Source organism: Pristiophorus japonicus, chromosome 13, assembly GCF_044704955.1.
Source record: "Pristiophorus japonicus isolate sPriJap1 chromosome 13, sPriJap1.hap1, whole genome shotgun sequence".
In the NCBI taxonomy this organism is placed as follows: Eukaryota; Metazoa; Chordata; class Chondrichthyes; family Pristiophoridae; genus Pristiophorus; species Pristiophorus japonicus.
This window is the reverse complement of record NC_091989.1, coordinates 151,995,719-152,139,897: the sequence shown is the minus strand read 5'-3', so window position 1 is coordinate 152,139,897 and position 144,179 is coordinate 151,995,719. Positions and strand designations below refer to the sequence as shown.

The window sequence follows — 144,179 nt, the reverse complement described above, 5'->3', positions numbered from 1 at the left end:
CCAGGTTAGGAGTGTCTCTCACAAGTTCACCACCTAGTGGTCAATGCTCTCACCGTGTACAACTTGGGTCAGTTTATACATGGGTTTCAATGACAGTTGAATACATGACAGAAGGAGTCTCCGATCCAGTTGTGCAGCGCTCTGCCACTACCGCCCCTCTTGCCTGGTTTAGTGCTTGATTTCGCCCTCCACTTCCCTCCTGGAGTACTGAACCAGAAGTTTGCGTCTGCTAGAATTGGTTGGCGTCCGGCGATACTTTCGCGCTCCTACAAAAGTTATCTCCTCAAATGGGGCACTATGCAATTTCTAGCCCCAACTTTAAAAAAAAATGTTAGAGAGAGCAAAACAAAGCTTGGGACTCCCATGGGGAAAAGGCAAACCTGAAATAAACATGAACATTTTTTTTAAAGTTTCTTAACAATTTTTATTTTTATTAAAATGGATAAATTTCATAATGCACAAAATTAAAATTAGTTTTTCAGGCCCTTTACCTTTGTTTAGCAGTCAATACGCTGTTAAAATCCCAGTTGCACGTAATCCCTTTGGGTCTAACTTTTAGTGGGGAATTTAACAGCATCATTTCTGCGGAAGAGCCGAAGTTTTAGTCAGTTTCCCTGATTTGAGAGATTTCACTGATTGCCGGCTCTGTGTGGGGGGGGCACGGGGGCACAGCACTGCGTCGGAGCTGTGAATGACAGACGGCAACTTCAGGATGTTCAGTTTCAAAGTCGGAATGACTGTGAACGCTGCCAGTTCACTGCCATCCAAGCCACAAATACCAGGCCAAAATATATCGGGCAATGGGACTTTATTCCTAAAAATGGGAATCTTCATTATTCTTAATAGGAATTGACCGTCCAGTATTTGGGCCTGATTCATGGGGGCAAGGTTAAGTTGCATTATTACTTGAGAATTCATTAATGCTGTTCATTTATGGAACGTTATTATATTTAGCATCATGGCCATTTATGAAAGTGCTATGTGTTACATTATATGTCAGTGGGATTTATTATTTATGTGCCAGGCTTTAGATTTGCATTCTCTATGTATAACTTTAAATGACAGCTTCATTCTACCATAACTGTGAACTAAATTGTAAACTAAAGGGTCACATGACTATTTTAGTAAGGTTAAATGTACAAGAGAGCAAAGTTGCTGGTGTCAGAGATCGCCAATAAATGACCAGGATTTGGGACATTAGGATAATAACATTTGTGTGACTTTTGCTCATACTCGACCCATCATTTTCAGTATAACCTTTTATCAAATGGCAGTAATGATCTCCATGTTGTTTAGAATAAGAAGCAGCTCATGAACAGACTTGAGTGATGCACAAACTCAGAAGCATTCGTTGTGTTACATTATTTATTTTAACAGGAGGAAGAGTCACCAAATGGAGAAATGCGACGGGCTACCAGCTCCCCGGTTCCTCTAAAACGCGATCGCTCATTCTCAGAACGTGATCTCACCCAGTTACAGACCGAGTTAGCCCTGTCACAATCCGAATCGGCTTATCTCTCATCGAAGGGTTCTGACGCGGGACTGTATTCGGGGACCGAGACTGTAACTGGAGCTGTGTCTCTGCACAAAGGTGAGTTAATGTGATTTCTACTTCCTTTTTCCCCTTGAGACTGCTCACTCATTACGGCACGCTCCCTTCAGCTGAGAGAACAGAATAATCTGGGCCGCAGGCTTCTCCGTGACTGCTGCTCTGTGATTGGCTGACAAAACAATTCAGTTTGAGACCTTTCCCACCCCCATCATTACTGTTTAACATTCAATGTAGTGGCCTGGCTAATAAATAATGGAATTCTTCTAACCAGGACTCGGAAGTTCCTGACAACCAGCCTGAGGACTCAAAGTCATGACTTTCTGGTAGAGTGCTAAATGCTCAAATAGTTGAGTGAGAGGATTGAATAAATTTTAGCACCTCAGTTGGCAGTAGAATCGAACCAATGAGTTGTAAAAAGATTAAAGGACTTTACCTGTGAGCAAGTGAAGCATTGCTTTACTTTTGAAACTTTTAATTTGATATAATTGTAATACCTGTAGAACCTGTATGGCTGTTTTTAAAAAGAACTATAGAGGGGTTTATACAGGCACTCGAGCAACACAAACACTGAGCTCCTAACTAAATGTTAACAACACCACCAAACAGTTCCTTGACTTCAATTATCTAGTTTTGTCACCCGAAGGGGTAACTGTCGCACCTGATCGTGATTCATATTCGTGGGCAGTGCTGTTATAGGGAAATGAACAATGAAGTGACGGGGACTTGAGCTGGTCTTTTGTGCCGGATTTCATTTCTTCTCCATAGGCATTCTGTCTTTAAACTTTTATTAGTTTATTGTAAGTTCATGAAACCAAGCTAGAGTACGTCTGCAAGAAACAGGGTTTTGATGCAGTGAGTATCCTATTTTGGGTGGATATGTGTGCTATTTTTTTATTTGCAGAGGTTGTCCTTTTCAAATTTCTTTCTAATTAATCAGTAAATTCATATAAAGAAAGAAAGACTTGCATTTATATAGCGCCTTTCACAACCTCAGAACCTAACCTCAGGATCCCCAAGCGCAAGACCATCAGCAGACCAGGGCCAGTGGAGGGAGCAGCGTGCGGCGGCCCAGCCCGGAAATCGGCACAGTCCCGGCCTGCAACACCATCAGCAGGCCGGGGCCAGTGGAGGGAGCAGCGTGAGGCAACAGACCACTGCAGGGAGCAGCGCGTGCTGCAGCAGGAGGGCGACGGCTACGAAGCCAGGTCACTGATTGCAGTGCGGGCAGACACAGCAGGAGGGACGAAGGAGCGGCAAGAGTCCATAGAGGGAAGTGACCGGGGCCCAAGAGAGGCGTGAATCTGGGGCCCAGAAGAGGCGAAGACCATGGGGCAGCACGGGCCAGCCCACACTGATATGTGTGCGCACTCTGTCTCTGCAGCAGAGCTGGTCTCCAGTTAGCCTTGGGTAATCCTTGCCACTGGACCAAGACCTAGCTCTGTCAAGCCCGTGTGGTGGCTGGTGTGCAACAGCCACCACATGTTAAAAAAATCCAAGCACAGGCATCTTCCACCCTTCACGATGTAGTTCTGGATCTGGAATATTAGGTCCTTCATTGAAACATACACCTGCGAACTCGTCCCTTTTTGGCGTGGAAGCACGTCATTCTCGCTTCGAGGGACTGCCTATGATGATGACAGCCAACGAAGTACAGTTGAAGTGTAGTCACTGGTGTATTGTAGCTAAATCTCTTTCAATCTGAATAATGGAACAACAGCTTGTGAATGATGTGAACCTTTATTTTTTTCAAACATTTGACCACAAAATTGAGCTCACAGGCCAGAACCTAGTTTTTGTGTACTATATATTTGTACCTAGTATTATGTGACAACTGAATAGGTCATAAAATCCTCTGATGCACATATTCAGTAGGTTCTCAGCTTCCTCTGATTGCTCAGTTGGTTAAAGGGGTGAATAGCTGAGTCATACAGCTCAAGTATATTCTCAGCTTTCTCCTCCCTAATCCAAAGCTCAGCATCCCTGGGTTAGGAAGGAGCAATTCGGCCAGCATTCCCACCCTTAATTGCTATCCATGCAAGCTCTGCTGGTCGTGTGGGTGTTGGATGAGGACATGATTGGACTTGGCTGTTAGTCGTTTGAGATTGAATTGCCAGCTGACGCTGGGCTTACACATGAAGAATGACCACGTCCGAGAGGTACCAGAGGACACCCAAGGAATCATATCCCTCAAATATGTCAACAACTTCAAAGGAGGTGGGGAGAGGAGAAAATTGGCGAAAAAGAAAGGAGGGGCTTTGATCTTGCTTTCTACTGCACCAAATTCCTACAAATGTGATTTGTTTGTGTTTTCAGAAGGACAGAGTAAGGAGGTGTGGCCTGTGGATTCCCAGGCAACTCGAAGCACTCGTTCTTATTCAGTACAGGGAGACTTCCCCCATTCTGCGAAGGGTATTCCAGAAACCAGTTTAAACTCTTCCAAACGCCAGTGGTTGGTGAGTACCTGCACCTCTTCTCACTTCCAGGCAAGCTTTGTGTTTTCACATTTTAAAGGTGCAAAATGTTTGCCTGTAGTCACTCACTCTGCAGCTGTTTCATTGCAGGGAGAATTAGTACATTTAAGATCAGTTGTCTGTATTGGTTAATTATTAATGCTGGTGTTTGATTTGTAGAGATAATGGAGGTTAATTTTAACTTTTGCCAATTGTGTAAATGGGGCAATATTGAATCAATACCCTGTTATACACCTCTCCAGATTTTCATTTTCATTGAAGTCAACTATTGGCATTTTGAAGCAGTGTTTCAGGGGGCATCTTGCAATATCGATCTGCCAGGGTCTTCAAGATCACTGTCTTCTCTGTGCTCCGTAACTTTGCCATTCGAAGAGGCCTATCGAGAGAGGAGGTCCATCCACAAACAAGGCCAGTTCAGGGCACCAGTAATGGCCCTGATGATATTGCTGAAAAGCCTTTGCAGCCTGCAAGAGTAGTAAACTAGGTTGTCATAGAGAAAACATTCACAGAAGTGCCTGAATCATCCATTTGTGTATTATGCAGCAGCTTAATACACCTTGACCAACATTATCCTCGGCATTATTCTACAATGTTTACTTGTTTGAAGATTTTGGCCAGCCTAATTCCATATTGAACTTGCCAAATAATACATCACGACCTCTGTGTACTGAAAGCACACAGCCGTCTTGTATGATTTAAGGTCCTGTCTGAATAAAGCCATTTTATTTCATTTTAGCAATAACTTAAATAAACCCATAAAATGAGTGAACCAGAAGCAGCACAGGATTCAGTGATTTATTTAAAACATAAACCTTTGGGTGACGTAGCCCCAGACCTTGAGTTGTGCGCCCTATATGGCTCAGTGGTTTCTGTTTCTGTAAACCACGGTGTGTCCTCTCTTTATAAATTCTAGCAGGTTAGTGCGGGGAGACTGAGTATGGAATATTTTTCATTACAGGAGGAATTCAGTCACCCAGTGGAGAGCCTGTCCCTGACTGTGGAGGAGGTTATAAGTGTTCGGAAAGTCTTAGTGAAAGCTGAAATGGAAAAGTTTCTGCAAAACAAAGAGCTCTACAACAACCTGAGAAAGGGAAAGGTATGTGTCTCAGTGGGTAGCACACTCACCTCGGAGTCAGAAGGTCGCGGGTTCAAGTCCCACTCCAGGGACACTCCAGTGCAGTGCTGAGGGAGTGTTGCACTGTTGGAGGTGCCGTCTTTCGGATGAGATGTTAAACCGAGGCCCCATCTGCTCTCTCAGGTGGATGTAAAAGGTCTAATGGCACTATTTCGAAGAAGAGCAGGGGAGTTATCCCCGGTGTCCTGGCCAATATATGTCCCTCAATCAACATAATTGTCATGTATCTCACATTACTGTATATAACTGTACCTTACCATGCTACACATGACTGTAACTGGATATGACTTGTAACAATAAGCATACCTTACCACCAGGGGTGCACTTGCAGGAGACACTCCATACCTGTCCCAGTGTGGTATATAAAAGGAGGTCACAGGCAAGTGCAGCACTGGAGAGCTGGAATTAAAGGTGCAGGTCCTGGGTGACCTTGCCTTCAGCATGTGTCTCGTGTAAGTCAGTACATTAGAGTCAGGACTTAACACTAATAAAAACAGATTATCTGGTCATTATCACATTGCTGTTTGTGGGAGCTTGTTGTGCACAAAGTGGCTGCCACATTTCCCACATTACAACAGTGACTACACTCCAAAAGTACTTCATTGGCTGTAAGAGCTTTGAGACTTCCGGTGATATTGAATGTAAATGCAAGTTTTTATTTCTTGTGCGCTGTTCAGTTCTATTATGATGTTGTTTATTATTCATTCCCCTTGGCTCTTTTTTTTTCTCTCCCCTTTTTGCCAAACCGTTCGCTCCCCCCAAACCGCTCATTCACCACCATGGCATCTCCAGTGGTTTGTGAGCAGCGGCAGGTGGCCTCCTCTGCAGCTTCACACATCAATTTTGTGCCTTGTCTTAGCCAACCAGTGATACACATCCCAATCACAAGTGAGACAGACAGCATACCAGCATTTCCTGAGGCTGTAAGTACTAGTTTAAAAACTCAGCTAACATGTACACTGGGGCAGCATTCATTGCTGAGATTGAAACTTGAAATGATACTGAAAACTGGCTTCAGAGCCTCTGTTCTTTCCAGTTACCAGACTGTGAACAGTAATCTTGTGCTAAACAACTGCTCTGTAATTACCAGCAAATTGGGCTAATTCTGCTCAGCCAATTCAGGAAGTCTATCCATTCGAAACTGAGTATTATATTAATTCAGATGTGAATTTGAAGCTTTTATTCTCATTGTACCGCCTAGATTTCTGTGTTCTCAGCTTGTTTAACTTTCAAAACATAGCACAGATTGTCATGTCCAAACAAACAAACAAGTAAGGGTTTCTAAATACCTAGTCCCCCATTACACACAGTTCTTTGACGTCAGGATCTAAAAGAACAAAATACACACGGCACAGGGTTTTGGCTCAACCAAGGTTCGTTTGTTTATTGAACATACACACAATTACCTCCCCTGAATAACTACTTCAGTATTTATATAGGACGAACAAACCCCAGAATACAAACGCCTACGAAAGGGTCATTTGCATCGCACAATATGACATAGTTAAACCCATCCGTGATTTGACTGTTACATATAAAGTTACCCAGACCAAATCACAGAACCCTTCTATGATTTGGCTGGAACAAACATACAATCATCAATTCCTCGGCTGTCTTCTGAGGTTGACTGTAGGCCCTTTTCTTGGTTGCAGCTTGTGTCCCAAAGACTGTTTCGATTCTGTTCCTATACTGCTCCCTTGCCTTCGAAAATGGGTCTTCTCTATACCAAAAACCAACTTGCAATCTTGAAACAGATTTAACACAATGACAGCATCAAATGTGAACTCTTGATGGCTAATAGAGTATGAGGCATATGAAAGCATGGGCCTTACGCTTAACATCCGTAAGACAAAGGTCCCCCACAGCACTGCCCTCCAATCATCAAGATTCACGGCGCGGCCCTCGACAACGTGGACCATTTCCCAAATCTCAGGAGCCTATTATCAATAAAGGCAGACATTGGTGCGGAGATTCAACATCGCCTCCAATGCGCCAGTGCAGCCTTCGGCCGTCTGAGGAAAAGAGTTTTTGAAGACCAGGCCCTCAAATCTACCACCAAGCTCATGGTCCACAGGGCTGTAGTAATACCCGCCCTCCTGTATGGATCTGAGGTATGGACGATGCATAGAAGGCACCTCAAGTCGCTGGAGATATATCACCAACGATGTCTCCGCAAGATCCTGCAAATCCCCTGGGAGGACAGGCACTCCAACATCAGTGTCCTCGTCCAGGCTAACATCCCCAGCATTGAAGCACTGACCACACTCGATCAGCTTTGCTGGCAAGGCCACACAGTTCGCATGCCAGATACGAGACTCCCGAAGCAAATGCTTTATGCGGAGCTCCTTCATGGTAAATGAGCCAAAGATGCGCAGCGCAAGTGTTACAAGGACACCCTCAAAGCCTCCCTGGTAAAGTGCGACATCACCACTGACACCTGGGAGACCCTGGCCGAAGAGCGCCCGAGTCTCGATGCAAAGAGCATGAAGAGGTCAGACGCAGACAGTGGAAGGAGCGCGCGGCAAACCAGCCCCACCCACCCCTTCCCTCGACGAATGTCTGTCCCACCTGTGACCGAGTCTGTGGCTCTCGTTGGACTATTCAGCCACCAAAGAACTCACTTTGGGAGTGGAAGCAAGCCTTCTTCGATTCCGAGGGACTGTCTATGATGGTGATGTCCATAATTACTTTGGCCACCGTCTTTCTGTAGGGTCCGGTCCTTTACAATGTAACCTTCCCAAGGTGACTTAATTGTTGGTTTCTATTAGCATTCATATTCAAATGGTTCAGGGTCCGGTCCATTGTCTGGGCCTACACTGATACCAGTCTTTTAGGAGCCATGGTCCAAGGTATGCTTCTTTAACAATGTCATCATCGGCAGTCCCTCGGAATTGAGGAATACTTGCTTCCACTCTTAAAATGTAAAGCCTTAAGGTAAATGAATATGTGCATGTTCCATTTTCCAACAGTCTATTGACTCTGGATCGGTTCCTATGGACTGGAGGGTAGCTAATGTAACACCACTTTTTAAGAAAGGAGGGAGAGAGAAAACGGGTAATTATCGACCAGTTAGCCTGATATCAGTAATGGGGAAAATGTTGGAATCAATTATTAAAGATGAAATAGCAGCACATTTGGAAAGCAGGGATCGGTCCATGGATTTATGAAAGGGAAATTCTGCTTGACAAATCTAGAATTTTTTGAGGATGTAACTGGTAGAGTGGACAAGGGAGAACCAATGGATGTGGTGTATTTGGACTTTCAAAAGCTTTTGACAAGGTCCCACACAAGAGATTGGTGTGCAAAATTAAAGCACATGGTAATGGGGGTAATGTACTGACGTGGATAGAGAACTGGTTGGCAGATAGGAAGCAGAGAGTCGGAATAAACGGGTCCTTTTCAGAATGGCAGGCAGTGACTAGTGGGGTACCGCAGGGCTCAGTGCTGGGACCCCAGCTATTTACATTATACATTAATGATTTGGATGAGGGAATGGAGTGTAATATTTCCAAGTTTGCAGTTGACACTAAGCTGGGTGGCGGTGTGAGCTGTGAGGAGGACGCTAAAAGGCTGCAGGGTGACTTGGACAGGTTAGGTGAGTGGGCAAACACATGGCAGATGCAGTATAATGTGGATAAATGTGAGGTTATCCACTTTGGTGGTAAAAACACGAAGGCAGAATATTATCTGAATGGCGGCAGATTAAGAAAAGGGGAGGTACAACGAGACCTGGGTGTCATGGTACATCAGTCATTGAAAGTTGGCATGCAGGTACAGCAGGCGGTGAAGAAGGCAAATGGTATGTTGGCCTTCATAGCTAGGGGATTTGAGTATAGGAACAGGGAGGTCTTACTGCAGTTGTAAGGGCCTTGGTGAGGCCTCACCTGGAATATTGTGTTCAGTTTTGGTCTCCTAATCTGAGGAAGGACGTTCTTGCTATTGAGGGAGTGCAGCGAAGGTTCACCAGACTGATTCCCGGGATGGCAGGACTGACCTATGAGGAGAGGATGGATCAACTGGGCCTGTAGTCACTGGAGTTTAGAAGGATGAGTGGGGATCTCATAGAAACATATAAAATTCTGATGGGACTGGACAGGTTAGATGCAGGAAGAATGTTCCCGATGTTGGGGAAGTCCAAGACCAGGGGACATAGTCGAAGGATAAGGGGTAAGCCATTTAGGACTGAGATGAGGAGAAACTTCTTCACTCAGTGAGTTGTTAATCTGTGGAATTCCCTACCGCAGAGAATTGTTGATGCCAGTTCATTGGATATATTCAAGAGGGAGTTAGATATGGCCCTTACTGCTAAAGGGATCAAGGGGTATGGAGAGAAAGCAGGAAAGGGGTACTGAGGTGAATGATCAGCCATGACCTTCTTGAATGGTGGTGCAGGCTCGAAGGGCCGAATGGCCTACTCCTGCACCTATTTTCTATATTTCTATATCTTTTCAGATAGAAACCATTTAAGGTGTGAATGTGTGTCTCTTCTGGTGCTCTGTTGATGATTGTCTCTCTTTTGATGCCATTGTCTGATGATTTAGATCGATAGCAGATATTCTGTATCATTGTCTCTCATGATGTCTGATGGTTTGGCTGCAATGTTTGAATTAACCCTTTCCTGCCCACCTTTTGTGGGCTGTAATGCAGTTCTGGATTTTTATATTTAATAGTACAATTTTTACCGTTGGCGGGAGGAACGGATCCTACACAAGGTACACATCATCATCATCATCATAGGCAGTCCCTTGAAATCGAGCAAGATTTGCTTCCACTCTCAAAGTGAATTCTTAGGTGACTGAACAGTCCAATATGGAAATTACAGTCTCTGTCACAGGTGGGACAGACAGTCATTGGAGGGAAGGGTGGGTGGGACTGGTTTGCCGCACTCTCCTTCCGCTGCCTGCGCTTGTTTTCTGCATGCTCTCGGCGACGAGACTTGAGGTGCTCAGCGCCCTCCCAGATGCAATTCCTCCACTTAGGGCGGTCTTTGGCCAGGGACTTCCAGGTGTCGGTGGGGATGTTGCACTTTATCAAGGAGACTTTGAGGGTGTCCTTGTAATGTTTCCTCTGCCCACCTGGGGCTCGTTTGCCGTGTAGGAGTTCCGAGTAGAGCGCTTGCTTTGGGAGTCTTGTGTCGGGCATGCGAACAATGTGGCCTGCCCAGCGGAGCTGGTTGAGTGTGGTCAGTGCTTCGATGTTGGGGATGTTGGTACAAGGTACAAAATGCCATTGTTTACCATGCAGACAATTCCGGTCTGGATCCAGTGATGACATCACCTATACACATCTGGGGAAATATTTTGCTCCCTGTATAAAATTATTTTGCTGGTGAAATGTATAATAATTTAGTGCTGCAATAGAACAGAATGTATCTTTACATACAGTGGAAAATATGCCCCCAGCAATTAAATTTTTTCAGAGTGGTCACTTAGTACGAGTTTAGTTGTAGCTAGGATTATGAAAAAATTAAGTAATGAATACTTTACACCGAAATGCTATGTGTTCCTTTTTCTTCCCCTTGCCTCCTCCGGTCTCCCCTGCAGGCCTAGTTTATCTGCTCCGTGCTTTCGGGTCACAAATGAAAATGGTGAACAATGCTGAAAAAAAGTTCTATTTCATATATTACATTTTATAGCTACGATGTGTAAATTGGAATTTTATGTTCAGTCCTTTTGGTTTTCAGGGTTCTGACATCTTACTTTTGATCTTTGCCCTGCAGGTGTGCTGTTGCTGTAAAGTGAAGTTCCCCTTGTTCTCATGGCCTTCAACATGTCTATTTTGTAAAAGGTAACTTGACTAACAAAAACAGTTCTCCTCTAACTTTTTTACCACTGCAAATGTACTGGTTAACATTTCCAGCAAAATGTCTGTATGGGGTCCAGTTAATCCACCAGTTCATTCAGTTCAAAGGTTACCCTAGAAAAAAGGGAGCAAAGAGTAAAGCCATGAGGGAACCGGCAGACTCAAATTCCCCTCCTTCATATATGGAAAAACACTGAGCAATGTATTTTATAGGAAACCTCTGTGGCTTACACAAAACAAGAGCACAACCTTGCCCCCCGAAAGATATTTGATTAAATTGATTTCAGCAGAACATCTCAGAAAAACATTCCAGACCATAATTGCAAGACGCATGCTTTGTTTTAATATTTTACTAGTTTTAACCTTGGGATGTTTCTCTATATTAAAGGTGCTACACAAGTGCTAATTGTTCTTATGAGATTTGATTACTGTTTACCTAATAGGTGAAGATATTACATTCATGTATATTTGTGGATTGAATTATTTTTAATTAAAGATTAAAGAATGAACAAATGTTTGTCAAATAACTGCAATGTAAAGATTTCTTCTTTCAGTTTAAACTCTAGGCATTTTGAGGCGAGTATGTTGGCCTCAGACTTATAGCAAACATGACAAGATTATGAAAAGAAATACATGAAAGATAGCCCAAAGATCTGTGTAATCATTTCATAAATATTGTTAGTTTAGATTATTTACTTTGTAGTACTGTAACAAACTTTCCTATAATTTAAAAGCACATCTATTTTCTTTCTCTTCAGATCAGTCTGTGGTTCTTGCAGTTTAAAGGTAAGAGTTGGTACAAAAGTTACTTGATAAAGAATTCCATTTACACTTTATCACAGAAATCTGATCCATGAAATCTTGATCCACATATTGTCCAATGAATTCCTTTTGGTTCAACAATGTGTGGCACTTTGTTTTAGATACTGCAACATCTATATGGAATAAAAAGACCTAAAACTCGTGGGAAAAAGAATAAACAGTGGACCCCTAAACAGGAGCAGTATGTCTCCTGACCCAAGTGACACAGGCTAAGGATCACCACTTGTGCAGATCCCAGGACAGTAACTGTTTATTCATGCAGGAAGTATAGCAACTGCCATTTCCCTGAACAATAGAAGTGCTCAGGCAGTAAATGATACTGGCCTGGAATTTGCAGTTGTCATGACGACGAGACTGGCCGTGCTCACCATCATGACTGTGTAAAACTGACAGCAACTTCAGGTGCCTGCACATGCGACAATTAAACATGGAAATCTCAAAGTTGCTGTCAGTGATATCCTGCTCCTCCACAGGGTGCGCTTTTCTCGTCTTCACAGATGCAATCAACACATAATTAGTGATTTGACATGAACATCAACTTTTTGAGTAAATTGGACCTATACTGTCTGGAATTTGGAAGACTGAGAGCTGATCTCATTGAAACATATAAGATTTTAAGAACATAAGAAATAGGAACAGGAGTAGGCCATACGGCCTCTCGAGCCTGCTCTGCCATGTTGCAGATCGTGGCTGATCTGATCATGGACTCAGCTCCACTTCCCCACCCGCTCCCCATAACCCCTTATCGTTTATAAGAAACTGTCTATTTCTGTCTTAAATTTATTCAATGTCCCAGCTTCCACAGCTCTCTGAGACAGTGAATTCCAAGGATTTACAACCCTCAGAGAAGAAATTTCTCCTCATCTCTATTTTAAATGGGCGGCCCCTTAGTCTAAGATCATGCCCTCTAGTTCTAGTCTCCCCCATCAGTGGAAACATCCTCTCTGCATCCACCTTGTCAAGCCCCCTCATAACCTTATACGTTTCAATAAGATCACCTCTCATTCTTCTAAATTCCAATGAGTAGCGGCCCAACCTATTCAACCTTTCCTCATCCCCGGAATCAACCTAGTGAACCTTCTCTGAACTGCCTCCAAAGCAAGAATATCCTTTCGTAAATATGGAAACCAAAACTGCACGCAGTATTCCAGGTGTGGCCTCACCAATACCCTGTATAGCTGTAGCAAGACTTCCCTGCTTTTATACTCCATCCCCTTTGCAATAAAGGCCAAGATACCATTGGCCTTCCTGATCTCTTCCTGTACCTGCATACTATCCTTTTGTGTTTCATGCACAAGTACCCCCAGGTCCCGCTGTTCTGCGGCACTTTGCAATCTTTCTCTATTTATATAATAACATGCTCTTTGATTTTTTTTCTGCCGAAGTGCATGACCTCACACTTTCCGACATCGTACGCCATCTGCCAAATTTTTGCCCACTCACTGAGCCTGTCTATGTCCTTATGAGGGGGATTGACAGGGTAGATGTTGAGAGGTTGTTTACCCTGGCTGGAGAGTCTCGAAGTAAGGTGCACAGTCTCAGGATAAGGAGTCAGCTATATAAGTCTGAGGTGAGGAGGAATTTCTTCACTCAGAGGGTTGTGAATCTTTGGAATTCGCTACACCAGAAGGCTATGGATGCTGAATCTTTGAGTATATTCAAGGCTGAGAGACTTTTGAACTCTCGGGGAATCCAGGGATATGGAAATCGGGCGGGAAAGTGGAGTTGAGGTCAAAGATCAGCCATGATCTTATTGAATGGCAGAGCAGGCTCGAGGGATCGTATGCTGCTCCTAATTCTTATGTTCTTGTGCACTATACTCGCTGTAGAAACCATTGAAAAAGTTCAGCCTTGTTGAATGAGGTGTAACTGAATTTTTAACGGCTTACTGAATCATAATTACTGCTGAGCCACCTTTCTGGCCCTGAAAAGCTAATTTTATATTGTGAAGAATCATTTCCTCCATTCAGTGATTAAAAATTCCATAGATTTTTAATGTAATAAAAATTCATTTTCATTTTTTTAAGTTTATGATATATCAGCTTCTACCTTAATCCTATGTGTATGTCCTAATCTTTATTTCATGCTCTGTAAAATGATTATAAAGTGAATGATGATCAGTGCTTTTTACTTCTTGGTTTGTTGTCTGAGAATTCTTCAATCTGTTTGGCTGCTCAGCTTGCTTGATGTCTTCACTGTTGCTGGACACCACAGATCCCCTGTTGATGGCGGCAGAATGAAATTGACATCACTATAGGGGAAATTGACACCACAAAGCCCGCTAAATCTTTGTGGGCAGCTTCCTTCAAGGACAGCGGCGAGCGCCGTCCCTTCGCCGCTGACTGCCAAATTCAGGCCAATATTCATGTACGTGTCATGCAGTGAGGGTGCTGAGGTCGAGGTGTTGCATAGCCCCAAGTCTTCAAAATTAATCAACAATAATCAATTTCAAAGTAACTTGGGCAGGGGCATGAGTTGATTTAATACATCTAAGATGTTAGTTCCAACTATTTTACAGATACTGATGTAGCAGCAAAGAAGGTTCTTGATGCTGACTGGCTTTCTGTTGTATATGCAATCGTTTTTTTTTACTTGAATTTATAATTGCATCTATTCAGAATAATTACCCCCACCCCCACCCCCACCCCTCCCACTAAAGGGCCTCCTTCCTTTGGCAGCTGGCATTAGCAGAAGGGTGATCCTGCTGCAACACATTGACACTCATAAATGGTGCATTTGATTGGTTGGGAATGGTAGACTGATTTGTGATCAATATTTACCATTAGAAAGTACAGGTTTGATATTTTGGATAATATTTATAAAAAGTTTGTAAATGCGAATACTACGAAGAAAGAGTTATTGGTTTAATTGGGCATATTCAATAAAAGTAGAGAATAACATTTATTCAGCTGTCTTACTCATTTTTTGGTTGAGGCTTGTTTGAACTGAAATATAATTCTAGAATAAGAGAAAGCCTTTTTTAATGAGTGTACTTCTGAAAAAGAATTTGCAAATTTAAAATTAATTAAAAATGTAAATATGTGAAGAATGTAGCCCAGTCACACTGGTGCAGGAGTCTGACCATTTTGTGGCTTTTAATGGGCACATCATGCCCCCATATATACTCCTTACACTGTAAGTACTCGTGCAGCAGCTGTTGTAAGCAGAATTGGTTTAGGCAACTTTTCTGTCCTTCCTAACCTATTACACAACATAGAATTTCATTGTTTATTCTGTTTGGTTTTCATATAAAATCACTCTTGTATGAATAACCCAAGATCTCAACTGAACATCTTTCTTCCTTTCCACCCAGCATTACAAATGCTGAGTATGTGGAGGTTAATGGAAACAGTGCCTTGCCTATACTAAACCGATGAAAAATAGCTCCTTCTATTTTCTACAGATGAGGATTCCCTCCAAGAAACTTGCCCATATCCCAGTCTACACTGTGGGTTTTGAGAATATCCAGGGAGCCAGTCAGACAAAAGGATGCTTCCAATCTCAGTAAGTTTCTGCACTCTCTACTACACTGGATAGTGAAGCTTTCCTTAGCTTGAACTTCATTTTAGTGAGGTATTGAAAAGTATATAACTGCAGCAACAATAGCTTTCATTTTTTTAGCGCAGTTGCCAGCACTAAGGCAGATGATGATGTCTAGGTGGAAGTAGGCGTTCTTAATGATGGATAAGATATGGGATTTGAAACTCGGTTTGGAGGATGCAGGTTTGATATTATGTTTAATCTTTATAAAATGCTTGCAAATGCGAATACTACAAAGGAAGAGTCATTGGTTTAATTGAGCAAATTCAATAAAAGTAGAGAATAACATTTATTCAGCTGTCTTGCTCTATTTTTGGTTGAGGCTTGTTTGAACTGAAATATAATTCTAGAGAGGTTGCTCACCAGATGGTTTTACTCACTGCTGTAGCATGTAATATCGACAATATCAATATGTTTCATGCCATTAATATGGATGATGTCTGCGCTATAGGATCTCTGGTTGTGATGCAGTTGCTGCAACTTTTATCGAGTGCTTAGTTAATTAATGGAAAATAACTGCTTTATAAGAATCTGCATAATTTTTAGAAAACACAGGATGGTAAGGTAACTGCTATGTACAGAATTATAATTATTATTGGTGCTATTTTGAAAAGTGCATGTAATATATTGTTCAAGCACTTGTCAGTGGGCCTCTGGGTGGAACAGTCTGCCATGGGGAAAAGTGGAAATAGATCAAACTTCGTAAAGTTATTTTGTGAAACAACAGTAAGGATTATCCATGTGACATCAACAGTTAAAGATAGAGTGCAGCCCAAACTCACTCAAAACTTGCTCCTTGGAAGCCGAGTATCTGAGGTACTTGCTAGTGAAGTTTCTTTATCACAGAGATAGTGTTAGAACTGTGTTTGATAAAAGTTCACGGGACTGGGGGTAATATATTAGCATGGATAGAGGATTTTAAACTTGAGGCTATGGGGGTAGGGCATCAATGTAGGTCAGTGGGAATTAGTGCAGGACAGGATATTTGCAACAGGGTTTTGGACAAATATTGAATATTTCTTTGATATCAGTGGTCATGGAGATCCAAATCATCATCATCATCTGCCTCGGTGAAAGAATGCATTAATTCAGAATGATTGACTTTTAGAAGTGTAGGAAATCTTAAGTTATTTAATCAAACTTGAGAAAAGAACAAAAATTCCCTGTAGTCTGAGATGTTCTCGCCCCGACATTTGTCAATAGGATAAAGTTATGGAAACAATTTAAGTTTGCAAGCAGCGATGAAAGAAGTCATCTCTGGTCAGCCTCTAGCAGTATTTAGTTTTTTTTTTATTTGAATGGAGGGGTGCATTACTGTTTACGTTAATACTGAATATATAGGTTGATAGGTACTATTCTTACCCTCGGTTGCTGTTAGTGCTGTAATAGTGTTAGAAAAATCACAAATTTAACTGAAAAAAATTATCACTGAGATTAAATAGATAAAGGTTTGAGCTGTTACTGTAGTACAGGTATAGCTTAATTCTGATACTCTTGACAAGTCTAGCTATCGAGCTGTACGTGGCTCCAGTATTTTGACAAACATTGTACTTTTGGTGTCAGTAAAATGTCTTCCAAGTAAGAGTGCAAGTGAGGGACTTAGCCTACTGTTTGGTACTTGGTCTTTCAAATCTTGATTTTGGTCTCTGTGTTGCAGGTCTCTGAGGAGTCTCAGTAATCGGTCAGTAGAACAGGAATTTCCCCACCTTTATACACACGGCTGCAGCTTCAAAGACGTTTGTGCTGAATGCACAAAATTTGTTGCCGACGTCATCAATTCAAGTAGAAAAAGCGTGGACCTTCTGAATAATACCCCTTCGAGGAAAGCACGGCCAATGTACACTCGCTCAACAAGATCCTGAAAAAAGTAAAAGCAAGAACTGATTGTATTATAATCACTACATGATGCCAGCCAAAGCTGTTGGCAGCCTCACTGCACGTGCTGTTGTTAATTCCTAAAATAACAATATGCAATGCTTCAAAGATGTGCTAATGTCATTTTGATCTCCTGCAGGCGTGAACAGATGTGGTGAGGATTAAGGACACAAATGAGTCAGGTGTTTATGGAGGTCAAGTGATAAGGTTTAACATTTTCTTGGTAAAATGCTTTTCACATTGATGCATGACTCACAGTTACTGCAGAATCAAAGCACACATGAGGACCCTCCAAATGAGTTCATGGGCTTTGGAGGCTTGGCCTTTGATATTTGAGATGGGGGTGAAATCTGAAAGTTCCATCCATTGCTGGCAACCAGCTGATCGGGGAGTCGAGAAATGTACAGATTAAGAGTTTTGAAACTTGGCCATCTTGACAGGGGCAAGAGGCTGGGTCGGGTTGGAATGCACAACATTGGAAATTTATTTTTTCACATTTTAGTTTTAATGATTTCGTTAAAATAATTTATTTTTCCTCTTTTCTTTCTTAGCTTTTGTTTACTTGTTACAATCGTCTGCAGGCTTCATTATAAGTCGCTCTTCTATGCCTCCTTGTTACTGAAGCAGCTGTTGCTGGTCTTTAAATTCTATTACATTGGAGACTTTGTTATGACCGAGACTGAATGTAAGTTTTAAGGTTCTCAGGATGTTCTGCGTGCAAATCTAGCACTGCCTCTCATTATACGCTGTGGGTTCTACCATAGGTTCTACTTTTAAGTGGGTCCATTTGCAATCCTCGAATAACTGTCCTAGTATTAATCATCATTTTTTTGTCAACTTAGACACAGGGGATCAATGTTTATGTGTACTGTGCCATGATTGTGCATGAGGCATTTCACAATACCAAGAGCATCAGTGTTCATTCTGATTTAGTGCAGCCTAAGGTGATTTTTTTATTCCGAGCTGAGTTGCATCTCCATGAACATAGTGTAACTGAAATAGCTTTGAATCTTACTCCCATGATAGGTGGAGTGAGATCAGGCATTCAAAGTGAGATGTTCGAATTAGTCCTGTCACTACAGTTAGCAGAGTTAGCAGGCCTAGGGTACAACAAAAGACATTTAACTTCCCTTTGGCTGCAGTTATCTGACTGGCTGCTGCAATGCCCATTGTGAATAGATATATTGCTGTAGCACTTTTACTCCACTTAATGGACAGCAGCTATAATAATGCAGTAAAGAATCTTTTAAAAGCACTTTGTCTTCTAGTATTAGCAATGGCCTCATAAATCTACAAAGAAGTGTATATCAATAGTATCTGGTGTTATGAGTTATATATACACCAGTCCTTACAAGATGTAGTAACAATGGAAAATGTATCATAACATATCAGTACATTTTTAAATGGGCAATTTCTCTTTAGGAATGTGTAGAACGCTCGGGCACACTGCTTTGAATTCCTTCTCGGTATTTTGCTGGATCTTTTGATATTCCAGAACTTCACAGTAGTGTGAAAGGGACACTAACATTGATGCTAGAACTAGAACTTATTTAGCTGAAGGAGTGTTACAAAATTAAAACCTAACTGAGAGGTTCAACTAATATCATAAAGCTTAAATTCTCAAGTGCTTTTATAAAATCGTTGGACTCCAGAAATCAGAGTACCAAGCGATTGGATTTTTTTTTACTTTATATTCTCCTTAGCTCTTTCCCAGTTTGGCCATTTTTGTGCTCACTGCATTCAGTCAACATCCCATAATGGAAAGAGATGAGATAATGATGAGGCTATTAGTATTTGCAATGTTCTACCAGGATATTCACCATCTCTATACTCTAAGTAAACAATTAATGAAGAATGGAAATTCGAATTTAAGGGAGAAAATTGGACGTTAAAATTATAAGCATAGCTGGTGTTATGCAAACCTAAATTATTTAAAGCTCTCCCTTCTTGTAACTTGACCTTTTTAGTGGCAGATAAGTGAGCAAATATAGAGAATATGCTGCAGACTTCGGTGATTTGAAACTTAAATGATTAAGTGACAAAGCAGGTTTCAGTTCATGCAAAACATTGCTTGTTTAACTGTTTATAAGTTGTCTGATTGTGGCAGAGGCCAAATAATTGAATAGAGGTTGTAAGAGTGCAATTGATTGTGACTAAATCTGGTCAGGAACATTGTAGTGCAGCTCCAGAATGTACTGTTAAAAATGTATAAATATATCGGACTGGCCAACTTTGTCATTGATCCTATTCTGGCATAATGTTTGTCATTAGTCTTTCTGCATGTTTAAAATGTTTAGCCAGGGTGACCCAGTAAACAGTGCATGATGGCAGAATTTAATGGGCTTGAAGGCTTCTCCATTGAGTATATTGACAAGGTTACTCTGGTCACCCTCTGCTGGATGCAATGCATGCTGTAGGGCAGCCACCAAGAAGTGCAATGGCAACCCAACAGAACATCATACCGTAAGGATACACCTCTACAGGATAGGACCTGTGGTGGCAATGAAGTTCCTAAGCCAGTTTTGAAGATCTCTCGTATCTAGAGGTTAAAACAGTTTCTAACTAAGTCAACAGAAATGTCTGCAATTCCCCTTCCAGGTGTCCATTCAAAGCAATACTCTAGCAATCACAGAAATCATACAGACATATGCTGTAGGGCAAAGATGTTGGCTTCTGCTTAAGATACTTCATTTGACCAAAGGAACTTAAGAAATAAACCTGTGTTTCAGCACTAAAAGTCTTCAGAATGAGAAGCAATGAATAAGACTAATTGTCAATGCACCTTCCCTGGGATGTGTGTTGTATATACAATGACTGGATTTCAGTCAAACAGCATGCTAAAAATATGAAAATAAAGAAATACACATTTTATATAGGACCTGCTGTCCAACTTGGTATGTATGTTTTTTTTCTTGTAAATACAAGTTCTATTTACTGCAGGATTAAATAAAATTGTGCAAACTGTCCAGAGACACTTCTGTTGGTCAATAATTTATGGAGTTAAAGTTGTAAGCAAATATTTGGAGACTTCATTGATCACATGTTAGTAATGTACGGGCCCAAGTTTCGGGTGGAGTTGCTCCTATTTTTTTGGAGCAACTTGTTTAGTTTTGGAGTATCTTCGAAATCGCAATTCTCGGCATTTAGTTTGCTCCAGTTCTAGTGAGTTAGTTTAGTTTTTTTTTCAAAAGGGGGTGTTACCAGCCTCTTACGCCTGTTTTGCAAGTTTAGGCACCGAAAAGTTATTCCAAACTAACTTAGAACGGAGTAAGTGTTGACTTTTGTATGCTCAGAAAATCCTTGCGTGCACTTTAGAATTAGGCGCAGGTAGCCAGAGATGGGGGGGGGGGGCGGGCGGAATGAAGTTAGAGGGAAGTTACTTTTAAAAGTAAAGAGTCATCATCAATAATAAATAATCAATAAATAAAAAATAATCAATAAATCAATAAATAAAAAGTTCCTACCTCACCTACCCATTCGGGAGCCCAGCCAGGGCTCGGGGCTGCGTGCTTCGGGCCCCTCCCACACAGCCAGCAACACACGCACACAGAATCCGGGGGCCAGGAGCTACTGCGCACGCGTGCAGCTGCCGGCACTCTTTGGTCCAGGGCTGTAGCTCCACCCCTCTGCTGTTGTGCTGCGTTGCGCTGACTGCTGAACAGGCCTGCTGCACTTGGAGAATCGCGAGGTAAGTTTTTGGCACGCTTTTCATTCCACAAAATAGGTGGGCCTCTCAGAGGTGCGCCGTTCTAGCGGATATCGGAAACTTGGGCCCGTAGACTCTACAGAATAATAGAAATTACAAGTAATTAAACTATAGATTTTTTTTTAAAAGCAGTAATTTAAACAGTTTATAAAATTAGATTGTGTATTGCAGGATATGAAGGTTATTGATGGGTACTCAAACATATACTCGTACTTCCAATATGTCTTTTTCCTCAGCCTAGGATTCACCTCTACCGTGATTGACATGGCCCTCGATCGTGTCCATTCCATTTCCCGCACTTCTGCTCTCACCCCTTCCCCTCCCTTTCAGAACCAAAATAGGGTTCCCCTTGTCCTCACCTTTCACCCCACCAGCCTCCACCTTCCACGGATCATCCTCTGCCATTTCCGCCACCTCCAGCATGATCCCACCACCAAACGCATCTTCCCCATCCCCTTTTAGCATTGCAAAGGGACCGCTCCCTCTGCGAAATCCTAGTCCACTCCTCAATCGCCCCCAATCGCTCCTCCCCTTCCCACGGCACCTTTCTGTGCAAATACGGGAGATGCAACACCTGCCCTTTTACCTCCTCCCTTCCCACTGCCCAGGGCTCCAAACACTCCTTCCAGGTGAAACAACGATTTACTTGTACTACTTGCAATTTAGTATACTGTATTCGCTGCTCACAATGTGGCGGTCTCTACATTGAGGCGACCAAACACAGATTGGATGAACGATTTGTGGACCACCTCTGTTCAGTCCGTAAGCTTGACACCGAGCTTCCGGTCGCCCATCACTTTATTTCTCCACTCCCTCTCTGACCTCTCGTTTCGGCACTTTACAGCCTTCTGGACTCAACATCAAGTTCAACAATTTCCATAACCCCGCCCCTATTTTTTCACACGGCAACTGTTGATATTCTGCCATTCCCATTTACACCTCTTCTAGACTCATCTTTTGTTTGTTGTCCCATTACCATCTCCTTTTGCTTTGTACTACCATACCTTTTGTCATTTAATCTCTCCCTGTTCATCCTGTCACAGACATTCCCTTTTGTTCTTTCCTCCCCTTCCCTGCCTCTGCACTTGCTTAAAACCTGTTGCATCTCTAACTTTTTCCAGTTTTGATGAAAGGTCATTGACCTGAAACATTAACTCTTACTTCTCTCCACAGATGCTGCCTGGCCTGCTGATTATTTCCAGCATTTTCTGTTTTTATTATTTAACAGAAGGTGCTCTTTTGAAATATGGAGGGAAGGATCCTGAATGCGCTTCACTTGTATTCCATATATGCCAACGATCGGGGTTTCACATTGACAGCATTTTGAGACCCCACTTCACAAGTCACAACTAACAAAAAATCAGCACGGGTAGGTCCCTGTCCCCTTGACACCACCCCTCTTGTTACTAGAATTGATCCTGGCCACCACCCACAGGGATTCTCATAGAAACAGGAATCCCCAGCCACAGTATACAGCAGCTTGAATCACTTCAGTTAGCAGCAGGACTCTGTTAGGGGTGATGCCGAGGGGATATGGAAAGGGAGCCATGGTTGGCAGTGATGGGGGGGCGGGGGGACGGGGGGGGGAACGGACGGATAATTTGATAAGGATGGGGAGAGGAAAAGGGGAAAGGATTGGGAATGGAAAGGAAAGGGATGGGTGAAATGAAATAGGAAAGAGTAGAAGCTGTTGACAATGCTTTGAAGTGGTAAAGAATTGAGGGTTCCAGCATTAACAGAGGGAATGAACAGGAAGACTGCTAGGATTAACTGGAGGGAGGGAGAGGGATTGCCCGCATGAACCGAGGGGAGAGTATTGTGCATTGGAGCATTGCAGACAGCGATCCTTTGGTATAGTTGGCAAGCTTGTGAAACAATTGAGTGAGAACTACGGTACTTACTCAGCCCTTCCTTAGTCTACACCTATTATGTGTATAGAGGTACTCCATTGACAGTGCAATAATGTTTGATCAGAAAGATGCAGTTGTGTAGGTGTGGACATGTCCGATTATAGAATTCTTCCAATGCAATCTGCAATCCGAATATCGCAATAGAGGTGGGCAGGTGAAGACATACTAAAGGCCACCTTATTAAATCCTGCAATATTCACCCCAACACCTAGGACGTCACGGTCACCAAAAGACTATGATGGCATCAATTTGAGGCTTCCAAGTCTGGCTGCCAAGCGACTTGTAAGGCAACTCACATGCACAGCACTTCTGAATTTCAATGCAATATGTGCAGCCGCATACATGTGTCCAGGATTGGGCTCCTCTCCCTTCAGTGCAGCCCATAACAACTGAAATTCATCCATCAACTCTTCGGGAGACTCCATCTGTGTTTTGAGTGTCCAATGGTGTCACTTTGCAATAGTTCAGTTCAAATGTACAAATAGGATTCTGAATAGAGTTCGGAATGTTTTTACATCATAATGTAGAACTAACCAATGACTGAAGCAGAATGTTCTAATTAACCTTACAGAGCTTTAAGCTTTCATTGTTTATTATTGTTACGTAGGCAGAGCTGACTCGTTGAGGAATGTTACAACACTGGAAATATCTGTTTACAGCCAATAGTCCTTGTGATCAAAACATTTGATGATATGGTAATTTTTCTGAACCTATGTTTTTCCTTTATTTTCTTCCCCATTCTTTTCTCCAGCTTGCCCTCACTTCGTGCTTTCTTTATTATGTGTCTCTATCTGAAATAATCCACGTATCCCTAATCGTAGAAGAAGTATAAGCAATTTCTACTTGTGAATGTTATCCGTTAATATATAAATATGAATGCGTGGCTGGAGAGATGGTGCAGGGAGGGCTTTAGATTTCTGAGGCATTGGGACCCTTTCTGGGGGAGGTGGGACATGTACAAGCCGGACCAATATCCTCACGGGAGGGTTTGCAAGTGCTGTTGGGGAGGGTTTAGCTTGGCAGAGGGATGGGAACCGGAGAATAGATTCAGTGGGGAGAGAAGCAAAGCTGAAATTGGGCAGCAGAAAAGTAGAAAGTGAATTTGGAAGACAGGAAACGAGGGCTGGAAAATAGACAACAAGGGAATGAGTTTGGCACCACTAAATGGTATATACTTCATTGCAAGGAGTATAGGGAATAAGGCAGATGAGCTGAGAGCACAGATAGACACTTGGGAGTGCGATATTATAGCCATTACTGAGACATGGCTGAAAGATCATTATCATCCATCATCATAGGCAGTCATTCAAAATCGAGGAAGACTTGCTTCCACTCCAAAAATGAGTTCTCAGGTGACTGTACAGTCCAATACGGGAATTACAGTCTCTGTCACAGGTGGGACAAATAGTGGTTGAGGGGAGTGGGTGGGTGGGGAGTCTGGTTTGCCGTACACTCCTTCTGCTGTCTGCGTTTGTTTTCTGTATGCTCTTGACGACAAGACAAGAGGTGTTCAGCACCCTCCCAGATGCTTTTCCTCCACTTAGGGTGGTCTTGGGCTAGGGATTCCCAGGTGCCAGTGGGAATGTTGCACTTTATCAAGGAGGCTTTGAGGGTGTCCTTGAAATGTTTCCTCTGCCCACCTGGGGCTCGTCTGCCGTGTAGCAGTTCCAAATAGAGCGCTTGCTTTGGGAGTCTCGTGTTGGGCATGCGGACGATGTGGCCCGCCCAACGGAGCTGGTCGTGTGTGGTTCAGTGCTTTGACGCTGGGGATGTTGGACTGTTGGGGAACACTGACAGTGCGTCTATGCTCACTGGATTTGCAGGAAAGGCAGGTTCCTGGTTACAGGGTTTTCAGACGGAATAGAGAGAGGGGGTCACAGTATTAATTAAAGAAACAATTACAGCTGTGAGAAGGGATGATATGTTAAAGGGATCATCAAACGAGGCCATATGGATTGAATTGAAGAACAAAAAAGGGACGATCACACTATTGGGAGTGTATTATAGACCCCCAAACAGTCAGAGGGAGATAGAAGAACAAATATGTGGGCAAATTGCTGCGAAGTGCAAAAACTATAGAGCTGTAATAGTGGGGGATTTCAACTACCCTAATATTAACTGGGAAAAAAATAGTGTGAATGGTACAGAGGTGCGGAATTCCTAAAAATGCATACAGGAGAACTTCTTTAGCTAGTATGTAATAAGCCCAACAAGGGAGGGGGCGGTTCTGGACTTGGTTTTGGGGAATGAAGAGGGGCAGGTCGAAGGGGTATCAGTGGGAGAGCAATTTGGTGCTCCCATATCTCGGGAGCCTCCTATCAACAAGAGCAGGCATCAACGACGCCCAGTGTGCCAGTGCAGTCTTTGGCCGCCTGAGGAAAAGAGTGTTTGAAGACCAGGCCCTCAAAACTGCCACCAAGCTCATGGTCTACAGGGCTGTGGTAATACCCACCCTCCTGTATGGCTCAGAGGCATGGACCATGTACAGCAGACACCTCAAGTCGCTGGAGAAATATCACCAACGATATCTCCGCAAGATCCTACAAATCCCCTGGGATGACAGTCGCACCAACATCGGCGTCCTCGTCCAGGCCAACATCCTCAGCATTGAAGCACTGACCACACTCGATCAGCTCCGCTCGGCAGGGCACAAAGTTCGCATGCCAGACACGAGACTCCCAAAGCAAGTGCTCTACTCGGAGCTTCTTCACGGTAAACAAGCCAAAGGTGGGCAGCGGAAACGTTACAAGGACATCCTCAAAGACTCCCTGATAAAGTTCGACATCGCCACTGACACCTGGGAGTCCCTGGCCCAAGACCGCTCTAAGTGGATGAAGTGCATCCGAGAGGGCGCTGAGCATCTCGAGTCACAACGCCGAGAGCATGCAGAAATCAAGCGCAGGCAGCGGAAAGAGTGTGCGGCAAACCAGTCCCACCCACCCCTTCCTTCAATGACTATCTGTCCCACTTGTGACAGAGACTGTGGTTCTCGTATTGGACTGTACAGCCACCTAAGGACTCACTTCAGGAGTCACTTGATTCTGAGGGACTGCCGATGATGATTTTGGTGCTAGCGATCACAATTCAGTAAGATTTAGGGTAGTTATGGAAAAGGACAAAGGTGGACCAGGGAAAAAAGTTCTCAATTGGAGTAAAGCCAATTTTGCTGAGCTGAGAGGGGATTTGGCCAAAGTGGACTGGAAATAACTACTTGATGGTAAATCTGTGACAGAGCAGTGGGAGGCATACAAGGAGGAGATCCTGAAGGTACAGAGCAAGTATGTTCCCTTAAAAAAAAAGGTGGGGCTCACAAATCTAGAGCACCCTGGATGTCAAAGGACATACAGGGTAAGATAAAGAATAAAAGGGAAGCTTATGACAGATACCGAGAAATCAATACTGCAGAAACTTTAGAGAAAGTATAAGAAGTGCAATTAAAAAAGATATCAGGAAAGCAAAGAGAAAGCATGAAAGAATGTTGGCAAGTAAAATCAGGGGAAACCCAAAAATGTTTTATAAATACATTAAGAGCAGGAGGATAACTAGAGAATAAGTGCGGCCTATTAGAGACCATAAAGGAAATCTGAGTGTGAAGACAGAAGACGTGGATATGATTCTTAATGAATACTTTGCATCTGTTTTCACAAATGAGAGGTGCAATACAGACTTTGCAATGAGGGAGGAGGAGTGTGAAATATTAGACGAGATAAACATAGTGAGAAAGGAAGTATTAAGGGGCTTAGCAGCTTTAAAAGTGGATAAATCCCCAGGCCCGGATGAAATGTATCCCAGGCTGTTAAGAGAAGCAAAAGAAAAAGCAACAGAGGCTTTGACCATCATTTTCCAATCCTTTCTAACTACAGGTGCGGTGCCAGAGGACAGGAGCACTGCTAATGTATCTTTGTTTGAAAAGGGAGAAAGGATAGACTGAGTAATTACAGGCCAGTCAGCCTAATCTCAGTGGTGGGAAAATTATTGGAAAAAATCCTGAGGGACAGGATAAATCTTCATTTGGAAAGACATGGATTAATTAAGGACAGTCAGCATAGATTTGTCAATGGAAGGTAATGTCTGACGAACTTGATTGAATTTTTCGAGGAGGTAACCAGTCGGGTAGATGAGGACACTGCGTATGATGCAGTGTATATGGATTTTAGCAAAGCTTTTGATAAGGTTCCACATGGTAGACTTGTCACGAAAGTAATAGCTCATGGGATCCAGGGCAAAGTGGCAAGTTGGATCCAAAATTGGCTCAGAGGCAGGAAGCTAAAGGTAATGGTTGATGGGTGTTTTTGTGACTGGAAGGCTGTATCCAGTGGGGTTCTGCAGGGCTCAGTGCTGGGTTCCTTGCTTTTTGTGTTATATATCAATGACTTGGAGTTAAATGTTGGGGGTATGACTAAGAAGTTTATAGATGACACTAAAATAGGCTGTGTGTTGATAATGAAGAAGAAAGCTGCGGACTGCAGGAAGCTATCAATGTACTGGTCAGGTGGGCAGAACAGTGGCAAATGGAATTTAATCCAGAGAAGTGTGAGGTAATGCATTTGGAGAGGTCTAACAAGGCAAGGGTATACACATTAAATGGTAAGACCCTGAAAAGTGTAGAGGGACAAAGGGACCTTGGAGTACAGGTCCACAGATCCCTGAAGGCAGCAGGCCAGGTAGATAAGTGGTTAAGAAGGCATATGGAATACTTGCCTTTATTAGTCGAAGCATGGAATTTCAGAGCAAGGAGGTTATGCTTGAACTGTATAAAGCACTGAAGTTGCAGCTGGAGTACTGTGTGCAGTTCTGGTCACCACATTACAGGAAAGATGTGATTGCACTGGAAAGGTTGCAGAAGAGATTTACAAGAATGTTGCCTGGACTGGAGAATTTTGGCTATGAGGAAAGATTGGAGATGCTGGAACAGAGGAGGCTAAGGGGAGACCTGATTGAGGTGTATAAAATTATGAATGGCCTGGATAGAGTGAATAGGAAGGACCTGTTTCCCTTGGCAGAGGGATCAACAACCAGGGGGCATAGATTTAAAGTAATTGGGGGGAGGTTTCAAGGGAACTCGAGGGGAAATTCCTTCACCGAGAGGATGGTGGGGGTCTGTAACTCACTGCTTGAAAGGGTAGTAGAGGCAGAAACCCTCACCACATTTAAAAACAAATACTTGGATGTGCACTTAAATTGCTGTAACCAACAGGGCTACGGACCAAGAGCTGAAAGATGGGATTAGACCGGGTAGCTCTTAGTCGGTTGGCACAGACACGATGGGCCGAAATGGCCTCCTTCCGTGCTGTAAATTTCTAGGATTGTATGAAATACACTCCAGCACCTGGAACACAGTTCCCGATGTTTACTATGGTCCTGCTGCTGTGTTAACAACAGTTGTTCACCCATCGCTGCATTACAACAAATTTACTAAAGCAATATGACAAAGTAAAAACTATTGTACACCTGATACTAAAAAATATGAGCTCACAGATATAATATTTTAAATCTATTTTCCTACCACTTTACAAAATTTGATTAATAAGCAGGTAACTTTACTCCCCCAAACCCCCCTTTTCCACTTATTTACATTTTTTTTGATCTACGTCCATGGTAGATTTTTAGTATTTCTTTAAGATTTAATTTACTGGATTTTCTTCATTCCTTTGTCATCAAAACTTCTTTCTTCCAAGCACTATGGCTAACCTCAGTACAGCCAGCAGCAATGCACAGGCAGCAGCATAACTCAAGTCTGCCAACTGCACGTTACATTGGTCGGGCCGCACGTGATCGGGGCCCAGGAGAGGCGAGGGCCCAGGGGCATCACAGGCCAGCCCACACTGCGATATGTGTGCGCACTGGGACTGTGCAGCAGAGCTGGTCTCCAGTCGCCTTGGTTAATCCTCGCCACTGGACCAAGACCTAGCTCTGTCAAGCCCGTGTGATGGCTGGTGTGCAACGATCACCACATTAAAAAAAATTCACGCACAGGCATCTTCCATCCTTCCACATGTAGTTCGGGACCTGGAATATTAGGTTCTTCATTGAAACACCTGTGAACTCATCCCGTGGAAGCAAGTCATCCTCGATAAGAGGGACCGCCTATGATGATCATAGAAACATAGAAAAATAGGTGCAGGAGTAGGCCATTCGGCCCTTCTAGCCTGCACCGCCATTCAATGAGTTCATGGCTGAACCTGCAACTTCAGTACCACCTTCCTGCTTTCTCGCCATACCCCTTGATCCCCCTAGTAGTAAGGACTTCATCTAACTCCCTTTTGAATATATTTAGTGAATTGGCCTCAACAACTTTCTGTGGTAGAGAATTCCACAGGTTCACCACTCTCTGGGTGAAGAAGTTTCTCCTCATCTCAGTCCTAAATGGCTTACCCCTTATCCTTAGACTGTGACCCCTGGTTCTGGACTTCCCCAACATTGGGAACATTCTTCCTGCATCTAACCTGTCTAAACCCATCAGAATTTTAAACGTTTCTATGAGGTCCCCTCTCATTCTTCTGAACTCCAGTGAATACAAGCCCAGTTGATCCAGTCTTTCTTGATAGGTCAGTCCCACCATCCCGGGAATCAGTCTGGTGAACCTTCGCTGCACTCCCTCAATAGCAAGAATGTCCTTTCTCAAGTTAGGAGACCAAAACTGTACACAATACTCCAGGTGTGGCCTCACCAAGGCCCTGTACAACTGTAGCAACACCTCCCTGCCCCTGTACTCAAATCCCCTCGCTATGAAGGCCAACATGCCATTTGCTTTCTTAGCCGCCTGCTGTACCTGCATGCCAACCTTCAATGACTGATGTACCATGACACCCAGGTCTCGTTGCACCTCCCCTTTTCCTAATCTGTCACCATTCAGATAATAGTCTGTCTCTCTGTTTTTACCACCAAAGTGGATAACCTCACATTTAGCCACATTATACTTCATCTGCCATGCATTTGCCCACTCACCTAACCTATCCAAGTCACTCTGCAGCCTCATAGCATCCTCCTCGCAGCTCACACTGCCACCCAACTTAGTGTCATCCGCAAATTTGGAGATACTATATTTAATCCCCTCGTCTAAATCATTTAATGTACAGTGTAAACAGCTGGGGTCCCAGCACAGAACCTTGCGGTACCCCACTAGTCACTGCCTGCCATTCTGAAAAGTACCCATTTACTCCTACTCTTTGCTTCCTGTCTGACAACCAGTTCTCAATCCATGTAAGCACACTACCCCCAATCCCATGTGCTTTAACTTTGCACATTAATCTCTTGTGTGGGACCTTGTCGAAAGCCTTCTGAAAGTCCAAATATACCACATCAACTGGTTCTCCCTTGTCCACTCTACTGGAAACATCCTCAAAAAATTCCAGAAGATTTGTCAAGCATGATTTCCCTTTCACAAATCCATGCTGACTTGGACCTATCATGTCACCTCTTTCCAAATGCGCTGCTATGACATCCTTAATAATTGATTCCATCATTTTACCCACTACTGAGGTCAGGCTGACCGGTCTATAATTCCCTGTTTTCTCTCTCCCTCCTTTTTTAAAAAGTGGGGTTACATGATGATGATGATGTCATTCCACAGATACCCGTCTGACACCTCTTGCTGCAGTATAACTTACCCTTTCCCTTGACTGTCTCTAACATCTCTGTTAGATCTCCCAATTGTTTCTGTATTTGTTCTTCTAGTGTCTCTTGCTTTGATGTTCCCTTTTTATAGTGGGCACCATTGATTTTCATCAATCCCTTTCTCTGATAGTTTCCTCTTTAATATATGCCTTTTACTTTTACAGTCAATCTATCCTGTAAACATCCTTCTCTTCTGTTCACACACGTACTTAACTATTCTCAACTGCCATTTTAGGGGCTTCAAAGCTTTCCCCTATAAGGTGCTTCCAAATCTTTGCTTCAACTCTTGTCGACCAACTCTTGAGCATGTCCTCTTTCATTTAACATTGTTTGGGTTTCAATTTTTGCAAGCTCTCTGCTGTTCCTTTTTGACTTACCACTTGCTGGAAATCTGCTGAGCTTCATTGTCTGTTTTCTAAAAGTATGAATAATTATATTCAAGAGGCATGTATGGATCCTAGGTTAAATGAGGAAATCAAAATATGAAAAGTCATTTTCACTAATCTAATCCTTAATTGTTTTATTTTCTCCCTTCATGGATTGTGAAGTGAATAGATGTTAATGATGGTGACTGATGGAGGCATAGTGATCAAATTGATCAGCTTTTTAGCAGACTGCTGCAGTAACTATCGTCAACGCTGCACACGGCTGGAATTGCTGAAGCCAGGATGGTAGTATTGTCTTTCAGCTCATGTTTGCAGCCTGCAGGCATTCATATTATTAATGAGTTTCACAAACTTTTCTCTGATGCATTTGGCTTCATCACAAGCCACCAGAGCAGAACTGCAGATGCTGATGTTGTTCCACGAACCAGCTGGCTCTAGCCTTTCCATGAAGGCTGCTTGTTTTCAATTTTGTTTTACAGATTTTTTTTGCCCTTTTAAATACTGACGTGTTTACCAACCTGCCCAATTTTCTGAGATTTCAGGAATTTTATGTTTCATGAAATTTAGTTCTTTGCATCTTTCAGCAGCGTGTGGGGATAGTAAGGCACTTGCATTCATCTAGCGTCTTTTACATAGAACAAGATCTTGCGGCGTTTCACATTTGGAGTCAAACTGGAGTAGGAGTGAAAATTATAAGTGGTGGCCAAAGGCAGGATTGAAGGGGTAGGGTTTTCTGGAGACTTTGATAGTGGGGGAAGGATGAAGGATGGAGCAAGAAGTTTAGGGACAGAGGTCCAGAGTGTGTGGCTGAGATAGCTGAAGCTTACCATTGATGATAGAGCAGAGGGCAAGAAAATCTTACTCCCTTTGATTTTTACCTTGCTTTAATATTCAAAATATAAAAACTGAAAAATCCATGAGAAATGTTATAACTGAAAAGCCAGGAACCCATTTTCATACAAGAGCTCCATCTGCTGATAGGTTCAGGTACAGACACTCACAATGCTCAGTTATGATACCTGCTGGCATGTATGTAAAGATGATGATTTTGCCTGCTGCAATTCGTGGAATCATACCCTATCACGTTGCTGCCTTCAGAGGAGGAGAAAGATTAAGTGGAATATTTACAAAGCACACAGCTAACTGCAATAGCTGTATAAGCACTTTCGCAGATTGCTCAATAGAGACGATATAATGGGTAGAAATTCCGATGACCCCAGGCCTGTACAAAATTTCTACGGACCCAGGGAGGCATCGGAAAAGCCTGCGCATGTGCTGAAAACCGGCTTTTCTGATTTGTCAAGCTGGAGCTTGACAGATTGTAGACATGTCTGGAGCGAGGACAGTTGTATGGGCAGGATTGTGGGATTTACGCATATCTTATCCGGCAAATATCCTCAAGAACCTTACGCCTGAAAAAACAGACACACAGCCTACTTTTACAGGCATAAGAGTTTAAAAACCTATTAAAAAAATACTTCTGTTAAAACCCTGCCCGCTCAGGTAATGTTATTTTAAACCCTAACCCTAACTTTAAAAAAAAATCAGCAATTTTTTTTCTTTAAAAAACATGTATAACAACTTTAATTTCTATGAGTGTATTGTGTGAGGTGTTTTTTAAATGTTTCATGTATTTTTTGTGCGTTTTGGGATTTTCCTCCTCATTCATTGTAATAGGAGATTCATAACTTACGAAACTCCTATTACAATGACTGAGAAAATACTTACCTGTGATTGGGTATCCAGGCACATGTGACTCCTGCGACGTTCCTACGACCACGCGCTGCGATGCACTGGGAGAGGAGGCCTGTGGATCGGGATTTCGAGCGGGCGCAACAGCTTCAGGTAAGTGCGCATTTTATGTCTATTATTTAGTGCTTTGCCCGCGGGAAGTCCTCGAGAGGAATTTCTGCTCCCTATAAGTTGACCGGGTCTCAACATCTCTTGTGCCACACATTTGCGTAGACATGCACAGAACTCTGCTTGGAGAAATACAAGCAGCAGTGTAACTGAAACGGCTTAGCTGCAGTGGTCCTACTGTTGACTCGTAAAAAATAAAAGCTAACTGCCTTATTGACCATCCAGCCATAGCTGGGCTGCTGCACTAAAAGAAATACTCGGAAAGAGAATAAAATAACTCAAAATATACACTGATAATTAAAAAAAAAAAGGTTTCTACTGATCATCCTCCCGCCCTTATCCACCAAGTACCACAATGCCATGTCCTTGGCAATCCCTCTATGTGCTGATCAAAATCTCCAGATCTGGCAGGTGACAACTTTAATTTGATCCAGCTCATTTGGTGTACATGGGTGAAGTTGTAGAATTGTAAGTGTTACGTATGAAGAAAGAGTCACGCTGAATACTGTAAGCTCAAAGTAAAGTGTGACCTTAGTCTTTTATTGCAGGTCTCCAGAGTGCCTCGCCAACCTGTGAGGCCTTCTTAAATATCTGTGCTCCCAAGGGATTATGGGATCCCTTGGGACTCCAGGCAATGAGCCCTCTGGTGGTTGTACAGAGTATATACAAGTTGACATATATAACAACACCCCCCACCCCCCACCCCCACCCCGCCCCCCGGCAAGTCAACAGTGCAACTATTTACAAGGTGAGTCGATCTGGGGTCCTTCTTGCCCTGGTTGATCGTCTCGGGGCAAATGCTGATGTTGGTGAATCGTCTGTTGGGTCCTCGCTGGGCTGCTGTGCAGCTGGCCTTGCTGGGCTGCCTGTTGTGGTGAGTCCTGCTGGGCTGCTGTGGATGATGGGTTCTGCTTCGTGGTCAACCGCTGTGTCGGTTGCCACTGGTGTGTGTGTTGGGGGGGTCAAACAAGGTAGGGTCCAAAGTGGGTTGCTCAGGATAGTCCGAGAATCTGAATTTGATTTGGTCCAAGTGTTTCCGGTGAATGAGTCCATTTGAAAGTTTGGCCACGACATGGCCGGGAAGCCACTTGAGACCTTGTCCATAATTCAATACAAATACAGGATCATTGATTTTAATCTCGTGTGACACATTTGCACTATCATGATATTGACTTTGTTGAAGCTGTCTGCTCTCGACCTGTTCATGTAGATCGGGGTGAACTAACGAGAGCCTTATCTTAAGTGCTCTTTTCATGAGCAGTTCAGCAGGTGGAATCCCAGTGAGCGAATGAGGTCTCGTGCGGTAGCTAAGCAGGACTCGGGATAGGCGAGTATGCAGTGAGTCTTCCGTTAACCTCTTCAAGCTCTGCTTGATGGTTTGCACTGCTCTCTCTGCCTGACCATTGGATGCTGGTTTAAACGGGACAGATATAACATGTTTGATCCCGTTTTGGTCATGAATTCTTTGAACTCAGCACTGATAAAACATGGCTCATTGTCGCTCACCAGGACATCGGGTAGGCTGTGCGTGGCAAACATGGCCCGCAGGCTTTCAGTGGTGGCAGCGGACGTGCTTGCCGACATTATTTCACATTCAATCCATTTGGAGTACGCATCAACAACCACAAGGAACATTTTACCCAAGAACGGGCCTGCATAGTTGACATGGACCCTAGACCACGGTTTGGAGGGCCAAGACCACAAACTTAGTGGCGCCTCCCTGGATGCATTGCTTAGCTGCGAGCATGTGTTACATCTGTGCACGCAGGACTCTAAGTCCGCTTCGATACTGGGCCACCACACATGGGATCTGGCTATCGCTTTCATCATTACGATGCCTGGGTGGGTACTGTGGAGGTCACTGATGAAGGTGTCTCTGCCATTCTTTGGAACCATGACCCGATTAACCCACAGAAGGCAACCTGCCTGTATAGACATTTCATTTTTGCGCTGCTGGAACAGCTTTATCTCTTCCTGCATTTCCACTGGGACACTGGACCAGCTCCCGTGAAGCACACAGTTTTTAACTCGGGTCAATAAGGGGTCCTGGCTCGTCCAGGTTTTAATCTGTCGGGCTGTGACGGATGATTGCTCTCTCTCAAATGCTTCCATAACCATGACTAAATCTGTGGGCTGCGCCATTTCCACCCCCGTGGTGGGCAATGGCAGCCTACTGAGAGCATCGGCACAGTTTTCTGTGCCTGGCTTGTGACGATGGCGTAGTTTTATGCGGACAACGTAAGCGCCCATCTCTAGATGCGGGCCGATGCATTAGTATTTATCCCCTTACTCTCAGAAAACAGGGATATAAGTGGCTTATGGTCAGATTTTAATTCAAATTTTAGCCCATAGACACACGCTAACACTTCTTTTTCAATCATGCTGTAGGCTCTCTCAGCCTTAGACAGATTCCTGGATGCATAAGCAACCGGTTGCAATTTCCCAAAATCATTAGCTTGTTGCAATACACACCCAACGCCATATGACGACGCATCACATGCTAGTACCAAATGCTTACATGGATCATACAACACAAGCAATTTGCTTGAGCATAAAAATGTTCTAGCTTTTACAAAGGCATTTTCTTGGCTTTTGCTCCATTCCCATTCGTCCCCTTTACACAGTAAGGCATGCCGTGGTTCTAACAGTGTGCTGAGACCCGGTAAGAAGTTAGAAACATAGAAAATAGGTGCAGGAGTAGGCCATTCGGCCCTTTGAGCCTGCACCACCATTCAATAAGATCATGGCTGATCTTTCACCTCAGTACCCCTTTCCTGCTTTCTCTCCCTACCCCTTGATCTCTTTAGCCGTAAGGGCCACATCTAACTCCCTCTTGAATATATCCAACGAACTGGCATCAACAACTCTCTGTGAAAGGGAATTCCACAGGTTAACAACATTGAGTGAAGAAGTTTCTCCTCATTTCAGTCCTAAATGGCGTACTCCTTATCCTTAGACTGTGTCCCCTGGTTCTGGACTTCCCCAACATCGGGAACATTCTTCCTGCATCTAACCTGTCCAGTCCCCCGTCAGAATTTTATGTTTCTATGAGATTCCCTCTCATTCTTCTAAACTCCAGTGAATAAAGGCCCAGTCGATCCAGTCTCTCCTCATAGGTTAGTCCAGCCATCCCGGGAATCAGTTTGGTGAACCTTTGCTGCACTCCCTCAATAGCAAGAACGTCCTTCCTCAGATTAGGAGACCAAAACTGAACACAATATTCCAGGTGAGGCCTCACCAAGGCCTTGTACAATTGCAGTAAGACCTCCCTGCTCCTATACTCAAATCCCCTAGCTATGAAGGTCAACATACCATTTCCCGCCTTCACCGCCTGCTGTACCTGCATGCCAACTTTCAATGACTGATGTACCATGACACCCAGGTCTCATTGCACCTCCCCTTTTCCTAATCTGCCGCCATTCAGATAATAATCTGCCTTCGTGTATTTGCACCCAAAGTGGATAACCTCACATTTATCCACATTATACTGCAACTGCCATGCATTTGCCCACTCACCTATCTTGTCCAAGTCACCCTGCAGCCTGTTAGCATCCTCCTCACAGCTCACACCGCCACCCAGCATAGTGTCATCTGCAAACTTGGAGATATTACACTCAATTCCTTCGTCTAAATCATGAATGTATGTTGTAAAAAGCTGGGGTCCCAGCACTGAGCCCTGTGGCACCCGACTAGTCACTGCCTGCCATTCTAAAAAGGACCCGTTTATCCCGACTCTCTGCTTCCTGTCTGCCAACCAGTTCGCTATCCACGTCAGTACATTACCCCCAATAACATGTGCTTTAATTTTTCACACCAATCTCTTGTGTAAGACCTTGTCAAAAGCCTTTTGAAAGTCCAAATACACCACATCCACTGTTTCTCCCTTGTCCACTCTACTAGTTACATCCTCAAAAAATTCCAGATTTGTGAAGCATAATTTCCCTTTCCTAAATTCATGTTGACTTGGACCGATCCTGTCACTGTTTTCCAAATGCACTGATATTTCATCTTTAATAATTGATTCCAACATTTTCCCCACTACTGATGTCAGGCTTACCGGTCTATAATTACTCATTTTCTCTCTCCCTCCTTTTTTATAAAGTGGTGTTACATTGGCTACCCTCCAGTCCATAGGAACTGATGCAGAGTCGATAGACTGTTGGAAAATGATCACCAATGCATCCACTATTTCTAGAGCCACTTCCTTAAGTACTCTGGGATGAAGACTATCAGGCCCCGGGGATTTATCGGCCTTCAATCCCATCAATTTCCTGAACACAATTTCCCACCTAATAAGGATATCCTTCAGTTTCTCCTTCTCACTTGACCCTCGATCCCCTAGTACTTCCGGAAGGTTATTTGTGTCTTCCTTCGTGAAGACAGAACCAAAGTATTTGTTCAACTGGTCTGCCATTTCTTTGTTCCCCATTATAAATTCACCTGAATCGGACTGCAAGGAACCTACATTAGTCTTCACTAATTTTTTTCTCTTCACATATCTATAGAAGCTTTTGCAGTCAGTTTTTATGTTCCCGGCAAGCTTCCTCTCATACTCTATTTCCCCCCCTCCTAGTTAAACCCTTTGTCCTCCTCTGCTGAATTCCAAATTTCTCCCAGTCCTCAGGTTTGCTGCTTTTTCTGGCCAATTTATATGCCTCTTCCTTGGATTTAATACTGTCCTTAATTTCCCTTGTTAGCCACGGTTGAGCCACCTTCCCCGTTTTATTTTTACTCCAGACAGGGATATACAATTGTTGATGTTCATACATGTAATCTTTAAATGTTTGCCATTGCCTATCCACCATCAACCCTTCAAGTATCATTTGCCAGTCTATTCTAACAAATTCACGTCTCATAGCATGGAAGTTACCATTCCTTAAGTTCAGGACCCTAGTCTCTGAATTAACTGTGTCACTCTCCATCTGAATAAGGAATTCTACCAGATTATGGTCACTCTTCCCCAAGAGGCCTCGCACAACAAGATTGCAAATTAGTCCTTTCTCATTACACATCACCCAGTCTAGGATGGCCAGCCCTCTAGTTGGTTCCTCGACATATTGGTCCAGAAAACCATCCCCAATACACTCCAGGAAATCCTCCTCCATCGTATTGCTACCAGTTTGGTTAGCCCAATCTAAATGTAGATTAAAGTCGCCCATGATAACTGCTGTACCTTTACTGCACGCATCCGTAATTTCTTGTTTGCTGCTGTCCCCAACCTCACTACTACTGTTTGGTGGTCTGTACACAACTCCCACTAACGTTTTCTGCCCTTTGGTATTCCGCAGCTCCACTCATACAGATTCCACATCAACCAAGCTAATGTCCTTCCTTACTATTGCGTTAATTTCCTCTTTAACCAGCAATGCTACCCCATCTCCTTTTCCATTCTGTCTATTCTTCAAAATGTTGAATACCCCTGGATGTTGAGTTCACAGCCTTGGTCACCCTGGAGCCATGTCTCCGTGATGCCAATGATATCATATTCATTAATTGCTGCCTGTGCAGTTAATTCGTCCACCTGATTACGAATACTCCTCACATTGAGGCACAGAGCCTTCAGGCTTGTCTTTTTAACACACTTTGCCCTTTGAGAATTTTGCTGCAATGTGGCCCTTTTTGATTTTTGCCTTGGGTTTCTCTGCCCTCCACTTCCTGAGATTACTACCTTTGAGATCCTACTTTTTAAATTTAACTCCTAGCTCCCTAAATTCAGCTTGGAGGACCTCTTCCCGTTTTTTACCTATATCGTTGCTACCTATATGCACCACGACAACTGGATGTTCACCGTCCCTTTTCAAAATGTCCTGCACCCACCCCAAGATATCCTTGACCCTTGCATCAGGGAGGCAACATACCATCCTGGAGTCTTGATTGCGGCCGCAGAAACGTCTATCTATTTCCCTTACAATAGAATCCCCTACCACTACAGCTCTCCCAATCTTTTTCCTCCCCTCCTGTGCAGCAGAGTCACCCACGGTGCCATGAACTTGGCTGCTGCTGCATGAGTCAGCCCCCTCAACAGTACCCAAAGTGGTGTATCGGTTTTGCAGGGGGATGACCGCAGGGTACCCCTGCACTACCTTCCTCCCACTGCTCTTCGTGTTGGTCACCCATCCCCTATCTGGCTGTGTACCCTTTACGTGCGGTGTGGCCAACTCACTAAACGTACTATTCGCGACAAAAGTTACTAAAGTAATTCAGGAGTCCTAGAAACGACCACAGCTCCGTCATGTTCTGTGGCCTCGGTGCGTTCTCGATTGCCTCATTCTTCGAATCGGTGGGCTGATGCGATCCTCCTCCCCAGGAACTCCACTTCAGGCGCCAGGAAAACGCACTTCGAGCATTTTAACCTGAACCCCACGCAGTTGAATCGATTAAGAACCTCCTCCAGATTCTATAGATGCTCGACTGTGTTCTGACCTGTAACCAAGGTCAGAACCTGTTGTCCTGGAAGACCACCGTGCGCGGGACCAACTTCAGTAAGCTTTCCATGTTACTCTGGAATATCGCCGCCGCTGATCGAATACCAAACAGGCATCTGTTATAAATGAAGATGCCTTTGTGCATGTTGATGCAGGTGAGGCCCTTCGATGATTCCGCCAGTTCCTGCATCATGTAGGCTGAAGTCAAATCCAGTTTTGTGAACGTCTTTCCTCCTGGCGGCGTTGCAAAGAGGTCATCAGCCTTTGGTAATGGGTATTGGTCCTGCAGGGAGAAAGGATTGATAGTTACTTTGTAATCGCCACAGATTCTGAGGTTGCTGTGTCCCTTGAGAACTGGGATGATCGGGCTGGCCCACTCGTTGAATTCGTTCGGTGAAATGATGCCCTCTGTTTGCAGCCGGTCTAGCTCGATCTCTCCCCTTTCTCTCATCATGTACGGTACTGCTCTCGCCTTGTGATGAATGGGTTGTGCCCCCGGAATTAGCTGGATCTGCACTTTTGCTTCTTGGAATTTCCCGATGCCTGGTTCGAACAGCAAAGGGAACTTGTTTAAGACCTGGGCACACGAAGTGTCGTCAACGGGCGATAGCGCTCGGACGTCATCCCAGTTCCAGCGTATCTTTCCCAGCCAGCTCCTGCCGAGCAGCGAGGGACCATCACCCGGTATCACCCAGAGTGGTAGCTTGTGCACCGCTCCATCGTAGGAGACCTTTACAGTAGCACTGCCGATTACAGGAATCGGTTCCTTTGTATAAGTTCTTAGTTTCGTGCGAATTGGAGTTAAGACTGGCCTTGAGGCCTTGCTGCAGCATAATTTTTTGAGAGTCTTTTTGCTCATGATGGACTGGCTCGTGCCCGTGTCCAGCTCCATTGAAACCGGGAGTCCATTTAGTTCAACATTCAGCATTATCGGGGGACACTTTGTGGTAAATGTGTGCACCCCATGTACCTCTGCCTCTTCAGTCTGAGGCTCTGGTTCGTTGTGATCCACTGTGAATCTGTCCTCCTCTGCAACATGGTGGTTTGCAGGATTAACAGGATTTGCAGCTCGCCTGCACATACGTCGGAGGTGTCCCATTGTTCCACAGCCCTTGGAAACGTATCCTTGGAAGCCGCATGAATGGAAATGATGATCACCCCTGCAGCGCCAACAAGGTAGTAATGGTCTTGCATTCATCACCTTTGATGGTGGACTTCGCGATATCTGCGGACGTGCAGCTGCAGGCAAGTGTGACCTGTCCTGCACGTTGCGATTTGAAAACAACATCACTTTGTTAGAAACATAGAAAATGGGGCCGGATGGCCTGCTCCTGCACCTTCGAACCTGCACCACCATTCCATAAGATCATGGCTGATCATTCCTTCAGTGCCCCGTTCCTGCTTTCTCTCCATGCCCCTTGATCCCTTTAGCCGCAAAGGCCATATCTAACTCTCTCTTGAATATATTTAACGAACTGGCATCAACAACTCTCTGCGGTAGGGAATTCCATAGGTTAACAACTCTCTGAGTGAAGAAGTTCCTCCTCATCTCAGTCCTAAATGGCTTACCCCTTATCCTAAGACTATGTCCCCTGGTTCTGGACTTCCCCAACATCAGGAACATTCTCCCTGCATCTAACCTGTTCAGTACCGTCAGAATGTCATATGTTTCTATGAGATCCCCTCTCATCCTTCTAAACTACAGTGAATACAGGCCCAGTCGATCCAGTCTCTCCTCATATGACAGTCCTGCCATCCCAGGAATCAGTCTGGTGAACCTCCGCTGCACTCCCTCAATAGCAAGAACGTCTTTCCTCAGATTAGGAGACCAAAACTGAACACAATATTCCAGTTGGGGCCTCACCAAGGCCCTGTGCAACTGCAGTAAGACTTCCCTGCTCCTATACTCAAATCCCCTAGCTATGAAGGCCAACATACCATTTGCCTTCTTCACCACCTGCTGTACCTGCATGCCAACCTTCAATGGCTGATGAATCATGACACCCAGGTGTCGCTGCATCTCCTCTTTTCCTAATCTGCCGCCATTGAGATAATATTCTGCCTTTGTGTTTTTGCGACCAAAGTGGATAATCTCACATTTACCCACATTATACTGCATCTGCCATGCATTTGCCCACTCACCTAACCTGTCCAAATCACCCTGCAGCCTCTTAGCGTCCTCCTCACAGCTCACACCGCCACCCAGTTTAGTGTCATCTGCAAACTTGGAGATATTACACTCAATTCCATCATCCAAATCATTAACATATATATTGTTAAGAGCTGAGGTCCTAGCACGGAGCCCTGCGGCACTCCACTAGTCACTGCCTGCCACTCTGAAAAGGACCCATTAATCCCGACTCTCTGCTTCCTGTCTGCCAACCAGTTCTCTATCCACGTCAGTACATTACCCCCAATACCATGTGCTTTGATTTTGCACACCAATCTCTTGTGTGGAACCTTGTCAAAAGCCTTTTGAAAGTCGAAATACACCACATCCATTGGTTCTCCCCTGTCCACTCTACAGGTTACATCCTCAAAATTCCAGAAGATTTGTCAAGCATGATTTCCCCTTCATAAATCCATGCTGACTTGGACCAATCCTATCACTGCTTTCCAAATGTGCTGCTATTTCATCCTTAATGATTGATTCCAACATTTTCCCCACTACTGATGTCAGGCTAACTGGTCAATAATTACCCGTTTTCTCTCTCCCTACTTTTTTAAAAAGTGGTGTTACATTAGCAACCCTCCAGTCCATAGGAACAGATCCAGAGTCGATAGACTGTTGGAAAATTATCACTAATGCATCCACTATTTCTAGGGCCACTTCCTTAAGTACTCTGGGATGTAGACTATCAGGCCCTGGGGATTTATCGGCCTTCAATACCGTCAATTTCTCTAACACAATTTCCCGCCTAATAAGGATATCCTTCAGTTCCTCCAGCTCGCTAGACCTTCAGACCCCTAGTACATCGGGAAGGTTATTTGTGTCTTCCTTTGTGAAGACAGAACCAAAGTACTTATTCAATTGGTCTACCATTTCTTTGTTATAAATTCACCCGAATCCGACTGCAAGGGACCAACGTATGTCTTCACTAATCTTTTTCTCTTCATATATCTATAGAAGCTTTTGCAGTCATTTTTTATGTTTCCGGTAAGCTCCCTCTTGTACTCTATTTTTCCCCTCTGAATTAAACCTTTTGTCCTCCTCTGATGTATACCAAATTTCTCCCAGTCCTCCGGTTTGCTGCTTTTTCTGGCTAATTTGTATGCCTCTTCCTTGGATTTAAAATTATCCTTAATTTCCCTTGTTAGCCACGGTTGAGCCACCTTCCCCGTTTTATTTTTACTTCAGACAGGGATGTACAAATGTTGAAGTGCATCCATGTGATCTTTAAGGGTTTTCCATTGCCTATCCACCGTCAACCCTTTAAGTATCATTTGCCAGTCTAATCTCGCCAATTTGTGCCTCATACCATCAAAGTTACCTTTCCTTAAGTTCAGGACACTAGTTTCTGAATTAACTTTGTCACTCTCCATCTTAATAAAGAATTCTACCATATTATGGTCACTCTTCCCCAAGGGGCCTCGCACAACAAGATTGCTCATTAGTCCCTTCTCATTACACATCACCCAGTCTACACATGGCCAGCTCTCTGGTTGGTTCCTCGACATATTGGTCTAGAAAACCATCCCTAATGCACTCCAGGAAATCCTTCACCGCATTGCTACCAGTTAGGTTAGCCCAATCAATATGTAGATTAAAGTCGTCCATGATAACTGCTGTACCTTTATTGCACACATCCCTTATTTCTTGTTTGAAGCTGTCCCCAACCTCACTACTACTATTTAGTGGCCTGCACACAACTCCCACTAGCGTTTTCTGCCCTTTGGTATTCTGTAGCTCCACCCATACCAATTCCACATCATCCAAGCTATTGTCCTTCCTTACAATTGCATTAATTTCCTCTTTAACCAGCAACACCACCCCGCCTCCTTTTCTTTTCTGTCTATCCTTCCTAAATGCTGAATACCCCTGGATGTGGAGTTCCCAGCCTTGGTCACCCTGGAGCCATGTCTCCGTGATGCCAATCACATCAGACCCGTTAACTGCTAACTGCGCAGTTAATTCGTCCACCTTATTATGAATACTCCTCACATTGAGGCACAGAGCCTTCAGGCTTGTCTTTTTAACACACTTTGACCCTTTAGAATTCTGCTGTAAAGTGGCCCTTTTTGTTTTTTGCCTTGGGTTTCTCTGCCTTCAACTTTTACTATTCTCCTTTCTATCTTTTGCTTTTGTCTCCATTTTATTCCCTTCTGTCTCCCTGCATAGGTTCCCTTCCCCCTGCCATATTAGTTTAACTCCTTCCAAACAGCACTAACAAACACTTCCCCTTAGGACATTGGTTCCGGTCCTGCCTAGGTGCAGACCGTCCGGTTTGTACTGGTCCCACCTCCCCCAGAACCGGTTCCAATGTCCCAGGACTTTGAATCCCTCCCTTGTGCACCACTGCTCAAGCCACGTATTCATCTGAGCTATCCTGCGATTCCTACTCTGACTAGCACGTGGCACTGGTAGCAATCTTGAGACTGCTACTTTTGAGGTCCTACTTTTTAATTTAACTCCTAGCTCCCTAAATTCAGCTCGTAGGACCTCATCCCATTTTTTACCTATATCATTGGTACCTATATGCACCACGACAACTGGATGTTCACCCTCCCTTTTCAGAATGTCCTGCACCCGCTCCGAGACATCCTTGACCCTTGCACCAGGGAGGCAACATACCATCCTGGAGTCTCGGTTGCGGCCGCAGAAACGCCTATCCCATACCCTTACAATTGAATCTCCTATCACTATTGCTCTCCCACTCTTTTTTCTGCCCTCCTGTGCAGCAGAGCCAACCATGGTGCCATGAACCTCGCTGTTGCTGCTCTCCCCTGATGAGTCATCCCCCTCAACAGTACCCAGAGCGGTGTATCTGTTTTGCAAAGGGATGACCGCAGGGGACCCCTGCACTACCTTCCTTGTACTGCTCTTCCTGTTGTTCTTCCATTCCCTATCTGGCTGTGGATCCTTAACCTGCGGTTAGACCAACTCGCTACACGTGCTACTCACGTCATTCTCAGCATCGTGCATGCTCCAGAATGAATTCACCTGCAGCTCCAGTTCCACAACGCAGTTCGTCAGGAGCTGGAGGCGGATACACTTCCCACACACGTAGTCGTCAGGGACACGGATTTCCCACATGGTACAGGAGGAGCATAACACGTGTCCGAGCTCTCCTGACATAACTTAACCCCTAGATTAATTAATTTGCAACAACAATGCTAAATGTTACTTACTGAAATAGAAAATAAAAAGAAAAGCTACTTGCCAATCACTTACCCCCTTGTCACCTTTTGATTTCTTTCCACTTCTTTTTTGCCTTCTCACCCCCCTGCAGCTGCACAAGCACGCTCTTGGTCTCACTGGACTTTATAGGCCGCTCCACGTGTTAATACGGATTCTTTTTCCCTCAATCTGTTTCAGCGAATACACTGACACACGAACACCAAAGCAGCTTATAACAAAGCAGTCATTATTAATTGTTTCACCGGCCGGGACTTATCAGAACAAAGGAATGCTCTCCCTCAGAGTGCGCCCACTTCCCTCGGACAAGCCCCGTTACAATGTAGGGGCGCAATGGTTATACACTTTCAGTACGTAATACAATTGAGGGACATTCAGTTCACCCTATCCTTCGTGATCCCTCCTTCCCTTTGTCCACTCATGAGCCAACACCTGTCCTTCCTTGCTCAATTAAATAGCAACTGTTTTGCACAAAGAGCTTTTTCACCCATTGCTTGTTATTGCTACAATTTTACTGGCGTGACTAGTAACTAAGACCTTGAGCAAGTCTGTTACTTGTGCTGATGTTGTAATATTTGCAGTCTGACATTCTTTTAGTTATTTTTCCTTGATTCCTTTGTTCATTTCACTGTCTCTATTGCTTATACATTTTCACACATTCTCATTCCCCTCTTTTATCATTCCATGATAACCCTGGTGACTATTCCAGGAGTATCGCATTCAGCCGTTCGCACTCTCTTTCCTGATCCTCCTTGTCGAGTAGGTCTTTAGTTTGCTGGATCATAACCCGGGAGCCCATGGCCACAAGAGGGTTTGCTAACCTTGCTATCATGACTTTACTACAAAGGTTAAAGCAACCAATAATCAAGCAACAGGTAATTATTACTACGATGAGAATAATTGCTCCATGCATTAGATACGATCCCCAGGATCCACCTAATGGTCAATCAAACCAGCTAGATCCACCTGCTGGCGTGGATAACTTCTTTACCTCCCTTCTTATGTGATCAGCGAGATTGATTATGTTTTCTGAATTATCGGGGATGTAAGTGCAACATTCAGATCCTATCAGGGCACATGTTCTCCCTTTCTCAGCTAACAGTTAATCGAGGGCCATTCGGTTTTGTAATGCCACGGTCCATATTGCTATCATTTCGGCCGTGATGCCCTCCAGAGCTTCAGCAGTATAGTTAGCTATCTGTTCCAATACCCTCTCTAGGTTCTGTACTTTATCCATGGTGCGTCCTATCCCGAATGGGAACATCATGACCCCAAAGAACCTCTCGACGGGGGTGAGGGCTCGCCTGTGTCGGCTGGAGGCATGTGCTTCCGCCAGGGTACGTGTTTGCCGCACAAATGGCACCACATATCCCAAATAGCAGGACCCTGTCCATCTCCTAGGTAACCAGGGGTATGCCCTATGCCCGCACACAAAATACGTGCCGTTATACGCTGCCTTTATATATATTGTGTTGGGGTCCCAAGACTGGGCCCACAGACCTCCACCTGTTTTATTCGGAAGGTGAGAGAGGATAGTGACTCATGCACCTGTTGTGATGTTGAGGTTGTGTGGGCAATCGCTGTACCCTATGATATGTCCCTTTCTGCTGGTGTCATTTCGGGTTAAACATATGGCCCCGGTTGGCCTCCCAATCCCCGAGGTATTGGTCAGGACTAAGAATGGGGGTTCCTTTTTATGGTCATAGGGTGGTTGGTACCATCCCTGGAATGTTTGACTAATGGGGTACCCAGCACTCTCCCACTCGGTGACGTCCCCGTGGTTGTCCACGCGGTAACGGTATGATGCTCCTCCTGCCCTCATTGATCTCTCTCTTGACCCGCCTTTCATCTTTCGTATTTGTATTGGCCCCCCTCCTCTCATGCTAGTCTGGCTCAGAAGCCACTTGACAGTCTCAGTTAGGGTCAGTGGAACGGGGCGCAAAGGAATTCCCCCTTTGGAATGTATAGGGATATGTGAGCACACCCAGCAACTAGAAAAGTTCCCATTTCGCGCATAAACATAAGACATATACAAAAAGGTGTTTACATGGAGCTCTCGCTTCAGTCTTGCTTCCCACGCGCCGCACTTGACGTACACCAACGCTACTATACAGACTGTGGCACACAGACACAGTTTCATCTTATCGCTCTCGGTTAACAATTACTCAAGAACAAAATGTTTCTTGTAGCGTCTCTATGGACAAGGATAAATAGTCCAAATATTTTGCTGATTCAAAGAGTTCGGTTTTCTCGCCTCTCTTCTCAGGTCACCGTCGGTGTCGCTGGTTGTCTATCACTACGGGCAGGGGTTCAAACTATTCTCCTCGGGACCCACTTGGTTAGTCGGGACGTTCCTCGGAATTACCTTATTCAGCTATGGAGAAGAGGAAGTCTGGAACAGAAACAGGGGTTAGGACAACCAGTAAAATAGGTTGGTTATGGGGTGACAAGTTTACAGTGGTGCAGGTGAACCCAGGTGCTCCTCCTCTTAACCTTGGCGGCGGTGGGGGTGGTAAGCAACACTTGAAAAGGCCCCTCCCATCGTGGCTCTAATCCCTTTCGAATCCATTTCTTAATCAGGACATACTTCCCTGGTGCCACGAGAGACGATTCAGGTAAGACTGGGAGGTCGAGGTGAGCATCTCGAACCTGGTTGTGGGCTATTCGCAGAGCCTGAGTCAGGGAAAGAACATAGGTAGTCATTTCCTCAGTCATGTGGTGGAATTGGACAGTGGAGGGGACATTCTGATTCCATGGGGTCCTAAGGGGCCTACCATAAATAATCTCTGTGGGGGTCAGTCTAGCCTTGCCGGTGGGAGTAGTTCGGATCTGGAATAGGGCTATGGGAAGGAGTTTGAGCCAATTGAGTCTGGTTGATGCTACCAGTTTTGCAAGCTTGGTTTTAAGAGTTTGATTAGCACGTTCAACTAATCCTGCAGCTTGGGGTCGGTAGGCACAATGCAGCTGCTGGTTAATGCACATCTGGGAACAGAATTCTTTGTTAACTTGGCCAATAAAGTGAGGGCCATTGTCGGAACTTAGTCGAGCTGGGATACCATATCTAGGAACAATTTCCCTCATTAACACCTTAATAACAGTTTGAGCCTTATTGTCCAGTAGGGTAAGCTTCGATCCATTTGCTAAACACATTCACTATTACTGACACATATTTGTAACACTGAACTCTTTGCAACTCAATGTAGTCCAACTGCAAGGTCTCAAAGGGACCTTCTGGTAGGGGCGTCCTACCCCAATCACAGGGGACTCCCTTCCCTGGATTATGCTGCTGGCAAACAAGGCAGCGACTACTGATGTTCTGGGCCAGCGCCTGGAGTCTAGGGTGCCACCAAGTGGCCAAAAGCGTGTCACTTGTTGTCCTTGCTCCACAATGAGTAGCAAAGTGCATACATTCAATAACCCATAGGGCCAACTCGTCAGACATGCAAGTCTGTTCCGCGGGAGTGGTCCAGAGTTTAGAGACATTGTCATAAGTACATCCATAATCTTTCCACAACAGTTTATCTTTTTCAGGAGCCTCCTCCTGTGCTTTAATGACATCTTGGATGGTTGGCATTGGTTTTTCCCGAGGCTAACTTATCTTTTGCAAAGTTTTAGTCTGACTCATCTTTTATTCATGCATGTCGAGGTCACTCCGTGAAATCAGAGGTCAGGGTTAGGTTAGGTTTGTGGATTCCACAGGTGGGGTACATTGGCTCTTTTGCCACAGGTGATGGTGCTATGGCTGTGCACTGTATTATCTGTCTCTGTCTGGTCCCGTTTTTTAAAAATCTCTTTCAGCTTATTTATCTTAGCCTTTTAACTTTTGAATTTGTTTTGTTTGAGTATCTATTTCTTTATTGTATCAGGCAAGTATTATTACATAAGCTAGTTCTATTTTATTCTGACTATCCCACCATTTCCTTTATCTGTCAGGTGAGTCTTTATTCTATTAAGAAATCCAAATTAATAATGTTCAGTATAAAACAGCTGTCAATGGAAAGGGTTAACTCCTTTACAGGTTTGTAAGAAGAGCTGATGTCATTACGTGACTTCGCGTAATCATCTGAAAAAAAAGTCTTTGTGCCTTCAAAACTTGCTTAGAAATTAGGAATCCGTTAAACAGCAGAAATCATTAGTAAAGCCGTCAGAATAAAAGTCTTCTCATCAGGAAAGGCAGCATTTTAGATTAAACTCCCCCCAAAAATTTTTAACTTCTAATTCAAGTACTTGCCAAAGAATTTTTTTTTTTTAAATTGATTTAAAATGAGACCACTCATTTTTAATAGCTATTTGTTTACTAAAATTCAATTTCGTCATCAGCCTCGGTCAATGCAAGGCCAACCATTTGATTACGTAGTCTATCAATACCTTTCTCAGAGGTCCCAGTGGAACTCTTAGTACGTTTCTCGTGCGCGCACTCTTTTTTTAAGATGTCTACGGGTTTATCATGTCCTCCTTCTGTCAATGAGAGTCCTAATTTAGTGGCGTTCTCCTGCCAACTTGACAGAAGTGATGCATCTTTTCAAACTGCAGTGGAACTTTTTCATAATTTAAAATCATCGTCAATGGAGAGTGTCTTTTACCTCTTCCAAATTTTTTTTCAATTAAGCCAATATCTTTTTCACAGCAAATATCAGCTAGTATTTAGTAAGTTATGTCCTTTTCCATCTCAGAACACTTTTTTTTTTCCTTTCAGCACCTATTTAGTACGTTACGTTTTTTTTAAAGATCTTCTTTCTTCAAATTAGGTTTTGTATTTGTTTTCTTTCAAGGTTGCGTCATTTTTTTCCGTCTTTTCCATAACTAGAGGGAAGTCTGGCACGTAGGTTGAGAGGGCTGCTTTTCGTTATCTCAATTGTTCCAGTTTCAAGGTCGTTACCATGTCTCTTCGAAACTGTTAAAGCTTGCTGTTTTTAACATTTTTCAAAAGTCCCTTTTACACCTTCGCAGATAGTTCGCCACTCGCCCAGGAGTTTGACCTGATCCCTGAAGGTATTGCTAGATTGTTTCCAAACCTTTTAGTTTTATATCTCCTATTTTCTTTTAGAGATCAGATTTAATATAATAATTTTTTTTTAATCCACCTCAGTATTTTGCTGTGCCTTCTCTGAATATCTCAAAATCCCAATTCAAACTTTGTAATTTCAATCTTTATTTAAAACTTTTTTTTTGAGCTTAGAAGCTTTTGTGCATTTCCTAGCTCCGTAACTTATCATCCGAATATATCCACTCCTGTGTTCCTAACTTAAAATGTAATTCAATAAGGTTCATACTCTTAAACTTCCCACATACAGGACAACACTACGAAGGGTTAAAAAACTTTCACTCTGTTTGAAAAAGTGAGTGGAGCTAAAACAAACCACAACTTCCCGGTTTCCCAAACAGGCTTTCATTCTGCAGTCAAAATCACACAAGCACTTCTCATTTAAAACAGATGTTCACAAAAGTCTCTCTTCTTTCCTATTAATTGTTTTGGCCGGCTCTATTTTTGGATCCATGATCTTTCAGGGAATTCGTAGTTTTATCTAAATTACCCATCCTCTTGTCGCCCCGCGAAGGATCAGGGTCCTAATTATTCCCGATTGTCCCTGCGTCACCCCGCGGTGGAATAAGTTATCTTATCCAGAACCTAGGCAGACCAAGTGATTATACAAGATCGACGCCATACCTGGAATAAGTACAATTTAAAATTTACACAGTCCCGCGTCACCCCGCGGCTTAATTTTACGTAACTCCCTAACCTCCGTGTCGCCGCGCGATTGTCTATCCCTCCGCGTCGCCGCGCGGTTTTCCTATTCGCGTCGCCGCGCGATAAGCCTTAATTTGTTCTAGGTTCCAGATTTCCCTATCCTAAGCCTTACTCAATTTGTTCTCGGTTCCAGATTTCCCTATCCTTCCGCGTTGCCCCGCGGTTCGTGTCGCCGCGCGATTTAAATCCAATCAGTGCCTAGACGGGCCAAGTGATATATAAGGTCGACGTCACACTTGACTTGGACACTTATTTCCTAAGTTTAGAAGGTATTCGCCAGATTGACCTGGATCTCGTTCAGACACTACCTGAGAACCAGCGAGTGGCCAAACTTTCCTCAGACTTTTGGAACTGAAGGAAACTGAAGTGGTATTTTAAAGTATACTCACTCCAGTGGCCACTTTCCTCCCGTCTCGTCCAAGGCTAGTCTGACTCTTAATTCGCAAGTTTTCGGCAATCGTCTGTTGAGATCCCACTTCTGAAACCAAATGTTAATATGGATTCTTTTTCCCTCAATCTGTTTCAGCGAATACACTGACACACGAACACCAAAGCAGCTTATAACAAAGCAGTCTTTATTAATTGTTTCACCGACCGGGACTTATCCGAACAAAGGAACGCTCTCCCTCAGAGTGCGCCCACTTCCCTCGGACAAGCTCTGTTGCGCCCCTACATTGTAACGGTTATACACTTTCAGTACGTAATACAATTGAGGGACATTCAGTTCACCCTATCCTTCGTGATCCCTTCTTCCCTTTGTCCACTCATGAGCCGACACCTGTCCTTCCTTGCTCAATTAAATAGCAACTGTTTTGCACAAAGAGCTTTTTCACCCATTGCTTGTTATTGCTACAATTTTACTGGCATGACTAGTAACTAAGACCTTGAGCAAGTCTGTTATTTGTGCTGATGTTGTAATATTTGCAGTCTGACATTCTTTGAGTTATTTTTCCATGATTCCTTTGTTCATTTCACTGTCTCTATTGCTTATACATTTTCACACATTCTCACACGCACCGACCCCGGAACTCCCGTTCACAGTACTTGTAGCAGCATTTATGTGCTGAGAGATTTGCTTAGTATTGTCACTGGTGGTAATGAAAGCCTGGGCTATCGCTATGGCCTTACTCAAGGTTGAGGTCTCTACAGTCAAAAGTTTGCGAAGTATTGTTTTGTGGCCAATGCCAAGTTTGAAAAAGTCTCTGAGCATGTTCTCCAAATGTCCTTCAAATTCGCAATGACTGGCAAGGCGTCTTAGCTCGGCGACATAACTCACCACTTCCTGGCCTTCAGGCCTTTTGTAGGTGTAGAACCGGTACCTTGCCATCAGAAAGTTTTCCTTTGGCTTCAAATACTCCCGGACCAGTGTGCACAAATCATCGTACGATTTCTCCGTAGGTTTCATTGGAGCAAGCAGATTTTTCATGAGGCCATACATTGGTGCTCCGCAGACGATGAGGAGAATCGCCCTTCGTTTGGCAGCGTTCGCTTCTTCATCCAGCTTGTTGGCTACGAAGTATTGGTCAAGTCGCTCCACAAAGATTTCCCAATCATCTCCCTCCGAGAATTTCTCCAGGATGCCCACTGTTCTCTGCATTGTTGGGTTCACTATCTGTATCTCAAAGAGTCAGGCTGAATACTGTGAGCTCAAAGTAAAGTGTGACCGTAGTCTTTTATTGCAGGTCTTTAGAGTGCCTCTCCAACCTGTGAGGTCTCCTTAAATACCTGTGCTCCCAAGGGATTATGGGATCCCTTGGGACTCCAGCGGATGAGCCCTCTAGTGGCTGTACGGAGTATATACATGTTTACATATATAACAGTAAGGTCTTAATCTTGGCCTTGCCCAGCAAAGATAAGTCACTTCCCATCACGGAGGGAGGAGTGATCAGAGGGTAAAAATGCCCAAGTAGCTGTTACTGTCCTTTTACCAGCAATATAAGGACATTAATAGAACCTTTGAAGGAGTTTGCCTATGTAACCTCAACCAATCCCACGAATCATTCGTCTGTTATTTGAAGGTGTGTGATACTTAGAGGGATTTTAATGGAAGGGAAATATAGTTTAAGAGAATGAAAGTATTGTTTATGCTTAATTTCTGATATAGTACACAAAAATATCAGGGACAACTTGTGGAAATGGTGCATGAGAGCACTCTGGGAATGCGAGTCGCAGGGTTAAAATACCCCAACCTGATCAGAGCTTCCCAATACATCAATGGATTAGGTTTATGACGTAGCCACAACAGCAGTTGGCACATTTGTTTTTCTGAGTTGTTTTGTGCACGAGTGAATTGAAGAGCGGGAGAACTGGATTACTGGACATGTGACACAGAAAGCAGACAGAAACAAAGTAAAATGAAAGGGACATTGTACCAGTATAAATACCAAATACCTGAAATTCAGGTAATAGAAAAAGGTATCGAAAAAGAAACAGAAGAGGGAAATTTATCCAAGCTTCAAAAACATCCAGAGGTGATAACCAATGGAGGGGAGGGGAGAATTTTTTATTTAAAATTGAAGGTTTTGAAAAAAACACGCTAAATATCATCTTGGGTAATTCCCAACATTTATTTTTCAGAATACACTGTGCGCATCTGTAAAAATAAGGCATAAAATAAAGATAGATCGTGTCAATGTTTAGCACTATAGACCCAAATATTCATTTATAAAAATAGAAACTAAAGGGATACTGAGTTCCAAAAGGCATATTCAGGACAGCTGGTGAAAAAAACTAAAATAAAAGGGAAAAGGGGACTCTAATAAAAGGAGCAGGGCATTTTTCAATTGGTGTGTGGCTCAATGGATAGCAGTCTTGCCTCTAAGTCAGAAGGTAGTTGGTTCAAGTCCCACTCCAGCCACTTGAGCATAAAAATCTAGGTTGACACTTCAATGCAGTCTCAGCAGAGGTGCTGTCTCTTGGATGAGACATTAAACTGAGGCCCAGTCTGCTCTCTCAGGTGGATGTTAAAGATCCCATGGCACCATTCAAAGAAGAGCAGGGGAATTATTCTGAGTGTCCTGGCCAATATTTATCCCTCAATCAACATCATAACATTAACAGGTCATTATTACATTGCTGTTTGTGGGAGCTTACTGTGTGCAAATTGGCTGCTGTGTTTCTGACAGTACAACTTCAAAATTACTTAATTGGTGGTAAAGAGCTTTGGGGTCTCCTGAGGTCATGAAAGGCGCTATATAAATGCAAGTCTTTCCTTTTCCGTCACTGACATTTATTTTTCCGAATACACACACCAAATTCTGTCACGGTCTCAAACCAAACCGAGTTGCCAATCTGGGGTCTCGGCGGAATGGCAAAAGAACCAAAGGCGACATAAAGAAAAACTTTTTTAATGCAGCGAGTGGTTAGGATCTGGAATGCACTGCCTGAAAGGGGACTGGAGGCAGACTCAATCGTGGCTTTCGAAAGGGAATTGGATAGTAGCTGAAGGAACAAACAAACATTAGCAGGGCTTCAGGGAAAGAGTGGGACTAGCTGAAGTGCTTGCAGAGAACCGGCACGGGCCGAATGGCCTCCTCCTGTGCTGTAAACATTCTCTGATTCTCTGACAGCTCGGTGTGCCGTTCCCGCATTGCTCTGGGGCCGTATTGGCCGCTACCGGTTCGCAAACGAAACGAAAGGGCGGCTCGACAGCCTCCTGGCCCGTCCGTCCATCCGACGTTTCGACTTCCGCGACCGCCAGCCGCGACGCATTGCGGCCCCCGTCGCCGCCAGGCAGGGTGGAAGCAGCCGCTGCCGCGCAGGCCCTGAGCCCCGGGAACCCGGTACCGGCAACATGTCATCGCGGAGCCTGCGCAAACTGCGCGGGGAGCGGGTCCAGGAGCCGCTCGGCCACAGTGCGGGCCAGGAGGAGGAGGAGGAGGAGGAGCGGCCGCTCGAGCCCGCGCCGCTCAGCAAACAGCGGAGGAACAGGAAAAACCGAGCGGCGGCTGGCAACCTGTACCGGCTGGTGAGAGAGAGGGCCCTGGGGGGAGAGAGAGAGAGGGCCCTGGGGGGAGAGGGAGAGGGAGAGGGGAGAGGGAGAGGGAGAGAGGGCCCTGGGGGGAGAGAGAGAGAGAGGGCCCTGGGGGGAGAGGGAGGGAGAGAGAGAGGGGGCCCGGGAGTAGTGAGAGAGCCGCCCGGGGGTGGGGAAGAGCGAGGGCCCGGGAGTGAGGGAGGGAGATAAAGAGACCGGGGGGGAGGGAGCGAGAGAGGGGGGCACCGGGAGGTGAGAGAGAGAGAGAGAGAGAGAGCCTCGGGGGGGGGGGGAAGAAGGGAAGGGAGAACTGGGGCCCGGGGGGAGGCGAGCTGGGCGGAGAAGAGGGAGAACTGGGGCCCCGGCCAGAGAGAGGGGTGCCGGGGGGAGGACAGCTGGTGCCCGGAGAGAGGCGTGCCGGGCCGGCCCCACGGTGGCTAGTGTTTAAAATGGAGGCCCCGCGAAACAGCACCCTGCACGGGGAGTGAGCAGGGCAGCTTGCCCGGCCAAACGATATGACTCAGTTGAGTACTTGACATCACAGACAGACTGTGGGTTTGGTGTTTCTTGACTTGTTTTTAAAACATTTGAGAAAAGTTCTGCCACCCCCAATTCGAGCTTAAAGCAATGGGGTTTAGGAGTAAGGGATGTTTATTAGAGGAATTGGAACAAGGTGGGAGAAGTGCTGAATGTTGTGCCCAGTGAGTGGAGTTGGGATCCTGGCATTTGTTCAGATCCTGGCGTTGTGATAGGGTTGTGCCAAAGCACTTTGCAACCCGTCAATTACTTTTGAAGTGTAGTCAATGGCCCGGATTTTGCGGTGGGTAACGACGGTGAACTGTTGGCATTTGGTGCCATTACCCCTCTATTCACTGTTCCCACATTACAACAGTGACTACACTCTAAAAGTACCTCTTTGACTGTAAAGTGCTTTGAGACGTCTGGTGGTTGAAAGGTGCTATATAAATGCAAGTCTTTTTCTGAAACTGATCGCAACTTCAGGATTTAGCGCACGCACATCTAAACGCGGAAATCCTGAAGTTGCGGTCGGTCAGTCACTGACACTGGCTACACTGGACCCCCTTGTCCCCAGAGCTGGCAATCAGTGGAACTGATGAAAACTTCGGCTTTTCCGTGCTAATTTCGCTGGTAAATAAATGCTAAGCCTTGTTGGAATAGATGTGACTGGGGTTTTAACAGCGTATTGACTGCTAAACAAACGCTATGTCCCCGAAAAACTAATTTTTATATAGTGTCAAATTTCTCCATTATGTTAAAAATTCCTAAAAAACTTAAACAAACTTTTAAAAGTATCAGGTTCTATCTCTTTCCGTCTTTCGGATGAGACATTTGCTCCCTCGGGTGGATGTAAAAGGTCCCATGGCACTATTTTGAAGAGCAGGAGAGTTATCCCCGTTGTCCTGGCCAATATTTATTTATCCCTCAATCAACATCACTTAAAACAGATTATCTGATTGTTGTCACATTGCTGTTTGTGGGAGCTTGCTGTGCGCAAATTGACAGGCATGTTTTTTACATTACAACAGCAACTGCACTTCAAAAAGTTCTTCATTGGCTGTAAAGCGCTTTGTGACGTCCGGTGGTAGTGAAAGGCGCTATAGAAATGCATGTCATTCATTTTTCTTTACCTTATCCCCATGTGAAAGTCCCAATCTTTATTTTGCTCTTTGTAACATTTTTTTAAAAGTCTGGATAAAATCAGCTTTTCATTTCATGGTTTGCTATCTGAGAATTCTTCAGTGTGATTGGCTGCTTAGACAGCTCGTTGACCTCACTGCAGCTCTTCGCTGGGGATTCCCATTACACTGTGCTACAATCAATTGCACGTCGAGAAAGGCAAACGTCTCACCGCAGAGATTGCAAGATCGCTGAGCAACTTTCTTTGGGGCCAGCGGTGAACGCATTTGCTTCGCCTCTGACTGCAAATTATGGGCCAATATTGTTATATAGGCAAATGCACCAGCAAAGTAAGGTCTCGTAAACAGCAAATGAATGAATAACCAGTTCATTCCTTTTGATTGAAGGGATGACTATGGACCAGAGCACTGCTGTGATTAATGCTATGGAACCATTTATGTACACCTGAGTAGAATGACATGGCCTAAGCTTAATGTCTCACCCAACAAGTAATTTTTGCCTCTGCATTATTCTGTATTCTGGAAGTTATCATTGTGCAAGCCCAAGATTCCAACCCTGTATTTTCCTGACAAATGGAGGGACAGTGTTTTTGCTTAAGATAATCACGTTTTCATTTATGCTATATGGTATAATTGAATCTCAGTCCTTCCTTTTTAACTTGGTGGAATATTGTTACATTTTTTACTGCAACTGAATACAACTGGGAAAATTGTATTACAAAATAATAGGTTTACCTATCTGAAGGTGAAAACAACTGCAATCGGGGTGTTAGCTGTTTACTGATAGATCACATGCACACAGCAAATTTCACTGTTGAATTAGTCTGCTTCTGACAATGAAACCAGGGAATGAAAAAATTGTCCTTTGGATTATTCCGTAATTTTGATATCTTCTATAAAAGCCTTGCACTTCATGGGCATCATTAGAAAATTGTGTGTATTTAATGTTGCCTTGTATTTCAGTACTTGGATCACTATTTCAAATTATCCATTAAGTACATGAAAATGTGAACATTGAATCCAGTGATCCTGATTAAATTGATTACAGTATATGTAGTTCTAGTACCTAGAAAAGCATTTACAACTGAAGAATGTGAAGTGGAAGAGACAATGCATCATACAGTTGTAATATGTGGAGGTCACTATAGTTCCTGTATAAGGTTTTGAGTTATTTTCTATTTCTGTAGATAGATGAAGTTGATGCTGAGAATGATGCTAGTGAGGAACATCCTACAGAAGAAGCAGATGGTATAAACTTGAGGCTCAAAGACTCTTTGACTGGGGAGGATGATCAAACTGAAGCGACGCAGAATATAGAAAATGAAGAACTGGAAAAGAAAAATGAAGAATTGGAAAATGAATCCGACATTTTGCAGGTAATTTTTCAATATTTCATGCATGGGGATGTGCAACTAAGCTAAAACTTCATCATGGTTTTGTTCATTGCACTTCATCCCAGAATCATTGAAGAATTGTCTGGAAGAGCATTTGTTTTTGTATAAGCACAGCTTTTGATAGAAAAATACCGTAAATCTGAGAATTCACTGTGTTTATGATACTCGATAACAGACAAGCTTTTTGTCTCATTCCATTGTGTCAAATTTAACTACAACTGGCAGATCTTCAATGGTATTGCTCATCTGTATTCTGGAACTTGGTTATGATGTTGCCCTGCAAAGGTGGAACTGTGTTTAATTAAATCTGTACCATTAAGGCTACCACTCAAGTGATTCCCTTTTGGGAAGTAGTCTAAATAAGCATATAAGTATATTTCCTTGTAAACTCAGGTCAATTGTAGTTGACTATAAATTCCACTCCAGCTCTGAAGTATCCAAATTCCTATTCTAAACAAATATTGTTTTGCACCTGTAACAAATGTGGTGGATGTGCATTAAATACAAAATATCCATCCATCTGTTTGCTGTTTAAGTAGTTGCTGCTCATGAAATCTTGCTTAATATTTATAAGTAAAAGATGGAACATTAGTTTATATTTCATTGACTATTTTTCAAGATTTATTTTTGCTTCCCAGTCGAATTCAAGTAACAAGCCCAAACGGAAAAAAAAGAAAAAGAAAAACCGGAACAATACTCCTGCCGATGCCCAGGTGATGTTGTGAATGGTGATTAATCGGCACTTTGTAATTCTGTTACTACAAGTAACCAATTTTCTGTAACTATTTATGAAGAGTGTATCATCAAAGGGAAGTGAATGTAATGTTTGCTTATAGTGCAGAAAGTAATCCATTTGGATGCAAGCTGTTTTGAACTTGGAACAACAGACCTAAATAGGCCTCCTTTCGGTTCACTCTTAGCAATAAGTAAAGTGGAGTTGTCCTATAAAGTCTTTCAAAGTGTTTGTCCTCTTTACAGGAAGGTGCTACTGTTGACATTGATAGCATTCTACAAGAAATTGAGGGGGCAAATGGTTTCCATTACCAAACTCACAGTCTCAGTGCTGAAACAAGACCATTGCTATATGTTGAACATAGGTAAGAATTTAAACCACATTTTTATCATGTCGGAGGCATATCCTCAGTTTTGGCATTTTGATAGATTGATATATCAATTTGTTGCTTTGTTGCTTTTTCATGTCTCTTAACAATCACCACTTGAAGTTAAGTTATTTAATAAATTCCATTCCAGAAACTTGAGCACAAAATCTAGACTGCCACTTCACTGAATACTGCTGCACTGTTGGAGGTGCCGTCTTTTAGATGAGTCATTAAACCAAGGCCCCATTTGCCGCCTCCAGGCGGCGTAAAAGATCCCATGGCACCATTCGAAGAAGAGGAGGGGAGTTATCCCTGGTGTCCTGACCAATATTTATTCCTCAACTAATCACTAAAACAGATTCTCTGCCATTATCACATTGCTATTTGTGGGAGCTTTGCTGTGTTCAGATTGGCTGCTGTGTTTCCTATATTACAGGGATATTATAAGGGATAGGCTGAGTAATTACAGACCTGTCAGCCTAACCTCAGTGGTGGGAAAATTACTGGAAAAAATCCTGAAAGACAGGATAAATCTACATTTGGAAAGGCAAGGATTAATTAGGGACAGTCAGCATGGATTTGTTAAGGGAAGATCGTGTTTGACTAACCTGATTGAACTTTTAGAGGAGGTAACCAAGAGGGTCGATGAGGGTAGTGTGTACAATGTAGTGTATATTGACTTTAGCAAATACACTGGTCATGAAGGTTATGACTGGTCATGACTGATTTTTGCCTCTCCCAGGAGATCACATGGCTCTGGTTGGGATGGAGTGTAGAATGTTTCAATATAAGGGGTGTCGCAGATGTGTGAGGTGCACTGGTTTGGGCTGGATGCTCTTTGCCTTTCTGTCATTGTTCATAGGTTTATATGTAACCTTTAGGGCTGCTGACCAAGGGCCATGCAAGGGTCAAGGATGTCTCTGAGCGGGTGCAGGACATTTTGAAAAGGGAGGGTGAACAGCCAGTTGTCGTGGTGCATATTGGTGCCAACAATATGGGTAAAAAATGGGATGAGGTCCTATAAGCTGAATTTAGGGAGCTAGGAGTTAAATTAAAAAGTAGGACCTCAAAGGTAGTAATCTCAGGATTGCTACCAGTGCCACGTGCTAGTCAGAGTAGGGATCACGGGATAGTTCAGATGAATACATGGCTTGAGGAGTGGTGCAGAAGGGAGGGATTCAAATTCCTGGGACATTGGAACCGGTTCTGGGGGAGGTGGGATCAATACATACCGGACGGTCTGCACCTGGGCAGGACCGGAACCAATGTCCTTGGGGGAGTGTTTGCTAGTGCTGTTGGGGAGGGGTTAAACTAATATGGCAGGGGGATGGGAACCTATGCAGGGAGACAGAGGGAAGTAAAATAGGGGCAGAAGCAAAAGATAGAAAGAAGAAAACTAAAAGTGGAGGGCAGAGAAACCCAAGACAAAAATCAAACAGGGCCACATTGCAGCAAAATTCTAAAGGGGCAAAGTGTGTTAAAAAGACAAGCCTGAAGGTTCTGTGCCTCAATGCGAGGAGCATTCGTAATAAGGTGGACAAATTAACTGCACAGGCAACAATTAATGAATATGATATCATTGGCATCACGGAGACATGGCTCCAGGGTGACCAAGGCTGTGAACTCAACATCCAGGGGTATTCAACATTCAGGAAGAATAGACAGAATGGAAAAGGAGGTGGGGTAGCATTGCTGGTTAAAGAGGAAATTAACGCAATAGTAAGGAAGGACATTAACTTGGATGATGTGGAATCTGTATGGGTGGAGCTGCGGAATACCAAAGGGCAGAAAACGCTAGTGGGAGTTGTGTACAAACTACCAAACAGTAGTAGTGAAAGTTGAGGACAACATCAAACAAGAAATTAGGGATGCGTGTAATAAAGGTACAGCAGTTATCATGGGCGACTTTAATCTACATATAGATTTGGCTAACCAAACTGGTAGCAATACGATGGAGAAGCATTTCCTTGAGTGTATTGGGGATGGTTTTCTGGACCAATATGTTGAGGAACCAACTAGAGGACTGGCCATCCTAGACTGGGTGATGTGTAATGAGAAAGGACTAATTAGCAATCTTGTTGTGTGAGGCCCCTTGGGGAAGAGTACCCATAATATGGTAGAATTCCTTATTAAGATGGAGAGTGACACAGTTAATTCAGAGATTAGGGTCCTGAACTTAAGGAATGGTAACTTCCATGGTATGAGACGTGAATTTGCTAGAATAGACTGGCAAATAATACTTGAAGGGTTGACAGTGGATAGGCAATGGCAAACATTTAAAGATCACATGGGTGAACTTCAACAATTGTACATCCCTGTCTGGAGTAAAAATAAAACTAGGAAGGTGGCTCAACCGTGGCTAACAAGGGAAATTAAGGATAGTGTTAAATCCAAGGAAGAGGCATATAAATTGGCCAGAAAAAGCAGCAAACCTGAGGACTGGGAGAAATTTAGAATTCAGCAGAGGAGGACAAAGGGTTTAATTAGGAACGGGAAAATAGAGTATGAGAGGAAACTTGCCGGGGACATAAAAACTGGCGCAAAAGCGAAAAGAAAAAGATTAGTGAAGACAAACGTAGGTCCCTTGCAGTCAGATTCAGGTGAATTTATAATGGGGAACAAAGAAATGGCAGATCAGTTGAACAAATACTTTGGTTCTGTCTTCACGAAGGAAAACACAAATAACCTTCCGGAAGTACTAGGGGACCGAGGGGCTAGTGAGAAGGAGGAACTGAAGGATATCCTGATCAGGCGGGAAATTGTGTTAGGGAAATTGATGGGCTTGAAGGCCGACAAATTCCTGGGGCCTGATAGTCTGCTTCCCAGAGTAGTTAAGGAAGTGGCCCTAGAAATAGTGGATGCATTGATGATCATTTTCCAACAGTCTATCGACTCTGGATCAGTTCCTATGGACTGGAGGGTAGCTAATGTAACACCACTTTTTAAAAAAAGGAGGGAGAGACAAAACGGGTAATTATGGACCGGTTAGCCTGACATCAGTAGTGGGGAAAATGTTGTAATCAGTTATTAAAGATGAAATAACAGCGCATTTGGCAAGCAATGACAGGATCGGTCCAAATCAACATGGATTTATGAAAGGGAAATCATGCTTCACAAATGTTCTGGAATTTTTTGCGGATGTAACTAGTAGAGTGGACAAGGGAGAACCAGTGGATGTGGTGTATTTGGACTTTCAAAAGGCTTTTGACAAGGTCTTACACAAGAGATTGGTGTGCAAAATTAAAGCACATGGTATTGGGGGTAATGTACTGACGTGGATAGAGAACTGGTTGGCAGACAGGAAGCAGAGAGTCTGGATAAATGGGTCCTTTTCAGAATGGCAGTCAGTGACTAGTGGGGTGCTGCAGGGCTCAGTGCTGGGACCTAGCTATTTACAATATACATTAATGATTTAGATGGAGGAGTTGAGTGTAATATCTCCAAATTTGCAGATGGCACTAAACTGGGTGGCATTGTGAGCTGCGAGGAGGACGCTAAGAGGCTGCAAGGGTGACCTGGACAGGTTATGTGAGTGGGCAAATACATGGCAGATGCAGTATAATGTGGATAAATGTGAGGTAATCCACTTTGGGGGCAAAAACACGAAGGCAGAATATTCTCTGAATGGCGGCAGATTAGGAAAAGGGGAGGTGCAACGAGACCTGGGTGTCATGGTACATCAGTCATTGAAAGTTGGCATACAGGTACAGCAGGCGGTGAAGAAGGCAAATGATATGTTGGCCTTCATATCTGGGGGGTTTGAGTATAGGAGCAGGGAGGTCTTACTGCAGTTGTACAGGGCCTTGGTGAGGCCTCACCTGGAATATTGTATTCAGTTTTGGTCTCCTAATCTGAGGAAGGACGTTCTTGCTATTGAGGGAGTGCAGCGGAGGTTCACCAGACTGATTCCTGGGATGGCAGGACTGACATATGAGGAGAGACTGGATCGACTGGGCCTGTATTCACTGGAGTTTAGAAGGATGAGAGGGGATCTCATAGAAACATATAAAATTCGGACGGGACTGGACAGGTTGGATGCAGGAAGAATGTTCCCGATGTTGGGGAAGTCCAGAACCAGGGGTCACAGTCTAAGGATAAGGGGTAAGCCATTTTGGACCGAGATGAGGAGAAACTTCTTCACTCAGAGTTGTTAACCTGTGGAATTCCCTACTGCAGAGAGTTGTTGATGCCAATTCGTTGGATATATTCAAGAGGGAGTTAGATGTGGCCCTTATGACTAAAGGGATCAAGGGGTATGGAGAGAAAGCAGGAAAGGGGTACTGAGGTGAAAGATCAGCCATGATCTTATTGAATGGTGGTGCAGGCTCGAAGGGCCAGATGGCCTACTCCTGCACCTGTTTTCTATGTTTCTATATGTGGCTCTTTGTCAGCCGGTGTGGACACGATGAGCTGAAACGATCTCCTTCTGTGCTGTAAATTTCTATGTTTCTATGTTAAAGCCCATGGGATCCAGGGCAAAGTGACAAGTTGGATCCAAAATTGGCTTGGAGGTAGGAAGCAAAGGGTAATGGTTGATGGATGTTTTTGTGACTGGAAAGATGTTTCCTGTGGGGTTCCACAGGGCTCAGTACTGGGTCCCTTGCTTTTTGTGGTATATATCAATGATTTAGATTTGAATATAGGGAGTATTATTAAGAAGTTTGCAGACAACACTAAAATTGGCTGTGTGGTTGATAATGAAGAGGAAAGTCATGGGCTGCAGGAGGATATCAATCTACTGGTAAGGTGGGCAGAGCAGTGGCAAATGGAATTTAATTCAGAGAAGTGTGAGGTGATGCACTTTGCGAGGGCTAATAAGGAAAGGGTATACACATTAAGCGGTCGGCCACTTAATAGTGTAGATGAACAAAGGGACATTGGAGAGCTTGTCCACAGATCCCTGAAAGTAGCAGGCTAGGTGGACAAGGTGGTTAAGAAAGCATACGGAATGTTTGCCTTTATTGGCCAGGGCACAGAATATAAGAGCTTAAATTGTATAATACTTTGGTTAGGCCACAACTGGAGTACTGTGTGCAGTTCTGGTTGGCGTATTATAGGAAGGACATGATTGCACTGGAGAGGGTACAGAGGAGATTTACTAGGATGCTGCCTGGAATGGAAAATCTTAGTTATGAGGACAGATTGGATAGGCTGGATTTGTTCTTATTGGAACAGAGGAGGTTGAAAGGAGACCCCATTGAAGTGTACAAAATATTGAGGGGCCTGGACATAGTGGATAGTAAAGGCCTATTTTCATTGGTGGACTGGTCTCTTACGAGGGGGCATAGTTTTAAAGTGATTGACAGAAGGTTTGGAGGGGTTTTGAGGGGGGGCTTCCTTACGCAGAGGGCTGTGGGGATCTGGAACTCGCTGCCTGGAAGCGTGTGGATGCAGAAACCCTCTCCACTTTTAAGAGATGGTTGGATGGGCACCTAAAGTGCCGTAACCTTCAGGGTTACGGATCGAGAGCTGGTAATTGGGATTAGACTGGATGACGGCGCAGATATAATGGTAAGTACTGCAGGGAACAGAATACAGCCAGGATGATCTCCTGGACTAGTTTCGATCGCCTGGATGGGTCAGAGAGAAATTTTCCCAGATTTTTTTCTCCCTAAATTGACCTGGGTTTTTATGTCTTTTTGCCTCTCCCAGGCGATCACATAGCTCCGGTTGGGATGGAGTGTAGAATGCTTTAGTATAAGGAGTTTCGCAGTTGTGTGAGGTGGACTGGTTGGGCTGGGTGCTCTTTGCCTTTCTGTCATTGTTCATAGATTAATATGTAAACTTCAGGGCTGCTGACCAAGGCCGTGCGGCTCTTTGTCGGCCGGCGTGGACACGATGGGACGAAATGGCCGCCTCCGGCACTATAAATTTCTATGTTTCTATGCTTCAAAAGTACTTCATTTGCTGTAAATGGGACATCCTGAGATCATGAAAGACATTATATAAATGCAAAATTTTTACATTTAATGTCCACTATTCTCTCTTTCCTGCTTGTCATAAATTAACTTTTACTTCCTGCAGGAATCTGAATCCAGAGACTGAACTAAAGAGATATTTTGGGGCCCGAGCAGTTCTTGGAGAACAAAGGTTAGCTAGTGTGTTGTGCAGGTGTAGTCAATTAAGAGATGGCCATTGTTTTCAACCTATTTGTGATAGTATATGATGTAATCTTATCTTACCTGATTTCTATTTAGCGTTTAATTCAGTGTCTTTTGTATAACTGGGGAAAAATGCTTAAATCAAAGTTTTTATTTCTGCTTAAACTATGTTTAATTCTATGTGCTGTTTATCTAAAGATTTTTTAACTTTTGTGAATTAAGGACTGTGAAGTTTTCAGTGTTTAGTTTTTTTTCACTTAAAATTTTTCAAATTAGGTCAAAGCAGCGGCATCGACCATTACATAGGAGTACATGGCTCACAACACCAAAAGATACTTGGCCACGGTACACTAAGACAGGTAAATATATATATGCTGACTACCTGTATGCAGATATTGTTTCATCATGAGATGCTGCATAATCCAGCAGAGTTTAGAGCTGATTCAACTAGGCTACGTTTGGACAGTGAAGAGTGTGAATGTCAACCTAGCTACTGGTTTATGAATAGTGCAACAATGGAAACTATGTTGTAAAAGAATCCAGCATGTTTTAGAAAATACATTGTTTTAAGATTTGTTCATTCTTCCCCTCTTCCTCCCCCACCCAATGAAATGTTTTTTTTTACTATGTAACACATGAGACTCCACGTTGTTTTAGTATTACCATTGATGTCCAAAGTCAGAATCAATCCAGAACTTAACTCTTGCTTTGCCACTTGCAGGGATTTCTATGCAGCTGCTGGAGACAAAGGGAGGAGCTCAGTACTTCATCTTTGAACACAGTCGTGATTATCAACAGGCCCAGTTCAAGTTCTTGGATGCAGTAGATTCTATGGACCCAAATAACATTTTGGTAGGTTATTAATAGATTGTGTCCAACAAGCAGAAATTAAGTAGATAGCAATCAAATTGGCTGATTTATATAAGAAAGGAAAAAGTAGGTTGTAACCAGTGTCTCTTTTTTAAAAGATTTCACTATATATCCACAGAGTGTACTGTTGGGTCAGGAACAAATCGAATATACTTTATATAGGCTATTTTTTTTAACATATCTACTCATTCTTTTAGCCAGTTGCGAAAGAGCTCTTTGTAAGTAGGTTGCTTAACAGATTATGCTCTAGTCAAAATATCGTATTGGTATGCACACAATTCTGCCATTATAGTATTACACTTAACCATATACTACCTTTTTTATTTAAACAATCTTTTAGTTGATTTTGCAGACAACCAAAAATATTGCTCCAAATTGTAGTCCCTCCCTAAAGTAGAGATATGGCAGTGAAAGTGTTAATACTGGCTTTGCGGTAAACAGTGTAAAGCTAAAAATTGTAAAGACTCCGGACACCCCTCTCTCTTGCCCCACCCCATGCCTGAACAGGGTTGTATTTCTGTACAATGAAACTTGGAATTCAGAACTTGAAGACTTTTTTTATTTGATTGGATTCTGATTCATGAAAATTCCAGACTCTAGAAAGTGTGGGCATTGACCCTTGTTGTATGGTAGGAGAAAACAAGTCCTCAGGAAAACTCTTTCAGTAGAGCCTCTTGTTGCATGTGATTTTCACAAGAATGAATAGGAGCTGGATCCTCTACTTAAACAGGAGTCACCATCAACAAGTCACAGTTGCATGTTGTGGGGCATGTTAATCAACAGCAGTTGTTCATAACTATCTACACAACTGATGATTCTTTCTTCCCTGACGCTAGGCTCTGCTCCGTGTGAACCCGCACCACATTGACTCACTATTGCAACTAAGTGACATCTGTCGGATGCAAGAGGATCAGGAGATGGCACGTGACCTAATTGGTAAGAGGCAGACCGTAATTTTGAAACAGAATTATGAATGCGTATCCATTAAAAGGAATAGTTTGATACCAATCAGCAGTGTTTCTTTTCCTTTGCCCCCCAACAAAATGTGTCCCCAGCATCTATGGTCTAGCCTGCTGTCAAGAGGATTGGATATTCTCTGCCTGTTTACATCTGGCTGCTTCACACTATTTACTTGGTTGAAATTAGGAAAACTTCCCTTCTTAAGTATAATTGTCAATTTAAACTGGGTTTTGAACTAGTCTCCCTTTTGGGAGTTCAAAACTTACTTGCTGGCTATTGATTTATCAAACCACTTGATATGGTAAAGCTATTTAAATAACCTAATCGTGTTCTAAATCTTACTGAGGAGCCTTGTACTTCTGTTTCCCACAGGGGTGACTTAGCCATAATTACAGTGTCTTGGATAAACTCAAGTTTCTAAGTATTTAATTATCTGTAAATATTGTTGATGTTTCAAGTTGTGGCTGATGATCACTCTTGGTCTATTAATTCTAACTTGACTGAAGTTACTGTTGATTAACAAATTGAGATAATCACATTATCTTTATCTTTAAATGGCATGTGAATTAATTGGCTGGGTTTAATATAGTTGCTCAGTAGCCATAAGTTGACATAGAATTGTAAAATGTTACTGTACAGAAACAGGCCATTCAGCTAACAAGTCTGTTTTTCTTGTAAACCTTTCCTGCTCACTCACCATGCTCTTTAATGGTCCATTTTTCAAGCAAGTATCTAATTCACTTTTAAAAGAATTTATGGACTCTGCTTCATCAACAGTTTGTGTCATAGAATTTTAACTACCCTCTAAAGAACTTTCTTCTAACATCCCCTTTAATTCTCTGTGATCTTCTTAAATTTGTGTCCTCTGGTTACTGTCCCATCGATTAGTGGAAACAATCTTTTCACACTTTACCTTGTCATAACCTTCATAATCTTGAAGACCTCATCAGATTTTCCTAGCTGGCACGAACTAAATCAAAATTTGGGGAAGTGCCCAGTTGCGCTGGTACACTGTGATAAGGTTGGAAGTAAGATTGCTTTATAGTAACATAGGGCTCAAATTTACCCAGGAGTTGCTCCGTTTTTTTTTGGAGCAACTTGATTTTTCTGGAGTTTCTTAAAAATTCTCATTTTGCACATTCAATTTGCGCCAGTGTAAGTGAGTTAGTTCGGAGTTTTTTAGTTTTTTTTCAAAAGGGGGTGTTACCAGCCACCTATGCCCGTTTTGGCCATTTAAGTCACTTTGGACAGCTAATAGTTGCTCCAAACTAACTTAGGCCAGCGTATGTGGCCGCACAGAAAACCCTTGCGTAGAGTTAAGAAATCAGCGTAGGTAGGTACATCTGAGACCATTCGGTCAGAGATAGGGGCGGGAAGGGAAGCGGAGAGGGCCTTGCAAAGCACAACAACACTCAAGAAGCATAAAAACATACAAGAATAAATAAAAAATAAAACTAAGTCCTACCTTCCTATCAAAACTCGGCCCGGGAGGCCACTCGGCTGGGGATAGGTGAGCGAACGTTCTAATGCGGACAGCTGCCGGCACTGTTTCGCACGCAGGGCCCCCCAGCCCGTGCCAAGCCTCAGGAGAGGCAATACAGCGTCAGAATCGGGGGAGATTTTTTAGGCGCCGTTTTCAGCCCACAAAGTCGGCGCATCTCTGGTGAGTGCGCCGAAAAAAACGGGTGGGCCAAATTTGAGCCCATAGGAAGATTTTCTAACCTGTCTCTTATAAAAGTTGGGATGTTTTATCAAATATACCAAAATTCTATGCATCAGTAAGTTATTTTTGTCTCTCTTCCCTCCATTCAGAAAAAGCACTGTACTGTTTTGAAAGTGCATTTCACCCAGTGTTTAGCCTGACCAATGGAAATAGCCGGTTGGATTATCGACGAGCTGAGAACAGGTTTGCACTATACTGGTTCAAGTGTTGCGTTTAATCTTTGTATGGAGAGCATCTCTTCACTTTGAATTGTTAGAAGTTGTGTTTTTATTGTATTGGTTCGTTGCAGTAGTAAACCAGTTTCTTGTTTTAACTCATACAAATATTGGCCTCCCCTGATCCTATTCTTGTTATCCACACCCACCATAGTAGTACCATGAGGGGATATATTTAATGCTTTGCTTACAGTTGGCAATTTCGTTCATGAATTTTTAAATGCAGCACATCTCTTGGTGAGACAAATTGGTACTAGTATTGGGATTTAGCATAACCAATTACTGCCTCCGTATTAATACATCACTAATGTGCCAGCATGACTTGATGGGAAAGCAGTGTATACTGCTGTAATCTTTCACTTGGTCCTCTCCTCCGTGCTGAATTCAGCACCCAGTGTGTCATTCATTCATATGATGCTGTGAAATGAACTCCGAAACCGGGCAGAGGCTGCCACTGTCTTAAACATGTTGGACAGCTTAAAAAAATAATTTAATCAAAAGCAAGTTTTTATCATTTTTGATCTTAAAAACTGGCGGGTACAAATGGAAGGCTTACTGAAAGCCTTCTTTGAAGTATTCTTTTAATGTCACTTGGAATTTTTAGATAATATATAGTACTTAGCATTTGTACACCAGAGCATTTGCAACTACGAGTAATAGTAATTGAGTTGGAAAAAATAATTGGTCACTTGTTATGCAGCATTTTTTTTACAGTTTTAAGTATCTCGTGAAAGCTCAATTCCATTGATTTAGTTTATACAGGCGTAGCACCTAAAATCCGGAACCCTCGGGACCGAAGCCGTTCCAGACTTCGTGTTTTTCCAGACTTTCGACGTGTTTCTGACAGCACGAATCGAGAAACACCCGAGCCCAGGTTCGGGTATTTCCAAATTTCGGAATGTTAGAAAGGCCGGGATGGGGTGGGAGGGCCCCCGCCGAGGGGCTGTTCAGGCAGGGCCCCGCCGAGGAGCTGTTCGAGCGAGGCCCCGCCGAGGAGCTGTTCGAGCGAGGCCCCGCCGAGGAGCTGTTCGAGCGAGGCCACGCCGAGGAGCTGTTCGGGTAGGGCGGCGAGGCGATGCCCGATGCAGCATCGGCGGTTCCGGTTTCCAAAACACTTTACGGATTCCGGACACCCTTGCCACCGATCGTCCTGGAATTCGCACTCCAGATTCTGGAACTCAGCATTTTCGATGCTGCACCTGCAGCACAGTCCATCTCTTGCCCCAACCGTCCCAAATAAAAGAGCTTATTTTTACTGCTTAACTAATTTCCTTTATCTGATGCAGATTCTCCCCTTTTTGTATTTGCGCAGGTCGTTCTTCCTTGCACTCTACAAGCACATGATATTTCTAGAAAAAAGGGGCTGTCCACGCACAGCACTGGAGTTTTGTAAGCTTATCCGCTGGTAAGAATCAGAAATCACTGGCTGACATATCCTTTTGGGGATAAAATGTTAATTGAGGGAAAGATTCACTAAATTAAATTTGATGATTGGGCAGAAACACATTTCTATAAAATCACTAGTCTGCCCCAGATTTAATTTTGTAGTGAAAGTGTACAAGTTGCATGCCTAGGCCACAAACCTCCATGTTTCATTGCTGCAAAATCAAAATAACTTTAAAATGGATGGAAGGAAGTTGAAGTTATGGAGCACTGTGAAGTTTAAAAATCCATAATTCTGACCGTATCCATTTCAAATGATTAAAAATATATATAATTAAGTAATAATGTGATTAATCAAAATGCTGCCACAGTTCCTAAACAGGTAAGTGTATCAACATGTGAATCATTGTCATGGCAAGCTGCCTATTTTAATCATAAAGCCACTGAACAGAATCATTGCAGAGTAAAATTGCAGATTTTCTCGATCTTAACTCCAAAAATGTAAAAAGTTTGGTGAACTGAGGGTGTTCCAACCCGCCTTTTTCTCCGAGATATCAATGGTATTTGCTTCCTCCTTTTCTGAGCTGGTCTTGAGCCTACTGCAGCCAAGATGGAGGTGAATGAGCTATTTCCAAGCCAACACCAGTCCTGCAATCAGAAAACCATTGACAAACCTTCTTTGTGCCATCTCAGTCATTGGAACTGAACAGATTGGAAACGGAATGGAATGAAAGATTGAACTTGTGTCCTTCCAGTGCTCCATCTTTTATTACCTTGTCACCTGCTTTTAATAGAAGGTTAATAGTTAAATACAATGTGTTCTCATTCCTTTTGCTTAAACTCTAACAGTAGATAGAAACTGATAAAATGAGTTTTGCAAACATACTTCAAAAAAGGAAGAAAATTCAGTGCTCAGTTTTAAAGAGCCAATCTCATTCGGCTTAGGTAAGGTCTCAAAAAAAATTGAATGCTAACTCCAGTTGATTACTGCCAAGGCAGTCTTCAATTGCTCTGTTCCATAGTACCTAAATGCACTTCATTGGTACTAAAATGGGAAGATAAATATACTTTTTAAAATAGACGTTTACAAACTAAACCAGTCCAACGTGAACTAAATGTACTAGTAAGGCTTTGGGAAATATGAAATATTGTGCACTAATTGAAAATCATACACTAGGAAAATGTGGCTTAATAAATCCTGCAATAATTCTAGGCACAGTCTAATTCATCATGTCTGTTTCCATAGCCTGGACCCCGAGAGAGATCCGCTATGTGCCTTGTTGATAATTGATTTATTGGCATTACGAGCACGAGAATATGCTTTCCTGATACGGCTCTATGAGGAATGGGAGGTGAGAACATGCCCATGGTTGGTTTGCTTGTTACAGTTTGATTTTGTATTGAAATAAAAAACAGGGGACAACTAGAATGTTTTGGCAAAATGTAGTTTTGGTGTTTGATGTTTATTTCACGCACCCCCCCACCCCCTCTCCACACCTGACGATGTTGACTGTGCTGAAGTGCGATGCTATGGGTGTCTGCTACCCTGCAGTTGCTTTCCCAAATGTGAGCATTAGCAGGATATTTGGGCATTAAAGCCGGGTTTGATTCTGTTCTCACCCAATATCAAAATTCAGGCATTTTCCAGTAGGACTCACTAGTTGGAATCGGAATACCGGCTAACTTTTTTTTTTCTCAACCCTTCATCCTTATCCTAGCTCAGGAGAGGAGTGCTTTGTTACGATCTCGATTCTTTTGGGAAACATGTCACTGAATATAGAGTAACATAGTAACATTTGCACTGACAAGTGCAACACAAACTAATACAAGCTAGTAAAAGTTGCATTTTTATGGTTGGTTCAACTTGCACATATATATACTGTAATGTTTTGTTAGTACAGGTTGAGCGTCCGAAATCCGGAGTTCCAAAATTTAGAATGTTCCGGAAAACGCACACTGGGCCAATCTGTGGCGGGATCATCTGGAAACCGGAAAATGTTCCGAAATCCGGACTCCCCCCCACCTCGACGGCCCGACTTCGTTCGCCCGGCCCCGGCTCACCCCCCGCTTCCCCTTTACCGTGGCTGCCAGACCCCACCTGCCTCGATCCAGGCAAAGACGTTCCAAAATCCGGAAATACCCGAAATCCGGAACAGCCTCAGTCCTGAGGTTTCCGGATTTCGGATGCCCAACCTGTGTTGCTTTGTGAATGAAAACTGAAAGCTCTGCTGCTTGTTTTGATGTTGTGGCCTCTACTGGGCAATGTTATCAGTAGCAGAGGCCTTGGGAGACCTTGAACATATGATCTACCGTTCTACTTAAAATTGAGTGGATCAGCATTGAGTGCAAATGACGATAGGAAAAATAAAATACAACTTTTATCCTGGTTGCATACAATAAAAATATGAATTTCTCCTTTAATGTGAATATATGAATTCAATTTTTATTATAATGTAAAAGCAAAATACTGCGGATGCTAGAATCTGAAATAAAAACAGAAAATGCTGGAAATCTCAGTGGGCCAGAACTGACGAAGGATCACAGACCCGAAACATTAATTGTTTCTCTTCACAGAAGCTGCCTGTCCCGCTGAGATTTCCAGCATTTTCTGTTTTTCTTTTATTATGTGTTGTGATTCCCAAGTTAATTTTTCACAAAAGGAAAAAATATATTTTCAAAGCAAGATATAGCAACAGTGATTTATAGCTCTTGATGCTATTTTGTTTGTGTGCATCATGTTCGGTCTTAGTTTTATCAGTAATCTCTTCTTCCTTTCTGCTGTTTCTCAGTTCCATTTGAACCTGTCTCAGCTCCCTAATTTTGGATTCTCTGTTCCACTGGCTTATTACCATCTTAGTCAACGAGAAGATCTGTCCGATACTGAGCGCACTCAAAAGCAGGAGCGAGCTAAGCATCTGATACAAAATGCTCTTATAGTATTTCCAAGTGGTAAGCAGCCGAGTGTTGACCTTGTACTTCAACTGAGAATTTCAATAGCTATATAATTAAAGATTTCTCCTTTAAAACATATTCAGTACCATTCTTCTTCTTTACCACCATGGTAATGAAGCATGTATTGGCAATTAAAATAATTGCATTAAGAACGATGATTTGTTTCTTGTTTAAAACTTGGTTAAATAATCTGTCTTTATCTTGTCTGTGTTCATTATATAAGAAGCAAAAGGATGTGACAAACTATACAGTCTTCAAAGCTTGTTCTTTAAGTGGTGAGCAGAAAGATTTGTACTGAATATATACGTGTTCGAAACAAAACTATGCACTCGCAAGAACATTGGCATGAGAACATGTAATCCTTAACCGATGGAAATTATTTTATGTGATGCTTATAGCCAGCATTGTATGATTTGATATGTGTGGAGTTTGCAGTGTTTAGTTATTTGTTGGTCTTGTATACTAAAACTTTTTTTGAAAATGAATTATTTTGAAATGTGTGCTCTCTCGTTCCAGATAGTTCCTTGTTATTTTCTTTTTGTGGTGGTGCTAACTAAAATTGTATTCCACAGTTGTATAATGGAGTATTCTTTTCTACATCAGTGTAGACAGTGTGCTTCATGTGGTGGTGGTGGGGGGGAGGGGAATGCTTCCCCTCTTATTTGCTGCTGCCTGACTGAGAAAGCAGCTGGAGACGGACTCCAGGGACTTTGCTAATGTTCTTAAGCACCTGTTAACAACTGAAGATGACTAAACCTGAGATCTTCTCACTGCTTGTGGTGAAAATGCCTGGTCTATATTCAGCATCTTCCCAAGGAATCACGGTTGAGATTGCTGAATTGCAGGCACAAATATGGTCTGGAATGCAGTATGTTAGAGCTGCAATGCTCAATATTACTGTGCCACCCTTGTGTGTCTTAGTACGAGATAAATAGTTGCTCAAGAGTATTGCAGGGCTAGCAGGTCTTGTTGGCCGTTTCACACTCGAGCCAGAGGAACAGAATTGCTGATTAAATCTGAGCACTAACGAGATGATGGCATTAAAACGGTGAGCACTGACAATGTGAGAACTTGAAATTTGTTGAGGTGCTTTCACACCCCATTGATGCAACAAAGCTTCTGTTGATGCAAATCCAAAATATTTGTATCAATGCAAAATGTATAATAGTATAATTGGCCTATTACAAATCTGGTAGTCCTTTTGGTGTTTTTAGTGCTGATTCAGTGTGTGATAATCAGCTGATCAGCTTAGAAGAGAAGGTCTAGTTCATGTTTGCCGAGCTGAAATGATAACGTGTGTGTCCACAAATTACCTGGGCTATATAAGGAGGGAACTGAGCTAAAGCACAGACTCGGTCATTTAATCAGTGCTGTCTGTGGGAAACAGGGTCAGAGCTAATGACAGCTGGGTTATGGTAGTCAGCTTTGTGAAAAAAGTGAGTAGTTTTTCAATTAAAGGTTTGATTAGCATAAAGTAAATGTATTTAAAAATTATATGTCTAAGACCAACAGAGTTCATTTGCGATTTGGTAGTAAGTCCATTCTCTTGGTGATAGGTTCGTCATAAATTGCCACAATAGGAATAGAACAGGTGGACATGATATTTGATGATGAGATTAGTAATGAGGGGCTCAGTTTTCCCCAATGCTGATTTTTGGTGTATTTGAAGAGTTACGCCCGTTTTTTGGGGGCCCGACTACGCCCAAACAAAACTTGCAACTTTCCCCATTATAATTTTTGAAATTGACACCGCGCAGCTTGTCCTTTAGCTTTGGGGGGTGGAGCTCAAGGTTTGCACCACAAAAAGGAGGCCCCTCCCCCTTCTGTGCATGCTTGGGAAAAAAAAGATGTTTTTTACGTGACTGCTATGGCATGCGTGCCCAGTACACCTCCCGGTTTGCATTCAGCCATTTTTAAAGAGCAAGTTGTGTGTGAGAACTTTTCTTCTGAGTGGAAAAAATCAGAGCTGCAATATACAACATGGCTCAAGGACTAAGTATTTCTCTCAGGCCGAAGTAGAGGCCCTGGTTACTGTAATTGAGGCCAGATGGCACGAGCTGGACACAAGCAGAGGTCAAATAAAAGTTACACCAAAAGAAATGAAGAAACACTGGAACCAACTTTCACAAGATTATTGTGCAATGGTGACCACCCCGATGTCCGGAGGCCAGTGCAAAAAGAAGTGGCAGAACCTTGGTCAAGCAGTTAGTGTAAGTAATATTTTCATTTATTCACTGGAATTGCAATTGTAAATGTCCCACCCAGCAGAAAGACACCCTCTCTCAAAAGTTATGCTTTCATCTTTGCAGAGGAAGGTGGTCCACAACAAAACAGAGAGAACTCGATAAGGAGGAGGCCCGGCAAATCTGTACCCATTGACACCCTTGGAAGAGAGGGTTGCTGCTTTGATGGGTCCTGCCTGGAGAAAAGCAACCACCACTGCACAAGCTGGGCCCACACTCAAGGGAGAGGGTAAGTCCTGCAAATTCCAGAATCTGGCTTTGCTAAATGTTAAGTGCTGCGTGGGCTAGCTATGCTTCGGTTCATGGGGATGTCTCCATCAGCTACACTTCGGTTGATGCAATGCGCTATCATTCATTGTAGTCCTTCAAATCAGCCTGCTGCCTGCGCTGTGTGAGCCTACTCATGCCACCCACCCTGCCACCTCCTCTGCTGCTAACCTTTTGTCTGTTCTGTTATATTTTGCAGAACTTGAGGCCAACCCTGACTAGGCTGAAGCTGATGCAGAAGAAGATTCAGATGCGAACGAGTCTGAAGAGAAGAACATCTTCCAATCTGACCATCCAGACCAAGAGCATGGGAGGGAGGGGGAGGATGACGCCCCCACTCTTGTACTCACTCTGAAGGACGTGCTGGTGCTGGTGCTGCGCATTGAGGTGCCAGCCCCTTTCTTGAGTGGTGTGACATTTCCTGGTTTCACACTGTCCGAGGCTGCGGATCCCAGTGGGGTGCAGCGAGCCACACCCAGGGTGAGGTGGGTAGGGAGAGCTCGACAGCGCTCTCCTGAGGTGCAGGATGTAATGGATGTGGTTCACATGATGACAATGAATGAGGGAGAGCATTGACCTTACGTGATCACTCCTGGACACCATCGGTGGGGTGGGTGATTAGGTATCGCGACTGTCAGGAGAAGTAACAGCACTCTCACGAGAAATGTCCGGGCACATTCGGGATGGAATGTCACAGGTAGCTGATACACTGTCAGTGCACATGAGGGAGGGAATATCACAGGTAGCTGATACACTGTCAGTGCACATGAGGGAGGGAATGTCGGAGGTAGCTGCTACAGAAGAGAACATGCCCAGATCTCGCGACCATTGACAGAATCAACTGCCACTCCCACTCCAATCCCCGGACCAACCTCTGAAGAGGCCCGAGCCGGGCCTTCCACATTACTGCCTGCCCTCGTCTCCCAACAAGAAGTGCGCATTACCCAAGATGCTCGAAAGAATAAGCTTGGTACCAACCCGAGAAACGCTGCGCCCCCACCAGCGGGCAGGGGTGGAGTCAACAAGACCAAGCGCAGCAGGCGGTCTGAGAAAAGGTGGAGGAGAGATAGGTGCAACCTTTGTTTGCTGTTGTAACTATTCTCAAATTAAAAGTTTTTTGTAAGTGATGTAAATTTACAAGCTTAAAAGTTTGCAAGTGATATTAACTGAATAGTTTAAAGTTTGATTCAAGATTATTTTTATTAAAGTTAAGTACAAACAAGTGTCAATTTTGAATAAAATATATATTTTAAATTATAACTGAATCATTTACATTATTTATTAGATTATTAATACAACACAACATTACGGAACAGGTCCAAACAGTAAACATGGTCTATTTTGAATAGTTGTCGCTGAGCCTTCAGGCAGCAAAGCGTTCACGGATGAGCTGCTGGCGTAAGGCTTGAGCGATTGTTAAAGGGGCACGACGGCCAGCCCTCCTCCGCCGGTGTGGTCCGGGTTCAGGTAGTTGCATGGCTTCCTCGTCGTCCTCCTCGTCTGCATTTTCCTCCATCATCAGCCACTCTCGCCCCAGGTGGGTCTTCTACTACCAGCTGCTGTTGCCTCATGATGGCTAAGTTGTGCAGCATGCAGCAGGCAACTGATCAACAATCTCGGGAGTATTGCAAGTAGCTTCCGGAATGGCCCAGGCATCGGAAATGCTGCTTCAAGATGCCAACGGTCCTCTCTATTATGCTGCGTGTCGCAATGTGCGACATGTTGTATTCCCGCTCAGCTTCCATCCGGGTTACACATAGGGGCGTCATGAGCCAGGTGGCGGGGCCGTACCCGTTGTTCCCCAACAGCCAGCTCTGCCCTTCTGGATGCTGCTGAAACATGGCAAATATAGCACTTTCGTGTAGGATGAAAGCATCATGGGTGCTCCCAGGGTATCTTGCATAATGCGATGCATATCGTCACAGACAAGCTGCACGTTCATCGAGTGGAAGCCTTTTCTGTTCCTATACATCTCTGAATCCTCCAAGGATGTTTGTAAGGTGATGTGGGTACAATCAATGCAGCCCTGTGCCTTGGGGAAGCCAGCAATCCTGGAGAAGCCCATAGCCCTGTCACACATTGCCTGGGCGGTCATGCGGAACTCATTCCTCCGGGCATACAGTGCAGCAATCACCTGCCGAATGCAGATATGTGTTGCATGTTGAGAAATAGCGCACACATTCCCAGTTGTGGCCTGGAATGATCCAGATACATAAAATGAAAGTGCAGCTGTAACCTTTACTTCAACTGACAAAGCAGTCCTCCAGACGCATCTAGGGTGCAGGTCTGCTTTTATTAACTCTCAGATCTCGCTTACAACTTCTTTGTGGAAACGCAGCCTTCTCACACAGTCTGCCTCACTCAGGTGCAGATATGAACGCTGTCTTTATATACCCAATGTGGGTAAGGCCTCCTGCCCCATCATCCTACGTGCTCTGAGGTTCCTTAGGTGATGCTGTCTAATCAATCTTCTCCTCTGCAGCACCATCATGCTGCAGAAAAGAAGATTGATGAAGACTTGCACGAGGTATGGCATTATCACTGCCCCCATAATTAAATTGTAGCTTTGCAACAACCTTAAAACACTAGGACAAAACACTCACATCTCTTCTTCCCTCTCTCTCTCTCTCTCTCTTTCCAAGGTGGATGCCCTAGTATGGGCCACACCCTGGTCTGCAATGCGCAATAGGCTTGCTTACAATGGGAAGCTGGGCATTCAATGAAGTCATTTGGGGCAACAAATGTGATGCAATTCTTGAATTTTTGATTTTTTTTTTCAAAGTACCACCCAACCACTGAACCTCTCCTCACCGGGCTCAAGTGTCGGAGTGTCGGCTGGCAGAATTGCTCCCTCACCCGGTCACGGGCTCGGGGCTCGACTCTCACCCACGTCCCCTCCCCCTGGCCTTCTTTTGAAGCTGAGGTCCTGTGTCCGGGCGAGGGAACGATTCTGCTGGCCAACGCTCCGAACTCGAGCGCAGAGAGATGTTTAGTGGTGGGATGGTACTTTGAAAAAAATTCAAGAATTGCATTACACTTCCAATTTCTCCCTTTTGACTTTCAAAAAATTCTCTGCCTTCTTCACTCCCAAAACTTTTAACTAAAAACAATGCTGTCTTTCTGCATCGATTTTGTAATGTGCGCTCATTTTTGCTAAGTGCCCAGAAGGATTTTTGGGAGTGGTCACATACGCTGTCGTAAAAAAAACGTAAGTTGGCTAAACTTGCTTAAATGTCCAAAACTGGCGCAGACATCAGGTTGCACCCGCTATGACGCAAGAAAATCGTACATAAGTGAATTACGCTGGCGGGGAAACTTGGAGATTTCAATTTACTCAAAAAAAAAAACGGTGCACGCCAAAAAAACGACGCAGATAATTGGGGAAAATTGAGCCTGAGATAAGTGCATTTAAAATAAAGAGGGGCTATATTAAATAAGCTAATCAAACTCGAGGAGGATAAACCCCCTGGATTTCATCCATGCATTTTAAAAGAATCTAAAGAAGAGCTAGCAGAGGCATTACTACATGTATTTACTAATTCGTTAGAAAAAGGTGTAGTGCCGGAGGACTGGTGGATAGCTAACGTAATACCTATATTTAAGAAGGGGGATGGAACATGTCCAGGGAATTATAGACCAGTCAGCTTAACATTGGTGGTAGGAAAACTAATGGAATCCCGACTAAAGGAGAAAATAGAAGAACATTTAGAAACCAATAATAGTTAGCATGGATTTCAAAAGGGAAAGTTTTGCTTGATCCACCTCATTGATTTTTTTTGAAGAGGTAACAGAGAGTAGACAATGGTAATGCAGTAGATGTAATTTATCTAGATTTTCAAAAGGCGTTCAATAAGGTACCCCTTAATAGACTGATGAACAAGGTCAGCGAATGCGGATTCAGAAGACAAATAGCAGAATAGCTAGCTGGCTTCAAGAGAGAAAGCAAAGAATAGGGGTAAAAGGTGAGCAGTGGTGTTCCACAAGGATCAGTGCTGGGACCACTGTTCACAATTTATATTAATGATTTAGACTTGGGAATCAAACACAATTTCTAAATTTGCGGATGACACCAAATGGGGGTGATAGTCAATACTGCGGAGGACTGCAACAATTACAGGAGCACATTAATAAACTTGCAGAATGGGCATATAATTGGCAAATGAAGTTCAACACCGATAAATGTGAGGTATTACATTTTGGTAGGAAGAATAGGGAGGTCACTTATTACTGGGAGGATGCGAGTCTAGGTGGGGTAGAGGAACACAGGGAAATCTTAAACACAAATCGCTAAAAGTAGCGACACAAGTTAGCAAGGCGATTTTTAAAAAAAGGCACACCAAACATTAGGGTTTATTTCTAGAGGTATAGAATTGAAAAGTAGGGAAGTTATGCTAAACCTCTATTGGACCTTGATTAGACCACACTGCGTACAGTTCTGGTCGCCATATTATAAAGAGACACCGGAAAGGGTGCAGAGAAGATTTACAAGGATGATGCCAGAAATGCGAGGGTGTACATATCCGGAAAGGATGAACAGTCTGGGTCTTTTTTCTCAACAAAAAAAAAGGGTGAGGGGTGATGTAATAGAGTTCTTTAAAATTATGAAAGGTTTTGGTAGAGTGGATAGAGAGAGAATGTTTCCACTGGTGGGGAAGAGCATGAAATCCTATGAATAAACGACTATATCCAGTTTTAATTTTTTTTAAAATCTGCTATTGTTTTAGTTAACGTGTCCAGAAACAACCCCTTTTATGTAGAAAATAGCAATGCCATATAATGAGCTCCTGTTTGTATTCATTTCCAGTACTGATGCCTTTACTGGATCAATGTGGTGTGCAGGCAGACCAGGCTGTGTTGTCACACAAGTTTTTTGGATTTGAAGTACAGCTAAGGTATGTATGTGTCATGAAAGAAACTGTTTGACTAAGTTACATTGTAAAATTAACAACTTTTTTAGGTGTCAATTACTAAAATTCTGTGCACGTGAGATAATGAGCTGATTAGAATTGCTTTCGACCAGCAGTTGGGACAAAGAAGCTGTGCACTTGCTCAGTACTGACTAGCTACAACTCTTGCTCACTGTGTCCTCTATGTAAATACTGTATGTGTAACTATATAAATATACCTGTTGTCCTTCATCCCAAACCGGAATAAAATTGATTTGAAATAGATCTTTCTACCATGTCCTAATCAGCTGGAGTCTGCCCACTTACTGCTAACTAGTACACTACAGAATCAGTGTTGATGATCAGTACGTGGATTTAGTTTATAGAACTATCCTCCGCAGAAGGAATACTAAAACTTCATAGCTGAAAGGAAAATTTGAAACAAAATAGAAGTCAAAGACATAGGCCCAGAATTTGCTGGAGTGGGGCATCTCGCACGTGCGCCGTGAGTTGGATTTTATTCCTCACCCTTCAGCCCACATTTTTTTGCATGGCAAATTGCTGGAAGTCCCCATCCTGATCGCTAGTTGGAGCCCTTGCCTGAGGTTGTAGTCCTGATTATAAAAACATTAACTTCCAGGTTTATTTTCATAATCTCATCAACCTATGTATGCACCATTGGCTTTATTTAGTCAGGAGAAAAAAAAAGTATGGCGTGGAGATAAATACATCGTTTAAATTTGAAGAAAAATGGCAAGTCTAATAAAAGATTGATTTGAAGTATTAAGCCGAAATGAAGATGAGATGGAAACAAAATGACTTGAATTGGAACTACAATTTCAAAATTTGCAGACGACACCATATTGGAGGGTGTAGTTAATACAGATGAGAACTGCGAGAAAATACACAAAGGTTGCATCTATCAGGAAGGATTGAACTGGCTGAGTCTCTTCTGTGGAAAAGAGAAGATTAAGGTGACGTGATAGAGGTTTGCGAGATTATGAAAGGGATTGATAGGGTAGATGTAGAAATGAGGTTTCCACTTGCGGAGTAAGACCAGAACTAGGGGCCATAAATATAAGATTGTCACTAATAAATCCAATCGGGAGTTGAGGAGAAACTTTTTTACCCAGAGAGTGGTTAGAATGTGGAACTCGCTACAACAAAGAGTAATTGAGGCGACTAGCATAGATGCATTAAAGGGGAAGCTAGATGAACACATGAGGGAGAAAGGAATAGCAGGACATGTTAATTGGATTAAAAGGGTGGGATGATGCTGTGTGAAGCATAAACACTGGCATGGACTTACTGGGCCAAATGATCTGTTTCTGTGTTGTATATACGATGTAACAATGTAAAACACTTATTTACTGAGCCATAGTTTGATGTGGCAGGGCATCTAATAGTGTCTGCTGTTAGTTAGACTTGCTGTTGCTGCGCAGAAAATTTAAAAACCTAAATGTGCGAGTTACTGAAAGTATGAGCTGATAACACTGCAACGATGAAATCAGGCATCTGGGACCCGAGTTTCCTTAACCAATCAGATTGAAGGATTGTGAAATTAACTGTGCAAGGACGGAGAAGGAAATGCAAATTACAGTGAGTGAATTCAATGTCAAATCAGGTACAGAAAAATAAATAAGGCGAGGGAGAGAAAGATTGGATTGAGAGAGAGAAAAAGTCACAGGAAAAGTTTAAAAAAAGATAATTAAAATAAAAATTTAACATTTTTAAATCTCCGACAATAATTAAAAGCTGAAGGAATGAGACTTCAGACTTGTAATAGTTAATGTTCAGTGCCAGAGAGGTTGACCTACAGTAATTAACACTTATTACATTGTCAAAAGGATACTTAGACTGAAATGGACAAGACATAACTTTCTGTGGTGAGTTTAGTTCGTATCAACCGTGCAAATACAGCTTCATGCCATTCAATGCATTTCATTGGTGAGGCAGACAGCGGAGCGGCGCAACTCAGGCAGCAATTTTTGGATTTTTTAGTTTTAACGGCGCATCTGCCCCTCTCATGAAGTTGCTGAATCATTTGCAAAAAAAACCGATGAGTGCCATTAGCCTCACTGTTATTTTGACACAAAATTATGGCCCCGTGTAATAATTTTAAATCCACAAAACAGTAGGTATTAGGAGCGCTATTGGTCTTAGTACAAACTAATCTGTAGTTAACTAAATTGAAGCAAACCTAGTAATGTGCCAATCGAAAAATAAACCTATTGAAAATGAACCCGCTAAATTTTAGAGGATCCGGCCGCTTGATCTGTCTTGCCCAGTTTGTTATTGTAGGTTACGACCAGAATAATGTTGGCATGTTGGAAAACCTAAGCTTGAATGAAGATAAGTAATGAAACTTGGACTATTATTTATTTAAATATAGTAGTCAGTCATGATGTGGTTGGTGTTTCCTGTGCCATTGTTGCTAAAGATGAAAGGAACAATTGCATAGAATCAGAATTGATACCGTCAAAATACTTTTACACAAAGTTGTTTGTTTTGGTACTGATTGGTTTATTTCCATTACCGAATAACTGATGACTGTTGAAATGCAATTTGCATAACTTTATTAATAACCTCCTACCCAATTAACAATTAACTCTTTATATATAAATTCGAAATTCTGCTATTGCATTTGCTGCTTTTAAGATGGGGCACTAAAGTATGGCGGAGAGGCACTATTGACACGAATGCATGACCTCATCTCTCTCATCTGGAAGGAGGAGAGCATGCCGGGAGATCTCAGAGATGCAGTAACCGTGACCATCTTTTTAAAAAAAGGGGCCAAGTCCGACTGTGGCAACTGCAGAGGAATCTCCCTGTTATCAGCCACTGGGAATGTCGTCGCTAGAATCCTCCTCAGTTGTCTTCTCCCTGTGGCTGAGGAGCTCCTCCCGGAGTCACAGTGCAGATTTCATCCTCTACGGGGTACAACGGACATGGTTTTTACTGCGCGACAGCTGCAAGAAAAATGCAGGGAACAGCACCACCCCATGTACATGGCCTTCTTTGACGTTACAAAGGTCTTTGACACTGTCAGCCGCTAGGGACTATGGAGCGTCCTCCTCCGTTTCAGCTATCCCCAAAAGTTTGTCACCATCCTTCGCTTGATCCACGACGACATGCAAGCCATGATCCTGACCAATGGATCCATCACAGAACCAATCCACGTCTGGACCGGGGTCAAGCAGGGCTGCGTCATTACGCCAACCCTCTTTTCAATCTTCTGCGCTGCAATGCTCCACCTCACACTCAACAAGCTGCCCGCTGAAGTGGAACTAAACTACAGAACCAGAGGGAACCTGTTCAACCTTCGTCGTCTCCAGGCCCGATCCAAGACCGTCCCAACCTCCGTTGTCGGACAACAGGACGTGGGCGATGCTTGCGTCTGTACACAGAGACTGAACTCCAAATCATAGTCAACATCTTCACTGAGGCGTACGAAAGCATAGGCCTTACATTAAACATCCGTAAGACAAAGGTCCTCCACCAACCTGACCCCGCCACACAGCACTGGCCCCCCCCCCCCCCCAGTCGTCAAGATCCACGCGTGGCCCTGGACAACGTGGACCACTTTCCATACCTCGGGAGCCTATTTATCAGCATTGACGACAGGATTCAACACCGCCTCCAGTGCGCCAATGCAGCCTGAGGAAGAGAGTGTTTGAAGATCAGGCCCTCAAATCTACCTACTGGTCTACAGGGCTGTAATGATACCCGCTCTCCTGTATGGCTCAGAGACGTGAACCATATACAGTAGACACCTCAAATCGCTGGAGAAATACCAACAACATTGTCTCCAAGATCCTGCAAATCCCCTGGGAGGACAAACACACCAACGTTAGCGTCTTCGATCAGGCCAACATCCCCAGCATCGAAGCACTCCGTTGGGCGGGCCACATTGTTCTGACACGACTCCCAAAGCAAGCGCTCGACTCTGAACTTCTACATGGTAAGCGAGCCCCAGGTAGGCAGAGGAAACATTTCAAGGACACCCTCAAAGCCTCTTTGATAAAATGCAACATCCCCACCGACACCTGGGAGTCCCTGGCCAAAGACCGTCCGAAGTGGAGGAAGAGCATCCGGGAGGGTGCTGAGCACCTCGAGTCTCGTCGCCGAGAGCATGCAGAAAGCAAGCGCAGGCAGCGGAAGGAGCGTGCGGCAAACCAGTCTTCCCACCCACCCTTTCCTTCAACAACTGTCTGTCCCACCTGTGGCAGAGACTGTAATTCCCATATTGGACTGTTCTAAAAGAACTCACTTTTAGAGTGGAAGCAAGTCGTCTTTGATTTCGAGGGACTGCCTGTGATGATGATGATTTAAGATGGGATCTACAAAAAATCCTCGCCTGTACTAATGATGCACAGAATATAATTCAGACCGATGCTTAAAGCTCTTGTGCAGATATACCATTAATGATTGAGGTATTGCCACTAATGACTTTCTGTAGACTGAGATTTATGGAGAACACATGAAAATTGACAGCGAAAGAGAAAACTGTGTTTTTATATATAGTGCTAGATTCTTAAATAGAACATCCTGTGGCATATAGTGTAGTTTTGCAATTTTTATATATCCTTTCTTCCCTTCTCCATATTTTCCTAAACAGCTACACTCCCATTTGTTCCATTACTGTTGCTGATGTCCTTTACTGAATACCACTTGTCAGTAACCTCTACATTTATGTCTTGCCCCTGTCCCCACGCCCGCCCCACAGGCAGCCAAGTGCACTGAAGCAGTTAGTAGCACTATTTATTGGAAGAAATTGGATGCTCTGGAAAGAAGCAAGAGTCATGACATGGCTGGAAGAGAATGTGAAAGAAGTTTTAAGACGAGTAGATGCAAAAGACCCACTTGTACAGGAGTCTGAGAACAAGTAGGTGTTTAATGAAATTACATTTTGAAGCTGTATTGTAATTCTGAAAAAAATTAATTGTAATACATTGTTTAACAAAAGCAGCATAGTTAAATGAGAGATAAAAGAAATACAAAAAAAAAACATTGCACTGACAGTTTTGGCAGGTCAGATGAACAGCTATTTACTACCATTCCACTCCAAATCTAATTCTGTTAATGTGTCTATTGCAAACTCTAGTCTACAGTGCATCAGCTGGTGCTCACTCTGATTACCAATTTCCTTTGAGGCATTCTCCGCATCCTGTCCCAACTGTGTGTGTCAATGTACAGTCATATTTAATCTACTCTTCTATCTGGCTGTCTGCCAAGCCTTTCATTTTTCTTTGCCAAAGCGTGAGAAACTGTCCAAAGAAATGCCTGCACCATTTTCATTGTTATTTTTCTTTTTCTAATTGTATATTTAATCTTTTATAATATTTATTTTGGATAGCATGTACATGGGTTATGTCATCTATACCATGGCAGTCATGCTCAGTTAGTTTTCTTCATCCTCATTGGCTAAGTGTTTTACTTATGTTCCCTCTAATTGGTATTTTCCTACTTTCATTATTCATAATATATCATAGAAACGTAGAAAAATAGAAAATAGATGCACGAATGGGCCATTCGGCCCTTCGAGCCTGCACCACCATTCAATATGATGATTGTTGATCATGCAACTTTATTACCCCATCCCTACTTTCTTGCCCTACCCCTTGATCCCCTTAGCTGTCAGGGCCACATCTAACTCCCTTTTGAATATATGTAACGAACTGGCCTCAACAACTTTCTGTGGTAGAGAATTCCACAGGATCACAATTCTCTGAGTGAAGAAGTTTCTCCTCAGCTCAGTCCTAAATGGCTTACCCCTTATCCTTGGACTGTGACCCCTGGTTCTGGACTTCCCCAACATCGGGAACTTTCTTCCTGCATCTAACCTGTCCAATCCCGTCAGAATTTTATATGTTTCTATGAGATCCCCTCTCATTCTTCTAAATTCCAGTGAATATAAGCCTAGTCGATACAATCTGTCTTCATATGTCCGTCCTGCCATCCCGGGAATCAGTCTGGTGAACCTTCGCTGCACTCCTTCAATAGCAAAAATGTCCTTCCTCAGATTAGGAGACAATATTCAAGGTGTGGCCTCACCAAGACCCTGTACAACTGCAGTAAGACCTCCCTGCTCCTATACTCAAATCCTCTCACTATGAAGGCCAACATGCCATTTGCTTTCTTCACCACCTGCTGTACCTGCATGCCAACTTTCAATGACTGATGTACCATGACACCCTGGTCTTGTTGTACCTCCCCTTTTCGTATCTGCCGCCATTCAGATAATATTCTGCCGCCTTGTTTTTGCCACATTTATCTACATTATACTGCATCTGCCATGCATTTGCCCACTCACCTAACCTGTCCAAGTCACCCTGCAGCCTCTTAGCATCCTCCTCACAGCTCACACTGCCACCCAGCTTAGTGTCATCTGCAAACTTGGAGATATTACATTCAATTCCTTTGTCTAAATCATTAATGTATATTGTAAATAGCTGGGGTCCCAGCACTGAACCTTGCGATACCCCACTAGTCACTGCCTGCCATTCTGAAAAGGACCCGTTTATTCCTACTCTTTGCTTCCTGTCTGCCAACCAGTTCTCTATTCACATCAATACATTACCCCCAATACCACGTGCTTTAATTTTGCACACTAATCTCTTGTGTGGGACCTTGTCAAAAGCCTTTTGAAAGTCCAAATACACCACATCCACTGGTTCTCCCATGTCCACTCTACTAGTTACATCCTCAAAAAATTTTAGATTTGTCAAGCATGATTTTCCTTTCATAAATCCATGCTGACTTGGACCGATCCCATCACTGCTTTCCAGATGCGCTATTACATCTTTAGTAATTGATTCCAACATTTTCCCCACTACTGATGTCAGGCTAACCAGTCTATAATTCCCTGTTTTCTCTCTCCCTCCTTTTTTAAAAAGTGGGGTTATATTAGCTTCCCTCCAATCTATAGGAACTGATCCAGAGTCTATATAATGTTGGAAAATGACCACCAACGCATCTACTATTTCTAGGGTTACTTAAGTACACTGGGATGCAGACTACCAGGCCCTGGGGATTTATCGGCCTTCAGTCCCATCAATTTCCCTAACAGTTTCCTGACTAATAAGGATTTCCTTCAGTTTCTCCTTCTTGCTCGACCCTCGGTCCCCTAGTATTTCCAGAAGGTTATTTGTGTCTTCCTTAGTGAAGACAGAACCGAAGTACTTGTTCAATTGGTCTGCTATGTCTTTGTTCCCCGTTATAAATTCACCTGATTCTGACTGCAAGGGATCTACATTTATCTTCACTAATCTTTTTCTCTTCACATATCTATATAAGCTTTTGCAGTCAGTTTTTATGTGAAATATTTTCTCTCAATGACATTCTATCAAACATATTCGCCATGACACTGCCATGACAGTTCTTCCCCCATCCGTTGTATATTCCCTTAAAATAAAATTGGTCTGAGAGAAAATATTTTTTTAAATCACAAAGTTCCCTTTCAAAATTGACTTTAGTAGTTTTTCTTTCTCACCTCATCTAGCACACTGACTACCAGTGTAAATCAAGTTTCCACGATCTTTTATGCTGGTTTAAAAGGCATCGCGCTGGAAGCATGCTGAATTTCTGCTGATTGTGCCCGTTTGCAGTCCTTCGAGGAGGCTCTTCAAATATTTAATTTACTAAAAAAAAACTGACTAGTGTACACCAATGAAACGAATAAATTGTTCTGAAGTTTTTTTTCAGTGATTTAAAATTAAGTTACTCACAGGTGGAAGGGACATTCTTATTAAAAATGTTTTTTTTGTGATAAACCCATTTACAGCTGCATTAATAAGACTCCACTCTAAATACATCAAGGAATATTTTTTGATGCAAGGGGAGAAAAATAAACAATTCCGTTCTATTACCCTGCCCGATTGCGCTGGTTCATGGAAGTTTTTACATTCGGTGATATGCAAATGAGTTTGCACCGAAACTTGAACCATCACTTCACTTTGGAAAACTTGCATAATTTCAAGCGCAATTTGCACCGTATTGCTGATTGCACCCAAAGCGGAAACTCTACCCTATTGTATACAAAATGTGTGTGTGTTAGAGACCCTTTTTTGTCTTTGAACTGCAATTACTATAAATTAATAGTATATTTGATAAAAAATCAAGTTAAATATCATTAAACTGACCAAAATAACCTAATTTGCTGGTGTTTTTAAAAGACATAGATCCCTGTTCAGCTTCAGAAAGTAAGATAAATTTGCTATGTATTATAAGAAAGTGGTGGGAGTTGAGGCTCAGCAATAGAATGCCATTTTTCCTAATCCTACTTCTAGAAACGTTTGTCCTAATTTGGGGTCCTGCCCTTTCATAGTGAGCTGATTTAAAAAAAAACTCAGGCCTGTTTAAAAATAAGGACATTACAGGTTCTTATCCCAATGGATTTCTTTAATCTTGCTTTTAATAATTAAAAAACATTAAAATGTGCTGCTGTATTAATTTTATAACCCATTGATGTATATAATTTGCTTTCCTTCCTCTCCTGTTTCTGTGAAATTCAGGGAGCTTCCTAACCATAGGCGATAAGATGGCTGTGTCTTAGAATCATGGAATTTTACAGTATAGAGTGAGGCCATTCTGCCCATTGTGTCTATACCAGCTCTTTTAAGAAAAAACTTATCCACTTAGTCCCCCTCTCTTGCCCTCACCCTTTACATTTTTATAGAATCATAGTCTAATAATGTTATAATAAGGTTGAGTATTCTTTGTGTTTGAGATTGTGCATGTGTCATTTTGTTCCCATTCCAGGAGAAAGATTAGATACCAGAATGTTCCCAGGAACATCTATCGTCACATTATTCTGTCTGAGATAAAGGAAGCTATTGCAACTCTACCACCTGTGAGTGACGCAAGATAAATTCTATATTTGCTCTGAAAAACATTAGATTGTCATGATTTATTAAATTATGTACTTAACTCTTCAACCCACAAATAGGCTACCAAGAGCTCCCTTTGTTTTGTTTGAGCCATTATAAGTTAAAGATAGCATTAAACTTTATGGGGTTGAAATTCGGTATCGGCCCGTTTGGGGGTGGTAACCGAGGCGGGACTTTCTGCGGTGGCCTTAGGAGGGTGCTGCCCCAATTTCCACGGCGCAGCGGCCCAAAGCGCTGCTGGCGTTGCGCCTCCGCAAACTCCTGCGCAATTTCGCAGAGCCAGTAGCGCGCCCCCCCCCCTCCCCGGAGCAAGAAATAGTTAGCGTCCCCCTGTGCAAATGATGCAAATTTCTCCCCCTATATTTACCATTAAAGAACATACATGAAGGGACAAGGTTCATATTGTAGAACACCACCAGAATTGAAGAGAGTAGGAGAGAAGAATAGGTACATCATAAGTAGTGAATAGATGATACCAAGGTTGGGTTTTAAAAGTGGTGTTTAGGATAATTACAAACCTGTAGATTGTGGGTGAAAAGCAGGACTGAATGAGGTAAGGAGTTTCATAGTTTTGAGGTGTTGGGATGCAATGAATTCGAGCAGGAAGACACTGCGCTTCTTTATAGAAATTTTGGATTCATCTGGAATATATTGAGGTGGTGGTGTCGAATCTCATGTTTCTTGACTCGAACCAGAAAATATAGCTTAAGTACTAGTAATTGTCTTGCGGCATGATTCTGTTCATAATTGTGTAGGAAACAAACTGCCTGACTAAGTCTATGTGATGCTTTTCGAGGAAGGCGCGGCCATGGAATAGAAGAACTTCATCCACTCCAATTATCATCCAGGCTTTGGACTGTGTAGGAGAAATAAAGGTTTCTTTGCAGCTTGCCAAATGGTGAATTGGCAGATAATTAAAGATTTTGTAGAGCAATGATTGAGATTGGCTAAGCTGACCAATTTATCCAGAAACCAAACTGGTGACTAGCTATCAGGTTATGATTGAGATCATTTCAACATCATTGAGTCTCTAGTTACTTTGTTCTCTGGATGTGGGCAACTCTAGCAAGACCATATTTATTGCCCGTCCCTAAGTCAGACAATTATTATGTTGACTGGTACTTTTGTACGAAGAACAAGCACAGCGACACAATTTAAAAATATACATGTTAAAAATTAAATTGATTCTTATTCTTTTTCAGGAAGTAACTGCTCAGCCAGTGATGGGTTATGATCCACTTCCTCCACTAGATGGCATCGTCACATATACTAGACCTGAAAGGTATGGATCAATGGGAAAATAGTTTATTATTAATTAGAGCTAAACCAAATTAATTTGTCTCCCAGAAGAATGAACGTTAAGATTAGTAACACTGCTTTGCCAAATTGCTTTGTCTGTTTACTGAATCTGTTCTCACGCCTTTCCACAACAAATAATTTTTTCAGTGTTAGCGTATTAATACCAGAAATGCAGAAAACAATCATGTTATTTGGGCATTGAGCTAGATAGTAATGTATGAAAAATGTGAAGCATGGGAGCAGGTTGTACAACTCTTCACAGGCATTTAGTACAAACACCTGTAAGAAAAGGGAAAACTTGATGAAACAAAATGAACAATCGTATAAAAATAATTTGTTTTTATCCGATGAGCAGGACAACACAGAAGTAAAATCATAAATTCAGTAGGGCTCCTCAGTGGAAAAATATAATTTAATAAAATCCATGAATAGATTCTATTTACCCTAGGATACTAAGAGGCACGTGAGATTTGTGAGATGTGGTTGGTTATTATGAGGGAGTAGATACATGCTGGGAATGTCCTGCTAGATTGGAAACAGGTGAGTATAGTGTTACTTCCCAAAAAAAGGGTGACATAAAGACCCAGGCAACTACAGACCCATTGTCCTCCCATTAATGTGGGGGCAAAATAATAGGATCAATTTCAGGAGTAAATTTGAAGATTAGCTGTATGATAACATAGGAAATAACAGCAAACATGGATTCAGAAATTAAAAATCCTGCCTAAGCAAACTGCTTGACATTATTGAGAAGGTGATATCCCAAGTGGACTGGGGAAAGGGCTTGGGTAAAGATCTGCTGATACTTAACCTTATAGCAATGGGAATTCAAGGTAAAGCCTGTGCATAGATCTTTTAAAATGCTTATGGGTCGTAAGTGATTACTTGTTAATTATTGAGGTTGAGCTATGGGAGAAGTGCTGAGTTGAATGCCCTATTGATTAGTGTTAGGACTGTTTCTAACTTAAATTAGCATGCTTGTATTCAGGATCTCTGTGCAAATTAGAACACAACATAAGAAATAGGAGCAGAATTAGGCCATTTGGCCCATCAAGCCTGCTCCGCCGTTCAATACGTTCATGGCTGATCTGATCATGGACTCAGTTCCACTTCCCTGCCCATTCCCCATAACCCTTTACTCTCTTATCGCTCAAAAATCTGTCTACCTCCACCTTAAATATATTCAATGACCCAGCCTCCACAGCTCTCTGAGAATTCCATAGATTTACAACCCCCTGAGCGAAGAAATTCCTCCTCATCTCAGTTTTAAATGGGTGCCCCCTTATTCTGAGACTATGCCCCCTAGTTTTAGTTTCCCCTATGAGTGGAAATATCCTTTCTGCATCCACCGTGTCGAGCCCCCTCATTATCTTATATGTTTTGATAAGATCACTTCTCATTGATCCCAATTTTGGCCATGACTTGCTCCAATTTTTTTGGAGTAAGTTGGTTTTTCTGGTGTAAGTTTAAAAAAACGCAATTTTTCCCAATAAACTTGCGTATGATTTATTTTAGTTGAGTTTTTTTTTTCAAAAATGGGTGTTCCCAGCCACTTACGCCAGTTTTGGCCATTTATGCCACCTTTGGCCAGTTAAACTTACTCCAAATCGACTTAGGTCAGCGTATGTGGCCAGCTCTGAAAAACATGGCGGGCAGTTAAGAATTCGGCGCAGGTTAGTACATTTAAAGCACCAAGACTTACAAAGCACTAAACAAAGACCAAAAAGTAATAAGTAATCAATAACAAATAAAAAATAGAAGTCCTACCTTTATGCCAGAAACAATTTTTTTTTAAAGTCCCTCTCCCCACACCGCCCCCCCCCCCCCCCCCCGCCGCAATCAAAACTCTCCTCACTAAACAAAGCTCAACCATCAATAAATAAAAAATAAAACTCAAGTCCTACCTCGGCCCAGGAAGTCAGCGAGATGGCTGGCTGGTGCTAGGGGCTGCGAACATCGGGTCCTGCTCACAGCCCGCACGACATGCTGGGAGAGCGAGGATCATGCGCGCAGACTCCACTGCGCATGCGCGCAGCTGCCGGCAGTACTTTCTGCGCTGGGCTATTGCTCCGCCTCCCACTTCACTATCTACGCCACGCTGGGACACTGGGGGCACTGGGGACTCGGCAGAGCGGGCAGGACGGGGCCACTTTTTTTCAGCGCCGTTTCCAGCGTGCAAAGTCGATGCATTTAGGGTAAGTGCGCCGAAAAAGGGGTTGGGGAAAATTGGGCCCATTCTTCTGATCTCCAATGTGTGTAGGCTCAACCTATCTTCATAAGTCAACCCCCTCATCTCCGAAATCAGTCTAGTGAACCTTCTCTGAACAGCCTCCAATGCAATCCTTCCTTAAATACGGAGACCGAAACTGTACGCAGTACTCTAGGTTGTGGCCTTACCAATACCCTGTACAGTTGTAGCAGGACTTCTCTGCTTTTATGCTGTAGCCCCCTTGCAATAAAGGCCAACATTCCATTTGCCTTCCTGATTACTTGCTGTACCTGCATACTCACTTTTTGTGTTTCATGCACAAGGACCCCCAGGTCCCTCTGTACTGCAACATTTTGCAATTTTTCTCCATTTAAATTAAAATTTGCTTTTCTATTTTTTCTGCCAAAGTGATAACCTCACATTTTCCCACATTATACTCCATCTGCCAGATTTTTGCCCACTCACTTAGCCTGTCTATATCCCTTTGCAGATTTTTTGTGTCCTCCTCACAATTTGCTTTACCACCCATCTTTGTATCATCAGCAAACTTGGCTACATTACACTCGGTCCCTTCATCCAAGTCATTAATATAGATTGGGGACCCAGCACCGATCCTTGTGGCACCCCACTAGTCTGTTTGCCAACTGGAAAATGACCCATTTATCCCGACTCTCTGTTTTCTGTTAGTTAGCCAATCCTCTATCAATGTTAATATATTACTCCCAACCCCGTGAACTTTTATCTTGTGCCGTAACCTTATATATGGCATCTTATCGAATGCCTTCTGGAAATACAAATACACCACATCCACCAGTTCCCCCTTATCCACCCTGCTTGTTACATCCTCAAAGAAGTCCAGCAAATTTATCATAGAAACAAAGAAACATAGAAAATAGGTGCAGGAGTAGGCCATTCGGCCCTTCGAGCCTGCACCACCATTCAATAAGATCATGGATGATCATTCCCTCAGTACTCCTTTCCTGCTTTCTCTCCATACCCCTTGATCCCTTTAGCCATAAGGGCCATATCTAACTACCTCTTGAATATATTCAATGAACTGGCATCAACAACTCTCTGCGGCAGGGAATTCTACAGGTTAACAACTCTCTGAGTGAAGAAATTTTTCCTCATCTCAGTCCTAAATGGCCTACCCCTTATCCTAAGACTATGTCCCCTGGTTCTGGGCTTCCCCAACATCGGGAACATTCTTCCCACATCTAACCTGTCCGGTCCCGTCAGAATCTTACACGTTTCTATGAGATCCCCTCTCATCCTTCTAAACTCCAGTGAATAAAGGCCCAGTTGATTCAGTCTCTCCTCATATGACAGTCCAGCCATCTATGGAATTAGTCTGGTGAACCTTCGCTGCATTCCCTCAATAGCAAGAACGTCCTTCCTTAGATTAGGAGACCAAAACTGAACACAATATTCCAGGTGAGGCCTCACTAGGCCCTGTACAACTGCAATAAGACTTCCCTGCTCCTATACTCAAATCCCCTAGCTATGAAGGCCAAAATACCATTTGCCTTCTTCACCGCCTGTTGTACCTGCATGCCAACCTTCAGTGACTGATGAACCATGACACCCAGGTCTCATTGCACCTCGCCTTTTCCTAATCTGCCGCCATTCAGATAATATTCTGCCTTCGTGTTTTTGCCCCCAAAATGGATAACCTCACATTTATCTACATTATACTGCATCGCCATGCATTTGCCCACTCACCTAACCTGTCCAAGTCACCCTGCAGCCTCTTAGCATCCCCCTCACAGCTCACACCGCCACCCAGTTTAGTGTCATCTGCAAACTTGGAGATATTACACTCAGTTCCTTCATCCAAATCGTTAATGTATATTTTAAAGAGTTGGGTCCCAGCACTGAGCCCTGCGGCACTCTACTAGTCATTGCCTGCCATTCTGAAAAGGACCCGTTTATCCCGACTCTCTGCTTCCTGTCTGCCAACCAGTTCTCTATCCGATCAAACATGATTTTCCTTTCATAAAACCATGCTGGCTCTGCTTGATTGATTCATGCTTTTCCAAATGTCCCACTACTACTTCCTTAATAATGGACTCCAGCATTTTCCCAACGACAGATGTTAGGGTAACTGGTCTATAGTTTTCTGCTTTTTGTCTGCCTCCTTTTTTAAATAGGGGCGTTACATTTGCGGTTTTCCAATCCGCTGGGACCGCCCCAGAATCCATGGAATTTTGGTAGATTACAACCAATGCATCCACAATCTCTGCAGCCACTTTTAAGACCCTAGGATGCAAACCATCAGGTCCAGGGGACTTGTCTGCCTTTAGTCCCATTATTTTACCAAGTACTACTTAATTAGTGACAGTGATTGTATTTAGTTCCTCCCTCCCTATAGCCCCTTGATTACCCACTATTGGGATGTTTTTAGAGTCTTCTACCATGAAGACCGATTCAAAATATTTTTTCAACGTCTCTGCCATTTCTCTGTTCCCCATTATTAATTCCCCAGTCTCATCCTCTGGGGGACCAACATTTACTTTAGCCACTCTTTTCCTTTTTATGTACCTGTAGAAACTCTTACTATCTGTTTTTATATTTTGTGCTCGTTTACTCTCATAATCTATCTTCCCCCTCTCTATCATTTTTTTTTTGTCGATCTTTGCTGGCTTTTAAAAGTTTCACAGTCCTCTGGCTTCCCACTAGTCTTGGCCATATTGTATGCCTTCGTATGCCCTTGCAGTGAATACCAAACCGGAAGTAGGGTAGGGATGGCAATTGCAAAAGGAGACACAGAATTACACAATGCATTTGACAAAAATCTGTAAGTTGCTGAAACGGTGTCTGAAATAAATTCCATCTGCCAAGTGTAAATTACTGCAAGTAGAAAGAAAATAAGTGGGCATCTTAGAAGTTGAAAAAATCTCAGTGTCTGAATAAGTCCAATGTCCAGCATGTCAAGTCATTATAGAATAGCAATTAATGAGTAAATGGACAGCTGAACTATGCAGGCAAATCAGTAGCAGTCAGCAGGAGAAAGCTATGGTTATAATGCAGTGCTTTGGTCCGATCACACCTGGAGAACACCAGTTCACTGAGACATAAGGGAAATATTTAATCCTCAGTAGAGTGTTGGAGTGCTGAGTTATGATGAAACTTTGGACTTGGGAACCCAAGACTGGGAAGATTACAGGGTTCTCCAAAGAAAATTAACAATAACAGAGTTTTCAAAAAAGAACTGAGATTCCTTTAATATGTAAATGAGGTTGAAATTGAGAATTCATTAGAAACAGTTCACACATATATAATATATATATATATTTATACGAAATAATTACTTTCTGGTAACACTCATGAGAGGATACTAGTATAGCATGTCAATCGTCATAGATGGTGCTACAATTAAATGTAATAACTTTGACATTACTTGCATGGAGATCCCAGATAAGCTAAAAGCCAATAAATCCAGAGATTGGTGACCTGTACCCAAAAGTGCTGAGTGAGACCAGAAACAAAATCTACAAAGTGCAAATAGTCACCTTGATGGAGTCAATAAAGAAAGTGTGGTCCCAATTGGAAACCAACCATTATAGTGCCTATTTATTTTTAAGTGACAAAAGAAACTGGTAGTTAAAGACCATTGTCATCTACAATCTGCAAAATAATGGAACAAACTTGAAGGCTGCCTGTTGGAGAAAAACTTAGTAAATGACAGCCAGCATGGTTTCAAAGGGGGAGATCCCATCTCGCCCTCCTCTGTTTGACTTTTTTTGAGGAAGTGGCATCAAAAGATGATGCTGGAAAGCCCTCTGGTGTAGTATATCTAAGCTTTGAGAGAGCCTTCAATAAAGTGTCACATTAAGTACACAAGCTTAAATTTTGGAGGTTGATAAATAATTTACTGTGCGAGAGATAGAGAAAGAGCATGGGTACTGTACGAGTTAAGGGAATCATGTCAAGTTGTGGAAATGGAGTACTTCAGGGTGCTGGGCCCCCTGCTGTATCCAGTCTAGATAAACGACCTAGTTTCCAAAAGACAATTCAAGTTGGTTGTGGGGGGAATGGAGGGGACAGTTGCAACTGATAAAGTAGCTGAGGCACTACGGAAGGACCGAGACAGAATTTATAAGTGGATGGAATTAATATCAGTGAAATTTGTACAAGATGTTACACATTGGAAGAAAAAGTGTGGGATACAATTACGCAGCAGTGTCTAATCAACTAGGTAGAGGCTGAAAGATCTGGGAGTAATAATAGACTCAATACTTAGCTGTATATTCACTGCAAAATAGCAAAAAGAATGCTGAGCTGTATTGCCAGACCAGTAGAGTACAAGTCTGAAGAGTTCTGCTAAAGCTTTATATTTAGTGCCTTAGTCAGACTGCAACTTAAATATTGCATTCAATTCTGGTTACCAAGCACAAATTGATGCTAGGTCAATTGCTAATTTTAAATCTGAGATTGATAGATTTTTTGTTAACCAAAGGTATTAAGGGATATGGAACAAAGGTGGGTATATGGAGTTAGGTCACAGATCAGATATTTTTGTGATTACTTTTTGTTCAATGTTTTAATGTGCTTACCTTCCCTTTTCTCATCTGTGACTGAGTTTTGAGTTTACTGAGCTACAGTGGTTTTCCTTGCAGGGTAAGTCAAGCAGCAGATGGAAGTACCTTGTCACTGTTCTTTCGGTCTCTGTTGCCAAATTTTAATCTTCAGGTATGTGCTAATGAAGAGGGAGGTTGTGAATGATTGCTTTTTATTTAAAAAATCTATTTTACTGTGTTTAAATCCAGAACATTATGGTGAAATATATGAAACAAAATAGTTATTTTGTATTACACAAATGGACTCTGTTCGAGCAGGTACAGCAAGTTCTGAATGGTTATCTGACCTAGGAGTTCTTAATGATGCTTATATAAAAGATAAAAATTGTTTAATTCTGTAGAAAGTTCTATTGTTTTTACATTTTACTTGGTATGAATATTTTTTTAGTGTCACTACAATATTGATACACTGCTTTAAGCCTGGGAATAAGGCATTAAATTCTTTGGGGCTACAGTCCCAAAACTTCAAAATTCTCTCCTTAGCATAGGTATTCTGCTTGTAAAAGGAAAAAGCTGTTTAGCAAGCATTTTATTTTTCGGATCATGTAGGGTTGTTGGCAACACGAAAATAGGTTATCAAGACTTTTAAGTTTTTAATTTTATATTTTTTGTAAATCTTTGCTAATACCAGCATTGAAATGAAAAATGATCCAATGCCAGGCTGTTTTTAGTTGTGATCTTGGATATTGCAAACATTTATTTTAGGCTTGATTGAAGTTGCATTATACCACCGAACTAGATGATTTTGTCATTTATTTCATTCTTTCCTTTCTCTTTCCCCCGCCCCCCCCCCCCCCCCCACCACACACCTCCGGTCAAAAATAAATACTCCTGACATAATGTATTTTACAGGAGGACAGGAGACAGCATGTGGAAGGTGAGGGTGCAGAGGTCCAACATGAATTGAATCAGGGAGTAAACCGACTCATGGCTGCAATGAGGGATATGTTGGCAAATATCCGCTTCCAGGAGCCACCACAGGAAGACTATCAAGATGGCGACGGTGATGGAGAATGGGACTGAAATTTCATACACTAAATCTTCAGTAAACTTTAATTTGCAACTGTACTAATAGTGCATTCTATGACTGCTAACCCAAACCTGCACCACAGTGATATAGAAACACTTATTAAAAGAAGATGCAATCATATTGTATTTAGTTCCCTGGATTATTATTGACAGTACTTAGAAGTGCTAACACAATACAAGTGAAGGAAAGCACTTTAGCAACAGTAATTTTCAAATGATTAGAAGTAACTGAAAAAGAAAAATGAATATTGTAAGTTGCAACTTGCCATATGGCAAAAGTTGATTTTTGATTTATAAACCCGAGTAAGATGACATGTTTTAGAAAATGCTCTCAGCATAAAGACAAATCGGTAGAATGTCCAAATACTTTAAATTGCAGGAGCAGTTGTTTTATATTTATTGCTTTCGTAATTGAAGCATGGAATTAAGTAAAATTAAACTGACATAGTCTAGAATTTACACAAGTGGGAAATGAGAAAATACTATTCCTATAAGTGAGCAGCTCAGTTGTATGACAGCAGTGTGCTTGCTTTGCACTCATTTGCAGAAAAGGCTGATTGAGCTGCTTGGGTATATGTTTGAAGACTACTATTTCCTTTGTTCAAAGTTGCTACCGCATCTCCATCTGGAAGGCATTGGAAGCAAACTGACTATAGCTCTACTTTGCCCAAGTCTGCAGGATGGATGCATACTTTTTACTGATAGAGCCATAGAGGAGTCGGCAGTCAAATTTGTGACACAAGTGATAAAGGAATGAACCTAAAAAGCTAAATCTAATGCAAGGCTCAGAAAAATGTGAAAACATAAGAACCAAGTTTGAAGCCATCCTGAACACAGTAAAGCAACAGTTTTAAAAAAAAATACTGCTGCTCAGTTTCACAGATGCACACATTCACATTGTTTGTCTGTTCATTTAGAATTACAAGATTATCTTTTTCATTTTTCTATTTTCTTCCATTAAGTTAACACAGTATTTTACTCTTTGGCCTCAGGGTTGTTTCACAAATTTATCCTACTGATTATTATGAAGTATGCTATATAATCTATGAATCCTAGTTCTGTGTTAAACCTAATTAACACTGTGTTTTTAATTATATACTTGTCAGTGGGAGGAGTGGTCTTTATATAGTGACTGAGAGTCCTTGATTATAATCATCTGTACTTCCTAGCAGGAAAACGAGCTGTCAACCAAGATAGCCTAAACTGAACTCTCGCCAAAGGAATCCACACCAGCAATAGTAAATAAATGCATTGTCAAGTGATTATTGAAATGAGTAATTCTTCACTCTTATGACATCGTTTTTCATTAATATCAGATTTAACTATTTTTATGTAAACAGCTCTTTCACACCGTGGCTAAAGTTACAACTTTTTTGGATATGACTACACTTAATTTTGCAAAAATTGAATTTGTAATTTAATTTAATTTGCTATTTGAACTAAGAACCTATGGAAGAATGAGTATTCACATTTTTGTCTTGGCTTTCATTTTCAAGTTAAACTCATTCAACAAATTAGTTGCATTGGCATTATGCAATGTAGTCTATTGCATAACTTTTGTTTTAAATGATCCTAATGTGATTGAATGCTAGTAAATTAAATTCTGAATTATGTGAGTGAGTTATTGCAGAATATCTTTTTCTCTGCATGCCGTGTACTGGAATTTTTCTTTTCCAATTTCCAAAGCATAAAAAGTGATCAATTGGGAAGGGCACTATAAATTATGCCATTAGCAATTTAGAAAGAATAGGGAATCTTAAAATAGAGGGGGCTGCAGCCTGGTTGATATCCACCCAAGGGTCTTTAAGGAGATGGGACAGGTGCTATATGAGTACCTTCCTCATATCTTTAATACCTCACTACAATCTGAGACTGTTCCCTTAGACTGGAAGGAGGCTAACGTCATTCCAATCTTTGATAAGACACATCCGGGTAACAATAGGCTCATTAGCTTGATGACGTAATGGGTAAGATGCTCGAGGACATGATTAGAGATGCATTTTATGGCTACTTAGGCAGAGAAAGCCATTCTCAGGGACACCCAACATGACTTCCAGTAAGAAGATTGTGTCTTACTAATTTGATGGTATTTTATAAAGAAATCATTCTCTACGTGGACTTTCAGAAAGCTTTTGATAAGGTACCGCGTAAGAGGATTCTCTACAGGATAGGATCTTTTGGAATTAGTGGTAATCTACTGCACTGGATTGTGAATTGGCAGAATGTCTGTAGGCAGAAAGTGGGTTGTTAATGGATTTGGATCTGCTTGGAGACCAGTTACCAGTGATGTCCCACAGGGATCGGTGTTAGGACTTTTGCTATTCACTAGTTTCATTAATCTATATGTAGATGTTGGGGGAATGATCTGAAAGTTTGTGTACTTTACCAAGGTATGTCAGGGTTAGGACTGTAAAGGATGCTCGACACCTCCAAGCAGTTCTCGATGTGTTGGGGGATTGGGACCTATGATTGGCAAATGACATTTAACTTAGAAAAGAGCCATGCAGGTCAAACACATGAACTACATGCACCCTTGAGGGAAAAGAATTAAAGCCAGTGGTGAAACAGACCTGGGCATTTTAGTGCATCAGTCTCTAATGGTTCATGACCAATACCGTGAAGCTATAGCTAAATGTAATGGGGTTCTAGGGTGCATTTACAGGGCCATTCAGTATAAAACAAAGTATACCCTTTTGTCCTTGTACAAGACCTTAGGCCTCAGTTAGAATACTGTGTCCTATTTTGATGATCTCACTTGGTGAGTAATATTGACGCTTTGGAAAGGAATGTGGAGGACGGCCATAAGATTAATTCCCAGTTTAAAGCATCTTAGTTACCCAGTTAGGCTCAAAGAGCTGGGTTCCCATACTTTAGAGAAGTGTAGACTTTGGGGTGATTTGATCGAGGTCTATAAACATAATGAAGGGATTAGATTGTATTCGTGTAGACAAATTGTTTAAACTGAATAGGTTAGGGAGTACCCTCACTCGGGCAGAACTAGGTTCTATTTTAGGAGGTTCTTGTTTTCCGAGAGAATAGTGGATATGTGGCGTAGGTTGCCAGGTCGTACAGTGAACTTGGATTTGCTGAATTCCTTCAAACAAGCGCTGGACCTCTTTCTGGTTGCGACAGAGATCACCTTGTATTAGAGGTAGGTACCTTGTAATGTTATTCGAGGCTGGGTAGTCTGGACTAGTTTTGATCGCCTAATGGGGGTGGGAGAGGAATGTAAGATTATTTTCACTAACTGGACTGGGTTTTTATCTCTTGGCTCTCCCAGGAGATTACATTGTGGAGAGTATAAGACATCACAACTGCAAGGGACAGGCTGGATGGACCAGTAGATCTTTTATTGTCTTTGTGATTCAAGAAACTTCTTTTTCATTGTGTCAAATGGGTAATCTTTTAGTGGAGTATAAAACAGTAATCTGTCTACTCCAATATAGTGAAATGGTAGGATGGCCTGCGGTAGAGATAAATGTGAGCATCTGGTCTTTACATAGTACAATACATAACCAGCAATGGTGGAAGGCTGTTTATAGGCAATTGTTTTCCTCCAAGCTGTGTAGCTTTGAAATAGACTTCCTGTATCTGTACAAATAATTTAGTTATCTATATTGTGGGTCAATATATGTAGCTGAGCTTCAAAAGGAGAGCATTTTGTGACTGGTGACAGTTGTACTATTATAGGATATGGAGTTCCATTTTAGGAAAAGGAACTTGCCATTTATATAACATGACCTCGGGACGTCCCAAAGCGCTTTGACAGCCAACTAAGTACTTTTTTTTGAAGTGTACTCGTTGTAATGGAATATTGCAGGCTAACAACACCTCAACTATGTTCTAAACTTGTACGTAACTGGTGCGTATGGTCCACAATAACAAGGTCATGAGTTGCAGGTAGCTGTGAACATTTTAATTTTAAAACTGGAATTCGAGTAAGGAGGTTTGGGAGCCAAGTTTTGCAAGAGGTGGATGTTAAGTAATAGCAAACATCAAAAAGTGAAAAAAATAATTTATGTAAGCTCGGTACCCAAAACGGCGAATGCTTATGCTGCGAGTGTGAGATAGTGCAACTTTCTCGTGGCAGTAACCTGAGCCGCAGGTTATTAAAGCTGTAGCCACTTGAATGTAATAATTCTTCATACGTAATATGGGAAAGGTTCTGATGATTGAGACATTTTTAAGCCCCAATGTAGCGCGGCTGTCCTCTGGCCGTCACAACTGTGCTGCTGTGGCCCATGAGCAGTGACCGCAGTATCAGTTGCCTTCGCCCCTCAGTGTTCTGCCGCAGTTTGCTCCTAAGCTCCGCCCTTCTTGCGACACCCACTTGTTTACTTCTGGATTCCGAGAAACTATTCGACCGAATTTAATAGCAAAGCGCCACCAACCAATCACGGATCCGGACCGGCTCCTTACCGCGCGACCTTTGTGCGGCTCTGACCAATTGAAAAGAGTCACCGGGGAGAATTGTGTTTGCATAATATTATGACAGCTGGCAATAGCCAATCACCAGCTAGCAGCCGCTGTAAATCAATCTGAAAAGGCGGGACCTCAATCCGAGACGCGATTGGCTGGTTGCAATATCAATCGCTGCCCCCAGCCAGTGCCCGGCTGCAGGGCGGGGCGACTGCGCTGTTAAGTTTGGATGCGCGCCGTCAGCTGACAGTCGGAGGAGCTTTCTGCGCCAGCTGAGTCGGCGGTTTAAACTCGAGGCTGCTTTTTTTTTTATAAAACGGACTCGGGCCGCGTTTCGTTACCGCCGTCAAACAAATAAACAAACCAGTTAATATGCCGTCAGAGAAATCCTTCAAACAGCGGAGGACTTTCGGTAGGTCTTGGAATCCGTGTCCAGCAGACAGCGGCCTTGTGTGAGGGAGCAGGGCCTGTGCTCGGGGCCGACCGCTTTGGGCGGTGCTCGGTGCGTTGTTGCGAGAGAGCGGCTCTCGTAAGCCGAGTCCTGTGAAGGTTGCGGCCTTCTGCTTCTGCACACGCTGGGCTGTTGATGCGGGTTCGTTCGGTTTCTCTGCAGCAAAACCTCATTTAACCGTTAATTTTGTCCCGTGAGGAGAGGGCTATGGCCGAACCTGGAACTCGCGCTCCGTGGGGGAGGGGGATCTGTAGGATTGTGATGTTTATCTGGGAGTCAAACAGCCCGTCATTGCAAAGCCTACAAGTAGGTCAAGCACACCCAATATCTAACTGCTTCTCTCTGATTCTTTGTCAGTTGTATCTCCTCAAATTTTGCTTTGATTTTTCAATTAATGTTCTCTTTAAAATGTTGCAACTAAAGCACTTTTATGGTTTCATCTTGTTTTCCCACTTCATTTTTTTTGAAGTCTCTTAACTAGAGTTCTATATTACACCTGAGCAAAAGCCATTTGACTTATCGAAGCTGATGCCTGTAGTTGTAGTACCCCAATCTCTCATTATATATTGAAACTACCGCGACATTTTAAGTCACCTTTTCCCCTCCTAGATATTGCAGTTGAGTGACAAGATGACGTAAACATGTTGCCCAAATAGCATTGTTGTAGCAAGCTGGAATGCCACATTTATAAGCCTACCCAAGGCTGAAGATGAAGGATAAACAGAAATGGAAGGATATATAGGAAAATGATGGATTGGCACCACGACAGTTGATCCGTTCCTTTCTAGTTGGTAGGCCTCAAGGATGTGTTGTCTGGCCAAATGAGAGTTGTAGTTCTGCTATAAAGTCACTACATAAAAATTGGATTGGTTTGTCCAGCTATTTTTTTCCAGTCACTGTTTGGGTGGGTGGAGGGATGCACACTTGGTTTAGAAATTCCCTAAATGTACAAAAAAACAACTTCTTGTGGAGATTGATGCTCTAATCTTGATCAGATCAGCCATTGAGTGGCAGAGCAGGCTCGAGGTGCCAAATGGCCTACTCCTCTTATTACTTATGTTCTTGTATAATCTTGTATGGCATAGGCATCATGTATCCGCTAATGTGTGCTGCACCACTATTTTTAATTTTAGCAATAATTTCGATTTATATGGAAGATTAAATCAGGTTTTTCTCCCCACCCCATGGAAGATGGTTTATTTTCTGTATGCAGTGTTGTACATAGATGTGTTGTCTCCTTGTATAAAGTCTATAATTCTAGTTTTTGTCATAGTGGTATCCTTGCACTGTCCCAGTCTGTTCATAATTTTGTGTAATTTATGAAAATTACAGTTGTTTGAGTAGTGTATAGATCAGAACTTGAATTGCTCATTGTTTCTTTTGTCCTTCACCCTACCCCACCCTATCTTATCCAATACTTGTGTATTTTTGTGTTTTGCATTAAAAGTAAACTGAATGCACCTGTGGCATAATGGACTTAATTTTTAGATGGGATCAGAGAGGAAATGTTCAGTGGAAATTCTGATGTGTATAGATGAAGCTGAGAAAGATGGATGTATAGAAGATTTTTTTAGTGGGGAAAGAAAATCTCCAACCCTTTTGTGCTGGTCTGCAAGTAAGCGAGGGGCTAGACAACTTGGGTTATCTAGTGATAGGCATCTTAAGAAAGGAAACATAATTTGAGATGGTGGGGAAACAGGATGATGATTTTAAAAAAAATTTAATCAACTGTAGTGGATGTCCTTCACAGAGAATAGAATCGAGTACAGAATCACCAATACTTTATGTTGCAAAGCTACTAGTCTAGGGATTCACTTGGTAATGTGAAATTCTGTATCTTGCCTTGTGAACTTTGGTCTTGTTTGTTTCATCTGAAGTCCCTGTCAAACTTGCTGATCTGAGCCAGGTTGAATTTCAGTGGTATTGCCAGGAAATAATTGGCTTACTATTACCCAACTGTAAAGTCTCTTGATGCCCCTGAGCAGGGATTAAAAGGAAGCTAATGGTCACTGGACTATAGAGGCTGTCAACAAAGCAGCTCCAATCTTGAGATTTGAAATAGTGGGTATCTCTACTATCCTGCTGCTGGCAAAGGAAAGAGTGGATGAGCTTTTTCTTCTGCTGAAAAAAGTTCCTTACATTGAAGCACTGTACAAGCAATATATTTCAGTGGTGATGTATGGGATTGATGACGAGATTTATCTCTTGGAAAAAGATCGAGGGTTTATTGCTTCTGAAGTTTAACATTTATGGGTATGCTGTTCAAGTAAGCATTTTTGGATGAGTTAAAGTTCATTTTCCACTTGGAAGGATCTTAAATTTGCTAGATTACTTTAGAGATGTACATTTTTAAGACTTCTTGTGTTGTAAAGAACCATTTGTGCTAAATAACCCATTCGACATTGCAAGGAGAATTTGATTTTAAGATATTTCTAAATTAATCTGAGAGGGGGTGACAATTGGCAAGTAATTGCAGCGGTTTATGTGTTTTTATGGATATTTTAATGATTGGGAAATTGCCATCTTATTTTACAACAAGATTACATCAAACATCCACACTTGGGTGAATTTATTTTTTAAAAGGAAAAACTAATAAAAGAAAAACAAGAAATAGAACTAGAAAATGCTGGAAATACTCAGGTCAGGCAGCATCTGTGGAGAGAGAAACCGAGTTTTATGTTTCAGCTCAATGACCTTTCATCAGAACTGCAGAAAAGAAAGAAAAATGAGATCCCTTCAGTGTAAATATCTTAGAATAAATCAAACACAGACTAATAGAAGGGCCTTTCAAATTAACGAGCCCAGGTGGCAACTCTCCAACTCCATCTTCGAGCCTAAAACTAATACTCCATCAATTAAGTAATGCTGTCCCTTTTAGGAACAGAAACTATAGTTCTTTTCAATTGGTGTCCAAGCCCATCCATACCTTATTTTAGCAAACTTTTTGAAAGACAAGCATCATTACCTATACCTGAAGCAGGTTTTGTTTACAACCCACAACTGCTAGGCTGTCTTTTAAAAGTCGGGCAGTACAATTATACAGCACAGAAGGAGGGCATTCAGCCCAACATGATCTTTCCCCATAGCCATGCAAATTTTCCTTTTCTTCAACAACAATAACTTTTATTTATATAGCGCCTTTAATGTAGTAAAACTTCCCAAGGTGCTTCACAGCAACATTATAAGACAAAACAGATAAATTTCAAGTCTATATATCCAGTTTCCTTTTGAAAGTTACTACTGAATCTGCTTCCACCACCCCTTTCAGTGCATTCCAGATCACAACAACTCTTCACAAAAAAAAATCACCTCATCATCTCCCTGGTTTTTTTGCCAATTATTTTAAATTGGTGTCCTCTCAGTGAAAACAGTTTCTAGAAACATAGTAAAAAAGGTGCAGGAGTTGGCCCTTCGAGCCTGCACCACCATTCAATATGATCACAGCTGATTATGGAACTTCAGTACCCCTCTCCTGCTTTCTCTCCATACCGCTTGATCCTTTTAGCCGTAAGGGCCATATCTAACTCCCTTTTGAATCTATCGAACGAACTGGCCTCAACAACTTTCTGTGGTAGAGAATTCCACATGCTCGCAACTCTCTGTGAAGAAGTTTCTCCTCATCTCGGTCCTAAATGGCTTACCCCTTACCCTTACCCCTGGTTCTGGACCCCCCCCCCCCCCCCCCCAACATCGGGAACATTCTTCCTGCATCTAACCTGTCCAATCCTGTCAGAATTTTATATGTTTCTATGAGATCCCCTCTCATTCTTCTAAATTCCAGTGAATATAAGCCTAGTTGATCCAGTCTTTCTTCATATGTCAGTCCTGCCATCCCAAGCATCAACCTGGTGAACCTTTGCTGCACTCCCTCAATAGCAAGAATGGCCATCCTTAGATTAGGAGACCAAAACTGTACACAATATTCAAGGTGTGGCCTCACCAAGCTCCTGTACAACTGTAGTAAGACCTCCCTGCTCCTATACTCAAATCCTCTCGCTATGAGGGCCAACATGCAATTTACCTTCTTCACCGCCTGCTGTAGCTGTATGCCAACTTTCAATGACTGATGTACCATGACACCCAGGTCTCATTGCACCTCCCCTTTTACTAATCTGTCACCATTCAAATAATCTGCCTTCCTGTTTTTGCCACCAAAGTGGATAACCTCACATTTATCTACATTATACCGCATCTGCCATGTATTTGCCCACTCACCTAACCTGTCCAAGTCATCCTGCAGCCTCTTAGCATTCTCCTCACAGCTCTCACTGCCACCCAGCTTTGTGTCATCTGCAAACTTGGAGATAGTACATTGAATTCCTTTGTCTAAATCATTAATATATATTGTAAATAGCTGGGGTCCCAGCACTGAACCTTGCGGTACCCCACTAGTCACTGTCTATTAAAACCCCATACAATTTTGAACACCAAGTTATAGTATAAATGAAATGGACAGATATGGACCACTCTTACTGGTCGTACAGCTAGCCTGAAAGGGGTGATCTTCTTGCATTACTAATGATGCAAGTTGACTGTGATCCAAGTGTACCTGGTATGAAGCCCACCAAAATAGTAACATTAAAAAAAAAACCTAATGACCTGTACTTCAGATTAATGATTTGAAAAGATGTCAACCTTTTTCAACCACTTACAAGTTTGTACATGTGTACAGTTGTGCCTCCTAATATTAACTGCAAATGCAGATTTCCATACATTGTTGAAAATGGAAGCCATGCTGTGCTGAAACTATTTTTTCTTCAAATTCCATCCCTTTCTCCCCTTCCCTATTAGTTGTACATGATTAAAAAATGTCACTTACAGCTTTTATTTTGAGGAACGGTCATCAAACTGAAAAGTTAACTCTGTTTCTCTCTCCACAGATGCTGAGTATTACCAACATTTTCTGTTTCTAGTTCAGATTTCCAGCATCTGCAGTATTTTGCTTTTGAAGTAAAGTTGGAACTAAGTTTGGGAAGCAGAGTCTATATGCTGATTCCCTATATTTATGCTACTAAATCCAATCTCTATAATCCCAGTGACAGACCTTTGGGCCATGGAAAAGTGTCTGCAAGCGTGCCACGGGGATAAATAATCCAGATTTAATGTTACCGGCGCATAGAGCCAGCTCACTGATGCTAGTTTCCTGGAACACAAATGAATACAGTCAGTATGAATGCAGGTTAAGTGCAACCTTTATTGATGACTTCAGGGTATAAGGTAATCGACTACATTAGTAAGTGGATACTTCCAGCCATTTCAAATGTTAATCCATTAGAAATGCTAATATTAGTTGCAATCTGATACAAAAACATGTTAGCTGGGAGTCCAATCAAGATAATGTTTACATTTGTGTGCATTCTTGCATTATGATGCTGTTGGATTCTCCAATATAAAAGGAGGGTACCATTAGTTCCCCTGAAAGAGTAGAAAATGGTATTGGGCAATAAATTTGGGCTCTTTTGGTGTTTATAGTTCTACCGATGCCTAAGCAATAATGTCTGCTGGGCACATTCTTATATGCTTGTCAGGTGCGGGCAAGTTTGGGCACAGCTATAACCTTCCAGTATTCACTGGACAATAGACTGTTGAAGTGACTGGATAAAGGTGTTTAATAAGTTGTCTCAAAGCTTGTTAGAAAAATTCAGCTGTATATTTGTAAGAGGAAATATAGAAGTGTAGGAAAATTAATTGACTGGAAATACTTGGGGTAAATGGGTGTTGCTCCAATTGGAAGGGATTAGAAATGTTCCCTAGTCCCACTTTTTTGTTCTGTGTATACAGATGATTTGGATTGAGCACAGAGGAAGACAATCTTAATTTGCTGGCCTAAAATGAAGGGGTTTGCCAAATGCCAAAGTAAACTCACGATTTCAGGGACAGTTGATTAGTGGAATTGACAGACTGCTGGTAGACACAATTTAATGTGAATACAAATGTGAGGTAATGCATTTTGGAAGGAAAAACAAGGAATGGGAGTATATGCAGTGAAAAATACTGAAGGATATGGATAAACGGAGACAAAGCCATAAGGGCTAGTAGCATGTTTTTTTTTAATAGGTATGTGAGTGAAGAAGTAATGAATTTATACAAAAATTAGGCCACAAATAGAATAATGTGTGCTGTTTTGGGTACTTTATATCAAAAGATGTAGTTCGGGTCCTTCATTGAAACACCTATGAACTCATCCTTTTTTTGGCGTGGAAGCAAGTCATCCTCGTTTCGAGGGACTGCCAATGATATCAAAAGACATTAAAGCCATAATGTACAGTATAAATTTACGTGGATGCCAGGGATTGGATCCGTAGAGACTTGAGATACTTTGACTGTTTCCATTGGATTAGAGATGGTTAAGAGGAAAGTTGAGGTTTTTAAAAAAAAAAGTTATGAAATTTTTTTTAATAGTGAATTGGGTAAGATTACTTCCTCTGGTTGGGAGTTGATGTCAATTTAAATCACTAGTGCAGAGAGAGCTTAGAAATGTCTTCGTGTAGGTGATTGAAGCATGTAATGCTTTGCAACAGGGAGTGGGTGAGCCAGGATCATTGCATTTTAAGTGTAATTAGATAAATGTTGAAGTAGATGATGCAGGGCTGTAGGGAAAGTGCTGGGTAGTAGATTGATTTTAGATTGCTCCAGAAAAGAGCCATCTCAAACACTACTGGCTAAATGGCTGCTTTCTGTGCTGCAAACATTACTGTTTCTAAGGCAAACAAATGAATAATAGTCACTGGTACAAAGTGTCAGAGGGTGACAGATGCAATGCTTTCAAGGGCAAAAGGGAGAAAATTGGTATGGGAGGGGGGAAAGCACATACTAGGCTGTTGCCTCATTGCACATTATTAAAAACAACAGTTTGCATTTATATAGCTCCTTTAACATCGAAAAACATCCCATGGTGCATTATCAAACAAAAATTGGCACCGAGCCACATAAGAGATAGTGAGGCAGATGACTAAGCGCTTGATCAAAGAGCTAGGTTGACAAGATGGCCAATTGTTGTCATGTTGATAATGTAAAAAGTGACAACTCATTTTTTTTTTAAAAAGAGTGGGGAAAAAAGCATGCTGAAAATACACTGGTCTGTCGGTGTCTGTCGAGGTAGGTTATCTTTTCTGATGTTGATGGACCTACTGTGCATTTCCAGCATATCCAGGGAAATCGTGTTTGACAAATTTGCTACCAGAGTTCTTTGAGGATGTAATGAGCAGGGTGGATAAAGGGGAACCAGTAGATGCAGTGTATTTGTATTTCCAAAAGGCATTCGATAAGGTATTGCATAAAAGGTTACTACACAAGATAAGAGCTCATGATGTTGGGGGTAATATATTAGCCATGGATAGAGGATTGTTTTCTGTTAGTTAACCAGAGAGTCTGGATGAATGAGTAATTTTCAGGTTGGCAAACTAACAAGTGGGTGCCACAGGGATCAGTGCTGAGGCCTTGGCAATTTGCAATCTATATTAATGACTTGGATGAAGGGACCGAGTGTATTGTAGCCAAATTTGCTGATGATACAAAGATAGGTGGGAAAGCAAGTTGTGAGGAGGACACAGAGTCTGCAAAGGGATATAGATGGGTTATGTGAGTGGGCAAAAATTTGGCAGATGAAGTATAATGTGGGAAAATGTGAAGTTATCCACTTTGATAGGAAGAATAGAAAAGCAAAATATTATTTAAATGGAGACTACAGAATGCTGCGGTACAGAGGGATCTGGGTGTCCTCGTACATGAAACACAAAATTAGCATGCAGGTACAGCAAGTAATTAGGAAGGCAAATGGAATGTTGGTATTTTATTGCAAGGAGGATGGAGTATAAAAGTAGGGAAGTCTTGCTACAACTGTAGTTGGTGAGATCACACCTAGAGTACTACATACAGTTTTGGTCTCCTTATTTAAGGAGGGATATACTTGCATTGGAGGCAGTTCAGAGAAGGTTCACTAGGTTGATTCCTAGGATGAAGAGGTTGTCTTTAGAGGACGAGTTGGGCCTGTACTCATTGCAATTTAGATGGAGAGGTGATCTTATTGAAACATCAAATTCTGAGGGGGCTTGACGGTAGATGCAGAGAGAATGTTTCCCCTCGTGGGCGAATCTAGAACTGGGGGCATAGTTTCAGAATAAGGGGTCACCCATTTAAGACTGAGATGAGGAGGAATTTCTTCTCTAAGGGTCATGAATCTTTGGAATTCTCTACCCCAGAGAGCTGTGGAAGCTGAGTTATTGACTATATTCAAGACTGAGATAGACAGATTCGTGAACTATAGGGGAGTCGAGGGTTATGGGGAAAAGGCAGGAAAGTGGAGTTGAGGCCAAGATCGGATCAGCCATGTTATATTAATGACTTGGAAGAAGGGACTGAGTGTAACGTAACCAAGTTTGCTGACGATACAAAGATGGGAGGAAAAGCAATGTGTGAGGAGGGCACACAAAATCTGCAAAAGGACATACAGGATAATTGAGTGGGCAAAAATTTGGCAGATGGAGTATAATGTTGGAAAGTGTGAGGTCATGCACTTTGGCAGAAAAAAAATCAAACAGCAAGTTATTATTTAAATGGAGAAAGATTGCAAAGTGCTGCAGTACAGCGGGACCTGAGGATACTTGTGAATGAAACGCAAAAGGATAGTATGCAGGTACAGGAAGGCCAATGGTATCTTGGCCTTTATTGCAAAGGGGATGGAGTATAAAAGCAGGGAAATCTTGCTGCAGCTATGTAGGGTATTGGTGAGGCCACACCTGGAATACTACGTGCAGTTTTGGTTTCCATATTTACAAAAGGATATACTTGTTTTGGAGGCAGTTCAGAGAAGGTTCACTAGATTGATTCTGGGGGATGAGGGGGTTGACTTCTGAGAAAAGGTTAAGTAGGTTGGGCCTCTACTCATTGGAATTCAGAAGAATGAGAGGTGATCTTATCGAAACATATAAGATTATGAGGGGGCTTGACAAGGTGGATGCAGAGAGGATGTTTCCACTGATGGGGGAGTCTAGAACTAGAGGGCATGATCTTAGAATAAGGGGTCACCCATTTAAAACAGATGAGAAATTTCTTCTGAGGGTTGTAAATCTGTGGAATTCACTGCCTCAGAGCTGTGGAAGCTGGGACATTGAATAAAGTTAAGACAGAAATAGACAGTTAAACGATATGGGAATAAGGGGTTGTGGGGAGCGGGCGGCGAAGTGGAGCTGAGTCCATAATCAGATCTTATTGAATGGCGGAGCAGGCTCGAGGGGCCGTATGGCCTACTCCTGTTCCTATTTCTCCATAAGTCGGAGTGGCTGCAGCGCATTCTGGAGGGGGAAGATGAACAGCCAGCTGTCATGATACATATAGGTACCAACGATATAGGTAAAAATCAGGATGAGATCCTACAAGCTGAATTTAGGGAGCTAGGAGTTAAATTAAAAAGTAGGGCCTCAAAGGTAGTAATATAAAAGGGGTCGGAGGGTCTAATAAGGAGGAGGAACTGAGGGAAATCCTTCTTAGTCGGGAAATTGTGTTGGGGAAATTGATGGGATTGAAGGCCGATAAATCCCCAGGGCCTGATGGACTGCATCCTAGAGTACTTAAGGAGGTGGCCTTGGAAATAGTGGATGCATTGACAGTCATTTTCCAACATTCCATTGACTCTGGATCAGTTCCTATGGAGTGGAGGGTAGCCAATGTAACCCCACTTTTTAAAAAAGGAGGGAGAGAGAAAACAGGGAATTACAGACCGGTCAGCCTGACATCGGTAGTGGGTAAAATGATGGAATCAATTATTAAGGATGTCATCGCAGTGCATTTGGAAAGAGGTAATATGATAGGTCCAAGTCAGCATGGATTTGTGAAAGGGAAATCATGCTTGACAAATCTTCTGGAATTTTTTGAGGATGTTTCCAGTAGAGTGGACAAGGGAGAACCAGTTGATGTGGTATATTTGGACTTTCAGAAGGCTTTCGACAAGGTCCCACACAAGAGATTAATGTGCAAAGTTAAAACACATGGGATTGGGGGTAGTGTGCTGACATGGATTGAGAACTGGTTGTCAGACAGGAAGCAAAGAGTAGGAGTAAATGGGGTCTTTTCAGAATGGCAGGCAGTGACTAGTGGGGTACCGCAAGGTTCTGTGCTGGGGCCCCAGCTGTTTACACTGTACATTAATGATTTAGACGAGGGGATTAAATGTAGTATCTCCAAATTTGCGGATGACACTAAGTTGGGTGGCAGTGTGAGCTGCAAGGAGGATTCTATGAGGCTGCAGAGCGACTTGGATAGGTTAGGTGAGTGGGCAAATGCATGGCAGATGAAGTATAATGTGGATAAATGTGAGGTTATCCACTTTGGTGGTAAAAACAGAGAGACAGACTATTATCTGAATGGTGACAGATTAGGAAAAGGACAGGTGCAAAGAGACCTGGGTGTCATGGTACATCAGTCATTGAAGGTTGGCATGCAGGTACAGCAGGCGGTTAAGAAAGCAAATGGCATGTTGGCCTTCATAGCGAGGGGATTTGAGTACAAGGGCAGGGAGGTGTTGCTACAATTGTACAGGGCCTTGGTGAGGCCACACCTGGAGTATTGTGTACAGTTTTGGTCTCCTAACCTGAGGAAGGACATTCTTGCTATTGAGGGAGTGCAGCGAAGGTTCACCAGACTGATTCCCGGGATGACGGGACTGACCTATCAAGAAAGACTGGATCAACTGGGCTTGTATTCACTGGAGTTCAGAAGAATGAGAGGGGACCTCATAGAAACGTTTAAAATTCTGACGGGGTTAGACAGGTTAGATGCAGGAAGAATGTTCCCAATGTTGGGGAAGTCCAGAACCTGGGGACACAGTCTAAGGATAAGGGGGAAGCCATTTAGGACAGAGATGAGGAGGAATTTCTTCACCCAGAGAGTGGTGAACCTGTGGAATTCTCTACCACAGAAAGTTGTTGAGGCCAATTCACTAAATATATTCAAAAAGGAGTTAGATGAAGTCCTTACTACTAGGGGAATCAAGGGGTATGGTGAGAAAGCAGGAATGGGGTACTGAAGTTGCATGTTCAGCCATGAATTCATTGAATGGCGGTGCAGGCTAGAAGGGCCGAATGGCCTCCTACTGCACCTATTTTCTATGTTTCTATCTCAGGATTGATACCAGTGCCATGTGCTAGTCAGAGTAGAAATTGCAGGATAGCTCAAATGAATACGTGGCTTGAGGAATGGTGCAAGGGGGAGGGATTCAAATTCCTGGGACATTGGAACCCGTTCTGGGGGAGGTGGGACCAGTACAAACTGGGCGGTCTGCACCTGGACAGAACTGATGTCCGAGGCGGAGTGTTTCCTCGTGCTGTTGGGGAGGGTTTAAACCAAAATGGCAGGAGGATGGGAATCTATGCAGGGAGAAAGGGGGCAGAAGCAAAGGTAGGAAGGAGAAAAGCAAGAGTGGAGGGCAGAGAAATCAAGGAAAAAAATCAAAAAGGGCCACATTACAACATAATTCAAAAAGGACAGTGTGTTTTTAAAAAAAAACAAGCCTGAAGGCTCTGAGTCTCAATGCGGGGAGCATTCGTAATAAGAAGGATGAATTGACTGCGCAGATAGCTGTTAACGGGTATGATGTAATTGGGATTATGGAGACATGGCTCCAGAATAAGCAAGGCTGGGAACTCAACATCCAGGGGTATTCAATATTCAGGAAGGACAGACAGACAGACAGACAGGAAGGAAAAGGAGCTGGAGTAGCATTACTGGTTAAAGAGGAGATTAATGCAATAGCAAGGAAGGACATTAGCATGGATGATGTGGAATCTGTATGGGTAGAGCTGCGGAAAACGTCAGTGAGAGTTGTGTACAGACCACCAAATAGTAGGGAGGTTGGGGATGGCATCAAACAGGAAATTAGGGATGCGTGCAATAAGGGTACAGCAGTTATCATGGTGACTTTAATCTACATATTGATTGGGCTAACCAAACATGTAGCAATACTGTGGAGGAGGATTTCCTGGAGTGTATAAGGGATGGTTTTCTAGATCAATATGTCGAGGAACCAACTAGAGAGCAGGCCATCCTAGACTGGGTCTTGCGTAACGAGAGAGGATTAATTAGCAATCTGGTCGTGCGGGGCCCCTTGGGGAAGAGTGACCATAATATGGTAGAATTCTTCATTTAAGATGGAGAGTGACACAATTAATTCAGAGACTAGGGTCCTGAACTTAAAGAAAGGAAACTTCGACGGTATGAGATGTGAATTGGCTAGGATGGACTGGAGAATGATACTTAAAGGGTTGACGGTGTATAGGCAATGGCAGACATTTAAAGATGACGTGTATGAACTACAACAATTGTACTTTCCTATGTGGCGTAAGAATAAAAAAGGGAAGGTGGCCCAACTGTGGCTAATGAGGGAAATTAGGGAAAGTGTTAAATCCAAGGAAGAGGTATATAAATTGGCTAGAAAAAGCAGCAAACCTGAGGACTGGGAGAAATTTAGAATTCAGCAGAGGAGGACTAAGGATTTAATTAGGAGGGGGAAAATAGGGTATGAGAGTAAACTTGCCAGGAACATAAAAACTGACTGCAAAAGCTTCTATAGATATGTGAAGAGAAAAAGATTAGTGAAGACTAATGTAGGTCCCTTGCAGTCAGAATCAGGTGAATTCATAATGGGGAACAAGGAAATGGCAGACCAATTGAACAAATACTTTGGTTCTGTCTTCACTAAGGAAGACATGAATAACCTCCCAAAAATACTAGGGAACCGAGGGTCTAGCGAGAAGGGGGAACTGAGGGAAATCCATTTCAGTCAGGAAATGGTGTTAGGGAAATTTAAGGGACTGAAGGCCAATAAATCCCCAGGACCTGATAGTCTGCATCCCAGAGTACTTAAGGAAGTGGCCCTAGAAATAATAGCTGCATTGGCGGTCATTTTCCAACATTCCATGGACTCTGGATCAGTTCCAATGGATTGGAGGGTAGCTAATGTAACCCCACTTTTTAAAAAAGGAGGGAGAGAAAAAACAGGCTGACATCGGAAGTGGGGAAAATGCTGGAATCAATTATTAAAGATGTAATAGCAGTGCATCTGGAAAGCAGTGACAGGATCGGTCCAAGTCAGCATGGATTTATGAAAGGGAAATCATGCTTGACAAATCTTCAAGTTTTTTTGAGGATGTAACTAGTCATGTGGATAAGGGAGAACCAGTGGATGTGGTGTATTTGGACTTTCAAAAGTCTTTTGACAAGGTCCCACACAAGAGATTAATGTGCAAAATTAAGGCACATGGTATTGGGGGTAATGTATTGACGTGGATAGAGAACTGCTTCCTGTCTGCTAACCAAAGAGTGGGAATAAACGGGTCCTTTTCAGAATGGCAGACAATGACTAGTGGAGTGCCGCAGGGTTCAGTGCTGGGTCCCCAGCTATTTACAATATACATTAATGATTTAGACGAAGGAATTGAATGTAATATCTCCAAGTTTGCAGATGACGCTAAGCTGGGTGGCAGTGTAAGCTGCGAGGAGGATACTATGAAGCTGCAGGGTTACTTGGATAGGTTAGGTGAATGGACAAATACATGGCAGATGCAGTATAATGTGGATAAATGTGAGGTTATCCACTTTGGTGGCAAACACAGGAAGGCAGATTATTATCTGAATGGTGACCGATTAGTAAAAGGAGAGGTGCAGAGAGACCTGGGTGTCATGGTACATCAGTCATTTGAAGGTAGGCATGCAGGTACAGCAGGCAGTAAAGAAAGCAAATGGCATGCTGGCCTTCCTGGTGAGGGGATTTGAGTATAGAAGCAGGGAGGTCTTACTGCAGTTGTACAGGGCCTTGGTGAGACCACACCTTGAATATTGTGTGCAGTTTTGGTCTCCTAATCTGAGGAAGAACGTGCTTGCTATTGAGGGAGTGCAGCGAAGGTTCACCAGACTGATTCCCGGGATGGCAGGACTGACATAAGAGAAAAGACTGGATCGGTTAGGCTTATACTCAGTGGAGTTTAGAAGAATGCGAGGGGATCTCATATAAACTTATAAAATTCTGACGGGACTGGACAGGTTAGATGCAGGAAGAATGCATGTTGGGAAAGTCCAGAACTAGGGGTCACAGTCTAAAGATAAGGGGTAAGACATATAGGACTGCGATGAAGAGAAACTTTTTTACCGAGTTGTGAACCTGTGAAATTCTCTACCATAGAAAATTGTTGAGTCCAGTTCGTTGGATATATTCGAAAGGGAGTTAGATGTGGCCCTTACGGCTAAAAGGATCAGGGGGTATGGAGAGAAGGCAGAGATGAGGTACTGAGGTTGCATGATCAGCCATGATCTTATTGAATGGCGGTGCAGGCTCAAAGGGCCGAATGGCCTGCTCCTTCACCTATTTTCTATGTTTCTATGTTCTTATGATATTGAATGACGGAGCAGGCTCCAGGGACCATATGGCCTACTCCTATTACTTATGTTCTTGAATGCAGATTTTTCTTTCTGCATTTACCTCTGGCGGGGGCAGAGGGGGGTGGGCAGAATGGCGAGTGGTGGGGAAGGAGAAGCTTTCCTTACAACCAAGCATTCAACTTCCCAACTGTCTAGCTCCATTTGCCATGATACCTCAGCAGTTGTTGATTTGCTCAGTCATTCCTCACTTCTACCTTTGATGTCCTCATTCCCAGCAAAATCTTCACTGTTTCTAATTCCTGCTGCCCCCACCTCTGATGATGGCCATTATTTTCATTCCCTCAAGTTTAAGGAGCAAAACCTGAACATACCTGGTGCACAACTGACTTAGCCATCCATCATCAGATCTGGCTTGACCACATCAAGTTCTTGGCCTTTCTCTCCTTTTCCAAAACTTCCCACTATTCTAGGATCATCCTAGTGGTCACCGCTCAGCCTGGGGTCCTTCACTGCCGCTTTCCTCCTTAAACCCCTCTCTACAGCTTAAATAATTTAGGCCTCAACGTATGGGCTAGAAATTACCCAGCCTGTCGTTATTTGATAAATAATGTTATTTTAGTGAATAAATAAGAATAAAAATGTCACCATTTTTTTTTAAGGGGGTAAATTTGGCCGCAAAATATGCCTGCCATTGAAAAAGCGCAGCTGCGCAACGATTCGCGTTTAAAAACCACAATCTCGCCAACTTTAGCCCAAGGCCTATCAATGGTAAAAATTCAGGAGGGGAGAAAACACACACACACACACACACTGCAAAAAATCAAACATTTGCAAGACCTTAACTAAGTAATCACTGTAAAAGAATTAAAAAAATAAAAACTTTAACTTGACTCTTTTGCAGGTCTTTCTACTTACTGACGTTTCTGAGGCTGCCATGCCTGCTTTTCTCATGCGTTTTTAAAAATCCCAAAACGGGTTCGCCGAATGGCCAAACTTAGGCGATATTTTTTGTTTTCACATTGCACCAGGGCGATCTGCTTTCTGGCGATATTTTGAAAATGCCATTCTTAAAGTTTGGGGAATTTTCTGCACTTCATTTTAAGAACAAAAAAGCACTTAACACGAAAAGATCGTGTTAAAATGTGTGCTTAATGCGAAAAAATCGGGTTAAAACATGTGTTGGGCTTTGGAAATTCCAGCCTCATCACCCTCACCTGTTCCAGCCCACTTCCCCACCAAAATATCTCCAGTTCTTTGAATCTGGCCTTTTGTGCCTTCCTCGTCCTCCCTTTGCCCCACTATTCATGTTCATGCCTTCAGCTGCCTCAGGTTCCAATGTCCTTCTGCCTCTTTTAACTCGCCCCTTTGACCAAGCTTCTCATTTCTCCCATTTGGCTAGACAGCTGTTTTTCCTTGCGTCTCTGAATCGCTTTGGGACATTTCCCTGCATTAACGGTGCTATATAAATGCAAGTTTTTTTTGCGGGTTTGTTATCTGAATATAACCATGCAGTCAAAATTCAGAGCAGTAGTGCAAACAAACCTAATGTTTTTAGTGGTTTTCTAGTTTGCTTGTGCTGTATGTGTCTATCGGAACATGCACAATTCGATTTTATTGTGCCTGGCTCTGGGAGGGACAAGTGCTTCCTTCCTTGTAATTTGCTGTAACGAGGGCATTGAGATAACCAGTACAATTTCACTTCACATTTTCTAATGTGCAACTAACTGTTCGATTCATAAGCTTGGTCAAATTTACTTTTGCATTATTTTAAAGGTTGATTTTAAATACACTTCAAGACCTTGTATTGGATGCAGTAATGGCATTGGTAGCAAGCAATCTTGAAAGGTCTATGTGGTACAAAGAGACTTATAATTGTTGAGTACATTTGTGATTGACAGCTAAGGGTATTTTATGAGTAACTCTTCCCTTCCAATGTTTTTGTTGCATTAGTTATAAAATGGATCTTGCCTCCCCTGTGATCCAGAAGTTGCATTCTCTTTGATTTCTGCTCTGCAGAGATCGTGTACCTTTGGGACACTCTAGCTGCACTTTTTTTTTTATTTTGCTGGTCTTCATTTTTGAAGAAGGAAATACCAACATGAGATTCAAGTTTTAGGCTCCAAATTGAATTACTTGGTTCCTATTTAACATTTTCAATCTATGCCACCTCTTCCAAAGTCTGAGAGTTTATCAAGATGTACTCTGCTCCTTTTTAAAAGATGCACACTTTCTGTATCACATGTGCTGGAGCAACAGGTTCAAGACACTCCATGTCGCATGCTTTTATTCATTTTTGGGATATGGACATTGCTGGCAAGGCTGGCACTTATTGCCCATCCTTAGTTGCTCTTGAGAAGGCAGTGGTGAACCTCTTTAACTGCTGCAGCCCATGTGACGAAGGTACTCCCACGATACTGTTAGGTAAGGTGTTCCTGGATTTAGACCCAGTGATGATAAATGAATGCTGATATGTCCAAGTCGGGATAGTGTGTGACTTGGAAGGGAATTGGAGTTGATGGTGTTCCCAGGCACCTGTTGCCCTTGTTATTCTAGGTGTTGGAGGTTGTATGTTTTGGAGGTGCTGCTGAAGGAGCCTTGGTGACTTGCTGCAGTGTATCCTGTTGATGGTAAACACTCCAGCCAACCATGGTACTCTGTGGTGGAGAGAGTGGATGTTTAAGCTGGAGGATCGGATGCCAATCCAGTGAGACTGCTTTTGTCCTGAATAGTGTTGAGCTTTTTGAGTATTGCAGCTGCACCCATCCAGGCAAGTGGAAGTATTTATCACACTCCTGACTTGTGCCGCGTAGGTGCTGGAGAGACTCTGGGGAGTCAAAAGGTTAACCACTTGCTGCAGAATAATCGCTCTTTATTATTTTCTCTCTCACTGAGCAATCTCCAGGCTTATATTTCCTATTTTCTCTTTGATTTGCTCATATATGGCAGTGAATTCAAAGCACATGTGTGAATGTTGATGTTTGCTTATGTGTTTATGATGTTGCAAAGTGAATTAATCACAGAATGGGTGTCATTCACACCTGAAATGTTTTTGGTTTGTTTAGCATAAAAATTGGGCAAGGAAAAGACGGTTTTGTGATTTGGATTTTTTTCCAGTCTTCAGAGCTGAAGCTTTCAAGTTTGGAGAACAGTATTGTGTTATTGCATAATTAATTTTTATTTGGCCCGCTCTGGTTTTGCTCCAAAAGATTGGAAATTTCTGGCTGTGTGAAATAGAGAGGAATTGTTAGAGGTCTGTTGTAGATCTCCAGACTATTAGGTCTAGAGAAAGTACAAGGAGGAGGGATAATATGACTTACACAATACAATACAATACAATCCCAGTTAAAGAGGGTTCTGCAATTTTGTGCTCTAAAATAATTACTGTGCTATTTTACAGAGCAAAGAGTGGAAGATGTGCATCTTATTCGAGAACAACATCCCAACAAAATTCCTGTGAGTATTGGGTGGATTTAAAATTACTTAATTTAAAATGGCTTTGGTTCTAAGGTAGCATTTTTAAATTGTAAAATGGCTATTGAGCATTCATTTAAAAGAGCACAATTATAGGGCCATTGTGACATAACGTGTATTTGGCCAAACAAATTCTGTGTGTACAGTGAAACCTGTTGAACACTCCAAAAAAAATACTTTCTGACAGTCCCAAATAAAGGACACTTACTGACCGTCCCAAGTAACTTGCAACGTAATAAATAGAAACTGCATCTTGAAACCATGCACACTCGCAAATTACAAACTGCTTTTAATGCAAAGCATCAAGTCAATTTACAACTTAAAACATGCAATCATATGTGAGGCGGCAGTGTGTAAAAAACAGCTTTAGTGTAATGGAGATCTCTTTACCCAGCATGCATAGCGACCAATAAACCACACCATCTCTGGGATTGAATGCTTGAACGGCTCTATCACAGGGATAGAGGAGTTTCTCTGCCACTTTGGATGCTGGTTAAAAAGATTACACAAATGTCGGGATCTACTAGTTGGGGGGGGGGGGTGGGGGAGAAGAATCTGGATGGGCTGAAATCGTGAGGGGCTCGAGTTGTGGGTAGAGGGGGACTGAGGAGAGAGAGATTGGTTTTCCTCTTTCCCTGTCCTCAGTTTCCCCTCCGCCTGCTTTCAGGTGGTCTCCTAGTTCTTGGAACTTTTCAAACAACTGCTGGTGCAAAACTACAAATAAAGATTCTCAACATTTATAAGGTAAATCCAGTAACGTTTGTAGAAGTTATGTGGGCCGATGATCACGTGATCAAACCTCCAGGGATGCCTCCAACCAGAGTTAGCAACCCAATCCACCAGTACGTTTGGTACTCTTGAGTTGCTAATAGGCCCCTACTCAACCCCGAGCACTTCAAACATTAGCAGCTGTAGCACACGGAGGGAGGGAATCCCAGACAGGGGTCTGCAGGACAATATTTCCCCCCACCCCCCAATTTGCCTGGGATCTGCCAGGTACTCTGGCCCTACAGCAACCACCTTGCTTTTTGCAGACTGCCAATGTAGTAGATACAGAATAGGACATCTCTCCTTCAATGGAAAAGGACCCTGGGATGGCAATGATCTAGGAAACCCAACGAACAGAAAATGAACTAAAATCACATCCTGCCGGCAGGGCTCCAGAATTAAATACGATCCCAGGTGGAAGACAAAAAAAGGCACGCTGCTGGAGCTGCAGCCAATCCCGGAATACTTGGTTCATCCGGTTTACTGTCCATACAATGATGATTTTGAAAATAAGGACACATGATGCAAGTCCCTTCGATGTTCCTAATTTACAGGTTTCACTAGCTTTTTCCTACTAAATTTATTTTATTTTTCATAAGTTTTATGATAACCTTGTTTATACCTTGAAAGCCATGTAAACGCTGTCAAAACAAAGGTCGGTGCGATGTTGGTATATTTTTCACTCCACTTATGTAGGAGAAATAGTAATTTTAATTTTATAATAACCCCTCTTGGGTACATTTCCCTCCCCCAAACCATCACTGCAGTTCTGCTGCCCATCCTGGACTCAAATCCCCCCCCCCCCCCCCCCCCACCCCTCCGGCCTTGGATAAACCCATAGCTACGCTCTGCATGTCTTGGTCTTCTCCCAAAGGTTTATTGATACACTTGTTAAGGCTCCTTTTCTGAGCAGCAACACCAACTGTTCCATTCTTCTCCCTTCTCAACCTTCTCATCCTGTTCTCTCTACCCACCGCTGCCTCTACAGACTCTGCCAACGGATCAGCAATCACTGTCCCTCTGCATTTCCCTGCACAATGTACATTTACTCGTGATAAGGCTCTCGCCATCCAAGATCACCTTGTGGATGATTGGGTGCGTGCAGCAGAACTGGTCTCTAGTCGTCCTGGTTAACCCTTGCCACTGGACCAAGACCTAGCTCTGTCAAGCCCGTGTGGTGGCTGGGGTGCAACGGCCACCACACGTTTAAAAATAAATAAATCCACGCACAGGCATCTTCCACCCTTCAATACGTAGTTCGTGACCTGGAATATTGGGAAACACTTATGAACTCATCCCTTTTTGGTGTGGAAGCAAGTCATCCTCGATATGAGGGACTGCCTATGAAGATGATGATGATTATGATGATGTGGATGATTGCATTGACCTTGCTTTGACTCCTAGGAGGTGACATCTTGCCCCTTACTGAAGCCTCCCAGCCTGTCTATACTTTCCATCACCTGCCCCACCCAAACCACTGGGATGGCAGTGTGGCTCATATCACTAAACCACATCTTAATCTCTTCCCCCTGCTGCTCTGGTGCCTTCAAATCCTATGAGCACCTCATCTTGTTCTACCCCTCTCTTTTTAAAATCCTTGTTTTCTACTCATGCCCCATCCTGACTTTCTCCCTGCGATCTCCTCCCTCATCCTCTGTACTGACCAGCTCCTCACCCCTGGTGGTTTTCAGCTTGCCTTGCCCTCCCTGATTTCACTCTTCTCCCTAAGCCTCTCCCTCCATATAAATTATTTTTTCATATTTATGGCCACCCCATCAAACTTGCCAACTTGCCAACTCTGGCCTCTCTACTTCCATAGTCTCCCATCACTTCCTTGTATCTTTAACAACCCTTATCCCACTTCCTTCTGTATCTGTCATTCAAAAAACTTGCGACCCCATTTTCAAACTCGACTGCCTAGCTTTTGGCCTTCCATTTGCCACGTCACTTCAGCTACCTTGCCTCCACCTTTGACCCACTTGTCCCCACTAGAGCCTTTCCCTCAAGTCCAAGGGATGCAAACTTGAGCAGGTTTATCCATCATCACCAGATCTGGCTGGATCACATCAAGCACTATCTGGCCTCTCGCTCCTGCAAAACTGCTCAGTACTCCAGGATCATTCTCAACAGCAAGCAAAACGCTTGGCTTCTTTTCTCCATCACCATCTGTTTCACCCTCTTTCTTCCCGCCCCCCCCCCCCCCCCAACCTTGCTTCTAACAAGTATAGACACTGTTGTAATGTAGGGAAATATGGCAGCCAATTGATGCACTGGATACATGACCAGTTTCTGTTTCTATAACTTTGGTTGATAGATTAAGTTTTGCCAGGAGAACTCTCCTGCTCTTCTTCGAATAGTGCAATGAGATCTTTTACGCACACCTGAGAAGGCAGATGGGACATTGATTTAATGTCTCATTCCACTCCCAGCAACTGACTGCAGTGTGGAGGTTTCACTGCACTGTGTTACCCTAGATTGCATGCTCAAGTCTCTGAAGTGGAGCTTGAATTCATGATATTCTGGCTTGGAGACAAGAGTACTACCATAGAGCCAGAACAGCTACTGAATTGTATTGTACTTTTATGTTCTGTTTTTCAGGTCATAATTGAAAGGTACAAGGGAGAAAAGCAATTGCCTGTGCTGGACAAGACCAAGTTTCTTGTCCCCGACCATGTAAACATGAGTGAACTTATCAAAATCATACGGTAAGCTTTTAGTTTTAATGCACAATTGAGAAATGGCTTGTTGCCTTGTCCATCAAAAGTGGTGGAACATTCTGTTCTGTGATGGTTAACGCCCAATGCTAATCATTTTAATCAACAAAAATTTGAATTGTTTGGACTGTGACATTGAATTGACTCCCAAGTCACTTGCACATCTCTGCTGATTTATCTGGGGACTGTGAGCTGCCTTACTGCATGCCAACTTGCTCAAGAAATGGTGAATGAAAACTTTGTTAAAATATTCCCAAGATTTAATCTAAGGTTCTTTCTGCCAGTTCCTTTTTAATGGTGGGAATATTTAAAATTAGTATAAAATACAAACGAGGTCATTAAACTTTTGCTCTTCAAAGTGAAATGATCATCATTGCTGAGGAATGATGGGCATTGTGCACTTTTGACTTCTGTTTTCCATGTCAGCCATCATTTGGTCCAAAGATTGCTTTGTTTGATGCAAATTGAAGTAGATCGATTCGTCAGTGTTTTTGATCAACCAAATGTCTGATCTGTGCTGAAATCCAGCATCGTGCTCGGGTCTCCAAACCAAAAGTTACTGAGAAATAAGCCGAGGTAGCAAGTATCTCTTTGCTCAATTAAAAACAGAAAATGCTGGAAATATGCAGCTGGTCAGCCAGAATCTGTGGAGAGAGAGTGTTAATGTTTTAGGTTGATGACCTTTCGTCCGAGCGTTTTGCTTTTATATCTCTTTGCTCAATATGGTCATACACAGGTGCACACCTAACTTCCCTAATTCCAGAGAGATTGGGCACAGGTTAGCAAGCGTTACGGCTTGGGAAGACTCGAGTCTGTACAAGGGTCCGACTGAAATTCTGCCAGCTAAAACCATGCAGCTGGCAAGATAGCAGGAGTAAGCTTCCTGCTGCTTGTCCAGTCTGGATCACCCTGCCCATTAAGGCATAGGCTTGCAGGGTTATTTGTCTTCCCAACCAGATTTCATTAATAAGCCAGGTTAGCTGATTAATCGTTAACTATCCTGCTTAACTCACGTACTGTATTACCAAGTCTTGCCACACGGGTTGACTTAATTCCCAACTGTCACCAAGTGCGCTGTCTTGGATTTACAACAACAACTTGCATTTTACATAGCATCTTTTTAACGTAGTAAAGTGTCCCAAGGTGCTTCACTCGAGCATTATAAAACAATAATTGATACTGTGTGACATGAGACATTGGGACAGTTTGGTCAGGGAGGGAATTCCAGAGCTTGGGGTCTAGGCAGTGGAGGAGTGATAAATCTGGGATACACTAGAGGCCAGAATTAGATGAACGCAGAGATCTGAGTTATGGGGCTGGAAACCACAATTGCCTCCCCACCCACCAGGGTTTTCATCAGCCCCTAGAATTAGAACAGTAGGTGATTGCAAATGCATGCTTAAACAGTGGCTTCCGACCTGTTGGGACTTTATTTAAATCGATATCGAGCATTATATTTAGTCAGAATGTGGGCACAGTTGGGGAAATTCAGATTGCATAAATCTCCCAGTTACTAAACCTAAATATCACACCCAACTTCTGATTATATATGCTATTAACACACTTTGTACTGAACATGTATGCTAAAAGTACCAAAATATTAATTCTTAAAGATAGATTTTTTTAAGAGAAATTAAACCGAATGGTTGTAAAAAATGATCAAATCAGATGACAATTAAGTACAGTTTACAAGACTGTTCTTGGAAAGTAAGATGTGAAGTGCAAACTTCAATTTGTTTCTTTGACAGCAAATAATGCCCTGTTATTGGTACTGGAAGGACAACATAAAAGGCTCAAGTACTGATATTCCATTGCAAGCAATGTGTAAAGAATGAAATTGACTTTCTATTTTTAAGTGTTTGTTTTAGTAATAACACCAAGGAAGTACAGAAATTTAAAACTATAGCCTTCAGAAAGGTATATTGAACATTCATTGTACATGTTTTTCTTCCCTTGTAGTTACCCATTGTCACTGTGTGGGGTTGAACTTAAATGATGTGTTGGCAGGGTATTCTATAATGGAGTGCTTATAGCCAAATAGTTCTCAATTGTCTACACAAGTGTTTTTCTAGCAGAAGTGGGAGCTCTAGCTGACTTTAATTCTCCTGTCTCGGCTCGGGGACTGAGATAGATTGTAGATTTCATCCGTTTGGGGTGCTGCTAACTTCACGCACGCATTCTGGCTTGTATGGGTTAGTACACTACCAGACAGTTCCTTTCCCCTGATATATAACTTGAAGTTGCTGTTGGAATTTAATGTAATGGGATCCTTTGATTATCAAGACTTTGATTCGTGGCGCTTGTAAAATTGGGGAAATTGTAATTTTGCTCCAATGTTGAGTTTTAATATGTATGGAGGAGGGGAAATCACTAAATGAATTAATAATTTCTATAAAATCTGAAATCTGCTTTCTAACATGTTTTTATAGGAGACGTCTGCAGCTAAATTCGAATCAGGCCTTTTTCCTGTTGGTGAATGGGCACAGCATGGTTAGTGTTTCCACACCCATATCTGAGGTTTATGAACGAGAGAAGGATGAAGACGGTTTCCTCTACATGGTCTATGCATCCCAGGAGACCTTTGGAATGGACACTGCACTGTAACCATAATCTGGTTTGGAATACCTCCCTCCAATGTTCCTGTAGTGACCCTGCCGTAACGCATTGCAAAACAAAAGGCAGTTTACCCAGCTCAACCAGGAATGAGAAGAGGTGATGCATAGAATTATTTGGAAATAGAAGTTGATAGTGTAACTGCAGTCTTTTGCTTGTTAGGTTCTCAAAATTGAGTACTGTATTCTTGTAAATGCTGTCTGCAGCAATTTTAAGCCAAATCCTAATCATGTTCAGAGATCATCAGGTATCTTGTATTGGCTACAAACTCTTAAGTAAATTTAAGTAATTTTTTTTAAAGCAACATTGACTGAGCAGACAATTTTGCTTTGAGTGAGATTATCAAGAATTGTATTAAAAATTATACTTTAAGCCCTACTTAATTCGTATTTTAAAATGCCACTATTGTCGGAGAGCCATTAAATGGCTAATTTTCATAAAATGGCTGTATTTCTAACTGTTATCTATCACTGTTGTAAGTCCACCATCGTTCAATATTGGGACTTTGGCATGAAATTTAAATGGCTGTGAAAATCCTGCACGAAGTAGTGTGCATCCTACATCAAGGCGATACAGGGCCATTCTTTGTGAATGAGCTGCTAAGCAAGGCAGCCAAGAACTAATGCTTGTAGCAGGTTCGAGCATTGGAAAGGATGATTATTTAATTTTACAAAGTCCTCTGCTTCAATTTCTTAAAATTTGTTTTCAGAAAATTCCAGTGTATAACCTCTCAACATCCCTCTCCATTCAGTGTCACCAATCCATGGCAATTTTAAAAACACTCTTTATTCACTTGTGAACAGGCATTTGTTTACTAGCAAATTAATTTCTAATAAGCTGTTCCTCAAATGTATCTAATCTTTAGCTATTCCTGTTCTTGCTAGGATTTACTAATTGTTGAGAATTTATTACTGACTATATGGGAAACTAAATCCACATTGTAAATATTATATCTAGAACATGTCTGTTGTGAAACAATGGTAGCAAAGTATCAGAATAAAAAGTTTTGAAATAACTTCCAAAAATGCATTATCTAAGTATACCCTAGTCTGCAGAATAGCATACGAATTGTAAACTGCCATGCCATTTTGTGTAAGATCTTCATATTCTCATTTGAATCTTAGTGAAATTAAGTTAGCCCTACATTTTATTGTACTTGTTCTCAAACTACTGCTTATTTGATTTTTATCGGGAAGTAAGTTGGTTAACCCTTTCTCTGCTATATACCAATACTTCTGTTGGAATCGGTCCTTTTTGGAGGGTTTGGTCACCAGAATACATAGCATAACCAGGCATCCAGATTGTAAATTCACATACCAGTCATAACTTTTTTAATTTTTCACCTCTTATCTGTACATCTAAAGATTTTCTTCTATTTTGTTTCCTGATGTTGAGTACTTTTAACTGTTATCTTTGTACTATAAAGTGTATTTAAACAAAACTTGTTCTGAAGTTCTTGGAAGACCAACACAACAGGAAGTTTAAGAATATGAAGCTGACTAAATAATTAAGCCTAAAATATGACATGTTATGCATACCTTCCTTCATGTGTTAATGTGTTAACTGTGGAGGCAGTGTCTTTCCTGATGCACTGCTTTTGCTGCATACATTAAATACCCGAAGGCGTAGTAATTACAGATAATGCTTTATAGCATCCTCAGATTACCACACTAAAGAATTACAGGCACTGAGCCAGTAAAGGGGTTAATAACATTAAAGTTTATGGGTCATGTTATTGCCTGGAACTGTTGTACTTTTAGTTGTAAAGTTAACTACTGCTGGTGCTGTCGACATTTGGTGGGATATCGGCTGCATTCTGGAATTCTTGATGTAATATTGCAAGTTATTCAAGATAATTCTAATGGGTTTAACGAATATCAGAATATTTACAAATGTTACTAATCCACATTCCAAAATCTGTCCTAAAACAGAAGTCACTTGGTGAGAATTATTAATGGCCAATAAAGCAATGATGTTGCTCTTTAGGTAATTGTTAACTGATTTTTCCATTGTCACCAGTATTTCACTGTTTCCGCTGTACACTTCGCTCTGATTACGGTATTAAGTCGCTGAAAACAGAATGCAACAAAAGTCCAAAAATGTTCAACAGTGCCTTTTTAGTTTTTAATTGTCATTATAATTTTTTTACATTTGCATAAATTCTAGAAATACTTGTCATTCGAGATCTTCACTAATGTATATTTTCAAGAGTACATAAACAAATTTATGTATTTTGTAAATTAGAATTACATTTTTTTAAATTGTTACTTTGGATCTGCTGTTGACGAACCTGAACTGACAACTTGTAAATATACTGTATATGATATACTGTTTTGAGTTGTGTGCCTGTATGGAAAGATGCATTTGCGCTTTTCAAAATAAATGAGAAAGGTATGGGATCTTGTTTGCTTTTTTTCAGCAATACATATACAAGGATATACACAGTAAAACCTACTGCTGTTCATCTGTGCCTTTATTGTTTATCTGATTTAACAAACACATTAACTGCAATACAGATTGAACCTCTCTTAGCCGACATCCCCTTGACCTGTGCCGGATAAGGGATTTTGCCGAACGAGAGGAGGTCACGTTTAATTGCATAGTACAGGTACTGGAGCAAGGGGATATCATGATTGGGGGGGGGGATGGGGATTGGGGGGGAGGGATGGGATGGGGAGGGATATGGGGGGGAGGGGATCGTGGGGTCAGGCCAGCGATTGCGGGAGTCAGCAGCAAGGAATGACTTCAATTTGTTCGTGTCGGAGCAGCTGGGAATGGTGCTGGATAAGGGGTCCTAGATGAGGAAGATTCAACCTGTACCATTTTTATTGCACTTTAGGAAATTTTTATAATTTGTAAATTAGGCAATCTTTTTCAAGTGGTATTAAAGCAATTTAAATATCTGCATACAAAAAAATTGTCATTACATAGTTTGAAGGTGGTTTGGGGGGTGGGCGGGCACTATCCCTTCACGTGACTAACCACACATGGTCAAGCCAGCTTTATTGTAATATTTGGTCAGTGTCCTTCATTGTTTGTGCTGTCGACCAATATCATCATTCAGTTTCTTTGGAAAGTTCTGTTTTTACAATTCAGAGGCTCTTCCTACAGTCTTTGACTGTATGGAGAAGTTTATAAAGTTCATATTGCTGATTTGTCACCAATCCTTTTTTTTAATATTGGTCACATCTTAACTGATAGTAGCTCCCAGGTTTCAAATGGTGTGTCAAGTGTGTCCACTGTTGCATGACTCAAATGTGGAATTGTTTGACAAGGGCACCAAGGTTCAGCGTGACTGATTTGTTCATTGGAAGGCAACCCTGGCTGTTTAAGTAATGAAGCTTGATGCCCTCTGTTGCAGTGGCCTCTGGCCCTGTTTTGGAATGGAAACATTCTATCATTCTCAACTTAGATAAAAGAATTGAGTTTCAACAGAAAACATTGACTGGTTTCCCAGATTTACTTTTGTTAGACTAGATAAACATAGTGAGCGAGGAAGTATTAAGGGGCTTAGCAGTTTTGAAAGTGAATAAATCCCCAGGCCCGGATGAAATGTAAAGAGAAACGAGTAAATAGCAGAGACTGACCATTTTCCAGTCCTCTCTGGCTACAGGTGAGGACAGGACGGCTAATGTTGTACCTTTTTGTTTAAAAAGGGATAGGCCGAGTAATTACAGGCCAGTCAGCCTAGCCTCCGTGGTGGGAAAATTATTGAAAAAATCCTGAGGGACAGGATAAATCTTCATTTGGAGAGACACTGATTAATCAAAGACAGTCCGCATGGATTTGTTAAGGGAAGGCCGTGTCTGACTAACTTGATTGAATTTTTCAAGTGCATATGATGTGTATATGGATTTAGCAAAGCTTTTGATAAGGTCCCATGGCAGACTGGTCACGAAAGTAAAAGACCATGGGATCCAGGGCAAAGTGGCAAATTGGCTGAGGCAGGAAGCAAAGTGTAATGGTTGATGGGTGTTTTTGTGACTGGAAGGCTGTATCCAGTGGGGTTCTGCAGGGCTCAGTGCTGGGTCCCTTGCTTATTGTATATATCAATGACTTGGACTTGAATGTTGGGGATATCATTAAGAAGTTTGCAGATGACACTAAAATAGGCTGCATGGTTGATGATGATGAAGAAGAAAGCTGCAGATTGCAGGAAGAAATCAATATACTAGTCAGGTGGGAAGAATAGTGGCAAATGGAATTCAATCTGGATAAGTGTGATGTAATGCATTTGGGGAGGTCTAACAAGGCATGGGAATCCACATAAATGGTATAACACTGAAAAGTGTAGAGGAACAAAGGGACCTTGAAGTGCAGATCCACAGCTCCCTCAAGGTAGCAGGCCAGGTAGATAAGGTGGTTAGGAAGGCATATGGAATACTTGCCTTTATTAGTCAAGGCATGGAATACAAGAGCAAGGAGGTTATGCTTGAACTGTATAATAAAACACTGGCTAGGCCACAGCTGGAGCACTCAGCAGTTCTGGTCACCGCATTACAGGAAAGATGTGATTGCACTGGAAAGGGTGCAGAGGAGATTTACAAGAATGTTGCCTGGACTGGAGAATTTTGGCTATGAGGAAAGATTGGAGATGCTGGGTCTGTTTTCTTTGGAACAGAAAAGGCTAAAGGGAGACCTGATTGAGGTGTATAAAATTATGAGGGGCCTGGATGGAGTAGATAGGAAGGACCTGTTTCTCTTGGCAAAGGGGTCAGCAACCAGTTAAAGTAATTGGGGAGAGGTTTAGAGACGATGAGGGGATCTTCACCCAGAGGGTACTGGAGGTCTGGAACTCACTGTGAAAGGGTGGTATTTAAAAAAAAAAAAATTATATATATACTTGGATGTGTACTTTAAAGTGCTGTAACCTACAGGGGCTACGGACCGAGAGCTGGAAAGTGGGATTAGGCTGGAAAGCTCTTGGTTGGCCAACGTGTACACCATGGGCTGAAATGGCCTCCTTCTGTGCTGTTAAATTTCTATTTAACAGGGAACTGTGTAGCTGTTTGGGTGTAGGCTGACTTAAATAATGGATGGGTGAGCTGAATAGTTCATCTTAGAATTTTAGTCTTTGAAATCTCCAAATACAAGGATTTCCCCACCCCCACAAGATTATTAGAATGTGGAATATTTTACATGTGACTGTTGAGGCAGAAACTATGACACCATTTAAAAGGGAATTTAGTAAATATTTGTAAAAAAAGACTTGGATTTATATCGCGCCATTCACGACTACCAGATATCTCAAAGCGCTTTGCAACCAATGAAGGACTTTTGGGGTATAGTCACTGCTATAATGTAAAGGGATGTAGGTAAATAGGATTAGAGTAGATAGCTGCAGTTGAACAGCTAGCAGAAGCAGCCAAATGGTTGCCTGTACTGTAAGGGATACTTGACATTACATTCTTGGGTAGAAAGTAATCCGCAGGACATTTGTGTATTTCCCCAATATCTTTTCTGTGTGTTTGTGACTAGACAGCAGTTTCCATGAGCAAATGGTCTCAAGCTGCATCCATGTGCTAGGGAATTTGTAGGATCTTGCGGAGACATTGTTGGTGGTATTTCTCCAACGACTTAGTGTCTACATGGTCCATGTCTCTGAGCCATACAGGAGGGCGGTTATTACTACAGCCCATGAGCTTGGTGGAAGATTTGAGGGCCTGGTCTTCGAACACTCTTTTCCTCAGGCGGCCAAAGGCTACACTGGTGGCGGTGTTGAATCTCGTCATCAATGTCTGCTCTTGTTGATAAGAGGTTCCCGAGGTATGGGCAATGGTCCACGTTGTCCAGGGCCGCGCTGTGGATCTTGATGACGGGGGGGCAGTGCTGTACGGCGAGGACAGACGCACCAACATTAGCGTTCTCGACCAGGTCAACATCCCCAGCATTGAAGCACTGACCACACTTGATCAGCTCCGCTGGGCAGGCCACATTGTCCGTATGCCAGACACGAGACTCCCGAAGCAAGCGCTCGACCCAGAACTCCTTCACGGCAAATGAGCCAAAGGTGGGCAGAGGAAACGTTACAAGGGCACCCTCAAAGCCTCCTTGATGTTTGCCACGTTCTCCCATCAGTTCAGTTGGAAAGTGCCATGTTGACAAACATATAAACAAGCTAAATGTATTTACAGTGACGCAGAAAGGCACTGCAAGGTAGTCAATATTATTTTTAAATGTAATTTCCTCTGTACATTGCCCTGGATGGGATTTCACACACACTAATTCAGAGGGAATGAGGTTGTTCTCACCACTGTCAAGATGTGCAGATTGGTATCTGTGGATTAATTCCCAGATTATAAAGGGAATTATTTTCAGCTCTGCTTCATCATATATTTAACCTCCAACTGCCAATTTATAACAGCTTTCCTTTTAGCTTTAGGTATTCTAAAACCTGCATTAGGACAGAATTTTTTCCATTTGACATACAAAATAATAGAATAGTACAGCATAGAAGTAGATCATTCGGCCCATCGAATGTGCCGACTCATTTTAAGAGCAATCCAGTTTGTCCCACTCCCCCTCGTATCCCTGCAATTTTTTCTCCGAAGTATTTATATGTTGTATTTATAATGTTGTATAAGGTAACATTTCTGCACTGACATGATAAATGAGAAGATTGTAGTGGACAATGCTGCTTTCATAATGTAATTATGTCTTGGTCCAGGATTAGGTTCAAATCCTTCACCATCTAAATTAATTTTTAAATAATGCTTTATGCTGCTAGATGAGATACTTGCAGAATCATTGTGACTGAGGTAAGGGAGACAGTAGTGAGAGTGAAGGCAATCTCCAGATAAATGTGGCAAATTATGGTAAGAGTAGCAAACATAAAAAGTCACAAGGATTGGGGACTGTGTTGTTCCTAGCTATAGGGTATTTGTAAGAATCAATTCCATAATTGTGGGGAGAGACAATGGGCCCAAGTTTTCCCCCTCTGTGCACCGACTTTGTAGAACAGAAACGGCACCGATTTCTTACCTCTGTATTCTCCCCATTGGTTCCAGACCTGTGGCCTGTGGCGCAGTGCATTGAAACGCGTGGTGGGCGGAGCCAGGTCCCGGCGCTGCGCGCATGTGCAGTAGCTCCTGGCAGGCCATTTCTGCAAATGCGCGCTGCAGGCTGTGTGGGAGGGGCCCGAAGCGCGACGTCCCTAGCCCTGGCCGAATGGTCTCCCTCATCGGCGGCCCGCTGCCTTCGAGGGCCGTGTTTTGGTAGGACTTCTATTTTTTATTTGTTACTGATTGATTGATTGCTTATTACTTTGGTCTTGGTGCTTTAGGTGCAGGGTTCCTTCTATTTTTTATTTGTTAATTAATTGCTTATTACGTTTTGTGCTTTGTTTGGTGCTTGATGGTGATTTAAATGAAGTTACTTGCGCTGATTCCTTAACTCTAGGTAAGGTTTTTCTGTGCAGACAGAAGTGGCAACATACGCTGGCCTAAGTTAGTTTGGAGCAACTATTTTCTGGCCAAACGCTTAAAACAGGGTAAGTGGCTGGGAACGCCCCCTTTTGAAAAAAAAACTGAACTTAAAAAAGAACCTAACTAACTCACTTACACTGGCACAAATTAAATGGCCAGAATTGCAACTAAAAAGATAGTCCAGAAAAATCAAGTTGCTCCCCAAAAAAAGGAGCAACTCCTGGGGAAACTTCAGCCCATAAGTAGGAGTCAAATATCCAACAAAATAAATACTGTTAACAATTTGCAATTAGTCTAAATGGCCTTCCTCATCTATAAATTTGAGTTTATGCAGACGTTACTGCAGTTTACAGATCATAATTGGGACTTTTATATTTTGTTTTCTGTTCTTGTAAGACATTGATCATTTTTATATATAGATCTTAAGCAAATGTGTATGAAGATATACTGCAATTTTTGTTAAATAATTCAAAGACCTAGGAGTCTTCTCGATGCTCAACCTGTCCAGTGAATACAAAGCAGCAATCAGCAAAGTCAATAGAATGTTGAACTACATAGCCAAAACTAGAATAGTCGGACAAAATTGTCATCAAACTGTGCTCTAGTCAGACCACACTTTGAATATTGTGTCCAGTTCTGGTCATCAAGTAACAGTGGAAACATTGAAACACTAAAGGCATTGGAATCTTTTAAGAAACGATTAGATACAGCAATGATGGAAGTGGAGGGTCATTCTGGATGGATGTCTTAAGATGGGCTGATGGTCTTCCTCATCTGTAAGTATCTGGTGACCTTGTGATAGTAATCTGTAAATAGCTTGGCGATCAGGATCAGCTTGGCTCAGTTGAACGCACTTGCCTCTGAGTCACAAGATTGCGTATTCAAGCCCTGGTATGAACTTCAGTGCATGATCTAGGTTGACACTTCAATGTAGTACTGACAAAGTGCTTCAATGTCAGAGATCCGTCTTTTGAATGAGACATGAAACTGAGTTCCACCTCCCTGCTGAAGTAGATCCCATGCTACTATTTGAAGAAAAGCAGGGAGCTGTCCTTGTGTCCTGGCACACATTCCTCCCTCAATCAACACCACGAAAAGCACACAATCTGGTCATTCATTTGCTGTTTGGGTTGCAAGATTTGCCTACATAAGTTACTGCCCTTCAAAAGTAATCCATTAGTTGTGAAATGCTTTGGATCACGCTGAGGATATATAAAGTTGCTATATAAAGGCAGTTTATTTTTAATTGTATCTGTACACACAAGTCATGGTGCCATTTTAGAATTGGACAGAATATAATGAGAACTCAAAACCTAATTGGTTTCCAGTTTTGTCATTTTCCCATGTTACTTAATGTGGAAACATTTTCAGGGCTAGAGAAAAGAGCATGGGAGTGGGACGAATTGGATAGTTCTTTCAAAGAGCTGTCACAAGCATTCTGTGCTGTGTAATTCAATGCTTCTATGTTCAAATTGAACCAATTTCCCCTGTAAAATACAGGAATTTGGAGAGATTAGAGTATTGCTATAAAACATTAACTAAATGAATATTAAGAGAGAAAATTTCACATTTTTAACTCTGCAAAAGATAATGAAGAATTGTAAAGATTTTTAACACATGACAACATAGCTCTGATGTATATTAGGTGGTCTCAATCTCCTAATTTTGATTTTCAAAAGGTTTTCCTTAGCGTAACATCATGGTCAGGATAAGATCACAGAAGTAGATGAGATGCATTTTATCCACTAAAACCTTAAGAATGCACTTCACGGTTTATGAAATAGCTTTGACCATCATAATCTCTGACAGAAGATGGCACTATTGAAGTACAGTTTCCTGAGATATTTAGATTTTCAGTTGAAACATTTTTTTAATCCAGTAAAACAACTTTGGATTGTGGGGGAGTTGAAAACCTTTCTGAATCAAATACCTTAACCACACTGTTTGATATAAGTGTACTTCTATTTCAGCAGACCATTAAAATTTACAGCACTAGGCTTTATTTGATCACTCTTGCAATGAATACATTTAATATGCTAGTTTACACACTAATGATTTAGAGGCTCACTCCAGCATTCACTACACCAGTGTTTCAGAAAAACCTGAGTAGCAGAGCAAAACACACTTACAGGTATCCCATAACCAAATATAAATGGTCAGAAGTTGAGCTAATGATATATTAAATGTTGCATGATCTAGTAATTCATATCTTTTGGAGAACATGGAACATGCAGATTATTGATTAATTGAAGGAGTATGTGAGGAGGACATACAGATGCACTGTACTACTTCATGTAAAGACTGACAGATAAAATAGAAATTAATACCAGAGGCAGCACAGCATGTAGTAAGTTCAGGGTTGGTACTGAGTTTCTAGAAGCATAGAAACAGAAGGAGGCCATTTGGCCCATCGGGCCTGTGCTGGCTCTTTGGAAGAGCAGCTGTGCTTAATCCCACATCCCCACTTTTTGTCCGTTACCTTGTAAGTTTCCCATCCTTAAATACCTGCCCAGCTCCCTTTTAAAATTATTTTTGGAATCAGCTCCACCATTTTTATAATACATACAATTTACTAAGCAACCCGTTCCAAATAAAACAAAGTAGAGACTTTTTAAAACAATAACTTGAACTTTCTACAAGAAAATTTTAAAAAGCTTGATATGAAGTCAAGAAGACAAAGAAACCTTCAACTTTGATTATCAACAAGGAGTACACTAGAATAACTACCACTGAAGACTTGTAAACAAGTAAGTTATAGGTTGAATCATATCTAACATTTATCTTAGCCTAAAAGGACAAGCTGTATTATCTTCATTCTACATGTAATCAACAATGTGATAAGTTAGTCATGAATGCAACAAATTTAATTATAAATGTATAGAGTGCTAGTTTTCTTTCTCTCCAATCTTACAAAATCAGTATCATAACTTGCTTTTCTTAAGCTCTTTACAGTGGTAATACTTGCAACCTGCTGCATAGAACTGAAATACAAGAGTTGCTTTTCTTGTCATACAGTTGCAAGCAGAAAACTTGCAAGATTTAAATTTTGTATTTACTCACTTTGCTACATATTCAAACACATTGTGCATTAATGTTACAGAACCATTTCCTTTAGTATCCTGTCAGGTTTTGTGTTTTTGCAACAGTGATCAGGTTACAACTAATTAGAGAGGTAATGCTCAAGTATAATGACATTAAAAGGATAATTCAATAGAAGGTTTTGTAGTTTTAACTACCCATTTAATCTCTATAATTAAATGGCTTGTGTCTTGTACATGTGACTAGGCAAAAGTGGTCATAGTTCATTGAAAAGTGTCTGACATCCTGCGAAGCATACTGATTGGTTATTATTTCAGTAAATTAGATATTTCAGCAATCAATATCATTATCTAAAACTATTTTCTCACCATCTCTTGTTTTACTTATTTCAAGAGAAATTTCCCATTCACTAACAGGAACAGTTCATTAATGACCATTGTGAAAGTAAACAGTTTCATCATACATCCAATAGGAATACATCCATTATATATTTTTTATGATGTGAGCTAAACCAAGTAAATGTGTTTTAAAAGTTGTTTCAGTGGTTGTAATTATAAAAGAGATCGTTATATTTTTGTCTGCACACAAAACTTTTCTGTTTGCCATATTTCAATCAAACTTGCCAGTCCTAGATGGTCTCCTGTTGGTGTGGTTACCTGTGTTCGGAAATTAATTGTTAAAGGTTACTTGAACAATGAGTCAGTCCCGATTGAAGCATTAATGCATGTAAATTTGCAGGCTCGGGGAAGTAGTAGAATTAATTATCTCTAAAACTGATCATCATGGCCACCTTGAAAAGTAGACAGTTAATGTCGCAAATTTCATACTGGTGGCAATAAAGCTTTTTCAGGCATAAAGTCACTCCCATTACTAGTCAGATGTCATACTGTGTTGAAATTCAGCATCCAGCCTCTGTATTTGACACTGACTTCATGTAGTGGACAGGGACATCACCTCACCCACATGTTTATAGAAAACAACAGTCCAGAAAATCCTAGGGCTGGAGAGGGTACAAGTCCCATTTCTGCCAAGGTGGACCCAAAATATGGGCTAGCACCCAGCTCTGATTGGATTCTACCTGTCGGTCGGGGTGCATAATGATTGGACTGTAATTTATTGCTTTTTGGAGTGAAGCGCATCGCATTTTGGGCATTCTAGGTGGTTTCTGCTGCTTTATAGTGTAATAATTGGGTAATTGTTTATTCTGTGACATGCTGTCCTATTCAAGCCTGCGTAAGAAGACTTGGTCTGCTCATGAAAACTGCCTTTTTGCTGTGAACCTGAGGTAAAAGTGTTGCAAGGCAGTCTGAATCACAGCAACTACCACAAAAGCATCCAATTAATTTTTTCAATCTCCTTTGAGTGACTATGTTGATTTGCCACCCACTCCTCTACATAAACCTAATAATGAATTTATGACATAATTGCATGACAGGCGATATGTATAAATGTACGTTCTTTCTCGAGATTAGCAAAAATAAAGGAAAGTTTAACAAAATTGTAAGCATTATAATGTCAGTCAAGGCCACCTATGGTCCAAACTCCCAAGGCCCCACCCTACTCCTGGCCAAGAATGGGGAAACACTCATCAAGGACACCGAGGCAGTCAGGGCCCGATGGAAGGAGCACTTTGAGGATCTCCTCAATCGAGACTCTGCCTTTGACTTGAGTGTTCTCGACTCCATCCCGCAGATTGCGACCCGCCACCAATCAGTGAAACTCCAACGTTGCATGAGGTAGGCAAAGCCATAAAACAGCTCAAGAATAACAAGGCTACGGGTGCGGATGGAATCCCTGCTGAGGCGCTAAAGTATGGCGGAGAGGCGCTGTTGGCACAGATACATGACCTCATCTCTCTCATCTAGAGGGAGGAGATGCAGTGATTGTGACCATTTTATAAAAAGGGGACAAGTCCGACTCCGGCAACTACAGGGGAATCTCCCTGCTATCAGCCACTGGGAAAGTTGTCACTAGAGTTCTCCTCAACCGTCTTCTCCCTGTGGCCGAGGAGCTCCTCCCGGAATCACAATGCGGATTTCGTCTCCTAATGGGCACAACGGACATGATCTTTGCAGCACGACAGCTGCAGGAAAAATGTAGGGAGCAGTGCTAGCCCTTATATATGGCCTTCTTCGATCTTACAAAGGCCTTTGACACTGTCAACCGTGAGGGTCTATGAAATGTCCTCCTCTGTTTCGGATGCCCCCAAAAGTTTGTCAACATCCTTCGCCTGCTCCACGACGACATGCAGGCCGTGATCCTTACCAACGGATCCATTACAGACCCAATTCACGTCCGGACTGGGGTCAAACAGTGCTGCGTCATCGCTCCAACCCTCTTCTCAATCTTCCTCGCTGCCATGCTCCACCTCACAAACAACAAGCTCCCCGCTGGAGTGGAACTAAACTACAGACCCAGTGGGAAGCTGTTTAACCTACGCCGCCTCCAGGCCAGGTCCAAGATCACCCCAACCTCTGTCGTTGAGCTACAGTACGCGGACAATGCCTGCGTCTGCGTACATTCTGAGGCTGAACTCCAGGATATAGTCAACATATTCACTGAAGCATATGAAAGCATGGGCCTCACGCTTAACATCCGTAAGACAAAGGTCCTCCACGAGCCTGTCCCCGCCGCACAGCACTGCTCCCCAGTCATCAAGATTCACGGCGCGACCCTCGACAACGTGGACCATTTCCCATATCTCAGGAGCCTCTTATCAACAAAGGCAGACATTGATGCGGAGATTCAACATCACCTCCAGTGCGCTGGTGCAGCCTTCGGCCGTCTGAGGAAAAGAGTGTTTGAAGACCTGGCCCTCAAATCTACCACCAAGCTCATGGTCTACAGGGCTGTAGTAATACCCACCCTCCTATATGGATCTGAGGCATGGACGATGTATAGAAGGCACCTCAAGTCGCTGGAGATATATCACCAACGATGTCTCCGCAAGATCCTGCAAATCCCCTTGGAAGGACAGGCGCACCAACATCAGTGCCCTCGACCAGGCTAACATTCCCAGTATTGAAGCACTGACCACACTCGATCAGCTTCACTGGGCAGGCCACATAGTTCGCATGCCAGATACGAGACTCCCAAAGCAAATGCTTTATGCGGAGCTCCTTCATGGTAAATGAGCCAAAGGTGGGCTGCGGAAGCGTTACAAGGACACCCTCAAAGCCTCCCTCGTAAAATGCGACATCACCACTGACACCTGGGAGACCCTGGCCGAAGACCGCCCGAGGTGGAGAAAGTGCATCCGGGCGGGTGTTAAGTTCTTTGAGTCTCAACGCAAAGAGCGTGAAGAGGTCAGGCACAGATAGCGGAAGGAGCGCGCGGCAAACCAACCCCACCCACCCCTTCCCTCGACGAATCTCATGCAAGCATACTTCCATTAGAAGCACTACAACCCTGAATGTGGAGAGAAGCTATTCTAGGTTTTCAAAGCCAATTATTCATTGTTCCCCCACACAGTTTCTCAGTTAAAGTGCCTTTTAATATCAAATGGAAATTGTAGTGTTACAATATTTTTCTGCATCTCACAATCAATTATTCATTATTATGTTATATTATCATTAATAAACTTCAATTATATATTTGTACAGGTACAAGGTCAACATATTAGGAATAATATCAGTCCTGTTCCATAACTGTGATATGAAGTTATTCCAATAATTATTAAATCAATTTTTTTTCAATATGTGTGGTTATATTTATATAAAATCAATGGCTTTCAAAGTTTTTGGTGTGAGACCCCCTTCCTGTGCAAATATTCACCTATATCCAGGATCTGCCACTCCCCCCTCCCATAATAACCTCTGAAAGACACTTGTCAGTTAGCCAAAGAAATACAATGCATTAGAACATAAGAAATAGGAACAGGAGTAGACCACGTGGCCCCTCGAGCCTGCTCCGCCATTCATTAAGATCATGACTGATCTGATCATGCACTCAGCTCCACTTCACTACCCACTCCCCATAACCCCTTATTTAAGAAACTGTCTATTTCTGTCTTAAATCTATTCAATGTCCCAGCTTCCACAGCTCTCTGAGGCAGCGAATTGCACAGATTTACAACACTCTGAGAGAAAAAATTTCTCCTCATCTCTGTTTTAAATGGGTGGCCCCTTATTCTAAGATCATGCCCTCTAGTTCTAGTCTCCCCCATCAGTGGAAACATCCTCTCTGCATCCACCTTGTCAAGTCCCCTCATAATCTTATACGTTTCAATAAGATCACCTCTCCTTCTTCTGAATTCCAATGAGTAGAGGCCCAACCTACTCAACCTTTCCTCATAAGTCAACCCCCTCATCCCCTGAATCAACCTAGTGAAACTTCTCTGAACTGCCTCCAAAACAAGTATATCCTTTCATAAATATGAAAACCAAAACTGCACGCAGTATTCCAGGTGTGACCTCATCAATACCTTATATAGCTGTAGTAAGACTTCCCTGCTTTTATACTCCATCCCCTTTGCAATAAAGGCCAAGATACCATTGGCCTTCCTGACACCTTGGGGCCCAATGACCCGCCAACACCTCGGGGCCCGCCAACACCTCGAGGCCTGATGGGCCTCCAACACCACATGGAAATTCCAATAAAAATTGTTCAGAAAATGTTTTCAAGGTACTTACCTTTTTAATATTTTGGATCAGCTAACCATTCCATAGATTTTGAGAATATTCTAACTCTAGAACTCTAGAATAGTTTGGTCTTCAGTGTGAGCTGAGACTGACACACTGACTGACAGTTGTTCCAGCCAATCGGCGCACACACACACTGAAAACATGTGACCTCCCCTTATCCGGAAATATCCCTCATTCGGAACCGGCCAGGTCCCGAGGGTGCCAGATAAGGGAGGTTCAACCTGTATACTCAGGCCAAATTTAGGATTTGTAATAACCAGTGACATCATGGGCCATGTGGATTATAAGCTTTCAACAGGATCCTGAGGGATCTTTGAGATCTGCAGAATGACTTCACTGCTTATGGCTAGGCTGGCTTAATTGCCAACTTACCACATGTAATATTCCACAATTATCCGTTAGCGTCTGCTAATGCAGTCAATGCGAATAGAGCCAACATGTTCCTCTGGACATCATCTTCTTCATGGCCTCGTCTGCTCAGCCACCATCAGACATATGTTGGCCGATAATATGATTCTGGCTCGGCAGTGCCAGTATGAGCTGACTTTGCCTTATAATGCAAGAGCGGCTCATTATATTACTGAAATGTTTTTCCCCTCATATAGTGCATGATGCACAGACGTCACTGGACTTCCTCAGGCACCGCCATCTTTAAAGGCCATTTTGGTGGAAAAGGGAAGTAGTTGGCACCCAAGAAAAATGAACAATTTAAATCCCAACACTTGATGTCACAATAACATGAATGGCCCCAGCATAACGGCCACAAAAATGTTAATTTTCTTTTGGGCCTTCCCTTCAGGACCTTTTGTTGACAGGTACTGAATGTCTGCAGCACTGCCTGGGCACCCGGCAATCCTAACTTAAATAAATTTGCCTGCCATCTCAGGGGACGCAGAGTATTAGATTTGCAGTAGGCCTCAGACCTCTGCACTCAGTAATATACACACGGAATCAGACAATTCTTTATTGGATCCCTTTTATGTGAAACCATTCTATATCAGTCTACGCTAACCTGACGTTCTTCCAACTTTCTGTAGGTTAAACATTTGCATTTGCACCAAATGAAAAAGGGGAACCAACATAAAGAGTTTTGTGCCCTAACACTTAAAGACAAAACTGATTTAAAAATAGACTTTTCACAATCAATCTGAACACATATTATTGGAACACTTGGGCTTGCATTTTAAGCAGAAAGCATAGATTTCTCACAGATCGCTATAGAGAAATCTAGAAATATTTTATTTTTAATAACAAGAAAAAAATAAACAGGAGACATATAGAGAAAATATTTATTCTTCGAATTAGCTAGCCTGTTTTTTAATTTAATAACAAATTAACGTTTATTTATATAGCTCCTTTCACAGCCTCAGGACTCCCCAAGTGCTTTACAGACAATGAAGTACTTCTGAAGTGCAATCACTGTTGTAATGTAGGAAATGCACAATTTGCACACAGCATGCTCCCATAAATAGCAATTAGATAAATAGCCAGATAATCAGTTTTAGTGATGTTGAGGGCTAAATATTGGCCAGGATCAATCTTCCCTCAAATTTATTTTGGTGTGCGGTCCCTTTAAATTTGCTGCACAACCACACATGCACGGTATCTTGTCCAGCGGTAGCAGCTAATGCACGGGACCTCCCGGCTGTGCACCTTCGGGGGAATATTGGCCAGGATACGGAGAACTCCCCTGTTCCTTCTTTGAATAGTGCCATAGGATCTTTCACATCCACCTGGAAGGACAGATGGGGCATCAGTATAACATTTCATCCAATAGATGGCATCTTTGACAGTGCAACACTCCCTCAATGCATTATGTGCTCAAGTCTCTTGAGCTGGACGTGAACCCACAATCTTCTGACTCAGAAGCAAGAGTGCTACCACTGAGCCAAGGCTGACACCTGATAATAGTACTTGAACTGACATCCTTCGCAGAGGTAGATAAGTGTAATTGAATGGTTGATTAATGCAATTCTTTTAACATAGCATCATGTTGTTGAAGCTGTGTTGAAACAGTAAAATTAATTTCCAGACTTTAGACATTGTGCACAGATGTTAATTAGAAATCATTTAATACAATTGAGTAACATACATTTTTTGTTTTTGTTTACAACAAATGAAGCTTTTTCCAAGTGCGAATAATACAGACGGCACAATAATTTTTTTCAAATTTCTTTCAATTCCTTACCATTACAGATAATGATTGGTGCAAGTTCATGTGATCCTCTATAATGTGACCTAAGCTGGAAATAAATCCATGCGTAGCCTTCTGCGCCATAGTGGAATATAGATCTGGAACATTATGCAGTACACTGTATGAAATACCCTTTG

At 42.4% G+C, this 144,179-nt stretch overlaps 3 protein-coding genes across 3 annotated transcripts in view; all 3 read left to right on the top strand.

Moving 5' to 3' along the window:
- Window positions 1-20,123, top strand: part of spire2 (spire-type actin nucleation factor 2) — a 127,009-nt gene extending 106,886 nt beyond the window's left edge. Inside the window, exons 9-15 of the mRNA XM_070896977.1 lie at window positions 1,378-1,591; window positions 3,866-4,005; window positions 4,982-5,119; window positions 10,878-10,945; window positions 11,719-11,746; window positions 15,186-15,286; window positions 16,980-20,123. Coding sequence (XP_070753078.1) covers window positions 1,378-1,591; window positions 3,866-4,005; window positions 4,982-5,119; window positions 10,878-10,945; window positions 11,719-11,746; window positions 15,186-15,286; window positions 16,980-17,184 — 894 coding nt within the window. The 3' untranslated portion in view covers window positions 17,185-20,123. The remainder of the gene's footprint in view (window positions 1-1,377; window positions 1,592-3,865; window positions 4,006-4,981; window positions 5,120-10,877; window positions 10,946-11,718; window positions 11,747-15,185; window positions 15,287-16,979) is intronic.
- Window positions 20,124-53,898: 33,775 nt separating this feature from the next.
- Window positions 53,899-97,975, top strand: tcf25 (TCF25 ribosome quality control complex subunit). Its single transcript, XM_070898139.1, has 18 exons — window positions 53,899-54,173; window positions 57,025-57,213; window positions 57,870-57,944; window positions 58,210-58,328; window positions 64,356-64,421; window positions 64,709-64,791; window positions 65,154-65,284; window positions 66,139-66,238; window positions 68,075-68,168; window positions 69,513-69,605; window positions 70,830-70,935; window positions 72,373-72,532; window positions 79,850-79,937; window positions 84,658-84,816; window positions 88,692-88,782; window positions 90,022-90,101; window positions 96,947-97,019; window positions 97,760-97,975. The coding sequence occupies exons 1-18, from the start codon at window positions 54,000-54,002 to the stop codon at window positions 97,928-97,930; spliced, it is 2,052 nt and encodes a 683-aa protein (XP_070754240.1). The 5' UTR covers window positions 53,899-53,999; the 3' UTR covers window positions 97,931-97,975.
- A 4,609-nt stretch (window positions 97,976-102,584) lies between these two features.
- map1lc3b (microtubule-associated protein 1 light chain 3 beta) lies at window positions 102,585-129,141 on the top strand. The gene is made up of 4 exons (XM_070898138.1): window positions 102,585-102,767; window positions 120,574-120,629; window positions 124,014-124,120; window positions 126,559-129,141. Exons 1-4 carry the CDS (start codon window positions 102,728-102,730, stop codon window positions 126,731-126,733), a joined length of 378 nt encoding a protein of 125 aa, XP_070754239.1. The 5' UTR covers window positions 102,585-102,727; the 3' UTR covers window positions 126,734-129,141.
- Window positions 129,142-144,179: the final 15,038 nt, after the last annotated feature.

Excerpts from the sequence above, each read along its gene's own strand:
- map1lc3b (XM_070898138.1), top strand. The coding sequence starts at position 102,728 with ATGCCGTCAGAGAAATCCTTCAAACAGCGGAGGACTTTCG. Across the intron at positions 102,768-120,573 it reads CAAACAGCGGAGGACTTTCG|AGCAAAGAGTGGAAGATGTG; the intron begins GTAGGTCTTGGA and ends GCTATTTTACAG. Across the intron at positions 120,630-124,013 it reads AACATCCCAACAAAATTCCT|GTCATAATTGAAAGGTACAA; the intron begins GTGAGTATTGGG and ends TCTGTTTTTCAG.
- tcf25 (XM_070898139.1), top strand. The coding sequence starts at position 54,000 with ATGTCATCGCGGAGCCTGCGCAAACTGCGCGGGGAGCGGGTCCAGGAG. Across the intron at positions 58,329-64,355 it reads TTGCTATATGTTGAACATAG|GAATCTGAATCCAGAGACTG; the intron begins GTAAGAATTTAA and ends TACTTCCTGCAG. Across the intron at positions 88,783-90,021 it reads CTATTGCAACTCTACCACCT|GAAGTAACTGCTCAGCCAGT; the intron begins GTGAGTGACGCA and ends ATTCTTTTTCAG.